The 117,682-nt window shown below is 37.9% G+C and overlaps 5 protein-coding genes and 1 long non-coding RNA gene across 9 annotated transcripts; 5 read left to right on the top strand and 1 right to left on the bottom strand.

The window, feature by feature from the left end:
* Nucleotides 1-14,872: 14,872 nt before the first annotated feature.
* Nucleotides 14,873-24,197, top strand: LOC139133202 (carbonyl reductase family member 4-like). Its single transcript, XM_070699641.1, has 5 exons — nucleotides 14,873-15,092; nucleotides 16,179-16,436; nucleotides 18,209-18,343; nucleotides 20,553-20,692; nucleotides 21,493-24,197. Exons 1-5 carry the CDS (start codon nucleotides 14,936-14,938, stop codon nucleotides 21,529-21,531), a joined length of 729 nt encoding a protein of 242 aa, XP_070555742.1. The 5' UTR covers nucleotides 14,873-14,935; the 3' UTR covers nucleotides 21,532-24,197.
* Nucleotides 24,198-32,069: 7,872 nt separating this feature from the next.
* LOC139133203 (ninjurin-2-like) lies at nucleotides 32,070-37,651 on the top strand. 2 transcript variants are annotated; one of them, XM_070699642.1, is made up of 4 exons: nucleotides 32,070-32,198; nucleotides 33,083-33,179; nucleotides 35,474-35,890; nucleotides 36,151-37,651. In XM_070699642.1, the coding sequence occupies exons 2-4, from the start codon at nucleotides 33,102-33,104 to the stop codon at nucleotides 36,283-36,285; spliced, it is 630 nt and encodes a 209-aa protein (XP_070555743.1). In that variant the 5' UTR covers nucleotides 32,070-32,198; nucleotides 33,083-33,101; the 3' UTR covers nucleotides 36,286-37,651. The 2 variants fall into 2 exon arrangements, with proteins under 2 accessions (XP_070555743.1, XP_070555744.1); XM_070699643.1 differs by lacking the exon at nucleotides 32,070-32,198 and adding an exon at nucleotides 32,345-32,610.
* On the bottom strand, nucleotides 35,306-56,275 carry LOC139133205 (uncharacterized). Its single transcript, XR_011552547.1, has 2 exons — nucleotides 55,495-56,275; nucleotides 35,306-35,552 (listed from the first exon to the last, which is right to left on the bottom strand). It is a non-coding gene; the product is annotated as an uncharacterized lncRNA (long non-coding RNA).
* LOC139133204 (geminin-like) lies at nucleotides 51,279-61,887 on the top strand. Of its 2 annotated transcripts, none has more exons than XM_070699645.1 (8): nucleotides 51,279-54,032; nucleotides 54,691-54,758; nucleotides 57,097-57,187; nucleotides 57,712-57,843; nucleotides 58,757-58,802; nucleotides 59,245-59,327; nucleotides 59,811-59,900; nucleotides 60,450-61,887. In XM_070699645.1, exons 3-8 carry the CDS (start codon nucleotides 57,149-57,151, stop codon nucleotides 60,612-60,614), a joined length of 555 nt encoding a protein of 184 aa, XP_070555746.1. In that variant the 5' UTR covers nucleotides 51,279-54,032; nucleotides 54,691-54,758; nucleotides 57,097-57,148; the 3' UTR covers nucleotides 60,615-61,887. The 2 variants fall into 2 exon arrangements, with proteins under 2 accessions (XP_070555746.1, XP_070555745.1); XM_070699644.1 differs by having other exon boundaries at nucleotides 51,581-52,397.
* Nucleotides 61,888-64,406: 2,519 nt separating this feature from the next.
* Nucleotides 64,407-67,756, top strand: LOC139133564 (uncharacterized). The gene is made up of 3 exons (XM_070700293.1): nucleotides 64,407-65,044; nucleotides 66,460-66,594; nucleotides 67,547-67,756. The coding sequence occupies exons 1-3, from the start codon at nucleotides 65,000-65,002 to the stop codon at nucleotides 67,754-67,756; spliced, it is 390 nt and encodes a 129-aa protein (XP_070556394.1). The 5' UTR covers nucleotides 64,407-64,999.
* A 22,539-nt stretch (nucleotides 67,757-90,295) lies between these two features.
* On the top strand, nucleotides 90,296-103,871 carry LOC139133190 (uncharacterized). Of its 2 annotated transcripts, XM_070699623.1 has the most exons (13): nucleotides 90,296-90,389; nucleotides 91,535-91,753; nucleotides 91,938-92,171; nucleotides 93,899-94,117; nucleotides 94,357-94,593; nucleotides 95,723-95,941; nucleotides 96,449-96,667; nucleotides 97,704-97,739; nucleotides 98,707-98,736; nucleotides 99,345-99,359; nucleotides 99,676-99,699; nucleotides 101,989-102,228; nucleotides 103,348-103,871. In XM_070699623.1, the coding sequence occupies exons 1-13, from the start codon at nucleotides 90,335-90,337 to the stop codon at nucleotides 103,566-103,568; spliced, it is 1,968 nt and encodes a 655-aa protein (XP_070555724.1). In that variant the 5' UTR covers nucleotides 90,296-90,334; the 3' UTR covers nucleotides 103,569-103,871. The 2 variants fall into 2 exon arrangements, with proteins under 2 accessions (XP_070555724.1, XP_070555725.1); XM_070699624.1 differs by lacking the exons at nucleotides 91,535-91,753; nucleotides 91,938-92,171 and having other exon boundaries at nucleotides 90,309-90,389.
* Nucleotides 103,872-117,682: the final 13,811 nt, after the last annotated feature.

The raw sequence follows: 117,682 nt of genomic DNA on the forward strand, positions 1-117,682 counted from the left end.
AGCAAACTTGTCGCAATGGATTGTTGCTATGCGAAATATTAGAACACATAAAAAAACTATAACATAAAAGTATTAATACAACATGAGCGTGTGGTGTGTTATAAACACCTATAGCCTAGTCTTTATTCGGGTTGTAGCCCGTTTATTATTATTGTACCCGTTTGTTACCAGAATCACATCGCTGTACCTTATAGGTAACTTATACAATAACGTGTGTGAACGTGTGTCAACCACGGCATAGCCTATACCTATGGCCCGCATCTGCAGGACGCATGAGCCACACGGTGGCATACGTCGAAAAGTTTTGTGCACGCACAAAACTTTTCGACGACCTAGGCGAACTACGACGTATACCAGCGTGCTTCAGCGTGCTCTTAACTTATACAAAACTTACCCATAACGTATTCGACGTACGCCCAGCGTATTCGCCAGATTTTTCATACGTTGGCATACTCTGACTAAATCGCCAAGGTGTGACAGGGCCTTTAGCAACATTCGATATGGAACCCCGTAAAAAATCTCGAATGCACTCATAATTTCAACCAGCACTCATTTCATCAACAAAAATTTGTTTGCCTCAATTGTTCCTTGTTTCCTAAAAATACATTTTTCTTCTATTTAGTTCAGTCTACAATATTTTGTGAAGTACGCTAAAACTTCCCTGATAAAGTCGTATATACATTTTTTGAACTTAAATCAATTATTTCTTGTTATTATGATAATCATGGCCTATTTGATTTCCAGAAGAGCTATGCTTTAGGCTAAAACATGCACTTACGCATTTTATAAGTTAGCTCGGTTATTGAACCACTCTTTTTAAGGTAGTATGCACCTCGAAAGTGAAAGACTTCAACTTTTGCTCTACCTTTCCTCAAGGAATCTTTCAACCATTTTCTTTCAAAATCAAGAATAAAATCAGGGGTCACTGTGCAAATTTTGGTACTAGAGAAACAAATAACCCAAGATTTGCCGAAATTTAAAATTCAAAATGGCCGCCATCTCTGTGTTAACCCAATGGAGAAAAATAAAATGTTTGAATCTCGAAAAACTATGACGGTAAAAAGTTTTCTTTCACCAAGAGCTTTAAAATGATCCCTCACATGTGGTATATCAGAAGAGAATTGTAAAAGTTTGAGAGTCCAAATGTCTGTCCCCGAGGTGCGTTCTAACTTAAAGGGTTGGGATTTGCCGAGCGGTTTTGGCTGTGGTTCCTAGCTTCGCCGGGTGACCGGTATACCGTGCGTTGTGGGTTCGAACTCGGTCGAAAAATTTACTGTAATCATTTCAAATGTTAGTTTCAATACATTTATACATAATACTCACCCGATAAGGAGTGTTACAAGTTCCGCCAAGATAACGGACAGTATAAGATGCTACATCATTTTCCACACATTTTTTCACGGCTTCTGAGAATGCGTTTGACATGTTTTCCATCCCATACAAGCAAATCACAGATGAGGACTCCTCATTCGAATATGCCGCGAATAGAATCTCATCTTCATCATCGAGTGATAGCTCATTGATCAAATCCGCTCCTGGTCTTGAAAGATAAGCAGCGTGTATTACATATCTGTCATCGCTGGTACAATGCAATCTTACTTCAGTAAACGATTCGTAATAGGACTGACTTCTATAGTGGCAAACTCGAGCAATTTTCGATACGCGTTCTGAATTAGGATTTGATGGGTCTAATTGTTGTGTATTGACAAAGTATGTAAAATGTCTGTAAGAAAATGCGAACAGATATATTATTCTGAAGTCACTGTTAACTCTTGATGATGCTATATTTATTTCGGTTCTGCCATCAATCGAATCGAATAAATATGAACTGCCAAGTCGCCTCCCACTAACAAGGGGCTGACCATTCCCACTTTCCGTCCTGGTTGTTCCAACGTAAAGCATCTGTTCGCCATCATAGCCAGGTGCGACAATGCCGACTGTGGAATCATCGGCAGTTTGTGCTGCAACATATGTATCTGAGGATTCTATGAACGACAGATTTCCTGCACGACGATGTTCACAAAACCCTCGGTAACTTCCACACACCACTAAATTGTCTGCGACAGAATTGATGGCAAGAATCTTGTTATGGTTATCGCTTGCATCATCCATAGGCCCCGTTGATTGGTTGTAGAGCAGCTTTAAGTCACTGTTCAGTTTGTAGACATTGTTCACACCGCCAACGTAAACATCGCCATTAATATGAATAGCCATATGCTCAAATCCCTTCGAATGGGCATCTGTGAAGTTGCCAACCTTGTACTGGTCAAAACTGTGACTTCCAGAGACAACCATTAATAGTACAAACAGTGCCGTAGAGGGCCTCATCATGGACTACGTATTAGCCTGATAAGTCTGTGGGAAAATTGTTGTAATAAGATAAATATTTTCACAGGTACGTGCTGTAACGCTTTTCTGATGCTATAGCCTTCTTGATGTAACTATATTCAGTATATTCTTACAACCTTTCACTGTTTATGGAAATCAAGCGCACGTTTGATTTTGCGTTCGAACACGATCAGCAGATATCGTGATCGACAATCACAACGTCATGCCCCATGACAGCGATTGATGTGATTATAATGAGAGAGTCACTAACACAACGTCTTCTGGTCAAGGAGTATATAAACCTGTGCAAACACGTATTGTTTTCTTCAATTCTTCGGCGCCTTATACGCTTATTTACAAAATCAACCAAAATGTGCATCAAATGGTTTGCAAACGAATAAGTTTTAATTACGATTATAAAATGCCAAACGTTTTGGAAACGAATGCTGCGGGGATACAGAAACATGTAGCAATGATAAATTGGCTAGTTTTGTTTACAGCCTCAATATCGACAACGAAGCAGGAAATTGAACATGATAAGAACGAAAAGCATCAACACCTCTTCACATCAAAACTAAACGCCGGCGTAAATCAACCAACGTCGATATACAGTCGTATGTATTCAGGTGCAGCCAACGAACAATGCACTTTTAAAGGGGTCTTTACTATGATAAGATATATTGTGTATGACAAGTAATGTGAACTGACTAATTTTAAGTCATGAGGGTAATTAATTAACTGTTCATAATTTGCCCTCCCACTGAAATTTTTTCGACTAACCCTCCCGCACTCAAACTTCATTTTTACCCACTCCCCACTTATTTTTGCCTGTTTCCCCTCCCCACTGTGAATTTTTGAAGCTCACCTTCCCTGTGGCGAAAAAAAAACTTGCCGATTTCCCCTTCCCTCGAAAACATTTCTCTCAATGTTTGTCATTCCATTTCCCCTGCAGACATGAAGCTACCCTACCCTGAGATGAAAAAACCTGTCGATTTTCCCCTGCCCTGTGAAAAAAATTTCCCCTGAAAATTAACATTCCCATGCCATCTGATTAAATCAGATATAGAGTATATACGGCGACGTCTATACTTGCGCGGTATTATGTTGCTGTCGCTTTCGCTGTAGTGAGAGGTGACAGAAAGAGTATACCGCGCAAGTTCAGACGTTGTCGTACTCTACATCTGATTTTAATTAGATTGATTCCCATGCAGACACAGACTGCAGTGGCCTTGTACCGAAAACACCATGGCTCGATTTCCCCTGTAGCTTCCTCTCTCTCTTCGTTTTTCGCCAAGCCCTGTCCCCGGGAAAATCAACCGATATCTGATACTGCCCTGCCGGACAAAAAAACTAAAATTTGCTCCCCTGCCACCTAAAAATATGCCCCCTGTTCAAGCAAAATTAAAATTTCCCCTGCCCTCAAAAATTGCTCCCGAATAGCTTTTTCAATGAATAGCTCCGTTGGCTGCACCTATGTATTTGAGGCTCCCTTTGAAAATACAACGATTTGTGTGACATTTGTATGCAATATAGGAATGGGAATGATATTTTCAACAGGCGAAGTAATTAGTGAAGGCTTTCTTCCTATTCCAACGGGGAACAATATCACTGTGGGTGTCAATCTCTTAAAATAAGCAAAGAAGTAACGAATTAATATAGCAAAATTTGGGAGATTGCCCCTTCTGTCAAGCAGCCAGTCGTAGGGCCTCTGGTGACAATGAGCCGAGGTAAGGGAACCGTCATTATTACGGCCTGGGGGTCGGAGGAATTTCATCGGAAACTCCGAAATTTCGAGTAACCCCCCTCCTGCCGACCATGATGAAAATGGGTAATCCCCTCTCTAACTCAGAAATTTTGACTGACACCCCAACTTAGAAGAGTTAAATACCAATACATGTATTTGTAAAATTTACAAAAAAATAGTTTCCCTTTTAATAAGTAAAGCTCTTAGAACATCCAAGGGGGAAAGCACGAGAGGGGTGTCCCTCTTTCGCATCGAAAAACAAAGGATGAATTCACAACACTTCAGTTTTGTCCGAGATCCTATGAAAAATTCGAGAAATTGATGTGTGCAATGGTGCAGTCTGAGAGATGTTTTCAATTTGTTTTTACTAGTAAAGAACACCCCAAGGGGAAAGCACGAGAGGGGAGTGTCCCCCCCCCCCTCTCGCATCGACAATTTTGAGAAATTGATGTGTTCAATCGTGCAATCTCAGAGGTATTTGAGTTTATTTCGCATCAAAAATTGAGTAACCCCCTTCTTCCTCTCCACATTTTGAGCAACCCCCTCGAATTTTTAAGTTTTCAATTTTTGAGTGACCCCCTCACATTCCTCCGACCCCCCCTCAAGTAAGTTAATGCATGGTGTTTGTACCCATCAAGCCCAAAAGTAAGAAAATGATCAATTATCTTTAAAAACCACTAGATTTGATTGATATTTGCCTAAATTATTGTAATTTTAATTTCTTTGAAAAAAATTCTGTCTCAATCTTGACGAGTAGAGTCACGTGACCAAACCTGTCATTTTTCCGCCAAATTTCACATCTCTTTATAATTCAAAATTCCAACGTAAACCTTTAAATATTTCCTGATTTTCTCTGCATGTTTGGAAACAACATCTATCATATTCTTTCAAAAATACATGGCACTCATGAAACTCTTTCATGAGTTCTATATTTCTATACTTCTTTCTGATATTCAAAATATTCATGTAAAACGTCAAAAATATTGTATTTTTTCGTTTTTTGTGAAGAAATAATATTCAAATTCAATATTTTTGCATCTGCCACTAGTTCTAACACAAGTTCCCATCCCATTTTACATTAATTGGTCATAATATTTTAAATATTTTGATGTTTAGCGGTTGGAATATTCAGTTATTTGCAATATACAATTTTGGCGGGAAAATAACAGATTATGGTCACGTGACCCGACTTAGGTAATATATTATGATAAATTTCAACTTAATCAAATGCGAAACATATTTTTGGCAATTTTCACAATTTTCTGACCAGGTCTGATTAAAAAGTATGTTCAAACTGATTTTACATGTATGTAAGCCTATGCCCATGCATTAACATACCTGAGCCCCCCCCCCCCCCGGGGCCGCAAAAATGACGGCTCCCTAACACAACTGCCTGAAGTATGGATTCATCCCGCGAGGCCTAAAGTTGAAGAAAAGAGCAGAATTGCCAAGAAATTTGGTTCGGATGGAATCAAAGGCCCAAGCATAGGAAGAATGACTGAAATGATCCCATATTTAGGACATATGTTCATACTTCTCATTTTTGGATTCATGATCGGCTGGGGCTGCAGAGTAATTTGTCTTGAAATGAAGACGCGAAATTGGATGTAATGATCGTTAGCGACAGCACTTCGTTGAATTGAATCTTACCTATGTTGGGCGAAATTTGACGGAAATTACACAAAATTAAATATAGTTAGCGTAAATACATTACCTTTTTACAAGTCCGTGAGACGCAAATCATATCAATGGCAAGTAGTCTCTCAAACAATAACGTTCCGAGTAAACAAGATGGTTTTGTAAAAGGGTGGCGAACCAGGAAGCAGGAAATAACAGCTGCCTGTTGAAATGAGGTCATAATGTCATACATGTTTGTACCAGGTGTTCATTTGGTATTTTTACCACTACGGGAAAAAGGCCTTCTAATTGTTCAGTGCAGCGCCGCCATCGTTTAAGCTCTGCCATTGCTATTGTCAATAGCAACAGATTTTTCAAGATGGCGGCGCCCAGAAAGAGAAGCTGCAATGATCGAGTTATAGTACTTATATATCTAACAAGATGCTTCGCAGAACCCTGCTGAATGAAATAGTTCCCGATTATATTGTGTATGAGCTTTATGCGCTACCAACATGATTGAGAAGTGGATATGTTAGAGCACACCCCCAGCCCACCCAAAGGCACTTCTATTGAAGTATTCACATCAGATTTTGCAATTTTGACACATGATTTAAGAAAAATGTTCACATTTTCCTGTTTTGTCGGCTTGATCTTTGACCCACATTAACACATTGTGAGCGGTTGCCTCTACAAAGTTGCATATTCACAAAAAAATCATATTGGGAAAAATGTTTTACAAAATTTGATTGGAGACAATGACATGATAAGCTTTTTTTTTACAGTTATTTCGTTGTTGATATACAGCAAGAGTTGGGGATTTCAAAATTATCTCAGTCCCTTCCACGGTGATCTTTATTTAATTGTCCGAAAATATAAAACAGAGGAGGTAGGAAAATGATCAAATAAATCAAATTCTTGTTCCCGGCATCTTCCCCATGCTTCGCAGAACCCTGCTGAATGAAATAGTTCCCGATTATATTGTGTATGAGCTTTATGCGCTACCAAAATGATTGAGAAGTGGATATGTTAGAGCACACCCCCACCCCACCCAAAGGCACTTCTATTGAAGTATTCACATCAGATTTTGCAATTTTGACACATGATTTAAGAAAAATGTTCACATTTTCCTGTTTTTGTCGGCTTGATCTTTGACCCACATTAACACATTGTGAGCGGTTGCCTCTACAAAGTTGCATATTCACAAAAAAATCATATTGGGAAAAATGTTTTACAGAATTTGATTGGAGACAATGACATGATAAGCTTTTTTTTTACAGTTATTTCGTTGTTGATATACAGCAAGAGTTGGGGATTTCAAAATTATCTCAGTCCCTTCCACGGTGATCTTTATTTAATTGTCCGAAAATATAAAACAGGGGAGGTAGGAAAATGATCAAATAAATCAAATTCTTGTTCCCGGCATCTTGTGTCTAACGTGTCTCTGCCATTGGAGGGGCTCAGGTAACTCGTGACTAGAAGATTAAGATTCAGATGGGCGAGAATCTTGAATCTCAAGGTAAATACATGATGTTGTAGCTCAGGGATAACGTTTGAAATAGGGTAATTTATAGAACTTAGTCTTGCCAATTTCCACCTGTGTTATCCATTTCAAACTGTGGCCCGATACCGCAACATGATATTTACAGCTACACTAAATCATACTAAAATGTCACCTTACTTCAATTCTTGTGAAAAGCATACCAAGCAATAAGTGATCAATGCTTATCAATATTTTTTTTCTAGACACCCCTCAAAATTCAAGTAGAACTTGGTATTTCTGGATACACTGGTTTATTTCTGGTATCAATGATTATTGATATCTACTTATTTTGTCTGCATTCAGTTGTATTCATTCACAAATGTAGTATTTGAAGTTTTATCATAGCAAACAACACTCTTTGCTACACCGTTTTCTGGTTCTTGAAGGTGCCATAAATTGTTTTGAGAGAGTGGAGATGCCACAGCTATATTGTGTTGAAGAATGAATTATGCAGAGGATGATGCGAGTCATTGATAAAGGAACGAGTCAAGTGTTGAATTTATGACCTGAAATGACACAGAAGTGTGTGAAATTATAACTGTACAGAAGCGTTGAAAATTATAACTGTCAACAAACTACAGTTCAAAGGTCTATCCTGGATAGCTTTGTGGAAATGTGTCAGAACTTTCACTCATTCAATATTTGCTTCATCATCGTTATCTTTTTTCGTTTTTTTGGTTATATTTATAAATGTAAGGCTTATAGGCCTAATACTTGATCAGTTGAAAACTGATCATTTCATTAAAGCCTACTTTTATGACAATAACTTTCTGTCATATATTTTTGTTGGTATGTCCTGTCACAAAAACTGATGGTAACAAATCTAAGCTTATATGTATACTCAGTAGGTAATCCAGCCTACCAATTTTCAAAACCCATCCTGAAACTTTCATTCATTTCCCCCATTCAATCTTTGCTTCATCATCATGTTGTTTTTTGTGAGTTGTAATTTATGCAACGTGTAATCAGTTGCAAAAGGATCAATTCATTAAAACCTATGACTTTATATTTGTCGACATGTCCTGTCATAATAACTGATGGTAACAAAATCGACCGGTACATACTCATACTCAGTGGGTGAACCGACCCACCAACTTTCCAAACTCCTTATCCTGAAACTTCGCTCGTTTTACACTTACAGGTTCTAATTCTACATAAAACTTTTACCGTGTTTGTGAGAATTATACATTAAAATGTTAAGTGAGACTGTATATTTTAGTTTTCTTTTAGATATCCTGATATACATAAAATCAGCTGAAAATAGAGGCAATGATTGAATAAACAGATGAATGGATTTTATCGAGCTTGGTAGCCTATTAAGCGTCCTGTTGTTATAAAAATAGACGTATGTTTCTACCATTGAGATCAAGTGCCAGTAAACTTGTTGAATCTCAACTTTTTTGGAACATTTTTAAATAGAAAGATGCAATAGCGCTGTTCACGGTTACAGGTTTGTTACTAAATATAGCTGTACGCGCGCGACATCGGACACGCAGTTTGAAATGCGGACAGATTTTATCAATCTTGCGTACATGGCTGTTTTTGCAGCTTGTACTCTAACTGAGTCGTGAATATGCCTTTTAGTTTACGATAAGCACAGTGTGTGAACTAAATCAGGAAGCAAGTTTGATAGATTGTATATCAAAACTACAAACAAACGATATCGGCCGACCATTCTCAGGACTCATTTCATTGACAACAAAAGTTGTCCATCAATGTTATTGTGACCACAGGTACGCATGGGTGCAGCATTGCTTCAAGTTGGATAGTCGATCGAAGTTTGAGGCCGAACCTCGGGACCGGACTGACTGGTGTAAAGCAGTACCGAGGTTCGGCCTTCGGCCTCACACCCCGGCCTCACACTTTCGATCGACTATCCAACTTGAAGCAATGCTGCACACTGCATAAAAACCCTATAATACGTACTGTATTAGCATTGATTATTGCTATTTAGCTGAATAGTATAGTGCATATACAGATGAATAGGGGGGCCTACAGTCAAGAATACATTTCTTGGATTCAGCACGCCTATAGTCATGTGAATTCACCTGAATTCACGTGTGTATCATTCTATAATTCAGGCAACTCATTAATGTAAATTTATCTGAATTATTGTGTTTTCACGCAGTGGCACCCATGCGTACCTGTGGTCGATCATGGTCCCGTCGTCGTCGTCCCGATAACATTGATAGACAACTTTAATGAAATGAGTCCTGAGAATGGTCGACCGATATCGTTTGTTGTAGTTTTGATATACAATCTATCAAACTTGCTTCCAAGTTCCAGATTAGCAGTACCGAGGTTCGGCCTTCGGCCTCACACTTTCGATCGACTATCCAAGCAACCGTGAAGCTCTACGCACCATACCTGCACCTGTGATCGATATCAGTTCACTTCACTACTAGAAACGCGTATACGGTACGGTACACGGTATTGAACGCGTACTGTACATGACCAGTCAGCAAGAGTTAGAAAATATTTATGAAAAATGCAAAGATATAATCGTCATTGCATAATAATACATTTTGTGTCAGAATTTTAAAACTTCAGTAGTCGTATGAAAGCCGACACGCGACGGCAGAACTGCGTATGTATCCCCGCCCACCGGCACCGCGGCCGTAGCTCGCTCCGCTGCCCCGCTAGCGCTGAACACCTGACCTCAGCAGGTCACCGGGTCAGTAAACTTGTGATGTTTGGCGCGAAGAATACGAAAACTTCCCGCTTGTCCGTCTGCAAATTTATACATTTCCGCGCGTAACCTCTGTTGAGAGTTCGATGACTCCTATGGTTATACCACGCCAGGGGGGGCGCACACCGATACACTCGTAACGTGTCGAGTTTTATACTTTTCGTCGTTTATAGGCGCAGGTAATTCTTCATTCAAACTGCGAAATATTGATAAACATACAAATTTGCAATATACCTTAGAGGTTAAATCAATCAAGATGTGCCAATTCTAAGCCATTTATTTGTTGTCCTTCTGCACCATAAAAGCACAGAACTGCATAGGGTAAGCGAAGGGGGTCACGTATCAATGGCGTTCGAAAATGGTGTCAGGCAGTAAATGGAAGAGCGTCACTCACGCGCTGGACCGACCGAGTAAAAATTACAGAAAAGTGCAATTTCTGCCGAAAATCGAAGAAATTAGCGCATGAAAATATTCTCAATTTAATGACATACAAATTAGGGGTTACCGTCTACAATTTTCTTTTGCAAAAATCGCTTTAATTAACCATTTACCATCGGAACCTCCAACGGGGGTGCCGACGACTGACGGAATAAATAGAATTTCATCTCTCTCGCGAGACTGAAACGGGAGTTTAAAGAATCGCATTTTTAGTCAAATTTCGGGATTTTTATCACACAATTTGTATACCACCATATTCCTGAAATCGTAGAGAACCTGGAGCCCCAGAATCACGCCGTTCTTCGACCTATAGCCCGAGAACGGGGCAAAATAAGAAACGAGATTACAATCGTGCACCGGCAAAAGATTTTACTATATAGGAGTAAAAACACTTGCAGTAAATACAGGAGACGAAAAATAGAAAATGATACTGCTGTATTTCTTTTTGCCAGATATACTTAAAAAAAGCTCCCAAGATATGTCGGATTATTGAAATACACCTGCAGACTGATTATACCACAGGGGAGCCAGGAAGAACAAACAAACAAACAAACAAATAAACAACAAAAATAAATAAACAAAAAAAATATACAAACATACAAAGAGGCATACAAATACATAAATAACAAACAAACATACAGACAAACATAAACAAACAATATCATGAATAAATAAACATACAAACAGATAAACATCTATTCATATTTATATTCTATCTATCTATCTATCTCTCTCTATATCTCTCTCTATATATCTCTCTCTCTCTCTATCTATCTATCTATCTATCTATCTATATATATATATATATATATATATATATATATATATATATATATATATATATATATGTGTGTGTGTGTGTGTGTGTGTGTGTGTGTGTGTGTGTGTAAGAGACTGAAATAATTGACTGAACCGCTCATGCCACATATTCTACCACGGCGGTATCACTCTTCCCTATACTCACACACACACACACACACACACACACACACACACACACACACACACACACATATATATATATATATATATATATATATATATATATATATAGATAGATAGATAGATAGAGAGAGAGAGAGAGATATAGAGAGAGATATAGAGAGAGATAGATAGATAGATAGAATATAAATATGAATAGATGTTTATTTATTCATGATATTGTTTGTTTATGTTCGTCTGTATGTTTGTTTGTTATTTATGTATTTGTATGCCTCTTTGTATGTTTGTATATTTTTTGTTTATTTTATTTTTGTTGTTTATTTGTTTGTTTGTTTGTTTGTTCTTCCTGGCTCCCCTGTGTCCAGACGACGTTGACCGAGACAGACGCCTAAGTACTAGACTAGTGTGAGACATAGAAGTTTTACCGTGTAACCGTACGTTACTCAGCTGAATAAAGTGCTACGACTTAAAGTATATTTCGGTGTATCGTTGCCGTCTCTTATACGTCTACAACTATATCAAGCCACGCTACGTGACTATATCATTCATCCACACTTGCAATACCTAAAACTCGCCGGTTCAATTTTTTCATTTTTCGCACGAAATGGAAGAAAAGACACAGTCGTTCGGATGTTCATCGTAACAAAAATCGTATCGTTTTCGATTTTAAAATTACGCCCTACTTTTCTGGTACGAATTGGTTTCAGGGCTTAATTAGCAGTGGTGCTGTACGCGATTCGGACATAACCGCTTGTCTGTGTCAGCATAATTTTGGCAGAATTTTCGTAATTTATTTTATGTGTAAGTAAAATACTTACATATACGTTTTCATGTATATGTAACTATATATTTAGAGAATCTTTAGAACAATGCTAGCGTGAAACGGCGGCAATAGCGTTATATATTTCTGACGGGCGTCAATGTCCATGAGACAGCGTGTCGCTGCCGTAGTGGGCTCATGAATAATTCATTAGGACGACTACGCGTGAAACAAATTGGCTGCCAAAAAACCCGTAGTGTACATATTCAGAATTCCTCGTAAATGTATGTTGCTATTGACCACTGGTCCTCAATCGAAACGAATGATTTCTTCAAATTGCTAAATGTTGACGTTGATGGCCGCGTTGATGTCGAAGCCTATCTTTTGCTTAGCAGCTTTTGAATTATGCATCAAAAGGCAATAATACAGATAAATTAATACTATTTATTTTGCCTGTATAAAAGAAAAATACAATGAATTCAAATGAATCCACGTAAATTATTATAAGGTTTTTATGCAATGATATATTCAACTTTCATTTTTTAGCAAACTATGGCCTTAAGGGGTCTTTCGCCTGTACATTGTGATAGGACTTAGTTGATGTGTAGCTTTACACGGTAACGCGTTATGTACAATTATGAGTATTTTGATGCTATTGATATGGGGAAAGGTAATTTTTGAAGTAAAGGCTCGCACCTTAGGGGACCCTTGAGACCACTATTACAAAGACTATTCTTCGTGTCTAGGGAATTTGTGAATGAATAACTCAGATACGTTGGTTACTGACGCAAATAAATCCCGGGACAAAGTAAACTTAATCCAATCTCGTTATTTGTAGTTTGTAATCTACAGATCCGGACCAAGACTGGGTCCGAGCCCTTACAAGGGCTGATTAGATGATTTCCTAGCGCCTCTAAATTGAAAGATAAAACTTTTGTTCTCAGTTTCCGTAAGAAAACAACAAATCATTCCCTTCAAAAATCAATAATAATAATAAGGGGCACCCTATAAACGTTGGTACCAGAGATCATGCAAATTACCCCAATTTCCAGCCTTAAAATTAGATTATCTACACCAATCGTCAGATTATCATCAAATCGGATTCCAGGTCTGATGTTGACCGTTCAATAAAAATGTACAGATTGATAAAGAATTCGGCAACGTTTATCGCCAGTCTGCAGCATAATACTATATATAAGCTTAGTCCCTAGCAACGAACCCTTGATGCCTGACGGTAATGTAGAACTTTTACGTATCATGGGAGCACTGTTAGCTTTAGAGTGTAAGGCACAGTTGTGAGCGGGCCCTCTGTACCTCCGCCCCGAAGTACGGAGCGCCCGCGCACGACTGTTGCTTTACAGTCTACGTTAGCTTATGTGTCCGTAAACTTGAACAATAATTCCCCATTTCTATGTTGTTTGCAAGTTAAAATTATGAATTATCAGGATTAGAGAGCCACCATTATTTACTGCCGGGGGTTGAGGAATTTCATAGGAAACTCTGAAATTTCGAGTACCCCTTCCAATCATGATGAATTTGAGTACCCCATCTCTAACACAGGCATTTTCACTGACCTCCCCTCACTTAGAAAAGTTTAATATCCTTAAATGTATTTACAAAATTCACAAAAATACAGCAATAGTAAAGGCCGTTCAAATCCTGATGTACCCTGCTAGATTATCATCGGTTATCTCATGTCGGTTGAAAGGTGAAACCAACGAAATGAAATTCAAAGTCATAACAAAATATAGATATGAAAGCTCACGCTATAACCAGTATACAACAATAGAGTATTGTTTACTTTGGATGGGTATCATGACAGGGTTTTCGCCAGGATATCTGAAAGGGTAGGATTTGAAAGTACAGGGGAGAACACGCGAGAGGCTGAGGGGGAAGTGTCAGAGGGAGTTGTCCAATCTCTTGCGTGGAAAATTTTGAGAAATTGATGTGAGCAATGGTACAGTCTGGTGCAATCTGAGAGAGTGTTTTCAATTTGTATTTTTAATAAGGAAAACCTATGGAACATCCCAAGGAGGAGAGCACGGGAGAGGGTGTCCCGCCTCTCTCATCAAAATTTTGAGAAACTGATGTGTGACATGATGCAATCTGAGAAGTATTTCAATTCATTTTGCACCAACAATTGAGTAACCTACCTTCTTTCTCTCTACATTTTGAGCGACCCCCTTGTAGTTTTTTGAGTGACCCCCTCAGATTCCTCCGGACCCCACCCCCGCCTAAAATAATGACGGCTCCCTTATCTCGGCTAATTACAAAACAACGTAAGGCCAAGAAAGGTTTGTTTCTCATCCTCGCGCGCGCCAGATAAGACCCGCCTCGTCAACCTTTTTAACCACTCATAAATAATAAACTCATAAAGGAAATAAAATGAAGAAAAGAGAGCAAAAACACGCGACGATAATGAATAACACAATGCTGTACTATAAAACAGCTGTAATAACTTTGCATTGCTGAACTAAAATTCAAACCACAGAACTGTCGCTATACAAAAATCCTGAAGTAACACTGCTGTTCATTATTTCTCATATTGTTTTCATGTTTTTTGCGCGCTCTTGTTGGTTGAAGGATAAAAAAAATTGTCATAAGATGAAAAAAAAACGCGTCAACGCATCATTTTTGCAATATGTCTAGGATGAGAAATAAACTTTTTATATTTCTTGGCCTAAGCGGATAAAAATATGCAGCTATGTGTCTTCTTTTTATCTTCCACCCGCTACTTGTGGATCGCGCCGCGTAGCGCTTGACATACGGTGATCACATGCCTGTGATGTGCGCAGTCGCGAGGTAATACCTACCATAATGCATTGCTGTTCAAAATGGCTGCGCCCTTGACTTGAGTCCGTCAAAGATTCTGTGAATATGAGCAGAGTTTGTGCCGTTTTTGGCGGATCGCGAGGAATTGGCGCTGCCATTTCAAAAGCGTTTGCCAGGGAGGGTGAAAATGTCGTCATCTTGGCAAAAAATGTCGACAGGATTGAAGCCACGCTGGAAAGTTTGAACAAAATCGACGGTGGCGGTAATGTATTTCCGATTACTGATCAGCTGTTTATTTACAAGCCCTATCTATACAGTAAAGGGATTATTCATGAAAGTATGAACGTGACCATAAAATCGGTCTTGAAAGTGTTCAATACATACGACTGATATTTTTGCGTTCGTTTATGTCTTCACAGCTGCTACTCAAGCATACATGCACCGAAGATTGTATGCCACAATGTGTAGCAATGTTTAAAGTTGGCATTTACCCTTGTCCTGCCAAGCCTACAGTTTGTATCAGTATCACTTCTCCATGTGCCGATTCCAAACCTATACGTATGTTACCTTCCTGGCATGGTATGGTATTGCAAGTTTAGTCAGTAAAACAAATCATGTTTACAGTATTATTTTGGGCCAATGTTCAAGTCTGTCAAAAAGCAACATATGGGACATGTTGTTCCCATGGAGGTAGAAAGAGAGATGTTGTTCTTCGGTGGTTTTAACCAACTTCACCTAATAGTGACATATGAACTTGGCAGGATAAGGGTTAAAGGTCACATATAAGAGTACAATGTATACCGGTAAATCCAACATGTCCAGTGTGGGCATTCTTCACCAAATTTTAGTATTTATTTACTATTTTCCTTGTGCCTTTCAAATCTCTTTCAACTCAACTGGGATGACATTTACTGTACGTGGTCACCTAGTTAGCTTTTCTCCGTATAGATTTGCAATTCTCTTGAAACTGATGCTGAACATGCTTTTCATAATATGTGGATTGGTGGCAATTTAACCATGAATGTTAAGCACATTTTGGTAAAAACCATTGTCTCATGCAGTCAGGTACATGGCAGTTAGTGCTGTGACCCAGAAAATCACAGGGCTGTCCACATGTTCTAAAGCAACAATGGTAAAAACTTATTCCCATTCATTCACATTGCTGGGATGTTATTCCAAAGTCAGAACAGAAAAGATAGTCACGGCTGACTGGTTTCTGAAATATGTTTACCGTCCACAATTATAACTGTATTTAATAGTTTGTCATATTGAAGTTTTTTATTTTCCCAGATCAAGAAGGTGAAATACCTTTTTTTTCACTGAATCTTCTTTTTGATATTTTCCGTAGGAACTCACACAGGACTGATTTGCAACATTTCAAGTGAGACTGATGTCAAGACAAGACTATCTCAGGTTTATGACAAATACGGACGCATTGACATCCTAGTCAATAGTGCCGGAATAACCAAGGATAGCCTGTTACTGAGAACAAGCAAGCTCGAAGTGTCAGATTTACTGGAGCTCAATCTGATCGGGCCAATGATTACATCTCGTGTGGTTCTGAAGGAGATGATTCGTCAACAAGATGGGTGTATCATTAATATAGGTATGCTGTACACCTGTACCTTTACCTGTATTTCTTTTTAACTCTATTAGTGGAGTTTGTCATACCTCTTCTCCCTTCAAAAGGGCATATTTGTTTATTGGCTGTGGATGCAGGGTGGTCTGTCTCTTTTGTTGTGCTAGTGAGAAGACTACAACCAATGCAGCACAGCTTGCATGCAATTTAAATCACAAAAATATAATACGCATGTGTACTTTTTAATTATCAATGGTTTTGTTACTTCTTTCCGTAAAACAATTAAGTTTTAGACTTATCACTGTACAAGAAGAGATCACCGCATTAAAGTTTATGTGTTGTTTGTTAGGTGGTATTCAATATGCTATGAAAGTGGATTTGTGTCCGGCCTAACAACCACAGTTAACAACAGAAATTTATGAATCACGTATATGTACACAAAGTTCATAAAAGCCCCTCAACAAAGGATAGACTGTTTCTTGACAATTCATATAATTTAGGAAGATTGTCAAGAAAGTGTTGTTGTTACCATGTTCCATAACCTATTTCCCCCATATTCATGTGCTCATATCCCCATGGCATATGCTCAGGAAAACACAGAAAAAAAGCTCCTTATGGTGTCTTTGGACCAACAAAGCATAAATTATTCCATCTGCAAATCTCCCTCCCATTCTTTTCATTGTAAAGACTTGCAGAGAGTAAAGCATAACGACAAACTGGGTCTACTATCTGCGCATGTACATTTCTTACAAGTCAGTAGCTAAAACTAAACTTCAGATGATATTTTCATTCTTTTTGTTTATGAATTCATCAACATTCATTTTTGTTAAAATACAAAATATTAGCCTTGCAAACACTATGGATTGAGTAGGATATGAAACGTTATTGTTGACAATTGAATTCTAGTCTTGGAAATGTTACCTGACTGGAATTTTGGAAAATTTATTGTTCTAATTTGAACAGACATGTGTATAAGCTGTCAAACAGGGTGTGTACTGGTTCACTTTAGAAAGACCAAGAAAGTCTGAGAATTTTTTAATCATTTCACAAAACTTATGGAAACTCCACGAAAGATTAAAATGACGCAGAGGAAACTAATAAAAATCTGTCTTCAAATTCCAAATATTGTTCTCAGCACAACAATTGGCAGGAAAATAATTTTGTGGCATAAAAGCCCACCATTATGTGTTCGCTGCGTAATCGCTATGAAGAATGGTATGAGAGACCCTGTATATTCAAAAAAAATGTTCGAAATTTCAGAAGAATGTCTTACAATTTTCAGTGACATTTGGTGTATTATTTAACCAAGGTCAGGGCTTTCATGACATTCTTTATCAACAGGGAAAAAAGAAATGTCAACATGCTAGTGTTGCTGTGACTGAAGGTCACTGCAGCCGGTGACCAAAGGTCAAACTGTGAGTTGAATCTGAGTGATAATGGTAAACCAGGAAGTAACTTAGTGAGAATCGAGAATATTGTCAATTCACACGTTCAACTTTAGAAAGATGATTGCTTTATTGTCAATGAAAGAGGGTAAAAGAAGCGATCCGGGCATGATTTCAACTGGTGGTTGTCTCGCTTTCAGGTGGCTATTTTCTGCCGCCCGACGGCTTTTAATCAAAGCCCTGAAGGTCAAAGGTTAGGGTTGCAACTTGTCCAGTGATGGTATGTGTGAAATGTGTGTTCTGTGTCTTGTGGAAAAGACTGTCACTCATTATATGGTAAAGCTGTAAAATAGATTAAAATAATTACAACAATTCATAATTGAGTCACTAAATATTTTTGTTTTTAATCCTCAGGCAGCATCGTTGGCTTAAAGGGCAACATAGGTCAAAGTTCTTATGGTGCCAGCAAGGCCGGCCTTCTTGGTTTTACAAGATGTTTGGCCAAGGAAGTTGCATCCAGAAATATTCGGGTAAACCTCATTGCACCAGGTAAATCTTGCCTTAAGAGTTCCATCAGCGACTTAGAGTTCCATCAGTGTCTTAGAGTTCCGTCAACATCTTGCTAGGAGAACTGTACCTTATAATCACACTCTACTGTAAACATTTTATTTAATGACCTGTCAAATTTTGAGGAACTGAAGCCACATTCTTTTACAGAGTTTACACACATACATTTGTTCCAGGGTCCTACTAGCAACCCCCCTGATGACAAAAGAGCACAGGTTTAGTTTTTAATTTACTGACATCATGTTTTGTTTCTTCCCTATCACAGTAATGCATATATTTATGCGTATTGATGCAATGTATATGTGGAATTAAATTCATGAAATCAGTGCCACTTCACCACCGTATTTTCAGTTTTCAGTCATCTTGAAGTGGCATCGTCTTTGTTACACCTCTTAAACTTGTTTTTTAACACTGATGGTCTATTTGATGTTTTGCTTAAGTTCAGATATAAAAGTATTGTTTTTGGAGTATTTTACATTTTGATAGGCCTCTTAATTTCAAGTTTTGAGATCAAACGCTTGTCAATGGTATTTTTGTAACTTGAGCAAGGGAATACGGCCATATTCTAAATGCAGTCAGCACAGGTTGTGAGACAATGTAGTGTACATGTATGCCTTGCTTTTTGTGGACTCCCTAGAATACCGGTCAAATCAGTCTGGCTGTACTACGGTATGCCGCTGGTGTGCATCTGCACAAAATCAGAAATGGTCATGAGATGTAGGAATCTTAGGGCCATGCCTAGACTTGGTTCAAGTCGGTGAATTTTAAACAAATAAAATCATTTATAATAGTTTCTCTTGTGTCTCTCCTATTTCGTACAAACCTATCCGGAATTTGGCAGCTCACGCCAGGTTTTCCCAGCGATTGAATGCGTCACGTTTGAGTCTGCGCAGTAGTGAGTTAGTTTCTGCCGGATTCACCGACTTGGACTTCTTGCAAAGTACAGGCGGTGAGACGGACTGTGTACACAGTGACGTAGAGCAAATACGAAATGATTGACAGCCCCCGCCGTTATTCTGGCCAATAAGAAGAACGCATGCTAATAAACCTCTGCATGCAGTAAAAAGTTTGTTGTCATCTCCGTGCAAAGCTAGACATCGATTACGTTTTTAATATATCTGGGCGAATAATGGCATCAAGTTTGTACATCAACCGCGTTTTACAACTGATCGGTCGACCATCGCTAATCATGCGAGATTACTAAAGAAAGCTTGTTGAGAGTTAGATGGCAGGGCTGTGTGTTACCGGCATTATACGGCCTCCCACCACAGCCGGTAACACACAGCCCTGCCATGCAGAGCTAGTTGAGAGTTATATTGAGGGAAATGTGTTCGTCTGCGCACCAACCGGCAGCGGAAAATCACTGACATACAAAGTCGCCCCACATTGTTTTGATTTCCATCGCTTTGGGCACGTAAGAGAACAGGCTACAACTGTAAGGACGGTGTCTTTTTCCATCCTTGAATAACCGGCGACGATTTTCGCATTTTGCAACATGGGCCCCACAAACAACACAGATATTTTCACGCGTTTTCGGTGATACAACAGAGGTCGTGCTGACTTTTGTGGAAGTGATCGCACTCGACATTTTGTCAACAACGTTGCAACGCCATGTGAGTTTTATGAACGTCTCGTTTGGGTCAATTGGTAACTCCTCCCAATGTGTAAAATTTAGTGATGTCATCTTATGAATAATATATGAGTAAAGAAAACGTCATCTCATGAATAATTTATAGCAACGCAGATCGTGCAAGAAAGCCAAGTCTGTGATTCCGGGTGAAACTCCGCAGTATAGCGTTCACTCCACTCATCGCGTTCACCCTACCCATCGCATCCACTCCGCGCGTTTCACATAAAGGCAGGAATACAAATCATTGCGTTCACTCCACTCAAACATTCACAAATCACAGACTTAAACCAAGTCTAGGCCATGCCTTGAAACCTTTTTTTCTCAATTTTTACACAATCCTCCATAATTTCAGGGTCAATTTTAGAGCGTTTGCATCAAAATGAGATGTATCCAAAATGCCCAAGAAAGGTTATGCCTCTTTCACTCATTAACAAATACTGGGCTTAGATTTTGCTATTGTTCACTGCAACACTTCTCTTATTGCTCATCTTGCTGTCCACCCACTGATGACAAATATTTCTCTGTTGGTTTACATTTTATTCTGTGTTCAACTTCCTCCAGGCTTCATCAAGACTGATATGACAGGAGGCAGTCAGTTTCTTCACATGGAAAATCACATACCAATGGGAAGGTTTGGTGACCCGACAGAAGTTGCCAATGCAGCAGTGTTTCTAGCAAACTCTCCATACATTACAGGACAGGTAACTCTAAGAAAAACACTCTATGCACTTTCACGTAAACATAGATTGAAAAACAAATAAACATAAACCATCGTTTTATCGCCAGGACTTGCAGTCTCACTCTGTGGTTTGATGTATTGAGTATTTATCAACCTCAAATAAACTCAGATTTTATCTTAACAAATAAAATATCATTTTCAATGTCACACACTGACCTACATGCAATGAAGTAGTGTCTAACAGTCATATGCATAAAATGCTAAGCCCTGACAGGTACAAGTATGTCACATGTAAATTATACTTGACTCCCTAGCCTGTAGATGTTACAGAACACTACTTCATGCGTCATACAAAAAAGCTTGGCTGTAGTGAATGTTCAACACTCCAGTGAATCAGATTTACAATGGAATGCACAGTTTCACATGAAAATTCAATGAAGTAAGGCCCTTGATTCGAATAAAGGCGTGATTGACTGTGGCAAACTAAATGCGTGATTTGTCAACTGTTATGAACTTCAATTATACTTATGAATGAAATTTTACAGTAATTCACACTCCAGATTCTTTCATGTTTTGAATTAATGAAACAGTCATTTAAATGTGTGTCAGTATAATGTGGCGTTCTGTATCAACATTGTAACCTTATTTTATTGCTAACATAGGCCAATTTTTGCCATAGATACATGTATGAACAGTAATGTTTCAAAATATTGTTTTCTGTGTCGTTACACCTATGCTGTTATCAAAACAATGTAGACCTTAGTTGAATAGGAAAAATTGCAGAACTATTATTTATCGTTCTTATTTTTTGTTTATCTGCAGATGATAACAGTGGATGGAGGGCTACAACTTGCAATTTAGAGGAAGTTTTAACATCAGTGTACAATTTATTTCTTCTTGGTTTACCGTGTCTTTTCCTCTGTGTGTGTGTGTGAAGTGTTGCCAACAACTACATTTTTTTTGTAAGTCATGCAAGTGATTATCGCTTCGCTCGATATGGATGTGGCCATCGTGGTCAGCTCAGAATGCAAATTCCACAGTGCAAGAACTCCACAATGCAAGAACTTTATTGTCTGTAATTTTTAGCGGGCTTCTTGACGGAGTGTCTTCATTTTATGAAATCTGGCCATCGAGTTAGGATGTTTGCGGCTCATGGTTGTCCTCTCCTCCTCTTCATTGTGCAGCGTTCATCTGTTGAGAGATCAGATGAGATTAAGTGATACAATGCAAGATAATTATTGTCAGTACTCAGCTGTGTCTAAATTATCCCAGTTCTTATCTGTGTTACACTTGTATCCAGAAATGTCTGTACATTAATTATACCCTGTTTTGTGTAGTCATTGTTGGTGAGGTCTTACCACTGATCAAATCTGTGATTTCACACAGGAAGACATCTTTTTATTCTGAATCCAAAAACATAGATCGAGATGGTTAATTGTTTTTGAATAGAAATAACTTGCAAGAATTTTGATTTTTCTTCTTTAAGGCTGTCCAAAGCCAAAAAACATGGTTTGTTTTACTGATTCATTCAGCCTGGCTGACTTCATCTCTGACGCGTGCGAGTTTTAACTTCTATACGTAGAGGGCGCTCTTGCTCAGCTCTGAATACCCTGTCACATGTAGATTGTTTCTATTTGTGTGCTGCATCTGTCAAATAATGGTATGTGATTGATTTCAGCTTAAATGCTTTACACCAGATTGTCTAACTTTCTCCAACACCGCAAGCTTTTCACTTTTTATTGAATGAAGAACCAAAATTCTGTTAAGCAGTTTTATTTGCTCTGATTTGTACCAATGATACACAAATCACAAAACCATGGACCATCAGTGGTATAGCAAAAACTGTAACTCATCAGTAGTTCAAAAGTAATTTATCAAATGTAGTGTGGGAAAAACTATCTGCTGACCATTTAAATATTTAGAACTATAGAGGGCAGTGTACAAGAAACGATGTCATGTAAAAGACTTATACAAAAGTTGCATACCAAGGTCTGATATGCAAAGTCAGCATATTGTCAGTGCTCCAGAAATAAAGAAAAATATTAGTGCTCATAAAAACACAAGGTGACAATAGTTCTTTCGGTATTTGAGAGTTCCCCGTCAATGCGATTAAACTCGGAATTCATAGGGACCACAGTACAAGCAAAACCCAGTGTACAAATGTGGGTAGAAATATGTGACACTTTGTAATTCCATATGTTTTTGTACACACTGGTTTGTTTGTACCGTCATTAAGTGATCTCTTGGGTGCACTGAGTCTGTAGAACACTGCACATCCTCTTTATTTGGAGTAGAACCATTTCAAAGCAAGTCAACTTTTGTTGCCTTTATAGAATATGATATAGCCAGCAACTTTTTTCAGATCTAGACAAGTTTATTTCAGATTTTTCCCAAAATTTTGGTCAATAATTACAGCCATTGAAATGTCATGTCCATTTGGTCCAAAAGTATCAAAAAATTACAGAAAAATTCATAAATATTGGTAAAATGTTACACTGAAATTTTGGTGGGAAAAATTACAGCACTCAAAGGGTTAATGTAAGTGCATGTTCATTGTGATCAGTGGTGGTCAGCGGATACAACTCATGAATTTGTAATAACTCATTATGTCATGTCATAGGTTTGATAAATCATCAAGGTATGTGATATGTTTGAACTCAAATCCATTTTTTTGTCAATTATTGTAAAATCTATGATTGCAATGAGATTTTCTTCAAAAACTGCAGCGTACCGATAACTTTCAAAATTGATTTAACAGTGTAAATTAGGATGCATATGGCTATATCGTAATTGTCATCATGTGCATGAATTCATTATACTTTACAAATCAGTGCATTCTGTACTGGGTGTTGATTGCCATGAGCAACCAGTACCCTGATGAATTTATGTGGGAAAATTATTTTCTTGCCTATACTGTATGTCAATATGTGTGTGTACATGCTAACGTAAAATTCTTGTCATAGTTTTCATATACATGTACATTCAAATGCAATTGTATTATAAGGTCATAGTAGGTGTGTTGTTGTTAGAACGGGATACAAATATCAATACTCAAAGATGTCTACTTTCACCTTGACCCTAGTGTGCCAAATGATTCATAATGATTATAGTACCATACAATTAACCAATGTCATACCTAAGTTGATGATAATAATAATGATTATCAAAGACAGGGAGAATAAATCTCGTCAAATTAAATTTTGATGAAGCTTGATGTAATTAAATTGATAAAGAAATATGGGCATACAGTATCAGGCCAGAGGAAATTAAATATCTTTGAAGCACACATTAGTTTGTTATTACAAATAGTTTAAAAGTGTTTGAAATGGAATGTTTTTGGAGTTTTCCATGCCATGACATTGTTTGAAATGGAAATCACTGAGAAATCTTAGTAAAAATATCTTATGAAATCTGATTTGTGGTCTCATTAGAAGTTGAAAGTTTCTCTGGGACAATTTCTTATTGTATATTTTTAAAAACCCTGGTATCCTAACATGTACAAATGTGAATAAATTTGATTTAAGTTATATTGCACGTGTTGGTTTTGATTTTTTGTTAAGTCTCCCATGTATGCATATGTATATATGCAAATGGGAGGTATTCGTATAAGGTGGCAAAATGGCGTCTGTGTGTATGTATGTAAGTATGTATGTATGTCGTTAGTCCGTCCACATCAAAAACTCCTAAACTGTAGCACCTACTGTCTTAGTATTTGGTGTACATGTGCACCTAGGGGTGGAGATGTGAATTTGTTCAAATGAACATGTCAGTGCCAAAAATATGCAAATTAGGGGGAAAAAAGGAAAAATCCTGCAAATGGCTAAAACTCAGTATGCATTGGTCAGATTTGGTTGAAACTTGGTATGCAGATTTCTTTAGGTATTCTAAATTATGTGTGCAAAAATTGGGATGAAATTTGCATGTTTGTATTTTTAGGGTATTTTTTCTTTTTTTAGGGTATTTTTTCCGTTTTTAGTCAAAAAATCTTGTTCTCTGAAATCGCTCGTCTGATTGCTATGAAACTTAATATTCATGTTCCTCAGAATGACCTCAGTCATGCTTGTACAAATTGTATTGATATTGTCATATTTGTAATTTTGGGGCAATTTTCCAAATTTTTGATAAAAAATTTTTTAATCCAAAAACTACTGATTTGATAGCTTTGATATTTGGTATACAGGTATCTAAGATTAATCTCAATATAATGTATTGAAGGTATGTTGAAACTGGCAAATTTTTTTTATTTTTGGGGCAATTTTTGCCTTTTTTGGTCAAAAAATTGTTTTCCTAAGTGTACAGGTTCCTAGGGTTTATGTTAATTAGATATATTTAAAATTAGGATGAAATCTGCAATTTTGTATTTTTGGGGGCAATTTTTCTCATTTTTGGTCAAAAAATTTGTTTCTCAAAATTTACCAGTCTGATTGCTTTGATATTTAGTAAACCGGTTCTTAGGGATTTTGTTAATAAGATATATTGAAATTAAGTTGAAATCCGGAATTTTGAATTTTTGGGACAACTTTGCGAAACTTTCAGTTTTACTGGGATATCTTTCATTTTGTATTTTTAAGATTTTTTTGGTAATTTTATACCTACTGGAACTAAGAGTATATAATGTGGTGATTTAGTAAGCATTTGATATGGTAAACTGTATTTGGTGTTGAAATGCGGTAAAAAAATCCTGGCAGATTTTGAAACAATTCCAAACAAATGCCAATAAAAAATTCAGCCAGAGAAGGTTTGACAAAAGAAAAGGTGGGAGAGTGGGGAAAAAAGAATGTACAATGGATCGGATAAAAAAGATAATGTACCTCATCGATCTTCCAGACACCATCCCTTATCAAATGGTCCACCCCGATGTATTTTTGTGCACAATTAACCATGCAGTGTATTTTAGTTTAAGATGTCAAGTTAGGTAAGGATTTGAAAGGAATAGTCAAGTTTACCACAGTTTAACTTTATCTCTTGTGTCATCATCCTTGTGTAATTGGTTAAGTTTGTAAGTTGTTCCAGATGTGGATGTACAAGCTGTTCTGGAAGAAAACAATGTTTACTTTAACCTGTAGGGTTTCTGAGTTGATGATTGTTGAAATTTCTCCATGTATCTGGTGTATGGGCAAAGTGTAAACATTGGTTGCATGTTATGTATTTCAGTCTATGTCAAATATTGTAGATGAAAAATCAAGAACAGTTTACTGTGTGCTTGTAAAAGATAACATATTTGTCAATACATAAACTGCCTTGGCCCTTGCAGATTGATTGTCTTAAAGATTATCACAGAAGTAGAAAAGGAAAAGAAACTAATCAAATTGTTGTAACATATTCACTCTCAGTGCCTGTATAGGCCTATACTTAACTATTTTATCATTACATTCAGCTGTTTGTTATATCTTTATCACTCTCCATGGGCCAAGGCACACTCGCGGTCAATGTCATCACTCTGTGCCAGTCTGTGTATGTCAGTCTGTCTGTATATGTATGTCCATGTTTCATACAATTGTTGACTTGTTTTGATAAGTATATGGGAGCGAACAGTGATGTTGTCACTATTTTTTGTTAAGTGGTCTATGTACTGAATGACGGATTGTCTGAGGAAGTGTACAGTACACAGCTATAAATATTCTATATCATGTCTTTTGGATGGTTATACAAGGGAATTGCTGAGAGTTTATGCAGGATTCTCTAAACGGGTGTGACATGTGAACCGGGACAGTTTGACTAGCACCCCAACAATTGCTACCAGTATCATTAATTGCTCTGCCACTTTGGGTACATAACAAATGAAATGAGAGCACAAACTGCGCAATTGTTGTTAGTCGGCTGAAAATATGGTTTGACCCTAAAAAAATTGCTACAAAAGGTTTTTCAACGGTTTTTCAAAGAGTCAAATGTGCTTAATAACATACTAAAAGTCTACCCAAATCTGACCACCGGAAACGCGTCACATTCAAGATGGCGTCCAAGATGGCCGCCATATACTTAAAATGGCCATAACTACTTAAATATTAAACCTAGACTAGTGATGTCTGTGTCTACCACCATGTTTTAGTGGTTTAGGAATCCAGCTACCATATCTAGATTATAGACAAGTGGTCATAAGTCCCATAATTTGCATATTTGTACATGTATTAAAAATATCACTGTCATTCTTCGTCCGGAACATGTTGCTCATATGGATTTTCACAATTTCCGAGGTTAGGTAGAAAAGGGAAATCAACTCCACACATCGTTCATATTTGGATTGTTTGCATTTTGTGTATGAAATTGTGTATAATATAAGTGTATGCCATGCTTGGCTGTTTTAAGTAAAGTGTTGCTTAGCCATGGCGAGACGTACCTGTAATCTACGTGTCTTGATGTTACTCCACACTGGAGCAGAGCCACTAGTCTGACACTGCGATCCTTTGGCGCTGTGTTTCGAAAACCGAGTTTTCTTAATCAGTCGCTTAAAATTCATTCTTGATTGGTGAACCGTGTCGAATGGTTGATTGTTTATATTTGGCAGTATGTTGTTTCACTTACGTTTGTTGTTCAAGTAGGGAAGCTAGAATGTCTACTGGTTGGTCTTGATGTGTTTGTGTAGGTTTGTGTGAACCTGAGTTCGAGCTGTTGTCGCTTTTTGCAATCTGGCACTTAAAAGTGTATTACCTATCTTTCTGTTCCTTCTATATGCGATTATTGGTTGATTTTGGAACAGTTTTTTAGACTAAGTGTTTCATCTTTTACAAGTTCACTCCAGTTTTCAGTCAGGGATTGCTTGATTTTTGTCATTTCAATGTACGGGTTATGTTGTTACGAAGACTACTGTATTGTTGGTGGCGTTCTTTCTTTCTTTTTGTTGTTCAAGCTGTCTTTTTCTGCTTTTATGGTCTGTTTCTCTGATAATGCGTTCTATTTCATTTTTTTATATCGTCGGTCTTGTAATGTTTCACTAAATTGTGTGACTTTCTGTGTAAAATCGGTTTCGTTGTTGCATGTTCTGATGTATCGTAATGTTTCACTTTTGATCAGACCTTTGAATTTTGCTGCCGGATGGCATGAGTTTTTTTGTAAAAACTGGAATGTATCTGTTGGTTTTATGTGTGTCTTGGTGTCGAAAATGTTCTTTTTGTTGTATCGACGATCTTTGTAGATAGTCAGGTCTTAATATGTGATTTCTCGAGAGGAGCTTTCAAACGAAAATTTGAAAGTAGGATGCATTTTGTTGATGTTTGATATGAATTCATTGAGTTCGTGTTGTGTTCCGATGGAAATCAGAAAATCATCATCCCTGAACCTCAGCCAGGTCGGCATTTGTTGTTTGTGTTTCTGTATTATTCTCATTTCTGTCTCGTGAAATGTAATATCTGCTATTTTCGGAGACGAGAGAGACCCCATAGAGCACCCCCATATTTGCCAGTAGAATTCATCGTTGAATTAAAATGTGTTGTTTTTTAAGATTATTTTTAAGCAGAGCTATCATGTATTTCGTTGGTGGCTGCTTGATTATGTAATTGTTTGATGATCTTTCGTGATTTCATGCTCTGCCGACTGATTCAACTGCCTCATTATGTGGTGTATTTGTGTAAATTTAAATTACATCTAGTGTTACTAGTGTTGCATTGGCCGGAACTTTGATTGTCTAAATTTTCCGTATAAAGTCTGTTATATCTTTGATGTATGTTGGTTGTTTCCTTGACGATTTGTTTGAGAAAGTGGTCAATGAATTCTGATATGTGAAATGTTGGACTGGAGCATCTACTTATAATTGGCTGTCCTCCGAGCTTATTTCCTGGTGGCGGCATTTTATGTATTTTCGGTAGAAGGTACCAAAGTGGTGTTCTTATTTCTCTATTGACTGATTCAAATATTCAAATATGGGATAGACAATCGAAGTTCCGGCCAATGCAACACTAGTAACACTAGATGTAATTAAAATTTACACAAATACACCACATAATGAGGCAGTTGAATCAGTCGGCAGAGCATGAAATCACGAAAGATCATCAAATAATTACATAATCAAGCAGCCACCAACGAAATACATGATAGCTCTGCTTAAAAATAATCTTAAAAAACAACATATTTGAATTCAATGATGAATTCTACTGGCAAATATGGGGGTGCTCTATGGGGTCTCCCTCGTCGCTGAAAAAAGCAGATATTACATTTCACGAGATAGAAATGAGAATAATACAGAAACACAAACAACAAATACCGACCTGGCTGAGGTTCAGGGACGATGTTTTCCTGATTTTCATCGGAACACAACTCAAAGAATTCATATCAAACATCAACAAAATGCATCCTACTTTCAAATTTTTGTTTGAAAGCTCCTCTCAAGAAATCACATATTTAGACCTGACTATCTACAAAGATCGTCGATACAACAAAAAGAACATTCTCGACACCAAGACACACATAAAACCAACAGATACATTCCAGTTCTTACAAAGAAACTCATGCCATCCGGCAGCAACATTCAAAGGTCTGATCAAAGGTGAAACATTACGATACATCAGAACATGCAACAACGAAACCGATTTTACAGAGAAAGTCACACAATTTAGTGAAAAACTACAAGACCGACAATATAAAAATACCGCAATTATACGGTGTCCATCACATTTGATCAGAATTGGTACATACCAGTATGGGTACCAAAGATCAACAATAAATTTTCTATCTGTTCAATGCAGGAAAATTCTACGTTGATGTTATGACAATAATTTCTGCACAGTACAACCAGAAAAACAACAAGAAATATATAAACCAGAAAAATAAGAATGACAAAAGTAAATATCGTCTGAAACTTTAGGTACTGGAGGTCAACTTTAGCAACATGCATAGCAAAAACAGCTAGTCCCTCTTAGTTTGAGCAGGTCTGTTAATATGTAACAGTTCAAAAACAATGACAGGAAATGATTCAAGGTCAGTGGAGTAGCCTGTTTCAGTCACTGGCATACCACCACTCCTACACATTTGCAGGATTTCCCTTTTTCTTACCTCATTTGCACATTTTTGACGTCCATTTGAACAACGTCACATCTCAGCCCCTGCATCTACCTGTACACCAAATACTGAGATGATAGCTTTGGCGGTAAGGGAGCTTTTGCATGTGACGGACATGCATCCGCACTAACATACCCACATACATACATAGAGACACACAGACGCCACCGACTCACCATATTAGATGTTTTTTGTTATTTATGCACATACCAAATATGAGCTAAAATGAAATAGAACGCATTATCAGAGAAACAGATCATAAAAGCAGAAAAAAGACAGCTTGAACAACAAAAAGAAAGAAAGAACGCCACCAACAATACAGTAGTCTTCATAACAACATATAGCCCGTACATCGAAATGACAAAATCAAGCAAGCTCTGAGAAAAAACTAAAGTGAACTTGAAAAAGACGAAACACTAAAAACAAAACTGTTCCAAAATCAACCAATAATCGCATATACCGGTAGAAGGAACAGAAATATAGACGATAGACTTATAAGCGCCAGATTTCACAAAAGCGACGACAGCTCGAACTCAGGTTCACACGAATCTACACAAACACAACAAGACCAACCAGTAGACATTCTAGCTTCCCTACTTGAACACCAAACGTAAGTGGAACAACATACTACCAAATAAAGACAATCAACCATTCAACACGTCTCACCAATCAAGAATGAATTTTAAGCGACTGATGAAGAAAACTCTGTTTTCGAAACGCAGCGCCAAAGGATCGCAGTGTCACACTTGTCTCTCCGCTCCAGTGTGGAGTAACATCAAGACTCGTAGATTACGGGTACGTCTCGCCATGGCTAAGCAACACTTTACTTAAAACAGCCAAACATGACATACACTTATATTATACATACTTTCATACACAAAACGCAAACAATCCAAATATGAACGATGTGTGGAGTTGATTTCCCTTTACTACCTAACCTCGGAAATTGTGAAAATCCACATGAGCATCATGTTCCGGACGAAGAATGTGACAGTGATATTTTTAATACATGTACAAATATGCAAATTATGGGACTTATGACCACTTGTCTATAATCTAGATATGGTAGTTGGATTCCTAAACCACTAAAACATGGTGGTAGACACAGACATCACTAGTCTAGGTTTAATATTTAAGTAGTTATGGCCATTTTAAGTATATGGCGGCCATCTTGGACGCCATCTTGAAAATGACGCGTTTCCGGTGGTCAGATTTTGGTAGACTTTTAGTATGTTATTAAGCACATTTGACTCTATCAAAAACCGTTGAGAAACCTTTTGTAGCAATTTTTTGGGGTAAGGTCTTTTTTTTTTTCATAAATGCAGCCGACTAAGAGTGCATCACAGCAAGCTGGACTTGCCCCATACTTGGTGGCTTTATATTCAGTTAGAATACTCCTTGGAGATATATTCAAACTCTCAAATTATTACAATGCTTTCTGATGTACCACTTGTGAGGGCTTTTTTGTAGCTTACTGATTAAATAGTTTTCACAGTCTTGTTTTTATGAAAATCGAAAATTTAATATTTTCCTATAGAGTTAACACAGGGATATTGGTGCTTTTGAATATAAAATACCAGTAATTTGTTTCTCTGGCACCAAAATTTGCTTGGTGACCCCTTATTTTTATTGTTGATTTTGAAAGACAACATTTGGAATTTTCCTTGTGAAAAGTTTGAGGAAAAATTTAAGTTCACTGTCGAGGCGCCTGCTATCTATAAAATGTCACATCAGAGTAATTTGATTAAATAAACTGCAGCAAACTGTCACGTTGACCGACGTTTAGGGAGTCAGTTATTGCTTCGTAATCTCGAGTATTTGACCCCAATTTATCAGAACAATATCGGAAATGAAAGCTCGCATAGGCAAAGTTGTAAGCACAGTCTCCCCATGGATATACTTCTATTTTTGTACATCCATAGTCCCTCTATGTAGATAGAGAGACTGTGTTGTAGACAAATGGCGAGAGCGACTCTCTGTGCTGTATGTAAGGCGACTCTAAGACAGATGCTCAGACACGCAACATTTTTACATGATTTCTGCTGGCCTGATCCTTTTGCAGACTCATTTAGAATGAAAAGCTGAAGAATAAATCGTCAAAACTTGAGACTCGCAAATACTTCTTCATTCGCGTTGTGGAAGAGTGGAATTCCCTCCCAGACTATCATCCCATTCCAAAGGTACAACAACTTCAATAGGAATATTGACAAGTCCTTCCGTACCATCGACAGGACTTGACATGGGATATAAGGATGGTCGATGGCAAGATGACAATCACTTTTGAACCATACCATTGAACTGAACTGAACTAGTTCCACGAGTCGTGGAACTAGTTCAGTTCCATGACTTAGTGAAAGTACCGCGCCGTACGGATGTTACATTCAATTGGTAGTCCCCCGACCTCGTTTTGGATAATTGAGTGACGTCATGGGATTTCCTGGTATACACTGTGACGGCGCAATCGATACCCGGGATCGATAATGAAAATACGCGTTTTGATTGATGTGTTGTTGAGCGGGAAAAGTGGATCTCTGAAGGTAAGGTTTTTATTTCTTTGTAATGATTGATATCCTAACATATTTACAAACGGATATAATGTTTATACGATTGTCACTGAGTTTGCCTTCAATTTTGCCGTCCGACGTATCATGGACCTACATAATATAAGCTACAGCTTTGCAGCTACCCCGGGCCCCATTGACAAGCTGACGCCATGCACCTGAGCAACTCGCCTCTGTCTCCATATCTTGCCAAGAGTGACTGTGACTCATTGGCTGACAGGCGCCTAGGCGGAACGTCGCGATTTCATGGTTCGCTTCCCGGCTAATCAATGTCCCTCAGATCCTCTCGAATTGGAAGAACTGCACATGCACGGGCTCAGTTTAGGTGGCTACTTCCGCATCCACCGTCCACGTTAGCGAGCGTGTGAAATCTACATAGGCGATCACGGTGAGTGACTGAGTGTTTGGGCAGTTTGAAGTGTGCTAAAGTATGCGCAGGTGTCGATCGTCATCCTTTTCCTACTCCTAGGACGGTAGCTTGCGACTTCAGTAGCTTGGCGGATTTTTTCTGTCCCGATTTCTGCAGAAACTTCTCATTGAGAATAAGATATATACCGGCATCAATGATGAAACATGCCACTGTATTTATTGTTAGGTCACAATCATAGAATTTTGTGTTCGTAAACAAAAAATCACTGAAGTCATACAAAAATAGAAGACTATAAACTTTTATGATTTTAAGTATTTATTATCACGTTCATTCAGTACAATAGGCCAGAATTTTGTGTAGCAAGGGATCTGAAATCTGAAATTCAGACTATGAAAGGAGACAAGGAAAGTTCGCCATCTTTGTGCACGTGATGTTGCCCGCTATACCAGGTCATGATGGTCTAAATTCTAAATATTTGCTTTTTTTGAAGACTTTTTGAAGTCGTCGTAATGTCAGACCAGTCAGACCCCAGTATTGAGATCAGAAGGAGAATTGGTGCGTCCGTGAAGTCCACGTCACCTGAAACGGTAAGTTCAAATATCTTATATCTCTAGACTTTCATCAGTCCTGACGTATGCTTCAAATCAAATCAGTCTTTTTATAAATTGCAATGAATAAAGTATGTTGCCACGATTCAGAAGCTGTACTTTTTATCAGACCCACCAATTTATGAAAGCTCAGTCAAGCCTGTGAACAAAGTGGTGGGGCTATGAGAGGGTATATAGCTATATTACAAACTGTAAATTCCTCTGCAGCCAAGCTTAGTGAACTGTTATGTACAAAATATTTTTATTCATTCAGTTATTTATGTGTTTACTCAGCTTTGTGTACAGAAAGTCAGACTAGGGTTCTGCTGTGACCCCTGTGACCTGGAATCTACCATGTTGGAAAAGGGTGGGCTGACTATACTATGAGGGTGACCACAACCAGTTCTGTGGATGTCAATAACAGTCCCTCTTCGAGAATTGTTGACACATCGGTTACACATTATATGGGCGGGTCCATGCATGGTGTTTCATTTTTCTGTTGACTCAAAGAATCCTAACATAACTGCACTTTGCTTTTTCAACTTTCTGCCATAGCAAAGAAGAAAATTTAGTTTTTAAATCTTTTGAACATCATTCAGCAATTCTCGAAGTCTATTTGGGGTCCAATATAGTTGCCAGGTAACATTTTCCAATTTATCACTTTTTTAATGACACCATGACAATCATGTTGTGAATTTTGAAAATTGTTGGTGGCTTATCAATTTTTCCTGGACCTTCCAGGATTCATTTTCATTTTAAAGGACTTTCATGGATTTCCTTTGAACATACAGATCTTGCCTTGTTTCGTAACTCTTTCTGTATTCAATGCTCATTGTCAAAGCATGGCACCAAACTTATCTTTTTTTTCCCACACTTTAATAAATAACAAGAAACTATCAGCATTTAAAAGAACACACATTTCAGTGGAAAAGCATAGATATTGGTTCTCTCACCAATTTTAATATGGTACAGTTACAGGGGTCACAGCAGATCACAAGTATAGTGCAGTGGTACTGGAGTTCCCACATCATAAGCTTCTGGATTATTACTTCCCAAAAACTTATTCACTTGCAACTGTTCAACACTGGCTAAATTACTGAGTCAGCAAACAATTTTGTTTTTCCATGGAAAACTTTTTCATCGATCAATGGGAATATGCCATATGTTAATTTCTCCATTTCTGGCCTGGCACACTGTCAATCACATGTTGCCCGCTTTTCATAAAAGTCTTTAATTCCCAGTCCAATCATTGCAATCAGAGACTGAAACTGAAAGATTTAACCCTTTGAGCACTGTAATTTTTTCCTGCCAAAATTTTAGTGCAACATTTTACCAATTTTTATGAATTTTTCTGTAATTTTTAAGATAATTTTGGACCAAATGAACATTTTATTTCATTCACTACAGTTTTTTCTCAAAATTTTGGCAAAAATCTGGGGGAAAAATTGGCTTGGATTTATTTTATAAAGGGGACAAAAAATAGCGTTTGGCATTCAAAGGGTTAAATTGTTGTTCAAACTTTCCTCGTAGAAACTTTAAACATTGATCCTATTTTTAAAATTTTCTTTACTAGGGGACCTGTATAGCAGTAGTTTTAAATGATAGTTTTGCTTCTTTTGTTTTCTACATTGATTGCAAGTCCTTGTTCTACTCCCAAGAGCATGTTGAAACAACTATGTAGTTTGTCAACACAGCATCTATAGTGTGAAATGCACTGTTATTGTTTATATTTGAATCTAGTCTGAACCAGATTTGACTTCACAACAATAGCAAAGCAGTTTACATATGTACTGGCTGAGTTGACAAGCTAAATACTGTGTATTTCAACATGCCAAATGGGAGTAGAACAAGAAACTGTACTTGACATTAAAACAGAACTAGCGAAACAATAAATCATGAAAATTACAGCTACTAGCTGTTTAAGCTGTTCTTTTTCAAACCAAAAATAAAAGTCAGGGAATCACAATACAAAGTTTGGTATTAGAGAAACAAAAAACTGAACATTTTCTGCTATTTGAAATACAAAATGGCTGCTATCCTTTTCTTTGCTTTATCATAGTCTATTGCTCTATAGGGGAAAAACTGAATTTAAAAAAAAACGTGTTCAATTTTCACAAAAACAAGACTGTCTGCAAAAATTCATTTATTCCTCAAGTTTCAAAATGAGTCTACAAGAGCAGCAGATAAGAAAAGAATTGTAAAAATTTTAGAGTCCAATCTGTCTCCAAGGCATTCCTCCATAAGTTAAGTCTGAGGTAACAGTACTTTTAATCTATAATTGTCACTCATTCCAGGACGTCGGCGATAAAACAGCAAGTGCCGCATCAGGTGAAAACACGGAAGCTGATGAAACAGCAGTGGACAGTCCATCACCTGTTGAAGAAGTCAAAAGAGAAGATGGTGTCAATATCAAGGATAAAGACCTTACAAGTTCAACGGTCAGTTCTAGTTCTAACAGCAAAGCACAAGCACCAACCGATGGAACCCAGCCCCCGCTGCCTAGACCGCACGCATCAAGGAGCTCTACCTACGCCAACACGAAGACTGTAGCACAGGGTTTCCTGAACATGTCTCTGCTGTCGGCCAACGCAGGGCAGTTGAAGACCGTGCTCATCCACGGCCAGGACAGTGACTTCTACTACATGTTACTTGGTATGATTATAACGTCCATGGTGCTGCAGCTTGTTGTCAGCATAATTCTGGCGCTCAAGGTGAGTCTACCCACAGGGTTCAGTTTGTCAGGCTGATAATTCTCCGTGTTGGTGATCTACAGCAGTATAACTAATGGAAGGGCATAGGGTGGGCAATCAACAGATACGGTTTTCCATGAAATAATTTTTCAGAGATAATGACAAGGTAGCTATAGATTCACCCTGACAGAGTTCAAGCTTCTGTTTAACTTCTAAAAACCTCAACTACAGTAACGCTCAATAACCTTTCTTGGTATTATTTTTTTTTATTCATGTTATAGTATTTCATCGACTTTGAAGATGAAAACGTTGATGAAGAAGAGAAAGAGAGGGCAATAATGTACAACAATGTTGCCACGGTGATTGTGATGTTTGTGAGTGCCCTCAATGTCATTATATCAGTTTTCAGCGGATGACGACAATGTTTAACTACTCTACATGCCGCTGAATAGAGGCTCTCAGAGAAGCAACAGTACTTTATTTGGATTGATAGACCATGCTGGTATTCCAGTTACAAGCAGGACTTGACAAGGAGGCCCTCTAGAGGTGGAAATGACATATTGAGCAAAATCTTCATTACAGGCAGCTCAAAAAGAGAACTTTCACACTCTGAGTTCTGTGCAGATCATTGATTTAGCATATCCGATTTTAATAGGTATTTCTATTAAAATGGAAGTATTTGTCCTTAAATTACCAGTGTTTTGAAATAAGTGTTATTAATACTTTATGTAATTAACATTTTAAAGTGAATTTTAGCCAACTTGCGTGAACCGGTTTCTGAACAATTTTTTTAATTTGGCAGTATCTCTCCGCAGAAGTACCAAATTATTGATATGCAAATTGAAGTGTGTGGGAAATAGTACTTCCTGTAAGAGAGCAGTATTTGTACATTCCAGAAGATTCCAGTTTTTGGGGCTTAAGCCATTTTATAAATGTGTGATTTACATTTTTTAGGGATTTTTTGCCAAGTTGCGTGAGCTTGGTTCAGGAAAATGTTAATAATTAGAGTATTAAAAAAGACACAGATATATTAGTGGTGCTGTAGTTGCCTTTTCTCTATGAGGCAGCAACCTCAGTTTTAGATCTCAGTTTCTGATAGTGCCATCAAAAGTTTGTGCACATTTCATCGTCACTAAGTCAATCGAGTCTTAGCCGTACCACTACAGTCACTTAAGTGGCAGATGGACTCATTGAATTTCTTCCATGTACAAGAAATCACATGTATCTGATGTAACTGTTTTACGCATGCTCTTGAAGTTTTGCGTTATTTTAAAAATAGTCTCCTGATGTCAAGTGACAGCTGTATCTTTATAGTCCAAACTAGAATTAGTTTATCAATTGCCTATTTTAATCAGTGTTTTCAGTAGGCTGGGCTAACAGTTTGTCAACATTTCAGGGAAGAGAAGAAAATGGTTGTTTTCTTGAACAAAATAATGAAGATACCTAATTTCTGCGGTTGTTCCTTTGTGGTGCCGATATGAATATTTTAGCATATTCTGGTAATTGTGAAAACTACTGAGCAAAGGCAATCTTTCTTTGTGCCAGGCAATGGTAAATATTCATTTCTGTATATTGTAAACTGAAGAGCTGCTCGTATGATACCCATCCTTTCTCTGCCAGTGAGGGCGCTCTACAGAACCGGTCCTTCACTGGTAGCTGTCACTGTTTACGGTAAAAAAAAAGGTAGCTGTCACATTTTTTGTGTCATAGGTTTTGTCATGTGGCTTTGATGTGCCGAGAATCAGCACATGAGAGATGATAACAAAAGCAGAACTGAAAATAGTTTGTTGTTTTCCCTGTGAGTTTAACTGAGATGTGAAGCGTATGATACCATTTCGCCCAATTGTCGGAGACAAATCCTTTCAGAGATAACCTGGTTAAAGCTGTAGGTCTCCATGAACATTGAGTGTAACGAAAATGTCTATATGACCGGTGTCAAAGGTGAATAATGCTACTCGTCTAGTGTCTACTGTGTCTAGACGTGTGGCGTGACTGAAAATATCAAAGGTGGATGTTATGTATTTACAGTACACAAGTCCAGTACTATTTATGTAATAGTTAGAGTCCTAGTACTAGAATGGGATCCCAGCTCGAAGCCTACGTTAACTGAAAATGAAACCAGATTGTAACAGAATGACAAAGTTAAAACCATCTCTTCCAAGACTCTTTGAATAGACATGTCATTTGGCCAATTATGAACGCCTATACTAAGCAGTGGTCTAAATATTAGATTTGGAAATATCACAAAATTTTACACAATTTAATGTTATTATCTTGAATTTAAATTGTTACATTTTAAAGGTTGTGTTCCATCAGTGTAAGATCATAGTCAAATGAATATTTAATGTTGATAATGACTGATTATTTGCTGGCATATGTGAAACATTTCTAAGCAAATTTAGCATTTTATGGTTTTGTATTGACTGATGTTTAGTTAGATTTAACCACTGAGACCAGAAGAATACTTAAAAAAAACCCAATCGTGATTTTATGTTTTAAATAATTGACGAAGTGATTTTGAAACTAAATGATTGTTAGGTGTTAAAGTGTAGATTTTGTCATAAACAGTAGAGGGGGTCTTCCCCCCTCTACTGTCTATGATTTAATGATATGTGTTTTACAGTGGTGTTACCAGTTGTCTTACCTAATCAGATAAATGAAGCACTTATAATGTGCATACCATTGTAGCAAACTTCAGAGTAAATGATGAGGTAAATAGCTGCCTTGCTTTAACCCTTTGAGCGCCAAAGTCTATTTTTGTCCCCTTTATAAAATAAACCCCAGTCAATTTTTCTCAAATTTTGCCAAAATTTTGAGAAAAAACTGTAGCAAATGAAATGTGATGTCCATTTGGTCAAAAATTATCAAAAAATTACAGAAAAATTCATAAAAATTGGTAAAATTTTGCACTAAAATTTTGGCGGGAGAAAATTACAGCGCTCAAAGGGTTAAGGTAGTACATGCCTCAAATTGAAAGACTGAAACTTGCTCAAACTTCAACTTCTATGGGAAAACGTTAGACCACTCTCTTTTGTAATCAAGAATAAAAATCAAGGGAGCCCCCCCAAAAAGGGAAACACACACAACTGTACAGAAAGGCCATTTCTATACAATGCACATTCTTTTTCTGGGCCCTTTGATGACAACTTTGCACAGGCTTGACTGTGCTTTCCCTCCAAGTTTCCTTTGAAGTCCTATATTAAACCTGCCTGCAGTGCTTTTCAAAGATAAAATTGGCAAAGAGAGTCCGATGTTGACACTGTATCTGTCTATTTCTGTAGCATTTATCCCACGTAAGTTTTCAATAAGTAGCTGGATCAGCTGACAAGACAGTTGCCATGAAGATACTAATATAGGTGTAGAAAAAGTTTCTTGTACCATTTTTTAATTTTTCTCTTTGATAAATGTGCCACAGTGATACAGACTCATCTTCAACATATTTTGAAGCAAATTGTACATATCACTGATTAGGTAGCAAATTTGTGTATCTTAAACATTGAAGGGGGTTTAACTGAATAAAAGTATATAAATTTTAAAGTGGAGGAGATTTCTACAACATGAATAATTATCTTTTTCATAGAAATTAGGTATACTTTGTTTTTTTGTTTTATTTTGACCAGCCCAAATAATTTATGATCTGTTACTAGTAACTTCCACTTACTTCAACCAAAAGCATTGTACACAAGGACTCCATCGATTTGAAGATGAATCATAAAGATAATTGTGAAAAGTCACAAGTAATAGGGCTTAAATATTCACATATTTCATTCTACATAGAATAGTAGCCAAGCCTCTTATATGATGTTATCCGTAACATCAGTTACATTTAAACTATCACCCTGTTTAGTTTCTTTTAACCCTTTCTTAACAATGGTTTGGCCCAAACTCGTCGTCATCAAGGGGGAGTATAGACCTGATTACAGGAATGGACTGCAGAGTGGTAGGGATGAACAGGTTAAAAAGACTGTCCAGAATTTATATTTTTTACTAATTCGTATTGATGGGGTTTTCACAGTATTGTTTTTGAAATGAACAATATTTCGAGATTTTTGTCATAATATGTTTATAATTTATATGACTCAATAATTGTTTAACATTAATTGTACATTGTTCTCTGTCTTTAGACAAATACCCCCTATCTGAGGTATTATAATTGTCTGGTGAATGAATATTTTTTTCCTAGGAATATGAATTTGTTTTAACCTCAAAACCTGGCAGAAGTTCAGTGACCCTGTAGCTTTTTACTGTAAACACGATTGGAACTAATTTGGGATAATTTGATTTTCATATTTTTCAAATTTCTCAAAAATGTTGTGTGCCCTATAGCTGAATGTTGCGATATTACAAATTACTCATAAAAACAAGTGTGCAACTTAAAAAGAAAAGTAGATGAGCTTATATTTGTAGATCAAAGAGACATCACTTCACGATCCAATTATCTCAAATTAGTTCCAATCGTGTTTGTATCCAAACTCCAATCGACCCCTAAGTTACTGGTGATTAATGCAAAACGTGGGTGTTGGATAAAACGCTCATTACAGGCATTTTAATAAAATTATTTGTTTGCCGTCCACGTCCTGATAGCTTTTCAGAGATAATTAAGAAAACAAAACACAATGTTAACACTATTACAAATAAAAATATTATTCTGCCAAAGGATATCAAATAAAAATTGAGTTTATGTTAATACACGTGTTTTTGTCTGTGTTTGTGTTTTTCCCTGGATGGCTGATAGGTTTTCAAAAATCGAGGACGGCAAACAAATAATTTTCTTTAAATGCCCTAACTTTCACTTTTGCAACATAGTGTTCTCGATCAATTTGGCACATTTTAGCATGTACTCCTTCTCATCGTTATTAAATTATTCATCGTTCAAAATAAAATACTCCTTCATTCCCTTCGCGATATTTGAGTAAACTTACACAAAGGTTTGCATGAACGTGCTGACTTTAATCACGGTCTTTTGTTGAGTGACCGTGCTTTATGGTGGTATTTACTATTCCCAAGTGAGTTTATAGGGATCGATTACGACAAATGGCTTTGCGCTTTTCTCAAGCCTCCGATTTAAACCACCAAAGTGACCAATAGTCCCGTGAAATAAACATGCGCTTGTGTCAATCACAGACCCTCCACTACTACCATATGTCGATGCAGTGGCGATTTTCAGTGACGTGATCGTGCGAAAGAGGCGCAAATCTAACACCTGACCGTGTCCACTGAAGATCTAGAATGTCCCAGGGAATGTCGACGCTCAGTACGCCATATTTCATCGACATAACACATAAATTTACGCCCGGAAGCATTGTGGAGCCGATCTTCATGACGTGTATATCAGAGAATTTTACCACAAAGTTTTTCCATGACTTTTAAATTTCCACTCGATCATTTCAACGAACATGCATACTTGGCGATTAAACGTCATTGTTTTTTTATTGGGTCAAGCTGTTACATGTTCAGTCGTTTTCAATAAAACAACGGCTCACCGAAAGCTCTCACAGTTGACAACAATGGAGTGCTACTTGATTTGGTGAATAAAGGTTGTATCTCGGCTTCGTAATTGCTTCCAAATTGCCCCATTTGAGAGTAATTTTCTCAACCTAATTACACAGCTATAAAAGCGCTCGTTACACCGTCAAGTTGCCAAGAGTTTCCCTTGTACTGCGAACGCAGTTCTACTTATTTCAGCTTGCAGTGATCATGAACTGCAAGGGACCAAGTAAACGAAAAGAAAATGTTCCTGAGTGTTGTCATTTTTTCCTTCTGTAGACGTTCATTTGACATTTCAAAACATGCTTGGCGAAGAATGAAACCACCTGTTTCTCACCAAGGCTTATATGGTCAGTCTTGTGTTCAGCTTCTATAGAAGTATGCCGCCGCTCAAATTCTGCACTGGAATACCAGTATTCGAATCCACACACAAAATTCAAGAAAACGACGTTTTACTTAATGTTGGTTCTACATGCACTGCCGTGCACTACTCAGAGTGGTTTGAGTGTATTAATCATGAAAGTAAAATATTTATTTAAAACATTTGTATCTCCAGGTTTCATTGTAGCCCAGGCAATTATCGGAATCAACCTGAACCGAAATGTAAGGTACGTTTGGCCAGGGTCATTAAAATACACCGGCCTCTATAATGTAACGCAATGCTCCTGCCGCCTCTCCTGGGAATTAAGTTACGCGCGTTCTTTTGATATTCCTACCGCTGCACTCCAATTTTACGAACAGGTATTGAAACGAAACCAAAATTCTTAAGTGGTTCACCGTTGCACGTCCCGTATACATGCTCGTTTTACAGTGAACTGGCGAAACGCTAGCTTGTAATATAGCACGGTATGATACCACGCGGCCCACTGAATGATAGGGGGCGTGCTCTATAACCCAGAACGTTTTACTTGGGATCGAAGCACGGATTAGGGCGGGGGTATGTACAGCCACAGTCATGCCTGAGAAGAATTGTCTTTCCAGGCATATGTACACAGAGCGGAATAGACCACAGGTGACTGTGGTACAGCAAAGTCATACATGTAATTTCTACGGTATGTTTTTGTGAACCGCCTATAGCGCCTAAGTAGTAGTCCAGTACCTTATGCCGGAGTATTTTTGTCTTCGGATATTTTTGGTCTTCGCCCATACGAAGGCCAAAGCGGAGAATAAGGTCCAGGCTACCTAAGTAGCGGTTTCAATGCAAACATGTACAAAGACGAACCATGTTATCCCCAATAGTTTCCACTCTCCACCCAGCAGTCTTCGATTCTATCTGATCGTTTTGCCCCCCCCCCCCTTTCCAGGGATAACCATTTGCACATGAATAGATGAAAGCTACCATCAATGTTTGTGTACGTCCGACCTCTTACCTATTAGAAAGGTTTGCAATCCTTAACATGTCAGCGACCTCTGCTCTGTTTTGTTAGACGTGGTCATGTGTTTGTACACAAAGGACGTTGATATCGAACTGGCCCATTTGTCCTCTTGACCTACACATTCATGTTTTTGTACACAAAAACGACGATTCTACAAGTATGACGTTACCGCTCCAAAGCTCAGATAACTACCACAATATGGTTTTCTCGTTCAGTCATTCGTTTAGAGTCAATCAACCTACAGGATAAATAGACCGGCTTCAAATTTGATTGAATCACAGTCCCGCCACTCAGTGGAGGGACTGTGATTGAATCGAAACTAAAGATCGACCTCTCTTATCTCTATCGGATTCACGTCATGTCTTTGAATACGTTAATCTACTATTTTCATCGACGAGATTCCGCGCTTACAGGGTGAACCTTGGTCTCAGCTCTCGTAAATATATTTTCCCGCCAACGCATAAAGATTTACAACTTTGTTTTGAGCCGCGTACGTATAAGTTTAGGTGTACACAACGTGCCATTCGTACAGAACGCAAAGTATGTCGGTCTCATACAAACCCGTAAATATACTCTTTGGGTAAACTATTTTATGTAAGGGGTGCAGAAAAGCAGTGTATTTCGGCCTCTGTTGTGATAACTTCTTGCAGGTGTTAGCTTGAACATGGACCTACCACGGAAGCTTCAGGTGCAGCCAACGAACAATGCACTTTTAAAAAGGTCCTTACAATGATAAGATATATTGTGCACGACAAATAATGTGAACTGACTAATTTTAAGTCAAGAGGGTAATTTATTAGCTGTTCATGATTTGCCCTCCCACAAAATTTTTCGACTTACCCTCCCACACTCAAACTTCATTTTTACCCACTCCTCACTTATTTTTGCCTGTTTCCCCTCCCCACTGTGAATTTTTGAAGCTCCCTCACCCTGTGGCGAAAAAAACTTGCCAATTTCCCCTGCCCTGGAAACAATTCCCCTCAAAAAGTTTTTCGCCAAGCCCTGTCCCCAGGACAATCAACCGATATCCGCCCTGCCCTACAAAAAAACTAAAATTTGCTCCCCTACCACCTAAAAACATGTCCCCTGCCCTAGCAAAATTAAAATTTCCCCTGCCCTCAAAAATTGCTCCTGGAATAGCTTTTTCGATGAATAGCTCCGTTGGCTGCACCTGAAGCTTCTGTGATAGATTCCATATGGTTTGAAGCTTTCTTTTAGTTCAGCAGAGACATGGATAACGTTTTACGAATCTAGCTGTGACTTGTTCGACTTACGGAAGGAGATGCAACCCTCTCGCGACGATGGTCGAGTCAGATACATGTACACACCTTTCCCGCCAACATTCGGTTCTGAACGCGAAGAACAAATTTTTAAATTCTTAAAGTATGTCAAAGCCACAGACATCTCTCATCGACAAACGAACTGTGTGAATTGCTTTTTCTATGGTGTGTATACCTGGCTGTAATCGCAGTCCTGATGATGTGTGCGCCAGCTGTATGTAGGTATGTGTGGACAGTGTAAAACCTAAAGAGATCATATTGTTGTACAGGCATGGAGCTACCAAAAGCTCCATGGTACAGGAGAGACCCTTCGCGGTATACGCGGTAATCGGACACGAACGCAATAAATGCTGATGAAGCCTAGATGCACGTACAAATTTCGGCCCTTTCGAACAACTCCGTTAAGTTAATGAGTCCATGCGACATGAAAATTCGTAACCCAACTCAATTGTGATATGTCAAAATGAACGTTTCGGGGCTCTGCGTGGTGAAGGATTTCTAATAAAGTGTTCCCGCCTAACACCCACGCAAACGTTCAGATCATCCAACACATTTACTAGTATTTCGTAAAATCATCAGTTGACTGCGTGGATCGAAGGTTCTTGCCCTTCGTGTAAGAATGCATTGGTTACTGGTAAGTTTAATAGTTCTAAGATGTCTATACATTCAACGGTCCCTGGTATCACTTTACGCGCCAAAATTCCAGGGCAAGCCTTAACCTGACCTAACGTCCAGAAATGCCGTTCACTTTCAGAGCCAGAAAATCGGTCCGAGGGCAAAGATTGTGTAAAATTGCCAGTGAGTATTTTGCAAGTTACCACACGCTGTGTGACCCAGTGGAGCGAAACACCGTCATGTCGAGCTTCAAACTTCTGTCATTCCACAGTTACCAGTTCTTTTATTTACGACATGGTTATGCAGATTTTCACATGTCAAATCTCCTTCACGTCAGCAACCAGTGTCGTTTAAACCGTCGCTTGCCGTCCCCACTACAAATGTTCACTACTCGTCTTGGGGTACGAACTTTTAATATTTTGGTCGTGTTATACCGAACGACACCATCACGGCAAGTTCATTCCAGGCCTGAGGCAACTCAACATGATTTTGCCAGGACAGAGGGCCATTGTTCTCTTTGTTTACATCAATGAAGTTTCACCTAGTTTCAGGTCAAGGTGACTGTTATCGCCATATTTATGACGTCCCGCATTAAGATCAGGTATAACAAGTTTTCTCCACTACATGCCCGAGGAAATTAGGTCGGTCAGTGGGAATGTTGGCTTTTTTGATCGCATGATTCAAAGTACACAGCAAAATTTTATAGATTTTTACGAAATTGGAGATGTAGGATTGGCGGCTGTAAAACTACTACAAGTGGATTCAGTGGCACGGAACATTACTACACTTCACCGTTGATATACACTGTGTACAATATCAAATTGTTGTAAATCGTTCGACTTCCCAGACCTGCATTCAAACGTTCAACAAGGGCGCTTTGTGATAATTGTAAACAAGTCATGGGAAATATGTATAGGCCTAGTAACGGTCATAACGGTTCAATTCAAAATAAACAGCACGTCAAAATTTCCAATTCGTCTACACAATATGTATAAGAATGATTCCGTACAACTTTTACAGGATCCGAAGTCTTGCTTACGCTGCGCGCTGCCGGCTTTGAGTGAGAAAGCTGAACTCGATACATATATGTGCCGTTGCTCTGGCCCTCTTGAGCGTGCATGCCGACACCGTAAACACATGTCTGGCCTGCCGAAAGTCCCAGTCATCTTTTACAAATCATGCATGGCTGCCAATAGCCTCGTCGTTTTTGTCTTTATTCCCAATATAGATTTCGATTTGACAACAATAGTGATCATCAGACGATAGAAAATAAATACAATAACTGACTGAAATACATAGAACACGATAGCAAAGCAATAAAATATATAATTTTGCTCCATTGCACTGAGACTTAAGTCAGAACAATCTTGTTGGCTAGCAGTAAATCATACATTCACCTTATCCATAGTCTAGCTACATCCACGTACACTTTAAAAAAACATGGGAATTTTTCAATCGTGACGTCATTTGAAACAACCATTGTGACGGGCACTACTGCGCCTGCGGCCGAATCCAAGCATTTACAGTGCTGGACGCAGTTAACGGGCAATTTGTAATTTTTATGTGTTTTTCTAAATGTGTAGACTGTGACATGACTGGAAAGTTTGTCGACTCAAAGGCACGTAATTTAGCATAAACAATAATCATTTTTCATGAAATAGCATCTTCTATTAATCAGCTAGAAATTCAAGTGATCACCCTAGCGACATCATTATAGACTATTTGTCCTCGTGTCGTGTTCTTACCGAAGGTTTTTGTACTTTGTCTGCAAGTCGCCATGCCGCGCCAGCTCAAAGAGCACATCTACTTCGAGCAAGGCGATATATGACGAAAGAAATCACAGTTTGAGTAAGTAGGCCTATTTGCCACGGATAAATTTCAACAAACAATGTCCGCGGTTTGACCTATAGTCGAACGCTCTGAAGGTATCCGCCATTTTTAGCCCTACACTGCTGTCACGTTTTTGAATAATAACTACAATCTATTCATGACAAACACAGTTTCGCTTAACTGGCATGTTTTGAAGTCGAATTATATAAATTTGACATGATTTTACTCGACACTGGGTAACTATCGACCACTGCAAATACTGTATGATAAGTCGTGTTTACCTGGCATTCAAACATGATAAACCAGATGCTGTCGTTGTCAAATTATGGCGCGAAAGCTTGTCAGTATGTGTCTGAGTGTACTTCCATTTGTCAACCGTAATATTAAATTTAACCGAACTGAAAATGCATGATAGATATGCCCGGTTTTATAACGGGCGTTATGTTGACATTGTGCAGCATCGCGCTCATACCGCTCTCTTTATAAATCTGAATTTTCATACTCATATATACCACAATGTAAACGTAGAATTACTGAAACTGTTGCCATACACGAAACGTCACAATAGCTTTTGAGAGATATTAAGGTAACTTCGACTGGCATGTTTGTTTTTTGTGTGGTTTGTGGCCAGCGCGCGGGTCCGTCCGGCGCGTGAGTGCACGAAGTACTATACTGCGCTCGTTCAATGAATGAACGTAGCAAGCGGTGGTATAGCTGTCAATCATAAAATGGCGCGCAAAATTTTATAGGCGGTACGTGGATGGGCGTATGTAGACTCTGGTATCACTTTGTACCACCATGCTCGTTCGTATGTCCGTTGTAATTGTGCGCTTTGCCGCAGTGAACCTTTTCAGCCTTCTGAGTTTGTGTCGGTTACTACCTCCATGGTCAATTAATGTCGAATCCTACCTTACCTCGGGGTTTCTTGTAGATGTAGTAATCAGTCTCATGAAACTTGCCAAATGCCCCACCCATGTGGCAAAAAATCGAGAAAATCTCCAGCCATAAGATGGCTACGAACGCATCAAAGGCCATCGTCACCCGTTGCGAACTTATGATACACCTACAGGTGAATGGCGAGGTCGGAGGATTATTAGTTGGTTACAAAGTGCTGCAGTATTCCTTGGTGGATTTAAATTTTTGTACAACTCTGCAAGGACCAAGACTCCGGACTCTTCTAGGGAAATAATTAAATCGTGGAGAAAAATTAAACCCTAATACTGTAATGCTCCGTTGCCACAACATTTAGGGGCAGTCACAGTCCTTCCATCAAAGCTCAGTGTTCATGCAAAAATTGCAAACAAAGACAAAACAAAGCAAAGCGAACGACTTCGGAAGGATTCGGACAGGTGGGCATTTTCCGCTTTGGTGGGCGGACGCGTATGGATTTCTTGTTAGCGGGCAGGTAGTTTCATTTTCGTTCATTGGGCAATGAGTAGACTCCGTTGTACACAGCTGTGTACAATTGTAGTGGGTAAAACTGAGAGAGAGAGAGAGAGAGAGAGAGAGAGAGAGAGACAGAGAGAGAGAGAGAGACAGAGAGAGAGAGAGAGAGAGAGAGACAGAGAGAGAGAGAGAGAGAGAGAGAGAGAGAGCAATGCTCGGGCTTTACCGTTTGTGAGGACAGGGCAGCGTGGGTGTCCGAGTTGATAGAACTCCTGGGGGGCCTAATGAGCGGGGGAGGGACTTTTTTCAAATCGCAGCAGGAGTGCAATTAAGAAAAGCTGTTATCCCTTAAAATCATTACTCTGTTTCAATATACGTTTGATGACATATTCACGTTCAAACACACCTCTGTTGACTATTTGTCAAACAAGGCTGTCATTCAGCTCAAGTGTCCGGCTCCTCGCTCCTCGAACATCCAGTGTGTTTATCAGCAAAGCTGTCTTGTTCGTCTATCTTAATGGTTTACAGTACCCTCGATCAAACTACCTGAACACACAAATCTGAGTCGTTATCAGTTTTTGTTGTGTGACCATAATCTACAAATGTACATGGCCTCGTCGACGTGTCCATTGATGGGCTGAACTTTACCTTGCGTACGTCAGTCAACACAGAGATGAGATGAAACGTCGAAGTGGCATCTAAAGCGACCACGACTCTCGTTCAAATCAAAATTTGTGAAAGATAGCGCTACCTCCAACATGCAACAGTATAGCCTGATATTGGTGGAACACAACATTTGAACACGGTATGTTGTCTGAGGTAGCGCTATCTTTCACAAATTTTGTTCACAGTGACACAGGGTCAACAGAGAGTCAGTTCGTAACCATGAACGAAAACATTAGAGTGCTACAATGAAGAGCTGCCAAATTTGACGCCAAGTTTCCATTGAAACCTGTCAGTGTGTCATTTCGTAAATATCATTTAGTCGCGTTCAAACGTGTTAGGTATTTGGTTGGCGGGAAACTGGCCAATTAGATCATTTGAGACCACGCATTTGACCTGCGCCCCGCCAGGTGGAGTGTTTTCGTCCGTATTGGCATTCTCAGTGATGAGCGCTCATAAAAAAACACGGTTGAGTAAAGTGACCGTATCAGCAGTGGTGAATATAATGAAAAGGTCTTTGTGGCACCATGCAGTCAAAGGTTGTACAAAATGAAAGGTTGGCGAGCTTGTTTATCAGTCTAATTACACTTATTTAACATCGTGAAATCACCTTGCATCGTAAATGCTCCGACGAAAATCGATGGAACATATCCCCGGGGAACCATCTGTAACTTGTCTTTTATCTTGTCAGATAGCTGGTGGCACTTTACAAAAAAAACCGGTAAACCGAAAGCAGATTGGAATATTACGACTGGTGGTCTTTTCAAAAGAACGAAAGAAAGTGGGTTTCGTTGCAAACAAATATATGAAGACTCAGACACGTGGAGGGACCGTGGCATACATAGAACAGCGACTGAGTCATTTTTACCCACTCGTCAACTATGACCCGCATCACAGCCTGTGAGGCGCCATGTTTGTTTCGATCCCTGAGGTTGATTGGAGGGACTTTGTCTGGGTGTACTTGTGTGTATGCATGGATGTAAAAAGATGTCTTGTTTACATCCATGCACGGAGTATGGTTTGTCGTCGTACCTCTTCTTTGGACATTGTCAGAATATCGGGGATCAATTACATGTTCAAAGTTTGCAAACAAAGATGTTACCGCCTATTTTTGAGGAGAAACATATATACCGCTTGGCATATGTTCCTGGCAAAGGGCATAAATTTTGAGCAAAATCTTAACATGTTCAATGTCGAGGCGTGTACTACCTTAAAGTCTTGTAGAGTCTCTGGGTTCTGTTTATTTACAGTGACAGCGTCAACGGTATGGTTCAATTGAGGTCATTTCACACAAATGTTCTTCTGTATTTGAACTCTTGATCCTTGACATGACTGTCTTTCCTTTTACTGGCTGGATTTCGTCCACGTTGTCTTCTTCCATCGTGACTGTGGACAATGATAACCTCTACAATATCCCCTACACTGACTTCAAACGGCTACTGTTCCTATATCAAGCTGATTAAAAATTCTGCTTTCCGAAGAATATATTTCATCACAGCTTTCCATCCACCACAGACAAACCAATTAGCAATCTCTCACAATCTAGATATAACTTCAAAATAATACCTGGTTGTTAGATTATCACAGTGGGCTGTAGTGTTCGTTCCAAGTCTTACAGCTTTCCGTGGCACACATAGAAGTTTCTGGCAGTGAAATTAAATGAGCCACAATCTCCGTGTCACCATAACTCGGCAATTCCATACGGTTTCAGAGTTAATATTTGCGGTTTACCGCCAACCCGGCGACGTGTTTGTTTATTTGGAGGTCCCCATCCCTACCTAATCTATAAGCTTGCTATTGTCCTTACCACGGTTCCTCTACAAAGGTCCCATACACAGTTGCATTGCGATACGATTTGTCTTATTCGCGCCATTATCGGCGTCCTGTATTGGCAACGCCCATCGGCCGAGTCGTCTGAGTGTAATACTTGGCTCACCACTAGTATGCGCACGGTGTTCGCATGCGGATGAATCAATGCACCATTGTGCGAAGGTCGAGCCTGAACAAGTATGAATCAACAGGTGGTTTGAGTCAATTACAAATATGGTGATCGTAACGTAAACAGACAACTTAATCGCGCGACAAAGACGGCCATGGCAACAAAGTCACCGAGTCGCTAAGTTTGTTGACTACTTCGCTATTTTATTAGAGAAACGGAACTCTGCTGTCGGAAAGATAAGTCAGCAAAATTTACAAGAATGTCAGTAAGTTGCTATTTGCCCCCTTTGAAGGGACGAGTACCGTCTCCACGGACGTACAATTAGTAGATTTATATTTTTATTTGACAAACCGGTCACGTAGAATCTTTTCACGTGCTAGAAAAGTGATCGAGAAAAACACAAGTTTGACCTTGCTTTTAAATTATGGCAAAATTTTCGGGCGTTCACCACTGTGACCAGTAAATGCCAAAATTTGACAGTTTCTCTACGATCAAGAAGTTATCAAGCGCTCATATATCATCATTGAAAACGGTAGCCTTGTCTCCTTCACAGAAATGTCAACTTAAAAAGAAACTCCCTTAATCGTGTTTGATTTTCAGCTTTTGAACCTGCAAGAGAAAGTTTCCAATGTCTATAGATGTGAGCAATTGCAACCACTCAGTAAAACAGACAGACAACCGAACGTGTAGCTGAGTCTTGCTCGCGTATTTGTTGATGTCATGCTACAATCACGTGCACAAATTCTTGTATTTTTCCCTTGTACAACACCGCCATTCACATGTTTGTATTTGTATTGGTCACGTGACCAAATCGTGCCATTCGGCTTGAATCAGTAACCTTGACAACGCTGGGCGCCGCACATCCTAGTCACGATATTAATCCCAGAGCGCACTCAAAACTTTGGTAGGCTCAGATTATTTCTCGCATTTGCGTGTACAGTTAGTGAGTTAGTGATGTCGTGCATGGCGATTGGCCTTTTCTATACACCAAACCATCCTCATGTTTGGCACCATCCCAGAGCGCTTTAACATATAGCGGGTCAAGGGGGTGATACAACCATTTTACATTCTGACATTTGATGTATGCTATCAGGGTACTTGGATTTTATTCCCCCGGCAATAATCTAAATACTGTACAAACTTTCACCTAAAGTGAGAGGTGATTTGATCGTCGAACCGCTTCACTAAATAAACAATGCGTTAAAGCGGTACACGCTTGGCTTCTGAAGCCCTTAAAAACTGATGTATGTCGTACCATAGACAGTAGACTCTCTACGCCAAGCACGTCCCTAGGAACCGTACGTAAGGATTACAACGGATTTGTTCGAGATACCGTGGACCTGGAACACTATGAGTATTCTTGCCTGCCTATACAGTGTCGGCGAATGGGCAACTGTTGGCTCTCAGATTATTTCGCGATAACAGACGGAACACCCGAAGTTGTCTGTGGAAAGCGCGATGTTAGCAGACAAGTCTGCAGAAATGAAGTCACATCGGATTGTTCAACCAATGGATGTAGCTGTTACGTGAATATAAGGAAAATGTTTGATGATTCGCCCGAACGAGGAAATAGTGAACAGCCTGCATGACCAAGGAACTAGTCTGTGCACAACTACCGTGGGCGTCAGATCTGGAAGGGCGTATTAAGATTCGATTCTTTCTTCTGCACCATTGCCATCTCTATGATGCAATTGTCAGGGGTTTCTTGAACTACTTGAAGCATGGCCTTGATAAAATCTCTATCGATCAGAGTGTTTGCTATTCGCTCACACTGTCTAGTATTGCAGTACGGTGTTTCGGTTCTGTCCGAGGACTCAAAATATCATGCGTTACGTACGAGTCTGGGAAATAATAATTGTGAGGTGAACAACTTACGGAACTTAGCAAGATGACGAAAGGATTCTGCTTTAATGTAAAGACGGGCCTGACAGCCGCACGACAAAATTACTGAGGTGAGCGGCGTCCCTTTTTTCTCTCTCGCACTGCACCGTAGCACGATTTTGACGTTTTTACAGTGTCATTTCACGACCAGGATAAAGGTTAAACTATGAGCGTGGCATCTGTTAAGTCTTCGCCTGACAGGTACATGAGTAAATAGCTGGATTATTCAAAGCGTGATCATCGGATCGTTGGATTTTGAGACCTCTTCGTCGGATACGTACCATGATCAACAGAACGAGATACACTTTATTGTAAGGTATACCAGAATAAATGTTAATAATGCTATCGTGTTCAGAACTTCTTTTGTATAAAAAGCTTAATTGTTCATCTGCGCGTGGAGCTAATGATCTGTACAGACTCAGTTGGCCCACACATTGAGACTATGGACGTACCACAGACTGCGCACCGTCCCTCCACCCACGGTGGACTGCGGTACGTCCGTGGTGAGACAGAGTAGTGATGCCATTTTCGACACACAAACATCCGAAACCAACTGCAACCTTTATACCGGGTTGTTTCGGTCACCTTTGGTACGCGGGGAATTATTAACACTCACAGCCTTCACATTATTTTTAAAACACGTCAAATGTATGTCCGTAATTCCCATGATTGATTGCATATTTTCAACACCGTTTGGCGTCGGTTTCTTAAAGTATTTGAAGGGTCTCTGAATCGACAAAGCCCACCGACGACCAAGCAAGGTCTGTGTAGCAAGGTACATTAAAAAGTAACCACGGTTCGGAGTGCGGTGGCGGGGTCTGGAATCAACGTAGGGAACCAGAGTATGGGCTTCCTTGGCTTATGGCCCATTCTGAAATATTAGAGGTACGCACATTCTCGATCTGACGTGTGTTATTATAAAATTATCCGAGTACCAAGTTTCAGAGGAAGGGGCAGAACCGTTAGGCCGCTCGCTATCCGAGTACCACGCTTGTCCAAGTACCCCCCTTTTTCGCTCAGCTACTATTGTGGCATCATTGAGGGTGTGTGCTACCTCGACGATAGTATGTAACTACACCGCAATTTTCAGTTGCATCAACGTTCTACCATGGATCATGGACCAGGTACCCCCTACTGTAAATCGTGGAGAGGTGGGGCAAGTAGCGGACAGACGTTGACAAATGTTACGTAAGTGACATGTACACTTCTTTAGATCTCTACGATTGCGTTTGTTTGCAAACCCTGCGCAGATGTCGTGATATCGCGGCTGCACAGAGTGATAAGATCCCTTGTTGACGCTTTACATAAACCTCTCCGAATCGACAAGCATTTTAATCCAGATTGGCTACGTCTTCGTAATTTAACGGATCGAAAAGGGATTTCTTGAGAAGGATGGTCATGATAATGAGATCAGGGCATGTACGGACATTTTGCTAGAAGATTGAACCACGGTGTGGGGTAGAGCATGTAGGTAGTCCCTGCTACCTCCATGGGTAGAGTAACCGTGATTGAACCAATATCCTTGAGCCAAGTAATGACAATCTCACACTTCAGTTTACTGCCGCTGACAAGATGTAGAAGGTTGAGGCATTTAGCTCTTCAAATACGACGTAATTCATGATCATTTTGTATAATGATCATGTCAGGAGGCGTGTCCATTTTACAGCTTATTGTGCGGCCACAAATCATGCCACTCTTTTGTAAAGGTAAATCCGAGTTCACCTATAATTACACACGATCACCAGCGTCTTGACTAGCCTTTACGAGTCGCCAGCCGGTGATTGGAACCATTCACTACCGTGGCATGGTGTCGCCGCTCTATCGTCCCTTCTGTGTGTAGCCGTGTGCAGACGTGGGAACGCAATACGATAATGTGATTACGTGTCGGTGTGCCGAAGAACTTACTGGATCTCTCGCTCGCGATCTGTAGATGCATCTGTCAGTCGCAATCAGCGTCAACAAAGAAACAAAATAACTACATTTCCACACAGCATCACCAATACCATCATATGATATTTTTAAGGTTCTAAGAATGATATTACGTACCGTTCAACGATCATTAGAAATGTTAAACGGTTTTTTTTTTTCTGATTTTCAAATCGCAAAATCTGCATAAGTCGAGCTGTTGCATGTGGCGACACGCAAGGGAGTCGCCAGAGCCATGTTGAGACTTGCTGGTGTGCGGGACTTTTGTCTTACTATTGGCTTCTTGAGTTGTGTGATTTCTATGTCGCCCAATGAAAGCCTTCGCAGAGAGAGAGTGACTTTGTCAGGATGTAGCGTCGCCGACCATAACGAACATCGCTCAACTGTAGTAAAATCATGCACAAACATGCTCACAAATCTGCCGTTTGTTATTTACAGCATATATATACGAGAAACTTTAACTTCAAAGAACAATGTCTTGTCTCCGAATGAAAGACTACATCCAGGTAAGTCGGTCGGTTTTTTTTCAAATCAACGGTAAAGAACTTCCCCGTTTATTCGCGATAGATTACGTTTGCATGTACAAACACTGTCATTTATCCAACTGTATATTTATATGGTCCGGAATATACGAGAAAATCCTACCCGGTTCGCTTATATTGTGTTCTTCCACACGGATCGAGCCGGTGGGAGGCTGTTTTCATATTTTTAAGTCATAGTCAACTTTAGCGGGTCACGAAAAGTCGCTTTCATAGGCATTAATCTCGCGACATCAACTACGCTTAGGTAAAAACTAAACCAAGTAGCTGCGTTGACGTTTTGTAATTCGAAAAGAAGCGCCAAGAATAGCGTTTGAATACGTAATTTGGTAGAAACCATTTTTGCTCAGGTATATGCAACATTAACTTCATTGACATCCGTTTATGCATATGTGTTGTTCGCCCATAGTTACTGAACTGTTGCGTCGGTGTGTATCCTTGGTAAAATAGTTTCTACCATACTACTTGAAAAGGGCGCCAATTTTGCCGCTTTTTCTGTTGTTCTATTATTCTACCATAGAACTGCATTCTACTTCCACTATGATCGTGGCTCGTCAAGGCATTCCCTCTCATTGAGAACAAGCGAGCACTGTTTACGATTGGAGAATTGACTTATTCCCAACGGCAAACATGTACATGACACCGCCCGACCGTGAGAATCACCCAGGTCAACTTCACCGCCCAACTTCAAGTTTACTCTTACCTGTTGCTGTCAATCGACCGCCCAAACCATGGCTGTCATCGCTTAATCACATTTTGACAGTGGGTTGTTTTCACGAATGATACTGTTTTCGTATGTTTTGATCACCTCCGGGTTAATGTGCTGGCGTCTCCTTGAATAAAGACCGTTTGTCGTGGGCGCGGTCACTCGACTGAATTCTAGGGTGACAGTGCCTTGCCTTATGTTGTTGTTTTACAGGCTTACATTTTGACAACGCGTCTTATGGTACACACTTTATTGCTCGGTAATCCAGGTACCATAGGTCGTACAAGGTCGTTATGCTGTGGCAGTTTCTAGTGTCTTTGTTGACTGGTTGCCACCCTTTAGCCTGACACAGTGACTACAGCCTTCAGTTTGAATTATAATGGAACAAAGTAATCGAGATTTCCGAGATTTCCTCCCCTTGCACCTACTAGCCGACCGGAACCATCTATTTTTTACATCCATGCCGGAACGTACTGCAGTCTATATTTGACACTTGATTTAGACATGGAGCACGGTCTAGTCTCCTGTTTTCTAAAATTCTGCTCTGCGCCTACGTGCCTCGTAGACGTGTGTATATACGCCTTCTTTTTGATAGGCGCATAAACACACGTCTATGAGGCACTGGCGCAGAGCAGAATTTTAGAAAACAGGTGACCGTGTCAACTTCCATGAGTTGGTCATGGGGCAGTTGGTAGTCCGCCGTGCCGTCTCGCCTCATTGTCTGTACATTCTATCGTCATAGGGAGTCGTACTTACATCGAAAGTAGTCGTTTTCCTAACTGCGAACAGAAGTTCTCCTCGTTTGTGAACTCCATGGTAGCGACGGAAACATTTTAGCAAATGTGTTTTTGTCAATATGTACGCACTGTCACAGGAAACGCCGGATTAAGCGTGGCCACCAATTGGTCAAACAAGACTAACTACAACCAGCACGATGCAATTAAAAAATGGCCAGCCGACCCTTTTTTTCCATTGTCAGTTTTTCTCCAAGTGTTTTCAAACTCTTCCACCTATCTTGACATTCAGCAACCCCGCAATCGCACTTCAACGTTTCGCGTTGTTATCTAATCTCAAGTAGAGAGCACTGTGTTGGAATGTCTGTTCAAATTTGATTTGCTATAGCCGACTACAATCTTCAGGTTTGCGGGTCGTTCTGCATTGTCAGAAGAATGAAAGCTCAAATCGGTGCATGCTGCTGTTTTCCGTCTGTTCGTTCACTCTAGCCCGATCCAAGTACTGTTGTTTATGGCTTGCAAATCCAATCCATTAATCAATCATCGTCCACAAATCTCAACGCGCACCGATTGTTATCTGAAGGTTGTTTTTACACAGGAATGACATGACAAGGTTTTTATTTGACGACTTCAGTGAATTATGTCCATCTATTGAAGTTTTCAAATTATTTGCTCTATGCGCCTGAATATTTTTGAGAGAGAGAGAGAGAGAGAGAGAGAGAGAGAGAGAGAGAGAGAGAGAGAGAGAGAGCTCTGTACGCTCTCTAGCTGGACACCGGGCGCTGGACAGTTGACTGGAGGCTCTATGCATAGGCAACCCAGGTATGTGATCATGGTGACAGCTTCAGTTTGTGTTTTCTTGTAGGAACTGCACAGCGCCCTCTATACAGCTGGAGAGTTTCGACTGAAAGATCACGATGGCTCTAAACCAAAGTGGGGATTCTGACGGCTTGACAGTAAGTTTCGTTTCCTTAAATAATAGACCCTATGGTCTATGCTTAAACGCGTGACTGTGAAAAGGCTATGGTATACAGAATAGTTACATTGTCCACTTCGAAATACTCATGTACAAACAAATGCGTGTAAATATATGTCGTTTGTGTCAGAGGCCTCTTAACACACACCGTCACATGAATAGTTTCATTCCGAGTCTCGTGAAGTTTGCTCACGTCAACATATCCTCTAAAACGCTGCATTAGGCCACAAAATGAATGTTATACGTCAAATGACATCATTATGAAGTTACACAAAACTAGACTTCAGAAACAGCGCCAAGCGACACTGAAAATGAGTTGATGAGGTGAATGAATGAGTGATTACCGACATGTCACCCTTTTCGTCAACTTCGGTTAAGACTACCACGACAGTTTGTAACCAGTTGTGGCATTACTCGTTCTTCACAGTGGGAATTTTCCTCATTGTGTGATGTACCACCTCTTGCAGAAAAAAATATTTCTCATGATTTTTCCGTTCTCATCAGGAAACCTGCAGTAGTGGAGCGACTGAGGATCTCCATGAGGTTGTCACGAAAGGAAACCGTGACGGCGACGATGGTCTTTCGAAGAAAGGCGACGATACGAAAAACAGTGCAATTACTCCAGATAGCATTTCGGTACGGGTAGCATTCTCCTCTAATTTCCACTGACAAAATTGTATTTTTAAAATGTTGGTTAAGGGGTCCAATTTTCGAATCATCAAATGTCAGAAGGTACGTTTGTAAGGATCTCTTACTTGACAAGTGCGAAGTCTAAGAAAAGTTCATACGGAACAAATCAAAGAATACAATGGCACTACTGAATTACATAGTTTTGAAAAACTAATCAACGATTTACAGAGATCATTTATTGTTTAACTGGAATAGGTTTGCTGTCAAATCAAACCCAGTATCGATGCAAGACACTGTGAACTACAAATCTACGTATCGCGTACTATCCATGCCCCATATCATTTCCTTTTGACGGGACTATTGATCGCTATCTCTTAGTTTCCTCTGCAAATTTGTGAGCTCAACAGATTTTCCGAGTATTTACATGAGAAGCACTCCGCTTCAATCGACTTCGTACACACGTCAGACTTTCACTTGCGTACTCTGGAGCATGTGACTGCGTTTTAATTTGCCGGTGTAAATAGGTAACAGATGATGCCTGTCATTGTTGTCTCAGTGTTGGAAAGAGAGGCGTTTGTACTGAGAATCATGCAAGCTTTCGATTGACCGTAAAGTATTTGCGTGTTGAATTTAATTACACCACTCTTGGGTAAGACGAAAGGCGCACTTCGCACTGATTGGACGTTGGGGGTGACATGTACACTGCTAGGGACCAGTGGTATAAGGCCATACTGGTATGTCCCATGAAATCGTTTCATTACGCACAAACTGTGTTCACAAGCTGAACACTTGGTACTCGTATTTGATTTTTCGCGTATTTAAGAAACAGAACAAAAATACTGCAAAATGATTCAAAAGTTTACACTTTGGAGATTTATGCTCATCTAATGTTAATCTCTCTCCATTTTGCTTCCCTCAGAAAACCAAATCACTAGCAGACGAGGCTCTCGAACTCATGGTCAATGGTAAGACATGAAGATGGTTAGAAGTGCAGCCTTATTTGGCTTATCTGTGACCAGGGATCAGAATATTTGACCCTTTAGCCTGTTGATGTGTGATCACTAACTCAGTATATTGAACTCATTTTCGTCGTCTCATGCCTTTTCACATGCTTCATAAACAACATGTCAACTGCTACATCACAGGGTGCAAGGAAAATCATACATTTAAATTTATTATTCTGTTTTGAAATTTCTTTCATCCGCCAAATGTTTGAATCGCACAATTCAATGCAATCGCGGACATGTACATACACAGCAGGCTTATAACAGATGTATTCTCATGGTCTATTATAGGCTCTGACCAGACACCGCTGCTGGCATGTCCTGAAATCTCCCCGTGGCATTCAGACGTGTATCGTGTTTCTCAGTGTGAATCAAACTTATGCATTATTCCCTTTCATTCCAGAGCCAGTGCCGGAATCATACTGGAAGGACCTCGCGGAAGAGAGGAGGAAAGCCTTGGAAGACGCTCTCAGGGAGAATGAAGAGGTAAATCCAAGATTGCTTGTCTTGCCCACAGTCCCTCCACACACAAAGTCCCCCAGGAGGGACCGTGTCCTGCCATACCAGTTATACCGCCACCTATAGTCACTTTGTTTTGTCCGATCCTCCTCTGACTTGCTTGAATAATTTCATCCAAATAAGTTTTAATCTCGCGTCTGAGTCCTGTCAAGGTTACTGAATTAAATCTTCAAATTCAAAGTTCGACTTTTCTCGTCTGTTACGTTTTTCTTTAAAGAAGTAAAAGAAACCCGTTGACCTGCTCTTATAATGAGTAAGACATGAATATATAATATTTATGCCAAATGATATTTCTGAAGACAAGCCGTAATTGAATCATTAGGAGATACGTACAATTTCAAATTTGTGTGTTAACACTACATTTCTTTTTATTTTGCGGTGTGTAGCAGTGACCTTTATGAATAAATGAAAGTAATCAATCCTCATAAGTGATGAATTTTATCCTTTCAGCTTCACAACAAAGTCCGAGAGTTGAACAGTGAAGTTCAACGACTCTCAGAACTTGCCAAGCAAGCGGAATATTTCGCATCTGTTATCAGGGTAGGTTTGTCATATTTGTTGTCTATTACAGTTGAGTGACCAATCTTTGAACTGCGGAGAACGGCAATGTATAACACATGTTCATTACCAAGCCAATTGAAATCTACCCTAAGACGATCATAATCGGCGTTATAAAATTGCAGACCCATCGGCTACAATTTATAAATTTTACTTTCAAACTAAAATTAGTTCGAGTAAATGGACCAACTCAAAGATGTGTACACATACAAGTTAATAGTACTTGTATGTGTACACATACAAGTACTATTAACGATTAACTGATGAGTCTTGTTGTAAAACCGAAAAAAAAGGCAATTTCGTTATAGTAAGTAGAATTCAAAGAATGTCATCTAATAAAAGTGTCAAATATTCTGATGTCCACAAAGAAAGAGATACATTTATGGGATTTGAATCAGTCATCTACCATGTTGTGATTATTTTTCTTCTGCTGATCTTAAAATATTTTTTGTAAGACACAAGTTTGATGTTACGATCATGCGCAGAACCATTATTTGTTCCGGCTTGTTGTAAACGCTTCTGTTTCCGCAGGAACTGACGAACGACAAAGAAGACGATGAGAAGACCAACGAGGAGCCGGAGGAGGAAAGCAGACCGTCCGAAGACCCAACAGAAAAGACGTCTTCAGAATCAAAATCAAAATCGCATCCATCACCTTCGAAACAGACCGATCGAGAGATTAAAGAAAGAAAGTGAAAATAAAAATCAAAGTAGTTTGCGCCTCGAATTTGAAATACTTCTAAAATGTCCCTTAATTAAAGGAAGTTTAAATAAAAATCAGGGGTGGTCACCGAGAAAAATTTGGTAATAGAGACAATAATTGGATGGTGAAGTAATGTCTTTCAAATCTGCAAATGTAAGCTAATCTGCTTTTCTTTTTACGTTACACACTTGTTTTATGAGTAATTTGTATAATTGAGACATTCAGCTATAGGGCACCTAACATTTTTGAGAAATTTGGAAAATATGAAGATCCAATTATCCCAAAACAGTTCCAATCGTGTTTATCGTAACTGTTTCCCAGTGTCCGGTTATCTGTCCCCGAGGCGCATTCTACCTTAAATCCCATTTACTTTACTGCATTTCGGAAAATGAACAGTTCATACCAAAACCTTCACTGCAAACTTTCATTTTTCCTTGATGAATGGATCTTCCAATGTATACTATTTTTGTTATCCTTTCATCACGAACCGGTGCAATTATTCTACCAAATGCAATATCATTTCAGCAATGAGTAGCGCATATCATTGAATTACTGGCCAGGTGTTTTCTAAGAAATGTTGTGCGTGTGATTAAAATCATGGCTGGTTGTTCCTGAAAATAATTTTGTAGAGTATAAATTTAAATGAGATTACATGATTGCTTTGAAACAATTCCAAAATGACTTTTTAAATGATGAAGTTTTAAGCTAAAATGTAGAAAACACCAAACACATAATATGTGTTTATAAGGGTTCAAAACCAAGATTTTATTGGAATTTTGCTTTACAAAAATACAGAATTCTTGTATGAAAGCATAATCATAATATTTATTGATATTTACATAAAAGTTAAATTATGGCAGTATTCAGTTTCACACAAACTGCTGGATATCCCCGTTACAGTAGTCTTTTCAAAATGTTAAGAAAGTAATTGCATCAAATCGAAATTTCCCTGGAATTTCAATCCATGGAACCCTCCAATCCCTTTATATTTCAATTTATCCACCCTTGCAACAAGGCGTGGTGAGAAAGCAACGAGATCAACATGTGAAGTTATCTTTTCTTTCGACGTCTTTGGTGTCCTCCTCCACCAATTAAACATGTATGATGTTGACAGAACCCACTATCATCGGTCGTTTACACGACTGTGGGTCTGTCTTTTTGTACTTGACTTTCTTGTTCAGCGTGTTCTTGCTGTCTGTTTGTGTGCACAAATAGATTTATTACGTCAATAAATCATAAAATTTGAGAGCGATATTCGAATATTAATGTCTGTGTTAACGATTTCCATCTAATTTTATCATCGACCACGTGTACACACGCTGTCATATTGAATGAACATGTGCTTGTGAAACTATGAAGGAATACATTTTCATTTCTCAGTGGAGTGAATGCCAAGGAAAGCTGAATTATTGAACAATCGTTTGCATGTAACATGTTTACCGTTTCATGTCTTCCATGCAGTACTCGTTCATTCCGATGTACCACTAATCACCTACCACCACTTTGCTCATCACTTACCGCCACTTTTTTAAACAAAATCCCGGAAGTATCAGAATACACTGCTAAGTATATTTGGAATCCGTTGTCGGCCGTCACATCAAACACTGGTGATTATATTTACCTAATCAAATTTATTCTTATAAACGAATGTTGTTGTACTTACTTTTTAGAAACGGTGATGCGATCTCTGAAAATGTACTCAAACTGTAAACTTTTAATGTAGACGCTATTCACCGTGTTTATTAAGTAGAATTTCGTCCCACTCAAATTCTCATGTGTATAAAATCTCAAGAGAATGAAGGGCGCCATCACCGCCAATAGACTATTTTACGGGACTTTCTGAAACAAATTTACGCGACAAGAGGCTGTGATTTCCAGATTTCCAGCAATAGATTATGTTTTATTTTATTTTGCCCCATTAAACTTCAGAATATCTATGTAACATCAGTCATTGTAATCATCCATCCATCGAATACTTGAATACCGTTGGTAGAATCACGATGATATTTTCATCTTTTCTGCCTGCCTTTTGGCTAAAATCGTACATCAGCATCACATAGGCCTATCACCTCTATGGCTATTATGCGGACTCAAAGCCAAAACTGATAGTAACGCAAGACTTTGTCGTTTGATATAAATGGTGTCATGATACCAAAACAGGTCAAATATTTGGTATCATTCAAGGTGAGTAAGTAATAGAGCAGAGACAAAGAATGAATCAAGAAAATGACAGTAATATTAGGGCCATCTTGAGCCATTGCTGCTCACATTTAGGGAAATCCGAGTTGAGGTACCAGTCTTGATCGTAATGCTTTTAGTAACTAAAGCTACGCACCAAGATACTGGTTGTAAGCACCACTTCAGATCTTGTTTACAAGATAGCAAAAGTGGGCATCATTTTACAAGTGGTATAGCCACAAACTGATGAAATCGCCGTACACAAAACACAGTGCCATAATTACAAGGCGTCTGGGGTGTTTTTTTGTACGGCGATTTGACGTCATCAGTTTGAGGCTATACCACTCATAAAATGATGCCCAAACGTGAGGTTCCAAGTCTCGAATTTTCTATATTGTACATTCTCCACAAATTTATATACTTTTCGAAAGTTACAAAACTACAATATCATCATTCTGCAATGGTTGTTACGTGGAAATTTCCGTCAGTCTTTGATTGTTTCTTTAGATTCAACAAGATCAGAACATGGAATATCCCGTTCTGGATTGTTCTCATTCAAGTTATTACTGATAATTTATTGTAGGTGTTATCTCGTTCTCGTATGGCCTTGAACCAACCTTGGCCACGTGAGACTCTTCGAGATAAAATGTTTACAAGAGAGGACGTGGGGACGCTTAGAGACAAATCTTTATAAGAGAGGCAGTTAAAATTTTTTAAACATATTTGGGTCGATGATGTAATGGCTTTGTCAACTAATAAAGGTATACATTATGATTTTTTCCTAAAAACATTGCGTAGTGTGTGCCAAATAATAGCGTAGCACCGTAGCAAACCGAAAGACATTCCGTGATCACCGTGTGGGCTCAATTTGTGTAAATACATATTCATAAAACTCTAGCACTTGCTGCCGAGAGCACAACAAAGGTAACTATTGTTTTGGCTTTTCTATTTATCACTCTGGAAAGTTAAGACAGTCTTCAAGTTTTCTATTTCATAATCTAGACCCCTTTTGCTGTTAAGATAGCGGCTTTTTACAGCTTGACACACCCGTATATTCATTAGTAGGCTTTTTAAACAAAACGTTATACCTAAAATCCTAATATGCGAGTGTGGCATGATTTCATAATTGTACGCTTTACTGCTTCCGCTCCCTCCCGCTGTCATACAACAACCGTTCATCATTTTTTTAAGCTTTCGAATTTCTTTTCTAACATAAGATACGGTTGTCAGATCGTCGTAAACTCGTGTGTGTCGTCACCTCATGAAATATTGGCGCTTGCTTTAAATAATTGGTATACATCTTGACGAAGTGTCTTAAAGTACAAAGTCCGGCTTTATTGCTCGGTTTATAGCATAGATCGTTAGTTCGAAGTCCGCACAAATCTATTTGTTGTTAGGTTTCATGACTCATCGAGAAATTCGATTCTGACACACGAAATACAAGAATACTTTGGTAGTTTTGAATCATTAAGTATTCCTTTTATAAAACACTTTTTTCACCGTACACATTTCTCTTTACACTTTTTCAAGTATCTGCATAATCGGCCGTTCTAATACTTGCCGTATTAAGACCAGAGGGAAATTAATTATTTGAAATTTTTTGGCGCAGCTACAGGGTCGGCAAGCGAATTTTTATGTATTTTTTATGAATCAGCAAAATCTTCCACTAGTTACATTGTTATTAATGAGACAGGCAGGTAGGCATACAAACAAACAAACAAACAAACAAACAAACAAACAAACAGACAAACAAACAGGCAAGCCGGCAGGCATACGAACAGACGACAGACAGACCGATAGGTAGACTGACAGACAGAGAGACAGACAGACGGTGGAACACATCGGCAGATAGACAGACAGACAGACACCGGGGAGGTACAGAGACAGAGGCAGACAGATGCGGACAGACAGACAGACAGAGACAGACAGACAGACAGACAGACAGACAGACACAGAGGTAGACAAAGGCATATAGACAGACATACAGACAGGCGGATAGGCAGACAGACAGTGACAGACAGCGACAGACAAAGACACACGCAGATGGTGGGACAGACAGTAGTCCAACTACATGCAGGTGATAGCACAGTGTAGCACTAGATGAGTACAATTGAATTGTCGTTGCAGTCATAGCTTAACTTTTCCTGTATGTTCTTTAAGAAGTTGTCGGTCACAGTGAAAGGTCTTGCGGAGGACGATTATGGCTTCAAGTTCAAGACATGAGAGTGACTCCAGGGATCAAAATGTAAGTCTGAAGATGCCGCTTATTATACATTACAATGCTCTAAAATAATGGTGTGACTGTCCTTAGATTTAAAAAACACCTTTCAGGTCAAAATGCCAATGGAACCGACATTTCTGAGTTTTACACTGTACGGTGTCGGTTATTATAGAAATAACGGGCGACGCGCTGACCATTATCGTTTATTTGTGGGCAAGGGCGAGAGGAAAGCCAAAAATTAACGGGCGAGGCTTGCCGAGCCCGTTTATTTGCCTTTCCTCGAGCCCGCGCCCACAAATAAACGTTAATGGTCAGAGCGGAGTCTGTTATTTCCATTATATTATCAGCGAACCCAAGAAAACCGTCTAAATTTTCGAAAATTTCAGGATGTAAAGTTACGATACTTTGAGTTGTTCATCTTATTATTCATATTCACGGGCATATAAACAGACCATTACTGTGTATTTGTGGTCAGTCACGTGATGGTTCAGCTCGCCAAATCAAAATGCGACGGGCAGGGCATGGTAATATAATATAATGAATGTTAGATAGAGAAGGGCATTTAGTTTATTTTACGACAAAGTCATTGAACGTATATTAAGACCATGATCCCTCTTTAGTTTATTTATTTAATTATTTATTTATTTATTTATTTATTTATTAAACTCTTGCAACCAGATTCTATACATGTACAGACAGGTTGAATTATTTCATTTAAAAATTCGCAATTTAAAAAATGCACAATGAATACGTCATTTACCAAAAAACTCAATAGGGAAAATTGCTTTCTTAGATTTTTACATTTTACATTTTCAATAGTTTCGCTGCAAACTCTATTAATTTCTGAAGCAACTCCTTCAGTCAAGATGAATGCTAATATATATTATTGCCTGAATACGTGGGTTTATGTACCAGAGAGCAGTTGACAATTTGCCCGACGCCAGGACGGCAAATTGTCCCCTATTGCGAGGGTAAATAGGCCCATGTATTCAGGCAATAATATATTTATTATATGCCTCTTCACAGTTGACGCTATATGACATTTAGTTACATGCAGGTACATGTTATTCTCAAACAAGTTTACCATTATTTACCAGCATAAGACACATTTTAACGAAGGTCAAAATAACAGTGCGCGCATGGCATTTCACATCTAGCGTCTACTTTGACGTCGAAAACATCGAAGGGCTTCATCGGACCGGGTGTCAATGGAAACCGGTCAGTACATTGTTCACACGGCATGCTAACTCCCCGGATGTTCTTATTCAGATCAGTGCATTGATTTTCATTCAAATCGAGGCATGTAATAAACCGTTACCCGGTACTGCTCATTATGATTTTATAAGCCTTCAACAACACGCATGCAAGAAAAGGCTTCTCTGCGCCTTGATGTGTCGATTCGTACAACTTAAGTGTGTATTTTTTTTTTCATTTCACAGCTAACAGATAATGGGGCGAAGACGGATCCTCAGGATGTTATCACGAAAATAGATGGTGACGATGACGATGAACTTTCGAAAACGGGCATCGATCGGGACAGACGTCGACGGTCCAATACCTCTGGCATCACTTCGGTATCTATACCTCTAGTGTGCAGTTTAAAACCGTATTAGACCTTGAACTAGGATAATATTGGCATCTAATGTAGTCGGCGTTTAGACTAGCATCTCGCGGGACCCATTTTCCGTGACATTACTGATTGAATACGTGTCGATGCGAAATAATATACCATACGACGACTGAGGGAAATTTTACCGGGAAAGTTTATTTAACGTCACTGTTCAATGATAATGACAATAACCAAGTATTGTTTAGTTGGAAACGAGCACCAGTATTCCGTATCAGTCCTTAAAAAGACGCTGGAAATACGCAGTACAGCTCATGAAACTGAAAATGCTACCGATATGAAAATATGAAGAGTAATTTGTACGAGGAGAATCTAGTTTACCCTCATCTCTGAGGAAGTGTCATGCTTCCAAATTGCCCTAGTGCGTCGGACGCAAATACGGCATATCATAAATTTGTATAAGATTTCGGATTGCGAAGGGAAAAAATGTTTAGGTCCAGGGAGGCAATGCTTTCGGCAAGCGATAAACTTTATATTTGAATATTGCTATCAGCATAGGATGACCAACCGGATGATGACACCGATATATCCTATTACCCCCGGTCACAGCTATCCTTCATGCAGCGACGCTATTCGGGTTCAGGATTCAATTCTAGCTTGGATCCACTTTAGATATCAATGAACGCTTTGACAAAGTCACAATGTAGTAAAATCGGTACAATGACTAAAGTCGACTATCTTTATTTAAAGATTTTTTTTAATGAGTGCAAAATAACAGACATCCTTATATCTTAATGGGGGGTGTTTACTAACCATAGTTCTGATGCAAAACGCCTCGGCAAAGAATCTGCAGAACGATTAGTTTGACAATTATGATACACGATGGTATGTACTTAGTTTATTTGCCAGGAAAGACAACTGTGTTACACGTTCTCAACATTTTTTCATACATTTCATAGATGGACAACAAAAATAGAGGCGATAGTAGAAGTACATCACTGAACCGGGTATCTGGAGATGCTCAAGCTGGTTCTCTGGGGACAGGATCGCCAGGGCCGGTTCTGGAGAGCCCGGATCAGATCCGGAAGGACAAAAACAACCGAAGCGTAAAGGAGCATCCAGAAGTTCAACCTATGCACACACAAAAACTGTCGCCCAGGGTTTCCTGAACATATCTTTACTGTCGGCAAATGCTGGACAATTGAGGGATGTCATTATCGAAGGACCGAGTTCAAGGTTCTATTATATGCTGTTGGTGATGATTATTGCATCCATGATTCTGCAGATCATAACAGGTGTACTTCTTGCCCTAAAGGTAAGTCAACGATGCAAAATCTTGACTCTTTGAAGGACCGGCCATTTCTTGTCAACTGGACAAAGGCGATGTTTTCTTGTGTCACCGTGTACCTGAATATGGCTCCAATAACCCGTTAAATGTTCAATTCTCAAGCGAAAGTGACTACTCATCCCCCTGGCTAAAATTTCCCGAGATGACCTCATCCACTTCACTGCATTAACAGGTCAAAACAATAAAATGTCAATCTAGCAATTTAACATGCTGTATTTCAATTGATATACCTACACATAACCGTTGATCGTATGTTTTACCACTTCTTTTAAATGAAAACGGTGTTGGCTGTTTCTGTTCTAATCCTTTCTTGTCATTTTGCCACTAAGTGGTTTTTCTTTGTTAATTGTTTCATCAAAATACCTCCAGTACTGAATGATGGTGTCAGTCTCTTAAGTTGCTATGATATTGATAGTCATACATGTAGCATGAAAATGATACTTAAAATAGACTGTGCACTGTTGTCAAGTAACTGTGTTGTGAAAGTTCAATGAAGTCATGGCGAAATGTTGATCTAATGATTGTTTTGCAGACTTAAGAAATTCAATCAAGTATATGCCGTGTCTGGATGGATAACTTTTCAAAACTTTGTAACTGTTAAATGTTGTCAAGTCACTGTAAAGTGATCGATTTCAGAGAAGTGAAAGATTTCAGTCACTTAGAGCTGTAAAGCAAACTATAAGATGTCACCAGCTTTATTTCTCATATTTCCGTATTACCTTCTACAGATATCTGTTAGTCACATACGTGAGAATGTAATCTTTTGGCGATGTACGAAAATGTGAATTGATTTCGCTTCCGAGCCGCAGATCTTAATAGGTTCAGATTTGTGTCACACAGCAAATGGGTTGCGAACTGCTTCATATAAAATACGTTATTGCAAAACTAACATAACGTTATCATAAATCTTAGTGGCCATGATAATACCCTATTCGATTTGCTCTTTCCATACCAAAACACCGCACCAAATCAGTTGATAATGACCGTTCCCTAACCCTCTGGAAAATCATAGACAGGCTAACGTCAATGGCAAAGTCCGCTTACGTTTAAACAAAATATCAGACTTGGTTAAAATATTCATGTAACTGGAAAGACAAAGTACTTTCAAACTTCTGTTGGGAACTTCTGTAGTTTAGAATCTTTCGGGAAATGTTTCTCAAGTAGACGGTACAATTCCCTTTCAACATCGGTTTTCCACACTTTCACTGACTGGTGAGTCTAAGCATGTTATTTTACACTTTGTTTCCCATATTTCAACTACTCATTGTATTTTTAATATATATATATATATATATATATATATATATATATATATATATATATATATATATATATATATATATATATATATACACATGTGTTGTGTGTGAGTGTGTGTATATATAATATATATATATATATTATATATATATATATATTATATATATATATATATATATATATATTATATACACACACACTCACACACACACAACACATTTGTGAGTGAAGATTGCAACGTGTATGACATTATGTAACAGAAGTAATGAATTTGTACTTGAAGTGATTTGTGTTTTTATTACATTATATATATATATATATATATATATATATATATATATATATATATATATATCACATATTTTTTGTAGTATTTTGTGATATACACACACACACACACACACACACACACACACACACACACACACACACATACATATATATATATATATATATATATATATATATATATATTACATGTTTTCTTTGTTTTAGTATTTTGTGGACTTGGAGGATGAAGAAGAGAAAGAAAGCAACAAGAAGACTTGTGAAAAATATAACAACATTGCAACTGTAATAGTGCTCTTCATCAGCGCCCTCAACGTCCTCATTTCAGTTTTCAGTGGATACTGAACTAAAACATCTCTCATCAGGTTAGCAAGAGTCATAGTGTATTGAGAACAAAACCTTACTTGACAGAGAAGCCATGTCAACGGACGTTTTTTAACATTTGGCTGTAATAATACACAAGGTAATCACGTGGTTAATGTTTTATGACAGTATTGTACGTAGAACTACTTGATATTGTTTTATCTATATATTTTCTTTAAAGGGACATTAGCTGTAACTGCTGACTGATTTTTCACTTCTCTGTTTCAATGTATCAACTACAGAATTTTACTATAATCCGATCATCATGACCAATGCCCGGTGCCCTTCTTGCCAACACAGCCTGCATATGTGAAATGACCATTGTTATCGTTGATAATATATTTTAGTCCGGACCTGAATACAAAATTTAAACAATAACAATGCAGATTATACACATGCCTACGCTCGACGTTGCTTGTTCGGGTTTATGTTCTTTTTTTTTTGTTCAAAAATACTTAACCCATGACCTTAAAGTCTGACGGGCGCATGCAAATATTAATTTTTTGAATACAATTTAACGTCTGAAAAATTACCTAATCTGTTTATCACCTGGCGTAAGGCCTTATGCACTGACTCGTTTTCGGTATTGCCTGGAATATATATTCAAGGTATAATTAATTTATTGCCATGATTTCTTCGTGTTATATATATATTTGTTGGGTTCAACAATACCATATTGGAGGCCAAATTAGGCTTTTGACCCAGGCTGACAGCAAACAGTACCGGTAGGTTTAAAGGTCACAAAACTAAAAAAAGATTACCGGCAGGAAATAAAAACACAGGCATGAAAAAAAATTACAGGTATTAAAAAAAATACAGGCACGAAATAAAAATTACAGGTATGAAAAAAAATTACAGGCATGAAATAAAAATTACAGGCATGAAAAAAAATTACAGGCATGAAAAAAAAATACAGGTATTAAAAAAAAATACAGGCATGAAATAAAAATACACCTGTAGCCTCATTGAACCACCGTAATCATACCAGTATCCCCTTTAAAATTGAAATGTTCATGACGTGCATATTTAGTTAATGTGTAGTTTCGGTATTTTCTTGTGTGTTTTTGTAAACTTTCCGGGATCTGTAGAAGCGTGTCAGCGGTGAAGGATATCACACTAACGTCGTTAATTCTTCGATTTCGCATTATACGAACTTTCATTTTGAGGGGTGAGAATGAAAGTCTCAACTGCAACGAAGGAATTACATTTGCTGTGCGTTGATTTTGTCGGTTTAATCCAAGCAGTAAGCGATTGATCAAGTAAGTTTCCGAAAAAATACAAAACACAATCTTAAAGCCCTACTAGTTGTATCCTTTGGCATTATTTTTATGATATTACTTTCAAGCTAAAATAAGTTGAATGTACTAATTTAGGTGTGTGTATACACTTATTATTAACTGCCCGCTGGGACTGTATATGCAATTATTTTACAACACAAAGATTGCACTGCGATTAAATGTTTGCACAAACATTAAATCATAGCCTCATGTAGAAAAGTAATAACTGTGGATACTGTGCATACCTGCACTGAAATCTTCACATAAACTGACAGAGTAGTCCAATGCAATGCATAGGCTTGAATGTTTTCAACTGTGAAATTGTGTGTTGTGTTTCTGTGTAATATCACCGATTTTTAAAAATGGCGGGAAATCAAAATGACCGGTAAAATTTGAATTTACTTGTCAAATTTTTCACAAAGGAATGTTTCCTAATGCAGTAAAAGTCCATATAGTAGAATTCAGAGAAAACCAGGAGAGAATACGAAGAAATTTTGAGGTCAACAAATTTCAAGAGTTACAGCCGGTTGGGCTTTAAGGCAATATTGAATGCTCATATTACATGCCACACACCATAGAAGACCTCGCTCTTGTTCGACCTTTCATCTTTACATGTAATAAATCACGCACATTTAAACAGGGCACTGGAGACTACAGAAATGAAAATGGAAAATTCGATGTCCGTGTCGAATTTTGTAGATTTTGGAAATGAAACATACTTGAAAGCATTTACTTTTATAATAAAACATGTTGGAGCGAAACTTTCAAATTTATCAAAAACGCAGTGTCGATGACGTCTACTAGAGACGTATTACAGAAGTGATATATGGTTGTGACAACAGTAGTGTTCCTATATTGTCTTAAGTTCTTCAAATTATCTCAATATCTGTTAAATGAAACTTTCATTTTAAATGTCCAGTTTTTACGGGTGTATACGTTTTTGAGGAGCAGTAATTCCGTGATAAAAATTATTCCTCTCGGTGCCTTCAACGCATTTACAGAATAGACTAGTTTAAAATATTTGAACGTCAAAGACGTACAAATTGTGACCTTGTAGATATTTGCATATGATCATATAATTGAACAATGAAAGGCAACGTTACACGTATTCCGAAGTTCCTTTGTCTACTGAGGAGAGCTGTCCTTAAAATAAATTTTAGAAACACGGGTCACATCCATAAATCTAAAAAAAAAGACATTCTTTCGTATACGTATACCACTGCAGATTTGCCAAAGCTTTTTCTGCTGTGTTCTAATAAAGCATTAGGTTCAGCCTTTGCATAGTAACTGGTGTTGTGTATGTGGTCTCCTAATGGATATAGAGACAGACCAAAGTCTGTCCATTGTCTGTCGAGTCATGATACATTTTCATTCTTCAAATTTTATGCTAGAGTATACCAGAGATGTGTCTTTAATATTACTCTTGTTTAGTATCTCTTTCGAGTATTTGAACTCCATACTTACCTTAAGTGATCCGATCCAGCTGCTATGGACAGTGTTTTCTTTAAGAGACTAATAAAAGTATTATATATTTCATTTTTGTTATTTTTCTGGTCTTATATCTTCAATAAAAGTTTTAGTGTATTGCAAGCCCCCTGTGCTTGATAGAACTGCTAAGGTGTGTAACTCCACCTATGAAATAAACAAAAATAAACAAAATAAACACATGAATATAAATATACATGTGAATGAAAGTGTTCAATTGGACCTGCACAATTACAATCATGAAATCTGAAAATCGCAACTTCAAGGTGGACTTTGGAGATGAAAGTTTAACGTGGATGAAAAGGTCGAGATTATTTTCTGCAAAACAGTTTTCATTTTAAGTCAACAGCATGAGTAGTTCTACCGTATCTGATTCTAACTTGTACTTCTGTCTCGGGATATTAAATTCCATTACTTATTATCGGCCATTTAAATTCAAAAGATGACGTGTAGATTAAAAGTAATTGAACAACATAACCTAAAGTTATTATATAAAGAGAATATACTCGTTATAGTAACATGAAAATGGAATTCCCTAAAATTGTCGAGACTTCCTTCTCTAAACAAACTATGTATCCCCATCCCAACCCTACCTAGCTCTACCGATGAATCACTGAGGCCGGAAGATCAGTCTCAAAAATGGTATTCAGCCTGTTGAAACTGTTGTGAAATAAGATTTACGACCTGACAGATCACCGACCCCCAGCCCATGTAAGTAGTGCACATTTTTATAAAACAGCTTTTACTAAAAATATAAACACTCGATGACAGGGCAGTCACAGTAGTGTAAGCGCTCTTTGCACACCATTCAGTGTGTTTCTGCCGTGTAACACTATCAATTTTTATCCATTTCTTTAAAACATGGACCGTTTTGACGAGTTTGATAATAGGAATTTCGACGTGATTATCGAATTCGATGCAGACTTTTGCGGTTCAGAACAGTCAATAAAACACCAAAATTTAGAGTTTAATATACTACCTTAAAGTTTTCAATAGAAAGGAAATATAAATGGGACCAAAAATATATCCTTGAAATAACATAGGGTAGTGCATTCGACTCTGACATGCTGACCAAGGTCAATTGATTTATGCAGGTCACAGACTCTTGTTCAACTACTAGTTCTTTGCACATTTGTACAATTTAAACGTTCTGTAACTGATATGCTGTCAGGAGATTTTTGGTCTTCAACATAACGATTATGTAATCTCCGTGCTCTTCCTTTAGAATTCATTTTGGTTCGTAATACATTAAGATAGTATTAACATTCTTGAATCAGTTTATGTCTAAAAACACGGTTAATAGTTGAAATACACTAATTTGGATCAAGGTAGAATGGCTTTGGGACAAATATTAGGACTCTCAAATTTTACATTACGTTTTCTGGTGTGCTGATTGTTGTGGTTCATTTCAAAACTCGTGGAAAAAGCAAAGTTTTCGTCATCTTAGTTTTTTGTTTGCTTGTTTGTTTGTTTGTTTTGTTTTTGTTTTTTTTGAAAATCCAAATTGTGTTTTTCCCCATTACATTAACACAAGGATGGCGACCATTTTGAACTTCAAATAAATCATCATTTCTCTAGTTACAAACGTTGCTTGCTAACCTCTGATTTATGTTCTTGATTTGGTTATAGACTGGTTGAATATACCATTGAGGAAAGTGCGAACAAAAGTCAATAGTCCGTGGGCTGGAGGGGCCCACCGTGCACCCCCCCCCCACATCCCTACTACATGGGTATTTTTTTTGTTCTTTAGGACCTGCTGAACAAGAAAAACGATGATAACATTGGATATTTTGGGATGCACTACCTATCTGGGCTGGTTTTTGATTTGCATGTACCGCAAAAAAATGGTGAAAAATGGTTAGGGGTAGGGGGTACTATATCCTCCCCTACATTAAGTAAATTAGCATGAGATAGCACAAACCATACATTTGTGGAAAGCCCAGATTCTGCTCTTTATGAGAAACACCAATTTTAGCAAAATTAATTTGTGTACATAGAATAGGACGACTTATAAATGAATTTTTTTGACAATTTTGAAATTTTTTACCCAAAATACCATGTAACAATTGTGATTTACTTTTTATTAAGCAAAATTTTGACAGCTTTTTGTGTTTGAATTATTTATTCCGACATATTAAACAAGAAAAACAGTGTTAACATTAGATATTTAACTATACACTACTCCTCTGGAGTCAATTTTGAATTGCGTGTATCTGTATGGGGTGTGCAAAAGCTAGGGGTAGGGGTACAACATTCTTTCCTTAATGAAGTAAACTGGCTTGAAATGTCATATATCGTTTTAGAAAGCTGAGATACTGGTCATTCTTAAATGCATAAAGTTTTAGTTAAAAAATATGACGTCATAGAATTGGATAACTTTAAATCGATTTCTTCTGGCAATTCAGTATTTTTAACCGGAAGAAAATACGATAACTATTGTTTCCTCCTTATGAAGCAAATCAAACAGATTTGTGGATGTTCCTTACTAATTGCAACATGCTAAAGAAGAAAATAAATGTCAAAATTGGGTATTTACCATGCATTATTGTCTCTAGTCACTAAAATAGCAAATTTTGCTACACTGGTATATCGTGAATGGGCATTTTATTGTTATGCAATGAACTAATGCACAGCCTTAAAATATAAATTTTACTATAACCCAAAAAGCCCTAAAAAGAATACTTTAAACGTGCACACATAGTCGTATTGCAATTTTCTCCAACAAGTAAATAAATTATTGATGACTGTCTATTTTTATAATTTAATTTTTAAATATTTTTCGATAAAATAATTTTGATAAGGCGTATTTGGAAAATTGTCAATGCCTCCTTGTCTTACTTATACAGCAAGCATTACTAACAATCTATTAGGCCGAGGCTAGAGGGGGCCACTACATGCACCTTCCCCCCCAACCCCACAGGATAACAAACTTGTAATTTTCAGAAGCCTTGGGATCCCTAGAATAAGAAATGGGATTTTAACAGACAAAATATAGGGACTCAATAGCTGTTATGGTCATGTTTTGAAGGGTACCACAATATCACGATTTTGTGACCCACATGGATTTTTGTCAAACCTGTCTTCTTGTACGTGATCTGCTGAGCTTAATGTTTAACATGATCTAGGTTATGGGAAATCATTAGAAAGGTGATTTATTCTTCTTGAAAATGGTATATAGCAATATGCAATATCTTCTATAGTTTTCATGAAATAGGGCCATAATTTATCTCATACCCCAAAGTTTTATGTCACAAATTACTGTCAAAACTAATCTAAATTCCACCAATTTTTACCTATACATAATACAAAAGGCAATACTGTCTATTACCTTTCTCTTATCTGCTACGAGTACATGTTAGAAACTTGGAATAAACTTTTAACAGAAAAAATATTGGGATCCTGTAGCTGTAACAGTCATATTTTGAAGGGTACCGAAAAATCACAGTATTACTGACTCTCATTCGTTTTTGTTAAACCTGTCTTCTTGTAAGTCTTCTGCTGATCTTATTTTCAACATAACGAGACAAATAGGGTACCATTAGAAAGTTAATTTACTTTTCTTTAAAATGATATGTTGCAATATGCAATATCTTCTATAGTTTTCATGAAATAAGATCAAAACTTACCCCATACTCTAACGTTTTATGTCGCAAATTACCACCAAAACTAATCTAAAATTCTACCAATTATTTTCCTAGACACATTACAAAAGGCAATTCTTTGTATAAAATATATTTTACTTGGTACAGGGACATGTCAAAAATATGAGTTAGACTTTTAACAGACAAAATATTGGTATTGGATGACTGTTACTTGCATGTGTTGAAGGGTACCGCAAAGTCAGAGTATTACGGACTCGTATATGTTTTTGTTAAATGTGTCGTCTTTTTAGTTTTTTGCTGAGCTTACTTCTTACCATAGGCTAACTTATGGGCTGTCATTGGAAAGACAATTTATTTGGCTTTAAAATGACGTATTGTAATATACAATATCTTCTATAGTTTTCATGAAATAGGACCAAACCTTACCCTATACCCCAAAGTGTTATGTCGCAAATTACTGTCAAAACTAATCTTAAATTCTACCAATTATTTACCTAGACATTATACAAAGGGTAATGCTTTGAAGAAAATTTGTTTTATTCGATATAGGTAAATGTTAGAAACTTGAAATAAACTTTTAACAGAAAAATATCCAGATGCTGTAGCTGTCGCGGTCATATTTTGAATGGTACTGCAAAATCACAGTTTTGCCAACTCGCATACATTTTTGTTAAAATGTCCTCTTGTAAAGTCTTCTTCTGAGCTTACTTTTGAACATAACGTAGCAAGTTGGGCATCATTTGAAAGGTAATTTACTTGTCTTTAGAATAATATATCGCAATATACAATATCTTTTATAGTTTTCATGAAAAAGGACCACAACTTACCCCATACCCCAAAGTTTTATATTCCAAATTACCGTCAAAACTAATCTCAAAGTCTGACAGCTATTTACCGGGACATAATATAAAGGGTAATGATTTGTATTAAATTTAGTATATTTGTTTTGGTTCGTGTTAGAAACTTGAAACGGACTTTTAACAGAAAAAATATTGTGACGCTGTAGCTGTAACAGTCATATTTTGAAGGGTACCACAAACTCACAGTATTGCCAACTCCCATACGTTTGGTTAAACCTGTCTTATTGTAAGTCATCTGCTGAGCCTATTTTTTAAAATAACCTGGCTATTGAGGTATCGTTAGAGAGGCATTTTTTTTCTTCTTTGATATGACATATTGTAATATACAGTATATTCTTAAGTGTTCAGGAAATAAGACCAAAACTTACCCAACACCCCTAAGTTTATATTGCAAATTACTGTCACTACTAATCTCAAATCTACCAAACTTTACCTAGACATATTACAAAAGGCAATGATTTGTATGAAATCTGTTTTATTTGCTACAGAGACAAGTTACAAATATTAGATAGACTTTTAACAGACAAAATATTGGGAATGAATGGTTGTTGCTGTCATGTTTTGAAGGGTACTGTAAAGTCTCAGTCTTGCCAACTCATATGTGTTTTTGTTAAATGTGTCATCTTGTAAGTCATCTGCTGAGCTTATTTTTTACTCTAATCTATCTTATAGGCTATGATTGGAAAGAAAATTTATTTTGCCTTAAAGTGACATATTGTAATATGAAATATCTTTAATAGTTTTCATGAAATAGGACCAAACTTACCCCATATCCCAAATTCGCAAACTGCAAAGTTTTCTAACAGATGCAGTTTGCAAATAAAACAGGGCTGGGGTAAGTTTTTTGCCATTTCATCACAACTTCAGATGATAATGCACTTTATCATATGCTAAAATAAAGAGTGATAAAAGCTTTGTGACGATACCCTATAATCTGCGTTACGGATAAAATAAAGGTTGGCAGATAAATTTCATGGAAACTTGTTTAATAAAATTTCACGGGTTTCAGCAACATATCCTGCTATCCTTCAAACTATGATGCTAACAGCTATTAAATCAAAATAATTATCCTGTTAATGGTATTTTTCATAGTTGGAAATGTCTCTGTAACAAATAAAATAGGTTTCATACAAAGTTTGTCTTTTTTATAGAATTTATCGAAATTAAATGCTAGTTTTGACAGTAATTTACAACATAAAACTTTGGGGTATGGTGTAAGGTTTGGTCCTATTTCATGAAAACTATAGAAGATATTGTATATTACAATATGTCATCTTAAAGCCAAATAAATTGTCTTTCCAATGACAGCCCATAAGTTAGCCTATGGTAAGAAGTAAGCTCAGCAAAAAACTAAAAAGACGACACATTTAACAAAAACATATACGAGTCCGTAATACTCTGACTACGCGGTACCCTTCAACACATGCAAGTAACAGTCATCCAATACCAATATTTTGTCTGTTAAAAGTCTAACTCATATTTTTGACATGTCCCTGTACCAAGTAAAATATATTTTATACAAAGAATTGCCTTTTGTAATGTGTCTAGGAAAATAATTGGTAGAATTTTAGATTAGTTTTGGTGGTAATTTGCGACATAAAACGTTACAGTATGGGGTAAGTTTTGATCTTATTTCATGAAAACTATAGAAGATATTGCATATTGCAACATATCATTTTAAAGAAAAGTAAATTAACTTTCTAATGGTACCCTATTTGTCTCGTTATGTTGAAAATAAGATCAGCAGAAGACTTACAAGAAGACAGGTTTAACAAAAACGAATGAGAGTCAGTAATACTGTGATTTTTCGGTACCCTTCAAAATATGACTGTTACAGCTACAGGACCCCAATATTTTTTCTGTTAAAAGTTTATTCCAAGTTTCTAACATGTACTTGTAGCAAATAAGACAAAGGTAATAGACAGTATTACCTTTTGTATTATGTATAGGTAAAAATTGGTGGAATTTAGATTAGTTTTGACACTAATTTGTGACATAAAACTTTGGGGTATGAGGTAAAAAATTATGGCCCTATTTCATGAAAACTATAGAAGATATTGCATATTGCTATATACCATTTTCAAGAAGAATAAATCACCTTTCTAATGATACCCCATAACTTAGGTCATATTAAACAGTAAGCTCAGCTGATCACGTACAAGAAGACAGGTTTGACAAAAATCCATGTGGGTCACAAAATCGTGATATTGTGGTACCCTTCAAAACATGACCATAACAGCTATTGAGTCCCTATATTTTGTCTGTTAAAATCCCATTTCTTATTCTAGGGATCACAAGGCTACTGAAAATTACAAGTTTGTTATCCTGTGGGGTTGGGGGGGAAAGGTGCATGTAGACCTCTTGCCTCGGCCTAATAGATTGTTGGTAATGCTTGCTGTATAAGTAAGACAAGGAGGCATTGACAATTTTCCAAATACGCCTTATCAAAATTATTTTATCGAAAAATATTTAAAAATTAAATTATAAAAATAGACAGTCATCAATAATTTATTTACTTGTTGGAGAAAATTGCAATACGACTATGTGTGCACGTTTTAAAGTCTTCTTTTTAGGGCTTTTTGGGTTATAGTAAAATTTATATTTTAAGGCTGTGCATTAGTTCATTGCATAACAATAAAATGCCCATTCACGATATACCAGTGTAGCAAAATTTGCTATTTTAGTGACTAGAGACAATAATGCATGGTAAATACCCAATTTTGACATTTATTTTCTTCTTTAGCATGTTGCAATTAGTAGAGAACATCCACAAATCTGTTTGATTTGCTTCATAAGGAGGAAACAATAGTTATCGTATTTTCTTCCGGTTAAAAATACTGAATTGCCAGAAAAAATCGATTTAAAGTTATCTAATTCTATGACGTCATATTTTTTAACTAAAACTTTACGCATTTTAGAAAGACCAGTATCTCAGCTTTCTAAAACTATAAGGTATATGACATTTCAAGCCAGTTTACTTCATCAAGGAAAGAATGTTGTACCCCTATCCCTAGCTTTTGCACACCCCATACAGATACACGCAATTCAAAATTGACTCCAGAGAAGTAGTGTATAGTTAAATATCTAATGTTAACACTTTTTTCTTGTTTAATATGTCGGAATAAATAATTCAAACACAAAAAGCTGTCAAAATTTTGCTTAATAAAAAGTAAATCACAATTGTTACATGGTATTTTGGGTAAAAAATTTCAAAATTGTCAAAAAAATTCATTTATAAGTCGTCCTATTCTATGTACACAAATTAATTTTGCTAAAATTGGTGTTTCTCATAAAGAGCAGAATTTGAGCTTTCCAAAAATGTATGATTTGTGCTATTTCATGCTAGTTTACTTAATGTAGGGGAGGATATAGTACCCCCTACCCCTACCCACTTTTCACCATTTTTTGCGGTACATGCAAATCAAAAACCAGCCCAGATAGGTAGTGCATCCCAAAATATCCAATGTTAACATCTTTTTTCTTGTTCAGCAGGTCCTAAAGAACAAAAAATACCCATGTAGTAGGGATGGGGGGGGGGGTGTACGGTGGGCCCCTCCAGCCCACGGACTACAAGTCGTCACTTTCGATGCGTTTACTTCATAAAATCAGATACGATGGAAGAACGGACATGATAAAACGAATGTTAGAAGACGAGCGTGTGTAGTGTAAGGCACTCTTACAGCTACCTAGTAGGTATTTCACAGCGAGCGTCAGACACTGTCGTTTGCAGATAATTATCTCAGATTATGACTGAAATTTCTTTGCTGTCAAAGATGGAGTTACATTTTCGTGCGTGTTGTCTGCAAGGGATCACGGCCATGGCCATTTTGGCCTTCAAACGAATGTGAAACAAGATAGTTGAAATCCTCCCTTACCAATTTCACAGACGAGGTGCCAACGTCATTTCTTGTGAGCAAATTAGAAATTGACCAATACATGGTTATCATTTTTCGCTCTGTAAGATTGAATACACCTTGTACGTTTTCCTGTTAAGCTAGACCACCTGTGCATTTCTGTCAAAATTCGACATCATTCACGTTTTTGGCAATTTTTTTGTAGACAGCGAAGATGCCACACATGGGGATCATTTGCCTTCTCTTAGATTTACTAAGTATTTCGATATCTCATTTCTCTCTCCAAATGTCTTAGGCTTATCAGTTTATGAACCAAGGGAAAAATACCTGTAGATGCAGGCTGTGATCAAACTTGAGTATGCATTCATGTACATGCTGCAAATATATCATGATAGGAACGAAACATTTTTGACTGAAAAGCCAGATATGCCACTTCTGAGCACCGTTATACACTTCTAGAATGAGGCTTAGTGGGACTCACTAAATCGTTATTAACTTTTGGCAAAACTAATACTGTAAGACATTTGGGTGGGTGAAAATGCTTAGCAATAGACACAAATACTCTAAATCGCCGAAAATGGAAAATCGCTAAATAAGCCATATACTATTTAAACGAGCAGTGATCACACTACAAGCAGAGATTAAAATAAGGTGGTATGCATCTCGAAAGTGAAAGACTTAAACTTTTGCTCAAACTTTCCCTAAGTAATCTTTCAACCATTCTCTTTCACAATCAAGAATAAAAATCGGGGGTCACTGTGCAAATCGTGGTACTAGAGTAACAAATAAGTGACATAAACACAAGATTAACTGACATTTCAAATTCAAAATGGCCGCCATCCCTGTGTTAGCTGTATGGAGAAAATTAAAAATTAAGCCAGTGAAAAGTTTTCTTTCACCTATAGAGCTTTAAAATCAACCCCCACATATGGTATATCAGAAAAGAACTGTAAAAATTTTAGAGTCCGAATATCTGTACCTAGAGCGCGTTCTACCTTAAATGAACTTCTTCAGATGTAGACCTGTAGTATAATTCCTTTGTTGCCTCAGCATAAACTACTTGTGTGCGACACTCTTTTTTAAAGGTCCACATGTCAAACTTCTTGCAAAAAGGATAATGAATTACATGTATACTCCAAGGATGCAATTGCGGTCGTAATCTATCATAGACTGGACGGTATGATACTTTTTAAGACCGAAATTAGTGCTGACGAACTAACATGTCTATGTATAGGTGTGCCGAGTAGACACACTGTCAAGATGAAACAAGTCACAACTAGAAATGTGAGACAGCATTTTAAAATTCTGTATGATTGCGATATTGTTCCTACTATCTGACTCGTAAAACCTTTTCGATCTGTAGCTTGATTCGTACAGAAAAGCGTGCGTTCAGTAGATGTCAGGGCAGTATATTGACCTTTAATTTATATAGGGCACAATAAACCAGTATTTTTGGAAATCGTTTGTCGACGTAGCGGGTAAGAATATACACCAATTTCGTTAAATTGAAAGGCTACCAATCACAAGCGTTGTGCAGCAAGACTTTACAAATAATTCATGTTGAAAATGTCATCTGTCCAAAACGCAGTCACTTCAGTATTGATTGGCCCGAATTTTTGCTTGCGGTGCAAACATCAAAATATCGTATTACATACTCATACAGAGGTGACACATAAATGTATTTTATGAGCGTAAAATTCCGAAAGTGCGTGCCTAAGAGGCGTGCTCCTATACGGTTTTTTTTGTAATGAACAAAATTTTTATTGACAAAAAAAAAAAGAACAGAAGCAATGAAGCAAAAGAGAGACAAAACTAAAACTAGGAAATAGAGCAGAGTGGTGTCTAGAGTTAGCTTTTTTATATTTACTGAAAAAGGTCAAGAAAAGGTGACCAGATTTCATTATGGGTGTCAGGCTTATCTTTGGTCGCAGCTATACCTAATTCAATATCATGAATTTGTCTGATGAATAAAACAAAACCCCGAAAAGAAAGGGGTTACCCTGTAAATTTTGATCTGTAAACATATTTACGAATTACCTAAGAAATAAAGTTCACATTAAGATATGTACAGTTTGTTTTCCTTTCCATGAAACATAAATGATAAGCAAAGTAAGTTGCTATACACTAACAGGCATCCTGGGTATGCAACTAAAAATGAAGTGCCCTTAAAGAACACTTTTTCAAACCTCCTTTACGAAAACAGTCGTGTTTATTTGTGTGCCGTGTTAGAGTTATATGAAACATTCGGACCCATAAAATAATGCTGATTTGTAAAATATTTCAGTTTTATCAAGTCTTCCCTAGTCAGGCTCTAAAAGATTGCTCTCTTGTCAAAGTTCCGCCAACCTTGAAATTATTAAATTATGACGAATATGTCATGCTTCAGAAAGCAGAGATAAAATGAAATATTGCTAAGATTGCTTTCACCGCCCAAAAATAGCATACTTTGGTGAGCCTGTATTTTAAAACTTCCATGTGTCAACATTTCTACAAACACGGTATGAAATTAAACTACCAGGGACGCAGTTGCGGTGGTAACCCTATCATAAATTCGATGGCATGATACTTCGAGACCAAAAAGGTGCTGACGAACTAACATGTCTATATATAGACCTTTGCCGAGTAGACACATCCTCACGTAGAAGCACGTCGCTACTAGAATAGTGAAACAGCGCTTTTGAATTCTGTATTATTGCAAGATTGTTGTATGGCGGCCATTTTGAAATTTCAAATGTTAAATGTTAGGTTATTTGTTTCTCTCTTTACAAACTTCGCGGGGTAACTCTTGGGTTTTATTCTTGATTTGACGAGAGACTAGTTGAATATTTCGTTGAGAAAAGTGTGAACAAAAGTCAAGTCTTTCACTTTCGAGGCGTGTTCTTCCTAAACACCAGATACGATGGCAGAATGATAAGTGATGAAAACGACTGTTAGAAGACAAGCGTGTTCAGTGTATGACACTCTAACGCCTACCTAATGGATATTTTACAGCAAGCGTCCAACATTGTGTCCTGCAGATAAAAATCTCAGATTTGGACGAAAATTGTTTTGCTTTCAAACATACAGTAACTTTTTCGTGCGTGTTGTCATGGCCATCCTTCAAAAGAAATTCGGATTAGGTAGATACACTCCTTCCTTTTTTTTTAATTTCACGAATGAGGTACCAAGAATATAATTTCTTGTTGGAAAAATAGAAATTGAATCTCACCTCTATTTCAAAGTTACTTCTGTTGCCCCCAAACAGTTTTGCTCCAATAAACTCAATTCCTACTGTGCAGTCTGAGTTATTCAAATAGTTTTGATGTTCTCGGTTACAGTCTTAGGTTTGCAAACATTTTGCAAAACGTCAAAACAGAAACGATTTTTCATCATGGACGCGTCCGATAGCACAGTTAAGTTACCCCATATTCTCTTTTTGAAAGGTGACCAATTAAGAATTTTTGTGAATTTCAGTTGGAAGCTTGACAAATAATCACGGAATTGTCATTTTGAGATTAGGCAACAGCTGAAAAATATAAATTGGTGACGTAAAACATCACAATAGTGCTTGGACGCCCCGCATTATCTCTGAAATATATCAATAAATTTGTACACAATGTGAGGAAAAATCACCATCTGTTAGAAATGGACTAATTTGTCATAAAACTAGAAACTATAATTGTTCACTGATCCTTCATATAGTATCCAAGCATTGATTTTGACTTTGAACCACTGAACTCAGTCCTGCAGTACATCAGTATTACAATATCCAATGCGTGAGAATGAACCACCTGTGTCTTTTACTGATTTGAATAAAGAATCAGATATCAATGCAAACTTTAATCGATTATGTTTTACCCTGCTATGACGATTACATCATTCACGCAGTAATTTGCAGGCTGTGTTTGTAGATCATGAACATAAAAATTTTAACGAAGAAATTTGGAAATTTGATTTTAAGGGATAACCAACAAATCAAAGAATGAGGATGAAAAATATAAAGATAGCAATTCTTCCCTCTCTTAGTTTGAATATATATCATGTATTTCGATTTACCTAGCTCACCTGTGCATTTCTAATAAAATTCGTCATCTTTCAAGTGTTGAGCAATCTTTTTCGTAGACGCAGCGAAGTCCAGGCTGTCACAGGGAACAATTGTCTTCCCTTAGATTTTCGATTTTCACTTCTTTCTCAAAATGTCCTAGGCTTAGCAGTTTATAAAGCAAGACCAAAATACCCGTGGATGCAGTTTGTAATCAGACCCTGTATCATGTTGTTCGTCTTGAGTATACAAGCATGTTGCAAATATCATGATGGGAAAGAAACGTTTTGGACTGAAAAGCCGAGTATAATACTTCGAATCACCATGATACGCTTCTAGAATGTGGCCTATACTGTTTGACGCACTAAATCGTCATCAACTCTAAGCAAAACAAATATTGTAAAACATTAGGATGGGTGAAAACACTTCGACACAAATACTCTAAATCACAGAAAATGGGAACTTGTTGCTAAATTAGCCTTATAGTATTGAAACGTAGCAGTGTCCACATTACAAGAATATGACTTACGTTAGAAAGCAGAGATTAAACAAATTGTTCTGATATAGACCTGTAGCATAATTCCCTCGCTGCCCAAATATAGACTACTTTTGTGAGCCCGTATTTTCAATCTTCCATATGTCAACACTCCTGCAAACACGATAATAAATTAAACTACCAGGGACGCAATTGCGGTCGTAACCCTCTCATAAATGGGATGGCATGATACTTCAAGACCGGAAAGCCACTGACAAACTCATTTGTCTATGAATAGGATCTGTGCCGAGTACATACATTTTCATAGAAGCACGTATCTACTATAGTGTAATGAAACAGCGTAACTGCATGTTTCGTGGATGTCAGGGTAGTATATTGACCATCAATTGATATAGGGCACAGTAAACCAGTATTTTTGGAAATCGTTTGTCAACGTAGCTAGATTAGCGGGTAGGACTAATGCTAATTCCGTCAATTGAAAGGCTGCCAATCACAAGCGTGGTGCAGCAATACAATTGATTCATGTTGAAAATGCCATCTGTCAAAGACGCAGTGCCACTTGCACATTGGTTGGCCTGAGCCCCGAGATTATGCTTTCGGTGCAAACATCAAGATATCGTATCACATACTCGTACAGAGGTGACACACAAATTTATTTTACATGGGTCAACTTTAGAAAGAGCGTGCCTACTAGGCATAATCCTTTACAGTTCTTTTTTCTCTTTCCATAAAATATACATGATAAGCAATGTAAGTTATTACACGTTAACAGGCATCCTTAGGCATGCAACTAAAAATCAAGTGCCCCTTAATTTTTTCAAACCTTTACGAAAACATTCGTGTTTATTCATTTGTAGTGTTAGAGTTGTATGGAACATTTGGACCCATAGAATAATGTTGAATAGTAAAATATTTCAGTTTTACCAAGTCTCCCCTACTCAGGCTATAAAGAATCTACCGATGTTAAAGTTCCTCCAACCTCGAAATTATTGTTTGTTACAATAAATTGAACGCCTAGTGTAAACATAGAGTCGATTTCGTACAGAATAAAACTTCACAATGCTGAAATTGTTTGAGAGCCACTGCTGAGCAATTGTAGGATAGGAAATGGTAAGGAAATGGGACACCGCTATATAAATAGTAGCCAAACATTTGACTTTGAACCACGAAACTATTCAGCTATTGGGAATACACCACTTGTGTCTTTTACCGATTTGAAAGTAGAATCATATATCCATGTAAACTTCAATCGATTGAGTATTACTCTGGTGTGACGATTACGTCGTTGATGCTAATATACAGGTTGTGTTTTTAGCTCATGAACATTAAGATGGGCATAAGATCAAAGAATGAAGATCATAAAGATAAGGATAGCATTTTTTGCCCTCCAAGATTTAACATACCGTTCATGTATTTGGGTTTGCCTAGATCACCTGTGCATTTCTAATCAAAGTCGCCATCTTTAAAGTTTCAAGCGATTTTTTGTAGACGCAGCATGGAGGAACTGTCTTCACTTATATTTACTCGTGTTTTCGATTTGCCACTTCTCTCTCCAAATGTCTTAGGTTTATTAGAGTATAAACAAAGGGCTAAATACTTTTGAATACAGGTTGTGATCAGACTCTGTATCAGGTGGATCGTCTTGAGTATGCATGCATGTTGCAAATATCATAATGGGAAAGAAATGTTTTGGACTGAAAAGCCGAGTATAATACTTCGAAGCACCATGATACACTTCTAGATATGGCCTATACAGTTGGACTTACTAATTCGTCATCAGCTGTTACCAAAACAAATACTGTAAAACATTAGGGGGTGAAAACGCTTCGCAATAGACACAAATACTCCCAATGACAGTAAATGAGCATTTTGTCGCTAAATTAGCCGTATAGTGTTGAAACGTGGCAGTGTTCGCAGTACAAGAATATGACATGCTTCAGAAAGCAGAGATTAAATGAAATGGTTCAGATTTAGACCTTTAGCAATATTCCTTTCCCTAACCCAACACAGAATACCCTTGTGAGCCTGTATTTTTAATCTTCCATATGTCGACATTCCTGTAACTTAAAACAGGATAATAAATCAAATTACCAGGGACGCAACTATGGTGGTAACCCTCTCATAAATTAGATGGCATGATACTTCAAGACCGAAAAGGTGCTGACGAACTCACATGTCTCTGATAGGACCTGTGCCGAGTAGACACATTATCACGCAGTAGCAAGGCGCAACTTGAATAGTGAAACAGCGTTTTTCAACACCATATTATTGCAATATTGTTTGTAATCTCGCATGTCGGCCATCTTGAATTTCAAATAAATGTTATGTTATTTGTTTCTTTAGTTACAAACTTTGCAGGGTAACTCCTGGTTTTTATTCCTGATTTCGTAAGAGACTGGTTGAATATTCCGTTGAGAATAGTGTGAATAAAAGTCAAGTCTTTCACTTTCTAGGCGCATAGTTCCTAAAAACCAGGACAGATGGCGAAATGAAAACGATACAAACGACTTTAGAAGAGACACTCTAAAACCTACCTAATAGGTATTTTACAGCGAGCGTCCAACATTGTGTTCTGCAGATAATTATCTCAGATTTGGACGGAAATTGTCTTGCTTTCAAACATACGGTAACTTTTTTGTGCATATTGTCCGCAAAGGAACAAGGTTATGACCATATATGCCTTCAAAGGAAAGTCAAACAGGATAGATACAGCCCTTCCCTTCCGATTTCGAGGATGAGGTAACGACATTACCAACATAATTTCTTGTTCGAAAATTAGAAATTGAATCGCACCAGTCCTCTCTTTCAAAGTTACTTCTTTTCTCCAGAACAGTTTTGCTCCAATGAACTCCATTCCCACAACTTGTGTTATTCAACTAGTTTTGATCTTCTCGTTCAGTCTTATAGGTTTGCAAATATTTTGCAAAACGTGAAAACAGATACTGTTTTTCATCGTGGACGTGCTCACTAGCACCGTTAAGTTACCCCATGCTCTCCATGTATTTCGGGTTAGCTAGATCACCTGTGCATTTCTTATAAAATTGGTCATTCTTCAAGTTTTAAGCTACCGTTTTTGTATACGGAGCGAAGGTACCACATGGGACAATTGTCTTCTCTTATATTTACGCATGTTTACCATTTTTCACTTCTCTCTCAAAATGTCCTGGCTTTATCAGTTGATAAACCATGGGCAAAATACCTGTGGATGCAGTTTGTAATCAGACTCTGTATCAGGTTCTTGTTCCTCTTGAGTATGCAGGCTTGTTGCAAATATCACGAAGTGACAGAAACTTTTGGACTGAAAAGCCGAATATAACACTTTGAAGCACCATCATACACTATTGGAATGTGGCCTATACAGCGTTTGACTCACTAAATCGTCATCAGCTATTGGTAAAACATACTGTAAAACATGTGGATGGGTAAAAAAAACGCTTCGCAATAGACACAAATACTCTCAATCACAGAAAATGGGACTGCTGTCGCAAAATTAGTCGTACAGCGTTGAAACGAGGCAGTGTTCGCACTACAACAATATGACATGCTTCAGAAAGAAGAGATGAAATGAAATTTTTCAGATTTAGACCTGTTGTATAATTCATATCTCTGCTCCAACATGGAGTACTTTTGTGAGCCTGTAAATTTTAAACTTCCAAGTGTCAACAGTCCTGCAAACACGATAATAAATCAAACTACAGGGGAGGCAATTGCGGTCGTGACCCTCACAGAAAGGTGCTCTTTATAGGTGTGCCGAGTTGACACATTGGTATGAACAACTTGAGCAAAACATATCTTGAATTGTCAGTGGAACAGCGTTTTTGAACACTGTATAATTTCACTATTGTTGCTTATCACCTATAAAAAAAGTAAACTTTTCGATCGGTAGCTTGATTCTGATGGAAAAATGTGCCTTCAGCGGGTGTTAATGCAGTATACAAACAATATATTTAGAGCGCAAAAAATGTTATTTTGGGAAATCGGTTGTAGACATGTGCTAGTTAAGCGGGTTGGAATATACGCTAATTTCGTCGATTTAAAGCCTGCCAATCACAAGCGTTGTGCGGCAATACTTTACAATTAATATATGTTGACAATGTCATCTATTCAGAACGTGGTGCCACTTCTGTATTTATTGGCCCGAACCTTGAGATTTTGCTTTCTGAAAGAAAAGTAAAACAAGTTGCCTCTATCGATGTTTCGTACCTTTAGTGATGAATGTTCTTGTCGAAAAAATATTTTTACAAAAACACAGAATTCTCTCGATTCTGCTTGAATGTTTTCGTTCAGTTAAAGAGAAAGCCTGTTATCGTTAGTGATGGATTGACAGTAATGCCGTCTCAGTTGCCGGTAGTTCACATGTAATAGCGCTGATCGCAAATGACGTGACTGTTCTCTCTCATTAATATGCATGAATAAATATTTGTCCGCATTTTCCCCATAAATGACGAAAATAAAGCCTGCTAGTACACTAGTACACCATTACAATGGCTATTTAACGTCACAATTATTCGTATGAATTGATGACTCAGACTACATGCTGCAACAACAGCCGCGCATACAACGACAAAATTTGTCCGAATTTCAGGTATATTTGTCCGAAAGTCGCTATCAACGCTATTGATCCGTAAAGTTTAGCCCATAGAAGGGTCACTTGTGTGCATTTATCCATACCTAAACCCTCAAAGTATGATGCAATAAATGGACAAATACAGACGCCCGAGATTCTAAAATAGCAATTGTGTACAGACAGAAGGTTCATAAAAGGAAGTGAGGTAATGCTGTTACTGTACTATTTCAATTGACCAATGGCTCTTTGCCGTGTTTTGAAAAAGCTGTTTAAAAGAGAGAAACAACGGCAACTCCCTCAGAGATTATCGTTTCAGTAATCAAAGTATGAAGCGCTTTTCGGTACTTGGCTTGATTGCTGTGGTCTGCTCGTACCAGGCAGGTATGTGAAAGAAGATCCCATTTATTACCTAATGTCTGTAAAGCAATAACTACTACCTCAATGTCTAAAAACCTGTAAAACACAACTGACATATAGAACTTTAAATGGAATTGAATCATTGATATATTCCACAAGAGTTTGTTGCTCATGACAATTAAGTTTATGTAAAACGTGCCTATTATCGCTAGAAAGATGATACCACATAAACTGATTAAGCTTACATTTGGTCATAATGCTTTAGAGACTTGAACTCTCGTCTCATCACTATGTACCGATTTTCTGAATCCTTGTCAGTGTATTCAGTTTTTAACACAACATATAGGCATTATTTTGTATCATATTTTGTTGCTCCTTTGTTTTGTGTTTTGGTTAGGTTTTGGGTCCTTTCTTTCAGTATTCATGTCTTTTGAAGGGGTTTGGTTTATTTCTTTCATACTAATATCTTTGTAATGAGAATTAGCAACCTAATTATGTTCTCGTGATGGATTTTCGTTTATACTTGATTGTTTGCATGAACATGTGTATATTTAATATGTCATAAAATGTTTTCCTTCCGTTATTGAAGTTAGGTCGGCTACATGTACATGTTTTAATTTGCTTATCTTATGGCTAAATAAGTCAGTAACCGCGTCCGAAGACATAGACCTTGTACTAGTAATGAGTGCCCATGGCAGAAAAAGTGTATTCCAATACTCTCGTGGCTGGGGATAACATTTTGTTGCACGCACCTAAAAGATAACTAATTAACTTTGGACCTTTTGTAAAGCTATAGAACAGTGACAGGGGAAAAAAGTGGGTAGCCGAGCGGCTTTGTGATTGGGTACAGTACGTTGTGAGTTCGAACCCGATTGAAACCATCGTATTCGTAAAATATCGAGGCGTACTTACCGTTTCTGGTGTGTCGCCATCTGTGTTCGTCCTTTCCCCTTGGGGTTGCCGGATTGGTACTTCCCTGCCCTCCCCGGTCGTTCTGCGGTTTCCGAGGGGGGGGGGGACGGTTGTCTTCATAGCGAAACTTAGCATTACGTCAACCATAGAACAGCGACCGTATGTTTGTCAATAGGGTGTAGAATGATGGTAAAGACATGATAAATTGTTCGCAATGTCCTTATCAAACCCCTTTCACTTGCATTTTAACCTCGCAGGTGCCGTGAATGTTGCGGTCGGAAAGCCTGCATCGCAAAGCAGCAATTGGTCGGCAGGTTCCACAGCAGATAAGGCTGTTGATGGAAACACAGAAACTTATTGGTCCGGCAATTCATGTACTGCCACGAACGCGGATCCAAATGCATGGTGGAAGGTAGATCTACAGAGTGAACACGCAGTAGATCATGTGGTTCTCATAAATCGCGAAGGCTGTTGCCGTAAGTATTTTCCGTCTACGTATAGCTGGTTTCTCTGTGGAGAAATTCATTTCAGCCAAAGCTTTAAATAATCAGTCTGCATTCACGTGTTCGCAATATCCAGCTTTATCATTTTCTTTTATCGCCCTTTTGTTTTCTTTTTTCAAGTTGACTAAAACTCACCTTGAACGTGATTTGTTTGCAGCCGAACGTTTACTTGGAGCCGTCGTGCGCGTTGGTAACAGTCAAGACATTGCCAGCAACACCCAATGCGGAAACCCTGTAACTACTGCGCAAATATCAGCGTCAGCCACCATTACAATCGAATGTCCAGACGATACAGCGGGACAGTTTGTCAGTGTTCAGCTAGAAGGACAGACACAGTTTCTTACATTGTGTGAACTTCAAGTTGACGATGGAACTTCAGGAACATCGACAGGTACGCTCAATTAATGTTTTAGGGGTTTTTGCGTGGAAATTCAACTGTGTTGGTAGCTGACTACTGTCAATTAAACGTTTGATCTCAACACGGTAGATTTTAGTCACTGATATTTTCGGTAGCAGCATTACAACCTTCGTCAGAAGAATGACCCGATCTCAATGTCGTGACCTTTCGGACACGTGACATCAAAATCGGATCATAGACTTTTGGTAGTTTATGCCTTCCAATGTCTCTATTAACAGATGGCAAGTTAACACGGATATAATTCGCCTTCTTAGCACCCTTTCGAAGTATCGGGGGTCCCTATTAAGAATTTGTACATTTTCCAAATCCACAAAGTGGTCTGGTGATCCACAGTGTTGAGATCAAAAGTTCAATGGACAGCAATGTTTGAGTACTTAGAAAAGGAAAATATTCTCTGATAAGCAGAGAATGATCCAGAAAATGGTATCTGTAAAGAAAAATATTGCTCTGACGTTCTCTGAATAACCATTTCAAGTCATGTGACCCAGATATAAGTAAAAGCTTTGCTTACATTTCTATCCAACGATACCATTTTCACCGTTTGAAATGAATTTGGGCACAAAGTTTAACAATGGTACGAAAGAGCGTCAATGATGTGCGCTGGGACGATAATGAGATGGCATTCCAATCTTGTGTTTCATTATGACTTTGACGTTCAAGAAGATTTTACTATATACCCTTGTTCATTAATGGCTCTTCTATTTCGAAAAAATGTATTTTTGTTAATAGTCGCGCCAGTGGCTTACTGACTATGCATGCTAGGATTCATAATATACTATGCGAGTAACCGGAAGAGTACCTGACTTAATTCATAGGCGCCGCCTTGTTTTTTTTTAGTGCTCGTGAATGAACAAATACGAAACGTGCCAAGTTTTATTTTATAACATGCCAGTAATAAAATATATCTGTCTTATTGGCCAGTCAGTATTATTATGCACCTCGTAACTGATACAAAATATCGTTACTATCACGCCTAAAAAATAAAAAAACGGTCGTACATATGAACGAGGGTATGCGCGAAAAATGCTGGGATATGATTTTTTTAGAAAAGCGCCCCCCCCTGTGTCAATAAATAGATGCAAAAGTTGCCAGTTTTCAGACGGAACGCTATAGTATTCAGCTTACCAGTGGAAGTTGGGCATTGCTACGATAATGATGGCACTATATGTCCCTTGTTAAACACAATAGGTTGTTATCGTGGTAAAAAATTGCCAATTTTTGTCCAACAGTTGAACACATTACAAAAATTCTATACCTGCAGGGTCTGACATCGTGTACGTGAAATGTTTTCATCAGAGGGTAAACTGGGCATAGTTGTTATACAAACGTATATAGCAAGTAACAATTAATTCTAGTTTATCATGAATCAACAGAAATAACATTCCTAATCTTAACCCCTGGCGCGACACGAAGGGCTGAGCTCTATAAAATATTAACAGAATGGGAAAATATGTAGGGAAAAAAGTGTATTTAGATACTCTCATGGCTAGCGGATAACATTTGTTTGCACGCACTCAAATACAATTAATAAACCGTGGATCTTTTGTAAAGCTATTTTTCTTGATAATGAGACTTGGCATTACGTCAAGCATAGAATAGCGACCACATTTTTGTCACTTGGGTGCAGAACGATGCCAAGGAACGACAAAATGTTCGCAATGTCCTATCTTACATTTTTTTTCTTGTATTTAACGTCACAGGTCCCGTGAATGTTGCGGTCGGAAAGCCTGCATCGCAAAGCAGCAATTGGTCGGCAGGGTCCACAGCAGATAAGGCTGTCGATGGAAACACAGAAACTTATTGGTCCGGCAATTCATGCACTGCCACGAACGCGGATCCAAATGCATGGTGGAAGGTAGATCTACAGAGTGAACACGCAGTAGACCATGTGGTTCTCATAAATCGCGAAGGCTGTTGCCGTAAGTATTTTCGGTTCCACATAGAGCTGTTTTCCTCTGCGGTGAAAGTTAAGCGACTAACACCATGTAAGTGTGAGTCATAGTACTTGGAGTAGGTTTAATTTCAGCCAAAGCTTGAAATATTCACCCGGCATTAACGTGTTCGCAATATCCGGATTTATCATTTTCCTTTATCGCCCTTTTGTGTTTTCTTTTTTTCAAATTGACTAAAACTCACCTTGAACGTGATTCGTTTACAGCCGAACGTTTACTTGGAGCCGTCGTGCGCGTTGGTAACAGTCAAGACATTGCCAGCAACACCCAATGCGGAAACCCTGTAACTACTGCGCAAATATCAGCGTCAGCCACCATTACAATCGAATGTCCAGACGATACAGCGGGACAGTTTGTCAGTGTTCAACTAGAAGGACAGACACAGTTTCTTACATTATGTGAACTTCAAGTTTTTGGTGAAGGTACAGAAACATCAGGTTCAGGTAAATTTAATAAATGTTTAAGTTCTTAGAAAAGGAAAATATTCTGTGTTACAGTGGCGGTGCATGCAACACAGCGTATTTTGCTCTGAAATCACTTTTTTTTGCAAATATTCATTCAATTTTAATGAATTTGTCAACCCAAGAATAAAATATTGGTTTGATTCACCTTTTAGCTTATCAAGCAGTTGTAAGTTGTGTGATAAAGAAGTGTTAATTTATTCAAATTTATGCAAATAACCAGATTTCCTGGCTTCTTTTTCCTCCCAATTTCAAAATTCCAAAAGAATTTAACTCCCCTCTGGCTGGATGAAATTTCTGAAATTTTCACATTATGTTCTTTAAATGTATAACCAAACGACTATTTTGTTTGGCAATAAGGTTCTTACATTTTGAAGAAGAGGCATTTTAATTTTGCTAATCATGATTTTAATCACTTTTGAGTGTCACTCTTTCAACCCTTGCCATTCTAGAATGATGAAAGATAATGCAAAATAAAATAGTCGTTTTTTTCAACATATACACTTCTTTCAAGTAAAATATTACATTTTAGAAAATAGCGTCAAGTTTTTGACTGAAATTAATTTTTATCATTAATACCAAAATTGCAGTTTTTTAATCCAAATATACACCCACTTCATCCTTCGAGTAAATTACTGCTACCATTCTAAACTTAGAGTCTCTGCTTTTGAAAATATATAGTTTAATGTGGTTTCCTTGTCGTCCTAGATGAGAAATATTGCTTTGAATAAAAACTGTGTTAGCAACATGCAGTTCAACCTTTTAAGCAGAGAATGAATGATCAAGAAAATGGTAATTTTTAAAGAAAATATTGCTTACGTTCTCTGAAATAACCATCATGTCTCGTGACTCAGATATCGGTAAAATGCATTACTTATATTTCTCTCTCATGGTACCATTTCCACCGTATGAAATGAATTTTGGCACAAGTTTTGTCCAACGAAATAACAAACAATGAACGAGCGCTACTGAAATGCGCTGGGACCACAATGAGATGGCATTGCAATCTTTTGTCACATTATGACATTCATGTTCAAGAAGATTTTTCTATAATGTCGATCATCAATGGCTCTTCCATTTCGAAAATATATGTGTTTTTTCTTAATAACAGAATGGGAAAATGTTGCTGTTGGAAAGCCTGCATGGCAAAGCAGCAATTGGTCAGGAACTAGTACGGCAGATAAGGCTGTTGATGGAAATGCAAACCCTCAGTGGTCGGGCAATTCATGTACAGCCACGAATCAAAACCAAGATGCTTGGTGGAAGACGGATCTACAAAGTAGACACACAGTGGGCCAAGTGGTTCTCACCAATCGCCAAGACTGCTGCCGTAAGTATTTGGTTTTCTCCTAATTACTCTTGACTTCATTCGGCCACGAGATGGCAGTCAAAGTTAAGCAATTATGTTATCTGCTTTACCTCATGGTATAGCAATTAATTTCCTTTGATGACAAACTTTTGACATGATAAGCCTAGGAATAATAGCTTTTACTGTTCAATGATAAAGCACTCAGTACCAAAGCAAAGTAACTGTTACAGTAAGAACAATTTTACAATGATTGTATTCGGGGATGGTAGCTGTTTAGTATGTGTATATAGTACTTGACGCACAATGTTACAATTGACAATGTTACTATTGATATCTAATTACCATCTTCTTTCAATCATGACAGTGAAAATACACAAAACACTTTGCATGTTTAGTTAGTTCACCGTAAGTTTCATTGCCAAGCAATGATTCAAAATAGTTACTGTGAGTGGTTATACCATGAAAAAAGCTGTCAGTCAGGATCGTTGACGTAAACTAATCCAATCTTTAAACATATTTTGTTTGAAGCCGAACGTTTACTTGGAGCCGTCGTGCGTGTTGGTGACAGTGACGACATCGCCAGCAACACACAGTGTGGAAGCGCTGTCACCAGCGACCAAATATCAGCATCAGAAACCATAACAATCGATTGCCCAGAAGGTACAAAGGGACGATATGTCAGTGTTCAGCTTGAAGGAAAAAATATGTGGCTTACATTATGTGAAGTTGAAATTTATGGAGCAACCTGTAAGTACCGGCAATATGTCAGTGCTTTATAAAGGTAGAGTGATCACGTTCACTTTTTAGTTTGTCAAAGGTGTGGATGAATCACGTCGTTGACTTTGCTACTTCAGCCGCTTCCTGTGTGTCGCAAAAAGCCCCAGGAACACATTACCTCATCCGGATGCAATTTCCTTTCACTTCGGGAGGCGACATTCATGAAAAATGTCTTGTTCAATGATGTTAAAGTTGGGATTCAAAATCTATTTCCAGACAATGTAAAGCTGAAGATCCGATTTATAATTCTGCAAAACTTTTTTTTCAAAACCTCGGAAAACAACACAGATTCATATATTGGTTTAAGGTAAATTATATCGAACATCATTAGAAAAGATTATATACTGGCATCACCATTCTTTTTTTAAATTCGTTTGCAAGATTATCATTGCTAGTTTTTTTTCTAAGCTAGGTCTTTATTTCATCTTAAGGTACTAGTCAAATCATCTATATCTTTTCTATATTTTATCTAAACTTTTCTACATGCAATCATACGTGTTGCCTACATTTTCTACATAGTCAATATTTGATTTAGATTTATCTTTCATAAATGTTCCTATCTTCAACCTCTAGCATTAGTCTGCATAGGGGCCGACAGAGTGCTTTGCCTGCGTTCTACACCGTGTGCCCCCCTAATCGTCATCGGATAAATCGAAAACCTACCCTATGATAGCACTGACTTAAATCTCAAGTTTATCCATCTAGCCGGCCAGTCATAATAACACTTTCAAGTGGTGTTCAGAAAATTCTAGTTTGGTGCAGAAAGTACATGATAACGTATCATAATTATTCCAAAGCAAGGAAGAAAATGAACATACCTCTTCCATAAGAATCTTTGCGCAGGGAGACTTTCCTTCCAAATGCTAACATAAGATCATTAGCACTCCCTAAGTAAATTTACCTGAGTGCGTAATGAATTTAATATTGTATGTGTATATTGGGAAACACAAGAAAACCATCATATGATGTATGCAATATTAACTTTTTTACCCCTTCTTGATTTTAGTCGTAGCAACTGAAGCACCGCCGACACAAGCTCCAGGTAAGGCGTGGTTTACCCCAGACAAGCTCCAGGTAAGGCGTGGTTTACCCATGTCTAGTTCTGCACTTTTCAATACATTTCCTGTCGTCACAACCATTTGACCCCCCCCCCCCCCGCCATTAAAGTTTCCTTATACTGAACTTTGAACATCTCAAGTACTCTGTGAGCATTATTAACTTTACGAGTAACACAGACGCCGACTCAATTGGAAGAATGATAGCAAACCATGATAATTCTTTCCATGAACCGAAAACTTCAATAGCGAGTATACAGAAAAACAGATATGTCTCGTATCAAACAAGAAATTAACCTAACAAAACGTCAGATGTACCTCGTCGGTAAAGATGAGAGAAATGGCGTAACAAAAAAGTGGTATACACGACTTTTTGTTTGTCCTAATCAAACCAAGTTTAATAAGAAACTAGACTATAATAGAGGCCGATCAGACACTGGCCACAATTTTTCCATAAAAACCAACCATAGCATATGAAAGGAATGAAACATGAAAGACATCTTCGTTCCAGTAAAAATCAAACACGATGATACAAATGGACAAGAACAGTCTGAGCAACAAACAACGCAAAATTCGGACCAAAATACAACGATACTAGCATCTCGCTTTGATGAACAATCGCTACCATTAAACTAAACATGTGGGAAAACAAAACAGTTCGAGCGACTGATGAAGGAACCGCAGTTTGGTTCAGAAACACCCTTACAATGAATCATTCTGACATATAACCGCTTTTCCTCGGGACCTAGATCACATTGCCAGGGTCAAAGCACTATCGATTCACCGACGTCTCGCCAAGTTTCTCCTTATTATGAAACCAAGTTGATCGAGTTATTATACAGCATCACTAACAAAGGTAGAACCAATGTGTGAAGTTACCTTCATTTTCCTTTGCAACCATGATATGGTATATGCAATATTAACATTTTTTACCATTTTCTTGATTTGTGTTAGCAACTGAAGCACCGCCAACACAAGCTCCAGGTAACACTGCTTTACCCATGTCTAGCACTGCACTTCTCAACACATTTCCTGACGTCACAAACATTTGATCCCCCCATTAGAGTTCCGTTATACTGAACTTTGAATATCTCAAGTACTCTGTGAGGGTCATTAACTTTACGAATAACACAGACGCGCACTTAATGTGACTAATGATAACAAACTGTGAGAATTGTTTCCGTGAATCACTATCCAATACAATTAACCGTAATAAACACTTGACTAAATAATCTTTTTCCATAAGTGCTCAAATACGTTACTCTTGCCAAACATTGATTTTGATTGTTATGCCCTTCGCTCGCTTCCTTACTTTGCTTTGCGCTATACTTTTACATTAAAGAGTTACCTCCTGAGACTGCGGTAAGTCGGATTGTAAAACCAAGCGTCTCAAGATATCGAATACAATTGTATTTTAGTCAAAGCAAACCTATTTATGCCCTATTTGCCATGCAAGACTTACCTAATTCACCAGTATCGCATATATTTTGTGTTGAATACTCATCAACCATATAATTGGTTTCTATGAATTGTTATCTCATACTTTACATTAAAAATATAACTAAACTTATTTATTCCTGCCTGCTCACCAGTAAACCCGGATGCCAGTAAGTAACTTACTGTTTATTTATGATATAAGCCTTATGGACTCTCAGAGACCTACTTTCACTCCACACTTTTTGATCACAGATTTCGCTTACAAAACTGCAGCAGATACTTTATCTTGTACCTAACATAGGTTGAGGTGAAGCAAATACTGACAACGTACATTTCCCCCGTTTAATGTCATGTTATGTGCACTGAGGTTTGCATTACAATTACATCACGCAATTAGGTATTTATATTTTATTTGAAGTCCATATCTTAACTAGTCTGTTTCCAATCATATAATAAAGTTATCCTATTTATTTTTCATTATTCCAGCCACTATGATTCCGACGTTAGCACGTAAGTACTATATGAGACTCTATTTCCAAAAACCTTGTCTCGTTTCAGGCCATTGTAGGCTGTATTAGCAAATTATGTTTGTTTGACTCACCCGTTCTTGACGAGGTTATTTTTTGTAAGCATCTCTCTCTTTATGGTCAAAAAAGATGTAAAACTCAGCCATAGTTTAAAGATAAACGTTCAATACATGACATTTGTTTGAAAAAATGTTTGATTTTTGATGATAATGAACCAGTTAAGAGTCTTACGTTTTTCCTTTATACAGCCCTTATGATATATTGCATTAGAAACCCCACGATGATAATTGGCATGAATTTGATCTTAGTAAACCTCAAGGCTTAATGCGCTCTTTAGATGAAACAAGATTTAAAATCGGGGAAGGTTTCTCTTCAAAAAATGGAAACTGATGAGGTCGTTATTATAATTAAAGTCATTATTACAGATTAAGTGAGCATGATAGTTACAAATATTGATCGCAAAATGTGCAAATGGTTTCAACACAGATGTGAACACTTCCCCATTGTTCGGCCAATTTTTTTTCACCCTAATACGACATTTGTTTCAACTATGTGATGATTTACGCCCCTCTTTTCTGTGATTTTGGGAACCCCCGTGGATAGCCACCTCTCCTGGGAGTGCCATCACGGGAAGTGGTGAACTCATCACACAAATGATTCTTCATAGAATTAAAACCAAAATTGTAGATATACAATTATACAGTCCTTGTCCGTTTTAAGACTAATTATATTCAAAGAAAGTCCGTAAACTGCTACAATTGTATTGATATAGAAAAATTAAGCAGTTACATTGATATAGAAATTCATAATAGTCGTATCGGTACAGATATTGTAAGGTGGTAGGGTCATATCCATATCCTATCATTTAAAATTAGTATATTTATGTAAAGTGCATACTATGGTAATCATACTTTTTTCTGGTCAGCATCACTCTAGTGATAACGAAGGCCAATATTCTATTTTTGTACAAGTTTGATAAAAGCTAGTATTTGTATGGCTTGCTGCATGTTTACCATCAAAACATGCGATGTTGTGGGTAGAATCCTGTTTGGAATTTTCGTAGACTTTTACACTGTCAGAAATAAAACCCTGTTGTACTTCTACTGTGACCTAGCTCTAGGTTGTATGATTGTTTGAATTTCATTCCGTTTTATTTCTATTGCCATACTTCCGTACGATACTTACGTAAATTTGACTACCATTACCTTTAATCGCCTTTCCCTCTCAAGAACTGTGCTTTAAAACTCAACCCCTTTATTTCTACCGAACCCCTCCCTTGAAAATTGAAGTGCCAAGTTTTAATTTGCTGTTAACATTGCACAACTAGAGTTGACGTTTTGTTAAAAATGTCGTTATGTTCTCTGAGAAAGTATCAGCACATCTCCCAGTGTGTGGTATTTTGCCCAATTCGTAATTCTGTCTTCATTTATCTGTAACAGAATGTGGGCCCACAGGTATATCGCACAGAAATTGTTATTCAAATATGAGAAATAAAATGCTAAGAAAGAATTATGTGAAGTGCCTGAAAAAATGAAATCTGCCTAAGATATTTTCAACGGCAATTCTTTGATTTCCCTGTGAAAAAAAGGCTTGCCGAATAATAGATGGCTAAGTAGCGATGACTCACCCTTAAGAAAATCGGTGTGGTCGAAGAAAATCATAACCGGATCTCATTTAAGTTTAAAATAAAGCTACAATTACCTCCATATTTATACTCTAACGAGAAGATAATCGTTGAAATGCACGTTAAGAGTATTTTGTTTTAAAATACAAATACACGAAGTGTCGATTTATCTTAAACACCCTGTGTCTCTTTGGGAGCCCTACCGTTAAGTATGCAGTTCTGAGATTACGTTTATGTGATTTACTACTATAGAAATAACGGGCGACGCGCTGACCATTAACGTTTATTTATGGGCAAGGGCGAGAGGAAAGCCAAAAATTAACGGGCGAGGCTTGCCGAGCCCGTTATTTTGGCTTTCCTCTCGCAAAAATTTTGCAAATCCGGAGATGTTTTTGGAAAAAAGCGTCTAAACTTGGCCTACAAATGCTCCATTTTATTTTGTGGTGATTATGGTCTTTGTACAAATCACAATATTCCTTTTAGCCGTAAAGCTACTATGTTTACGATATTATTCATATTCACGGGCATGGAAACAAACCATTACTGTATATTTGTGGGCAGTCACTTGGTTCAGCTCGACCAATTAAAACGCAATGGACAGGGCATGGTAATATAACTCCAATTATATGTGTCGTCTGCTCCTTGCAGCCTGTGAATATCCTGCTGGTGTTAAAAACGTTGCGGCGGGCCGGCCAAGTCGTCAGAGTTCAGACAAAAAAAATAAAGACTCTGGGTCTGAAAATGCAGTCGACGGAGATTATGGTACCGATGCCCACTCGGGGTCATGCTCATGGACGAATAAAGAACTTGAACCATGGTGGACAGTAGATTTGGGAGAAACTAAAGACATCTATGAAGTTTCTATCACAAACAGAGAAGATTGCTGCCGTAAGTGAAAAGTTGATTTTTACCATAAGATGACGTCATGTTTGGACCGACAAGTTGGATGAAAACCGTGTTTTTGTATTTGCTTAACTTTATGTCATTTTGAAAATGCAACTATCTTTTTGTAATCGTAAAACACGAAGGGGTTATTAAAATACATATGTCATATTTCGATGATGTTTCAGTAATTTCTCGATTGAGTTCGAACCCAGAAATAAAATCACCACTTCCATGATCTAGTCATACGTTTACAAATATTACGAATGTATCATAACACTTGAAATATATAAGCGGGATATTACGAAAAAGAAAGTCAATATTGATTGGAACTCATTTTATTCATAATTTCTGTCGTCAATCGTAATTTTACGACCGCGAAGGATGTGCCATTTTGGCGCTGACCACCAGACTACTTTGACATGTAATCCGACCTGGTAACAGGTCAGCAAAGAACTAGAAATTAGCTACAATTGCATTGGATTTGTACGATTGGAGATTAGCCTTCTAGTAACTATTTCTCTGTCTCGCAATCAAAACAGGGCGTTCAAAATAATTCCATATGCGAAATGAGAAAAGCACCGTCGCGGTGCTCAAAAGTATGTTTTTAGAATTCACCTAACAAGACTACAAAGCTCTCTACACAATCGTGTTTTGAATCTTCAACCGTGGTGAATTATCAGACATCTCAATATAGTATTCTGTACTTGCTCGTCGCACCTAGAAAACGTATTTGATGCCGAAGCAGTTTTCGGCAAATCGGATAACTGACATAAATGTAATTTGATTTCACTTTATTTTTAACTATGTTTCGCTCTCATCTTGACGTTTTCTTATTTTTGTTCTTTTTAAAATACTGGTTCAATTGACTGTACTTTTTATTTTCTTTATTTTTTTGTCTTTGATTATCGTCGTGCCCCTTTGGTAAAAGATGATGGCACCAGTAAATTGAAGTGCTAACTTTCCAAAAGCCCCACCATTACCTGAAGTATTTTAATTATCGCGAATCAAGTCTCAGGGATGAGCTAGCACAGTTTTGAGGGTCTATGGTTGCAGTAACGACTGTAGTTGATAAATCAGAAGAAATTCCCTCACTAAATATTCAATATATCGTGACTATTTCAGCGTTCCGTATCAAGAATGCAGAGATCCGTGTCGGCGATAGCCAGACCATGGAAGACAATCCAGTCTGCGGAATGCGGGTGCTTGGCAGAATGACCAAGGAAAATCCAATTCGTATCAGATGTGGTTGTGAGATCCCTATGCAAGGACGATACGTCAGTATAAAGCTTATCGACAGGGAGCAGCAACTCACCTTGTGTGAGGTAGAAGTTTTGGCTACGTAGGTGTCAGAAGTCACAGCTGTCCACATGGAAGGCCGACGTCCAACAGAACCGTAAAAGACTGAACGGAAATACACTTTATGCATGCTATCAAATATCTTAGGTTACGGAGGGTTTCTTTTACATGACAGGAAATGGTCCAGAACGAGAAAGCATGGCAAAAACAACTGTCAACAAGGTCAATTTCGTGTTGTTTTAAAGATGATATTAAGCACTTTGAATGAAAACTGCATGGACAATGTAATGTCTTAGAAATTTCTTTTAGTTTTAGTTTTCGGAAATAAAGAATAACAAAGAGTCATCAAACAGTCGTCTTCAATTCCTCTGCCTTTCTTAGAAGGCTATGCAGTATCACTGAATATGCAACTTTCTTGCCTAGTCGCTGTACATGTTGGTTTTCAAGAACAGCTCTTACAATCAGATAACCTAGTAGATACCAACTTTGAAACCCTTAAATTATGAAGCCGTTTGGTGGAAGGGAGACATGTACGTGTCTTTGAACTATATATTCTCTTTTATCATTGTTCAGTCATTTGAAAGTTAGTCAAGAAATCCTCGTTTGACTTCACTCTAATATCATGCAATAAGGAACTAACTTTAAGAATTGGTCAGCTTTAAATTGTCGTATATACAGCTCTTGTTTTAATTCAAATACTGTGTATAAGGCCGAAACATTGTTTCTGCTCGGGCAATATTTTCAGAAGTGGTGCGATGACACGTATTTTTGTTTATTTTTTATCCCCCTCCCACAGGCCAATTAGAATATTTTATTTCTGGTCGATGACGTTTGGCAAAAGTGATGCAGTGTCACAGTTTCCACTTTTTATTTCCCCAATCCGTTTTGGTCGGAAATTATTACCGGAACAGTTACTGTACTTGTCGAAAATAATCAGCCTTTGAGTATTTTAGGTCGTGAATCAAACTAATTGGTGAATGTTGTATATATTTCATATGGCACCATCGCCGTCCTCAGAACGCATGGTTTACCCTGGTGGCATTTTTTCTAGGTGTCTATAAAAATTGGTGATTTGGGGTCTCTTTTAACCAACACGAAAACAGGGTAAACTGAAGTTTTCTGGAGTGGCAAACAAAAATCTTTAGAAGCATGACACCATGGAGGTAGGAAGATGGTGACATGTATACCATACCTGCATACATCATAACCACGCTTAGCCCAGACCCTATTCGTCACTTTCGGCCTTTGTCCACACTCCATTTGGCTTCGAGGTCCACTTTTAGCGCCGTAGCATAAAAGATAGCTCATTTGAAAGTGTCTCCAGGAGAGACGATGATGTCACTGGCGTCCCTGGCGTCCCTTTGAAAGTCAATCAGTCCAAAGGTTCCTCTCATGATTGGGTGTTGCTCATGAACTAGCCAGAGAAAGTTTACTTTATGAGCTAGTTTATAAGCAACATCCATTTAATCATTGGACGAAGGCCAAAAGCGACGAATAGGCCTATACCACGCTATGCCGAGCCATGAGGTCATACATTGACTCGAGAGTGTAATGACACTTGCATTTCACGATAGTTTGCTAACTTTTGAAAACACAACTGAAACATGATGGATGACAGAGATAGGATGTTTTTATACAGCAACACAAAGTCTCTCTTGTCTTACCTCAAAATTAAGTGAAAGTCAGTTAATAGAGAAAGGAATGTGTAAACATGTAACTTTACCTGCATGAACGTTTATAGCTTTGCTACTGCCATTCCTACTCCCTTCGTCTACACGATGTTAATCATGGTACACTATAGCAGAGCAATCCTTTTCCAAGGGGAGGATACACATTACTTGGATCCAGTAATTTCCCGGTAGACCATAGACCCTTGAGCAGGGCGAGTACTTTTTCGATAATACTACCTCAGTTACGAGACGTCTTCAGCACTAAACTACCAACCTCCTGTGCATGGTAAAAAGGCACATATGCTGCATGCCGAGTAATGGATTTGTAGAAAAATTAGTAATTTTGGAACCGCGTCATTTCTGAACTTGTAACCCTTTGAAGGCACACTTAAAAGGAAATTGACGCGGGAATTTTGAAATGACGCCGCCATGAACATGTCGACGTTTATGGCCTAATGTCAAATGTTATCGCTGGTCAGAACTAGGGATCTACAATAACAATGCATATGAAAATGATTTGTGGTGCTAAACGGAGGAACATAAGAACATGCAATGGTTTAATAGAATATAAGGCACAGTTTTGGTCACGTTTAAGGAATCAATCAACCAATGAACTGATCAAGTGATCCGTCGATCAATCATACTTAAATCAATAATTCGGTCAATTCATCTATCAGTCAATCAATCAATCAATCACTCAGTCGTAAAATAAAGTGTCGCAGACAAGGTCAGATGATTTCCTCAAAGACGTGCTCCTTCTCGTTGAGAGGGACAAAAAGCTTGTGTTCTGTTGTTCAAACAAATCTATCAGCGTCAGAATGGGTATAACAGTTATACTTAAGTGCGAGTGACTCCCCTTTAGTGTTAATTTTGCCAAATAACTTTCAGTGGTGGGCAAATAAGCTCTGAAGTTTGAATTATCTGAGCACATGGAGATGTAAGACGTTATGTATGCAAAATAGTCATACGCCAGGATTTTCTGGTGAACCCTTTACAAACAGAATGATGATCCCCGCCCCTGAGAAGATGATAAAAGATTCATGGCCCTTATAAATGTCATTGCTAGATATGTAGATATTTTTTTATTCTTTGTTGTAAAGCCTCAGTAACTATAACTTTTGACATATTTCCGTTTTTTTCGTACCCTGTGCCAACTTCACTTTCTTGGTCTACTTCCTACAGCATTTGAAATGTCAAGTGTTATGCTCGGCAATGTTGCGTGTCAACGTGTGACATTCATTTGTTATTATTCTCAACCGAATCTAAGTCCAGACTTGCAAAATGATATTAATACCAACGATGCAGGACAAATATCTGCAGTCAATTTTGACAAGCTGAGTGCTTGCTATTGCAACATGTTTTTTTATCCAAATTACCCTGGTTTTATTTCCGAAGATAAATTTTATTGATATGTTTCCTGAATATCAACAAGACATGAATGCTATAGCTGTCCAACAACAGAAAATGAACTTCTATAAAACCCCAGGTCTTTGTTTAACATTTAGCATGCACTTCTGGTCTTCCCTACTTAAGTGAAGGCATGCAAGAAACTTGTCATTTGTCTGCTTGTGAATGCTATGGTAAGACAAGCCTTCAGAGGATTGTCAAGACGAGACGTAAAATGTAATACGACAGAAAATGTAGGTATTCGTATTGAGACCACGTGTAATGACTGCAGAGAACGACAGCAAGCAAAGAATCTTTTTTAATTCAATTGATCATTTCTTACCTCCATGTATGGTGCTGTGTTGAAAAAAGCATGACCCTTTGCAGGGTTCCTTTTTCAAATGACTCTTCCTACCCCGGTTGATTGTGCTGGACAACCCCGGGCAGAGTAGTTCAACGCTCCCGAAGTATTGTTGATGCTTCTTGATTGAACAATAATCAAGGATGTTCAATTCCCACTACTGACCGATTTACGTGGGTAACGATGACTAGAAGAGGCAAAAAGTGGATTGAATAAGAGTGAACAAAGCACTTTTAACAAGGAACAGCATAGTCGATACATATCGAATGAAATGAAATCAACTTCAGACATCGGCTCTTCCTTACTTATGTTGCATGATCTTTGGATATATGGCCAGACGTTGCTGAGGGTATAGTGCTTTTGTTTGATTCATCTCAATGTGATGTATGGTGTTGCATGAAAAACATGAAACACAGTGCCCCTAACAAGTGATTCCTTACTGAGAAACGACTTTCTTCAATGTACGTCTATTGTACTTCTTGCGACTCTAATGATGCCAATTGAAGCACTTTCAATAACAAGTACATTGTTCACCACAAGAGCTTGTCTGGAAACGTTTATTTGTTGCGCAAAATGAAGGGTTTGTGGTAGAAAAATTGTCGTATCTCCTCTAAAGGGATTGCCTCAAGTATACAATACAAGGCCAGGCAATACGAAGTAGAATGCTTGCCCAAAATAGGCTAAGACATAGTACAATGCGAGAATAACATACTGCAATTTCAAAATAAAGTACTGCAAAGCCTGGATGTCAGTTTGAGGATGCCATCATGATTTACAAACATGATGAGATACTGGAATGCGAGTTACCGTTTGCAGTTCGATGATGGAAATGATGCGGTTACAAAATGATGCAATGGAGTACTTTGTCACCATACATTGGTTCGAGAATGTCGTTAATAATTGAAACGACATGACGACATACTGCCTTTTGAAGTTCCTTGATAAAACAATACGTCAGCAATCCGGTTGACTTGCAGCGTGTTTGCAAGGTTATATCTGATCGGTCGATTGTCACTATTCACAGCAACTAAGAGGGTTTATTAGTGTTATTCAATAATAACAGTAAGATTCTGCCAACCAATTGGATAACAGCTTCCAAATCGCTGCAACCTTAAGTTGGCCATCGCATTGTGGCAATGCTCTTCGACCTGAGAGTGCCCAATGTTTATGTACACCACTATGCAAGATCTGTGCAATGGCAACTTGGACAATGACGATGAGCATACTACTGTACTTGTATTGCGAGGGCGCCATTGCCGCCTAAGGAAGTAACTCTGTTGGGTATAAATATCATGAAGCAAGAGGGTACACGCTTCTTTTTATAAGCGATCTGAATGTATTAATCGTAGACATCTTTAATTTTGTAGGCTGAATATATCTTCATCAAGAAATGTACACAGACTTATTATAAGAGTGGCTTCTACTCTGTTGTAGCATGGAAAACAAGTGCATATGCAAACACTTTGCCGAGAATTCTCTGTCTCTTTAAAAATGCCATAGCTCGCTCACAAAAATATCACGTTGCGTAATTTATAGAAATGAAAGTAATTCATTTTAGAACTTAATATGTATGGATATATAATTGTCTATTTGAAAAATATATCTCGTTTGGCCACAAAAATGTCACAGATTAAAAATGTTGCCCAATGGCATGTAGAGTGTCACTTGATATGTCGACATATCAGTGTAAAAAGGGACAGTCCGAAAATGAACGTGTGAAAATCAAAAGGGTAAGTAAGGTATTGTCGAAATACAAATATATCGATCTAATTGCAAGAAGATACATCGATTGGCTGCGAAATGTCACAGATTGCTTGACCTTCTTCAGTACGTGTTCATTCATCGAGTTAAATGGAGAGAAATAGGATTATATCGCCCTCACTCAGAGTTGTCGATTATGGTACGGCTATGAGGTTTTTTCATTGTGCCTTTCTACGTTACTTTCTGGTCTGCTTCAACATTCTAACATCAAACTGTTTATGTACCTTTTAATTCTTTTAAAGGAAGGCAAATGAAGGTCACTATCAAAATCAAAAGTTTTGTCAACTGATCTCTGTGCCAAAACATATGAAATTAGCTAAAGGTTAAAAACAAACACATAAAACGATTCATTACTTAAAACAGCTTTTCACAACAAATATTTCTAATACTGAGGTAAGGACTATAAGCCTGTTTGTTGAAATATGTCCCAAAACGGAAAAGCTAACTGTCCACAACTCCGATCAGCGGTGGGTAAGTTTTGCCGCTACAAACACCGGATCGCATACAAATGAAGTCAATACATCACTTGATTCTTTCAAAAACGATTCTGGCTTCTCCTCCTTGAGAGAAGATGACTATAATCAAATCCAAAGAAGGGAATACAGAAAATAGGGCAACTTCTGAAGAGAATAATAAATACTGAAGTCTCTAAACCCGCGTTAAAAGACGAATAACTAATATGTAATCTTTACAGGGACCAAGGCATGCAATAGCCATTAAGGTCAAATTATTATAAAGGCGCGATTTTGCACAGTTTTTAAATATCGGACATTACGTTCCAGTATTGAAGTTTGACGTCCAACATATTTCTGTCGTACATAGCAATCTATACATTTGGTCTAATGTCGATACTAGACGATACTAAAATGACTTGCCTTGTGTCGTAGCACGCATTGTCTGCGAAAATGCCGACACATATTGGCTGATACATTTAGGGACTATAATAATCGATACTACACGATTCTAGAATGACTTGCCTTGCGTCTCAATACGTGGAATTCGTAAAATCAAAGATATTAACAAGATATGTATCGGCGATTGGGACCATAATATCGATACTAGAATGACTTGCCTTATGTCTCGCGAGCATATCTGGTCTATGAAAGATCGCCAATATGTATCGGCGAATTCGGGACTCCAATATCGATACAAGTCGATTCTAGACTTGTCAAATCGCGGGTAAATATCCAATAAATATAGAAGATTATACCTGCTCACAGATCTTGTCAAGCCGTACTTCTTCATTCCGATTCTAACTTCGATACTAGACGATACAAGACTTCAAATCGCGAGTAATTATCCGATGTGTAAAGGGGATTTCAATTTTTCCTCGCTTACAAATATGGCCCCGCGATCGGGCCAAGCCTGACTTCCGTCGTCCGACTCTAACTTCTATAATATACGACTCTGGACTTGTCAAAAGCAGTCTGTAAGTATCCTGTATCGAGATTTCATCATTTCACACATCTGACATATCTCCAACATAAACTACTTTTGTTCGCCTTTATTTTTAAACTTCCATGCGTCAACATTCCTGCAAACACGATCATAAATGAAATTACAGGGGAGGCAATTGCGGTCGTAACCCACTCAGAAAGGTGCTCTGTATAGGCGTAGTGGGATAATACTTTAAAATCGATTTACGTTGAAAATGTCATACGTTTAGAACACAGTGCCACTTATATACTTATTTACTTGCCCTAGTCTTGAGGTTTTGCTTTCTGAAAGAAAAAGGAACGAAGATGCACTTATCGATGTTTCGTAAGAGTAGTGATGAATGTTCTTGTCAACAAAATACTAAAAACAGAATTGTTTCAATTCTGCTCCAAAACTTTCGAGTAGTAGTGCAAGACAGTAATCGTGACGATGGATTGACAGTACTGCCGTCTCAGTTGCAGGTCGTTCACATGTAATTGATCAGTAAAGTTTAGCACATATAGAAGGGTTATATGCATGCATTTATTACTACCTAAAAACCGAAAAGTATGGTGAAATGATGCAATAAATGGACACATACATATGCCCAAGATTCTAAAATAGCAATTGTGCACTACAGAAGGAAAGCTCATGAAAGGAAATGAGGTAATGATGTAACTGTACTATTTCAATTGACCAATAGCTCTTTGCCATGTTTCAAAAGAGATGTTCAAAAGAGAAACGACGGCAACTCCCTTCAGAGAATATCGTTTGGTAATCAAAGTATGCAGAGCTTTTTGGTACTCGGCTTGATTGCTATGGTCTGCTCAAACCAGGCAGGTATATGAAAGAAGATCCAATTTATTACCTAATGTCTGTAAAGTAATAACTATCACCTCCATGTCTAGAAACTGGTAAAACACAGCTGACATATTTGTGCATTGATTTTTAAATAGAATTGAAACATTGATATATTTCACAGGAGTTTGTTGCTCTATTAAACGTGTTTATTATAACGTAACAGGGACGATACTATAAAAACTGATTACATCTGGTCATAAAGCTTTCGAGACTCTGACATTCGTCTTCACATACTGTACCGATTTTCCAAATCCTTGTCTGTGTAATCAATTTTAATATAACACATTTGCACAGAGCTGGAGGCTTACGATGTAAGAAATGAAACGAAATTATGCCCTTATTAGGCAGCATTTTGTATTATATGCTTGATATTTCGTTGCTCCTTTGTTCTTTTTTTGTGTAAGTTTTTGGATCCTTTCTTTTAGTATTCATGTATTTTGAAGTGTTTAGGTTTTCCTTCTTACTAATATGTTTGCAATGAGATTCTGCTGTCTAGAGACATAAGCAACCTATTCATGATCTCGCCATGGACTTTTGTTTATACTTGATTATTTGCTTGAACTTGTGTATATTTTATATATCATAGAATGTTTTCTTCGTTACCGAAGTGAGGTCGGCTATGTTCTAATTTGCTAAGCATATGGCTAAGTAAATCAGTCATCGAGTCCACGGACATAGACGTTGTACTGGTAATGAGTGCCCGTTGTGGTAAACAGTGTATTTCGAAACTCTGGTGACTGGGGATAACATTTGGTTGCACGCGCCTACAATATAATTAATTAACTGTGGACCTTTTGTAAAGGTATTTTGTCTTGATAGTGAAACTCTGCATTTGTGTCAACCACAGAATGGTGACCAGATGTTTGTCAATTGGGTGTGGAACGATGGTAACGATAAAACGTTCGCAATGTCCGTATCAAACCCCCTTTCTCTTGCATTTTAACATCACAGGTGCCGTGAATGTTGCGGTCGGAAAGCCTGCATCGCAAAGCAACAATTTGTCGGCAGGTTCCACTGCAGATAAGGCGGTCGATGGAAATACAAAGACTCATTGGTCGGGCAATTCATGTACTGCCACGAACGTGGGTCCAGATGCATGGTGGAAGGTAGATCTACAGAGAGAACACGCAGTGGATCATGTTGTTCTCATAAATCGCGAACACTGCTGCCGTAAGTATTTTGGTTCCACATGTAGCGGTTGTCCTTCGTGGTGAAACTAAAGCGACCAACACCATGTATATAAGTGTGAGCCATAGTACCAAAAGCAATTTTTATTTCTGCCAAAGTTTGAAATATTCAGCCTGCATTTACGTGCTTGCAATACCCGGCTCTATAATATCCCTTTATCACTCTTTTTCTTTTCCTTATTTAAGTTGACTAAAACTCACCCTTGAATATGAATCGTTTACAGCCGAACGTTTACTTGGAGCCGTTGTACGCGTTGGTAACAGTCAAGACATTGCCAGCAACAACCAATGCGGAAGCCCTTTAACTAGTGCGCAAATATTAGCGTCAGCCACCATTACAATCGAATGTCCAGACGATACAGCGGGACAGTTTGTCAGTGTTCAACTAGAAGGAATGACACAGTATCTTACATTATGTGAACTTCAAGTTATAGGTCATGCTACAGAAACATCGGGTTGAAGTAAGTTGAATTAATGTTGAGTTCTTAGAAAAGGAAAATATTTTCTGTTAAGCAGAGAATGATGCTGAAAATGGTAACTTTTAAAGAAAAAATACAGCTGGCGTTTTCTGAAATAACTTTCAAGTCACGTGTTTCAGATATCAGAAAAATGCTTTACTTACATTTCTATATCGCGGTACCATTTCTCACCATTTAAAATAAATTAGGCCAAGTTTTGTCCGACTCACTAACAAATCGACAAAGTGTCAGTGTTTAATAAAGGTCAGGCGATTGCGATTGCTTCCAAGTTTGTCGGCGGTGTGGTTAATATCATCTCGTAGACTTACTTTTTCAGCCGTTTCATGTGCGTCACACAAAACTCCAGAATTGCTTTAACTTTTCCGGATGCAATCTTTGTCACTTTAGAAAGCGATATTGTTGAATTGTTGAAAAAGGTGTCTGACTCTTTATCAGTTACTTGACGGAAACTCTGTTTCAGTATTGCCTGAGTCATCTTTCGAAGTACATCGGACTCCACAGCGCTGCAAACAGCTCTACAGCTTATGTCTTCGCTACAGCCTTACGCCACGCTGCAGGTTTGATTCCAAGCAAGAATTTACGGGATTTTTTGTCCGAAGAAGGAATTTGTCGTTGTTAGTCAAATGACTTTATGCTTGTGCCTCCTATGTCACTTTGCCGAAGATTCAGTTGAACGGCGAAGGTTTCGGTTTTATAGCACGACATCGATCACAGTAAATCGGTCTGTTTCGCGACCTGCGTGTATGAACGGTACCATGCAGGTAAAAAGTTCCGGTTGATGACGTAGAACAGGCGTAATTCGGATTTCTTATCCGTCCTGTTCTTCGTCACACAGGTGGCGATTCGGGCCAGTTCATGTAATGAAGTTTTAAACACCCTGTCTCTTTTGAAAACGAACCCTACGGTTAAGTGTGCAATTCTGGGATTACGTTTATGTGATTTATTACTTCCTAGTCATTGTATTGTCTGATCCTTCCAGCTTGTGAATATCCTGCTGGTGTTACAAACGTTGCGAGCGGCAAGCCAAGTCGTCAGAGTTCAGACAAAAGAAATAAAGACGCTGGGTCTGAAAATGCAGTTGAAGGAGATTATAATACCGATGCATACTCGGGGTCATGCTCATCGACGAATAACGAATTTGAACCATGGTGGAGAGTAGATTTGGGAGAAACTAAAGTAACTATTAAGTTGCCACCACAAACAGAGAAGATAGCTGCCGTAAGTAAAAAGTTGTACCAAAGATGACGATGTGGACGAAAACCGTATTTTTGCATTTGCTGAATTTTATGTAATTTTGAAAATGTAACTGTCTGTACTGTAATCGTAAAACACATAGTGTTATTAAAAGCACATAGATCATATGTCGATGATACTTCAATAATTTCTCGATTGAGTTCGAATCCAGAAATAAAATCACCATTTCTATGATCTAGTCATACGTTTACAAAATTTACTAATGTATCATAATACTTGGAATATAAACGGAATAATACGAAACATTAAGTCAATATCGATTGTGAAGCATTTTATTAATACTTACTGACGTTAATCGTGGGGATGGGGATGTGTAATCTTTGGCGCTGACCACCTGACTACTTTGACACGTAATCCGACATGTTAACAGGTCAGACAACTCAAGGAACTAGAAATTAGCCAAAATTGCATTTGCTTTCTACGATTGTAAATTAACCTTCTTATTTCTTTTTCTCGCAATCAAAAATGACTTTAAAAATGATTCAATGAGCGAAATGAGAAAAGTGCCGTCATGGTGCTCAAAAGTATGTTTCCAGAATTCACCTAACAAGACTACAAAGTTCTTTACACATGAGAGACCTGCCCAATCACCCTTCGGAATCTTAAGTTGGTGCATTCTGTACTTGCTCGTCGCACCTAGAAAAATATATTTCATGCTGAAGCAGTCTTCGTCAAATCAGATATCAACTGATATGAATTTAATTTTACTTCACTTTGTTATTAACTATGTTTCGCTCTTATCTTGACAATTTGCTAGTTTTTTTGGTAAATGCTGGTTCATTTGACTGTACTTTTTTTTATTTTTTGGTTTTGATTATCGTCGTGCCCTTTTGGTAAAGGATGAAGGCACAAGTAATATTGTACTCCTTTCCAAAAGCCCCACCTTTACCTTATGTTATTTAATTATCGCGAATCAACTCTCAGGGACAAACTAGCACGGTTTTGAAGGACTGTGGCCGCAGTAATATGACTGTAGCTGATAAATCAGAAGAAATGCCATGCTAAATAGTCAATTTAACGTGACTATTTCAGCGTTCCGTATCAAGAATGCAGAGATCCGTGTTGGCGATAGCCAGGACATGGAAGACAATCGACTCTCCGGAATGCGGGTGCTTGGCAGAATGACAAAGGAAAATCCAATTCGTATCAGATGTGGTTGTGAGACCCCTATGCAAGGACGGTACGTCAGTATAAAGCTTATCGACAGGGAGCAGCAACTCACCTTGTGTGAGGTCGAAGTTTTGGCTACGTAGGTGTCAGAAGTCACAGCTGTCCACAAGGATGGCCGACGTCCCACAGAACCGTAAAAGACTGAACGGAAATACACTTTATGCAAGCTATCAAGTGTCTTGGGCTACGGAGGGTTTCTTTTACATGACCGAAAATGGTACAGAACGAAAAAAACTTGGCAAAAACAACTGATACTTGTACAATGTCAATTTTGTGTTGTTTCGAAGATATTATGAAGCACTGGGAATGAAAAGCGCATGGACAATGTAAAGTTATGTCTTATATCTTAGACATTTATTTAGTTTTAATTGTATAGAAAATAAGAATAACAAAGAATCATCAAACAATCGTCTTCAATTCCTCTGTCTTTCCTACTCTTAGAAGGCTAGAGTGGTCGCGTCACCGAACGTGCCTTCTTCTTGCCAAGTCACTGTCAATGTTGGTTTTCAAGAACAGCCCTTACAATCTGATGTCCTGGTAGGTACCGACTTTGAAACCCTTAACTTATGAAGCCGTTGGGGGAAGGGAGAATCTATTGTTTCTCTAATATGATCTTTGTTCTTACTTGAAGGTTATATAAGAAATCCATGTTTGACTTCACGTTAATACGTACCGTGAAATAAGGAATTAATCGTCAGCTCTAAAATTTGATGCATTTTCAATATTATGGCTCCTCTTGTACAGCTCTTGATTTTTATCTCACAATGAGGCCAAAAATGTTTCTGCTCAGGCAACATTTTCAAAAGTGGTGTGACGACGCGTATTTTTAGGTATTTTTATCACCCTCCCATGGCTAAACAGAAATATTTTATTTCTGGTCATTGACGTTTTTCAAAAAGTGATACGGTAACACAGTTTTCCTTTTTTTATTTTCCAAATCTATTTTGGTTTGAAATTATTACCAAAATAGTTACTGTACTTGTAGAAAAATGACCCTCTTTAAGTTTTTAGGTCGTGGATCAAACAAATCGGTAAATGCTGTATATTCCATATGGCACTACTGCCTTTGTAATCAAGGTGTCCATAAAAAGGGTGGGGTGATTTGAGGTCTCTTTTAACGAAAGCGAACTGAGAGTAAACTGAAGTTTTCTGGAGTGGCAAATAAAAATCCTAAGAATATTGAGTTATTGACACTGTGGAGGTAGGAAGAAGGTAACATGTATATCATACCTGCATACATCATGACCACGCTTAGCCTAGACCCTATTCGTCACTTTCGGCCTTTGTCCACACTCGTCTAGCCTCGAGGTCCACTTTTAAAGCCGTAGCATAAAACTAACTCAATTTAAAGTGAATGGTCTCCAGGACAGACGATGACGTCACTGGCGTCCCTTTGAAAGTTAATCAGTCCAAATGTTCCTCTCATGATTGGCAAATGATAAAGTGGTGCATAAACCAGCCAAAGAACGTTTAGTTTATAAGCTAGTTTATGAGCAACACTCATTTAATCAGTTTTGATTTGACATCCTTATCCATCTGAATATATCTTATTTATATGTAGTGATATATGAAAAGGATATAGTAAATTTATCTTATATTCTTTTCTTTATTCTGTAAATTAGCAGAGTTACAACAACTATCGGTTCTCTGGAGAATCGGTCAAGGGTCAAAGTTCAGAGGTTGAAAATAAAAGATAAAGCTAAAATCAAAATGAATGCGAATCAAATTATGTAACGAAAATTACATAAAACGAAAATTAATCAAATGTGAATCAATTTATAAGGAAATTAGGATGAAATCACAAGCGAAATCAAAACTAAAGTTAAAATAACAATTGAAGTGAATTCAAAATTTAAAGGAAATTTTGAAGTTGAAATTAAAAGTTTACATAAACATAAAAAACGAAAGTAAAGAGAACTGCTATTTTTGTAATATTCATGCCATTCATTCACTTACAAAAACGATTTTATCAGCCTCCTCTGTCGCCATAGGGAGGTGACATCTGTAACAATGGAAGATTCATTAATTTTTAGTCTTTATTCATACTTTTGCCTACCTAATTTAGATATAAGAATAATGTACAAATTAATATTTGGATTAATATAGAATAATATTTGGATTCCTTGATTACGAAGTTAAATGTGAATCTTCAACGAGTGAGCAGCACACAAGCTTTGTTATTAACATGCAATGATGGTTAACATACCGGTAGGTTATCTGAGCTTTTGTTATCAACCCCATGAACATCATTTCATAGGTGACTATATATTTGCTATGTTGAATTCCTCTCTTCCCTAATAATTTATCTAACGTTGCCATTTCCCCAAATTCATCGACTGTAACTAGCCAGGCATTCACTACGTTCTTTTCCATCATGTTAAAAAGTCATCGTTGATGACACAGTCCCCACTTGTTAATTAAGCACGTTCCTAATCCTCGGCTAACCAATAGAGCAGGAGGTTGTGAGTTCTGGTGGATATTGATCAATATGGGACCAAAATTGTTTCTCAAATTTCAGGATGACATTTGATGACCCTGCACGCATCTCAGCAGCTACAACAGGTACTGTACACCTCTGGTATTCGATGAATGAAAATAATTTCAAGAGCATACCTC

This window comes from Ptychodera flava, chromosome 5 (assembly GCF_041260155.1).
Source record: "Ptychodera flava strain L36383 chromosome 5, AS_Pfla_20210202, whole genome shotgun sequence".
Classification (NCBI taxonomy): Eukaryota; Metazoa; Hemichordata; class Enteropneusta; family Ptychoderidae; genus Ptychodera; species Ptychodera flava.

Bases quoted from the DNA above. Each gene is read 5' to 3' on its own strand.
- LOC139133202 (XM_070699641.1), top strand. From the start codon at position 14,936: ATGAGCAGAGTTTGTGCCGTTTTTGGCGGATCGCGAGGAATTGGCGCT. The intron at 15,093-16,178 runs GTAATGTATTTC...TATTTTCCGTAG, and splicing joins GAACAAAATCGACGGTGGCG to GAACTCACACAGGACTGATT. The intron at 16,437-18,208 runs GTATGCTGTACA...TTTAATCCTCAG, and splicing joins TGGGTGTATCATTAATATAG to GCAGCATCGTTGGCTTAAAG.
- LOC139133203 (XM_070699642.1), top strand. From the start codon at position 33,102: ATGTCAGACCAGTCAGACCCCAGTATTGAGATCAGAAGGAGAATTGGT. The intron at 33,180-35,473 runs GTAAGTTCAAAT...CACTCATTCCAG, and splicing joins AGTCCACGTCACCTGAAACG to GACGTCGGCGATAAAACAGC. The intron at 35,891-36,150 runs GTGAGTCTACCC...TTCATGTTATAG, and splicing joins GCATAATTCTGGCGCTCAAG to TATTTCATCGACTTTGAAGA.
- LOC139133204 (XM_070699645.1), top strand. From the start codon at position 57,149: ATGGCTCTAAACCAAAGTGGGGATTCTGACGGCTTGACA. The intron at 57,188-57,711 runs GTAAGTTTCGTT...CGTTCTCATCAG, and splicing joins GGGATTCTGACGGCTTGACA to GAAACCTGCAGTAGTGGAGC. The intron at 59,328-59,810 runs GTAAATCCAAGA...TTATCCTTTCAG, and splicing joins CTCTCAGGGAGAATGAAGAG to CTTCACAACAAAGTCCGAGA.
- LOC139133564 (XM_070700293.1), top strand. From the start codon at position 65,000: ATGGCTTCAAGTTCAAGACATGAGAGTGACTCCAGGGATCAAAAT. The intron at 65,045-66,459 runs GTAAGTCTGAAG...TTCATTTCACAG, and splicing joins GTGACTCCAGGGATCAAAAT to CTAACAGATAATGGGGCGAA. The intron at 66,595-67,546 runs GTATCTATACCT...TACATTTCATAG, and splicing joins ATACCTCTGGCATCACTTCG to ATGGACAACAAAAATAGAGG.
- LOC139133190 (XM_070699623.1), top strand. From the start codon at position 90,335: ATGAAGCGCTTTTCGGTACTTGGCTTGATTGCTGTGGTCTGCTCGTAC. The intron at 97,740-98,706 runs GTAAGGCGTGGT...GATTTGTGTTAG, and splicing joins ACCGCCGACACAAGCTCCAG to CAACTGAAGCACCGCCAACA. The intron at 99,700-101,988 runs GTAAGTACTATA...TGCTCCTTGCAG, and splicing joins TATGATTCCGACGTTAGCAC to CCTGTGAATATCCTGCTGGT.